Here is a 144179-nt window from a genome sequence, read left to right on the forward strand (position 1 = left end):
AAAAAAAATCTCAGAGTTTCATAATGCAATCTAAGCAGGTTGTCTGCACATAGATCCTACTCTCCCATGCTTCCTTATTGCTCTCATTTCACTGGTTGCCCTTCACGTTATCCGCAACAAGCTCTTCTGAAACTGCAAAGCCATAATTAAATCACCACAACCAGAAACTCCATCCACTGTTACGAAACTGCTTACGTTCTATACAGGCCAGCCTGCATACCCATTTTTTACCTGCGTATATCTTTTCGATCTTTCAACTCTCACACAGTTTCATTATTTCATATGCCTGTGCGCCATAAAAAGGAAACGTTTGCACCCAGCTCACATGCACCTGCAAACGCATCAGGTAAAGCTCAATTGAAATCGGTTTTCAGGCATCAAAATTAGTATGCACGCAGACGCAGCAAGCTACTGAGACATTAAAGCTCATCCGAGAAATCTCTTCGACGGCCAGCGGCTTCAATACACAATTTTTTTTTTATTCCGCAGACAGCGTGTCCCTCTAACGGTTCTGCGTAGAAAAATCCTTTGGGTTTCATACGATCAGGGCGAGTTTCTGTGGGCACGCGTGGTAAACGTTCAGCTTCACCCTCGGCCCAGGTAAGTTTCTCTCATAAAATTGATTGCCGTCTGTCATCGTGTCTTGTGGAAGTTACGTGCTCCATTTCGCCATTCGGAAATTCGCAGGTAGATTGTGTCGTGTAGTTGCGTGATTTTTTTTGGGGCATTCGTATAGTTATTTCTTAGTTTTAATATAGTTAATCCTTTAGCGTAGTTTTGAATTTAGAGTTTTGTTAATTTTTAAATTAGAATTTAATTTATTTCTTAGGATTCTTGTTTTAGGTTTATGAATGTATATATTTGCATAGTTTGATTCATAGATTTTAACTAGATTTTAAATTTATTTTTATTTTTATTTTTTTTGTTTAGTTTAAGATTTATTTTATTTAGATTTTAATTTAGTTTTAGTTTTTCTTTTATTAAAAATTAAAAAATAAAAAATAAAAAAGGGATTTATTTATTTTAATTTTGGTTTAGTTTAATTTTTTTTACATATAGTTTAGATTTAGAATTTTCATTATAAAATATATCTATATATATATAAATATTGTGGAAGTTTTTTTTTAGATCCAGTTATTTTCGAGGAATTTGTCATATCTTTCATGCTGAGATCTAAATTTTCAAGTCGAGATGCGAAATTGATATCTGGTTAATGGTTTATGATTCGTGGTGGTTTAAAGCATTCATTTTTTTGAAAATTCTCAATTGCTGGATATCGTTTTGGTCATTCTAAGAGCATTGTGATTTAGCTGATGATAAATGATTGCTCTTCACGGTTTATGTTTCTACATCATCTAACAAGTAATCGTTTTAATAACAATCTCTTAAGGCACTGGTCTGCTAAATTAATCAAATCCATCGAGTGCTTTTATATCGTATCTCGTGTCTCCCAACCAACTGGTCGACAGTTGGTCTCATCATCTCACAGGGTCTACCCCCCTTAGCCGCGGGAGACAGGCTTAAATGGAGGGATCGGGGATCAGAGTGACAACCCCCGGTCTGAGCGTTGTCGTGTCAATCTGCGCGACAACAACGCTCTTAGGATAGAGCATGATATCTGCAACCATATGACATGACTTCCACAATATCAAAAGTAAGCACACACCTCATTTTTCCTTTGGGTCATCTAGACTTCTTGCAACAAATTCCTTGATTGAAAGAGGTTCAATCCCTTGATCTGCTTCACTTTTATGTCATCATACCATCATCCCATGAATTCCATAAGTTTGAAATTCTTGATGAGACACTTGCTTCCCCTCATGATCTGCGAACCTTTCAATGAAGTTTCCTTCAAAGAATCTTGAGGATCTAAAATATCCCCATCAACAGATGTTTCCTTTTGACAGATGTATGATGAACCTTGAACTAGATGACCTTGCCACTTATGTTTCCAATGAGATTCCCAAGAACTATATACTTGACTTCCATAGATTCTAACCATCTTTCATGCTTCTCTATGATGATGTCTCGAGCTCTTGCTTTCAATGCTTCTATGATGCCTTGATCCATCCCATTATTTTACTTAGTGAATCCTGATAGCCATATCCTAGAAGACTTAGGAACTTGAAAGAGCTTATGTGAAGAAGACTATCTCAATAGTGGAGATCTATTACTTCCTCCTTCTTGGATTTCTTCTTTTTAGCTTCCTCCACTTCCTTGGTGATGTGGGCTTCTTCTCTTCCTCTTTTGTTATTGTCCTTCTTGAGCTTAGGACAATCTCTCCTATAGTGCCCATATTCTTGACACCCATAGCATTGTATTTTAGCCATGTTCTTCTTCTTTTTCTGAGGACCAAACTTTCCAAATTGTCCCTTTCTTTTTGTCATTGTAGCATAAGCTTGATTTTGCTCACCTGCTCCCACATCAAATTTGGCCTTTAGTCTAGATTCTTCAATCTTACATAGTTACCATAGATCCTGGAATGGAGTTGCTTCTTTCTTTCCATAAATAATGAAGTAAAGTTACCCCACTCCTATGGCAGTGCATTTAATACAACTGTAGTCATTTCTTTGTCAGACATGATTTCTCCCAGATCTTGTAGTTGATCCGGAATCTAGATATCTTCATAAAGTATGCGGCCATTCCATCTTCCCTTGACATCTTCAGCTTGTAGAGTTCTTGCCTTAATGAGATGACTTCTCCAATAGTGCTTACGGAATACATCTCTACTAGTTTGTCATATATTTCTTTTGAAGTTTCAAGTTTAGATACATATGGGATGAGGGGATCCTTGATTTATTCTATGATAATCCTTTGAGCCTTGTTGTCACCCAAAGTGTATACCTAAGGTCCAATTCTCAGAGTAGGGGCTGTCACCCTAATCCCTCCTCACTTCGTTCTAGATCTCTCCTAGACAAGCTAAGTGGGGTAGTCCTTAAGGGTAGATGGAAAGGGAAACCTTGTTGGAACAACAAGTTCTAGGAGACAAGGAGGCAAAGAAATCACTTCCCTAAATAACTTGAATTAAGATTCGATGGCAAGTTAGGCTATTAAATTGAGCAATCTAAGATAAATATGTTCAATTAGATCCAAACAACACTTTTGATGGAAAATAAGAGACCAGTGCCTTAATAACCAATGCTCAAATAAATTAAGAACTTGCACAATAATACTTCAAGCTATAAGGTAAGTAATGCTGCAAGGAAATATTAGAAAGGATCAAGACAATCAGAGATATGAGCAGTTAACAATCTGAGAGCAATTTACAAGTAATTATGATATTCACAATACAATATCTTGCAATTATGAGTTGAGCTCACAATACAATATCTTGCAAGATTAGATGCAAGATGACAATTGCAATTGCTTCAGGAGAGACAGTAAATATACTTCAAGAAATTAAATTGCCAATGTGCTAACAAAATGTAATGAAGATGGAATTTACTTAATTAATCTCTTAGGAAATTACCAATATGAGAGATATGACTCAAGAGAACTTAGATGGATCTAATGCTCTTCCAATTGAGCACTACACAAGAATCATAGAACCATGAACATTAAAATATTTGCTTGCTTGGATATTTAATCAATGAGATAATTGCAAATACTTTTACCCAATAATTTTAACAATTGTGTTCACTAATCTACAGATGCCAAATGTGGATTAATGATTAACCAAGATCCATAATGCTTTAACCAAATGGCAAAAGAGAGCTAGAGGACCAACAATTACTCAATCATAAAATTATTTGCTCATGACAATTATCTCAAACGAAGCAATAGGTTATGTAAATGCTCTTAAAATATTCTAACACAAGATGCCAATGCTTGAGATTATCAATGATACTTATCGATGCTCAATTAGATACTCCCAAAATATGTCAGTGATTTCAAGTAAAGGAGCCTAATATTCACTCAAGATTGTAACCCAATTGAGTGTAAAACTTGGCAAATCCCTTTAGACTCTAAATGCAAATAAGAAATTATCTTTCAATAAGGTGTATCAGAAATGAGACGAGAGTAATGCTAAGGCTATTATATCAAATATTCAGCAAGATACCAATGCTAACAACCAAATAAGAGCATTTAAAGCCAGCAATATATTCAGATTTTTGAAAGACCCAGTGAATAACTTTAGGACAACAGCCAACTAGTTATTTTCCAGTGAACTACTTTAGTGCCAAAACAGTCCTAATTTTTTTTTTTGTTTTTATTTATTTATAATTCTCTTAATGTGGAATGCTAACAGCAGCTAGAGAAACAGTCATTAATGCATGTAAGGGAACGAAAGCCCAAATAGATAAGATGACCACCAATTATTTATTTAAGTTCAATGTTTTAAAGTTATTAGCTTAATGCATAGACAGTGAAAAAATCAGAGGTTTAGAGAATGAAACCTGAGGCCCTAGGCCTTTCAAGCAATTTGTCAAAATCTTCCAGTGATGAGCAGAGCTGAAAACACCAATCTTTGTCCACTCTTCTCTTCAGAATGTATCAACTCAGAATTTTTAACTTCTCCTTTCACTTCAGATTTGCTTGGCAAAAACTTTATCCAACTCAGAAAAATTTCTTGAAATTTTTACCACAGTGAGGCCCAAAATAAAATTTTAGTGACAGTGGCTCAAGATTATTGAAATGGTGCCTTTTAGCGCCTGCTGTCACAGAATTGATAACTCAGAAAATAGCTGCTTTAAGGCTCAAAATAGGGCTGCAAGAGGCAACAAAAAGGGACAGTCCAAAGGCTGCGTTAAAGGATAAGGAACAATGAAGAGGAGATAGGCTGAGTGGAGGAAGATAAGGCAGCGAAGAGGGAGCTATGAATGGGAGGAAGAGGCAGCGAAGATGGGGAAATAGGCTGCTGTGAGCAGCGTTAAGGCTGTGGACGAGGAACCGAGAGGGTTTGGGGCTGTCATCCAAAAAAAAATTTAAATCTAAAACTTAGAACTTCTTTCCCAAAAAATTTACTCCAAATTTATGTATTTTCCCTTCAATCGATTTCATAAATTTATGAAACACCAGATCTGAAGTTTTACTGAATGATCTTGTTATTCAGCGTTGCAAACAAAAGTTTAAGACAATATCTTGCTCTCCAGGGCCTAAATCTGTTTCAAAACTCCCAAATCTCTTTGAAAAATCTCAGATCTACACATGAACAAGTGAAAAACAAAATACCCAAGACCCAATATATACAAAATAGAACTAAAACCCCAAGACGCAGATGTTAGAATTTTAAAATATTCTACAAAAGCTTCAGATCTATACAATTAATTTACATATCTCCCAGATCTGAGGAGTATGAATCCAACTCCGCTGCCAGATCTATAGATATAAACTCTTCCTGGCAAGATCTATCTATTTAGCACAATTTATAAAAGATGATTAATTTAAAAAAAATGAGGTACTAGCTCCAAAGACCCTGCAAAAGGAAAATTGTAAGATAAGTCTAGGAATTTAGAACAGGAAAGCTCTTCAGATTTTATGCCTTGGGAATCAGCTGGTCTAGTTAAGGGCTTCTCCAAACGCCCAAATTTTTAAATCCAAATGATTTTTGCACACTTTGGATTACACTGTCAAAATAATAGAGAAGTAAAATAACAATATAATTTTTCAAGAATTAGAGATACCTGCTAACTCTATTAAATTAAAACGCTATTTTAAACCCAATAAACTATGCAAGATACCTGTGCAATAGATTATTCTTCAAAGGCTATTAACCAACAATTTATAAAAAATAATATTTAGCAGAATATTAAAAACAATATTACCATAAGATGTAGGAGAGGAACACCACCATCAATATAAACCCCAAAGACTTTGCATTATTATTATTTCAGAAAAGATTACAAGAGAACTTCAAGAGTAAGTACACGACTCAATGATCGGATGATTTGTCAGACAAATGACCTCTAATTTATAGAAAAATTCTCCAAATGGCTAGTTGGCTTGATCCCGTCAAAATAATCTCAACTGTTGATAAATTTTTAATTATCTTTATCTCCACTGTCGAAATATTTATTTTTTGAGAAATTGTCGAATTTATCTTTTAATTCCTTTTTAATTAGCTCAAAATTAATTATTTTGAGCTAATTTTCTAAAAAAAATGACTTTGACTTATCCACCAAGGCCCAAGGGTCCAAAATTTCTTGAAATTTTCAATATTCCCTTGGCGGGGGACCAAAAAATAATTTCTCTAGAATCTACGAATTTTTTTATTTTGGAGAATTTATTTTTCCTAAGACTTAATTTTGACTCTAATTAATTAAATTTTTGGCTTATGATTTTTAATTTATTTTTGTCAGAAAATTTAATTAATTGACACATGAGGGGATTAATTATTTTTTCCAACCCTCTAATATTTTAGCATCATGGCTAAAATATTATTTACATAAGATAATTACATTTAACCCATGAAGGGGGAACACCCATTCGTTATAGACCCTCAATTATTTACCCAATTCTGCGACTCAAATATGATCTAGTAGACCAAGTGATTTGTAATAAAATAATTTAGCCAATTAGCTAAAATTATTCCCAAATCACTTTACAAAAGACTCAACTAGAACACTAGGACTTACCTAAGATCTTGACGACAAAATCCACCTTAGCTTTGGGGTGAGGTTGGAGGGAAAAACTTTGCCAATCATTTGTCTAGAAACACAGATGAATCGGTGAGACAAAAAACCTCTTAGGATGAAAATCGTTATCAAAAGAATAGTTTTCCTAGGTTGTTACATACATTATGGTCTTACTAAGATCATTTACATTACAAACATGCAAAATGGGTTTACAAAATTGACAAACTATCGACTAATGATGAATCTTGGATGATCTAAACACTGGAACATGATGAAATCCCTTTTGCGAAAAAATGGGTGTACTGCTATAGGGTAGTTGACATGGAGTGGTCAACAAGCCCTAACTTCCCCTTTCATATACTTGGCAAGAGCTTGAGCATTTTCCTTTTTTGGTTTAGTGATAGAACCTTTGACATGTTCCATAACCTCATTTTCAATGAGATTCAGATCTGTCATTTTCTTTCATGCAAGATAATTTGAAGCCCCAACCAATTTGTTGCTTTCCTTGCAAAAAGACATTTTGATAGATTCAGATGTGGACATAAATATACTTACTTGATAGGATTCTCCTTCTTGCGGCTTCCTTGATGTTGATGATGATATAGAGGATAGAAAACATCTGCTTGATGAAGGTAGTTTTCTTTAAGAATGATCCTTGATCCCACAGAGAGTGAGATGACACCGCCTTTTGATCTAGCTTCCTTTGGATCAATAGTCTTCAAAACACTTTAACTTGAGTAGATGTAGAGTTTTGGCCTTCTCCCTCTTGATGATGATCTCAATACTTGTTTGTAGACTTATTTTTTCTAGGGTTATGATGCTTCCATTGACTTCAACACAAGGGAGAGACTGCATCTTCGTGGCAATTGATTGATTGACAAAATTCACCCATTTTATGCCATAACATCCAACTATTTAGTAGCATAGGTGACAAAGACATTTTTTCAGGAGGTCTTCAAATTGCATGGAATTCCGAAGCACATTGTCACCGATCAAGATAACAGATTTTTTAGTGTGTTTTGGCAGGATCTTTTCAAAATGACAGGTATGGAGCTAACCCTGAGCACCAGTTATCACCCATAGACAGATGGCCGGATAGAGATCGTTAATAAATGGGTGGAAGGATATTTAAGGAATTATGTGGCAGGGCAACAAAGGTCCTGGATCAAGTGGTTGCATTTGGGGGAATATTGCTATAACACTACCTATCATATGTATATTAGGATGACTCCATTTAAAGCATTGTATTAGTACGATGCTCCCACATTTCTAGAGATGGTTTTGGGAGATAGCAAGGAAGCCTTGGCCAAGGATTGGTTGCAGGAGAGTCATGATCTTCTTAGACTCTTCAAAGAATATCTCTAGGTAGCTCAAAACTAGCAAAAGATGAATGCAGATTGCCATAGGGTGGAGTGCAATTTTTAGCAAGGATACGTTATATTTCTTAAGGCTCCAGCCGTACAAAGAATCAACCTTGAAGAAGAGCAGTTTTGAGAAATTGAAGTATGCTTCTATGAGCCCTACGAGGGTGGTTAAGAGAGTCGAGGAGGTGGTTTTTGAATTATACTTTCCTAAAGATAGCAAGATCCACAATGTTTTCCATGTATCTTGTCTTAAGCAGGTACTTGGACAACAAGTTGAGGCAACAAAGGAGCTACCGCCATTGGAGTAGGAGGGACAACTAATTCTAATTCCAGAAGAAGTCATGGGCATAAGGGAGAAAACGTTAAGGCACAGGATAATCCGAGAATATTTGATTCGATGGAAAGGCATGCTGGTAGAAGATGCTACGTGGGAAGGAGAGCAGGTGATGCAGTTGCTTGAGGACAAGAAAACTCAGGAAGGGAGGATTGTAATGTCCCCTTTTGATCATTAGTAACAAAAGAGATGGAGTCATAGCCTATCTAGATCTTGTTGCCGCCTTAATCTGGACCTTGGATTATCATGGAGAAAATCTTTAACTCCACTTGGTGTGGCCTTCGGGGCAAGTCTCGAGTTGAGGTTGTCGCTTAATTCTTAACTCCTCTGTCTAAGCTTACTCTTAGTGAAGCCAAGGTTTTGGGCCCTACAAGTTATATAAGGCTCAACTAATTAAGTCTTATTTATTTTGAGCAATCATCATCATTTCAAGTATCCTTTGTTGAGCATTTATTTACATTTTCAAGTATTTTCAATTCATTGTACTTGATAGTATCTCATTTGCCACTTTCACTTTTAAAGGCATTATCTTTTATGGCATATTTATTTTAAGCATTTCTTTCCAAACATTGCTTTCCAAAGTTATCATCTTTACTTGCATCATTTGTCTAGCAAGCACTTGTAATTTGGCACTCGTCTCTTTGTTTCATCTTGCAATTTCTATACTTGTTAATGTACATGCTCATTAAAACCATGAAAAAAATGTTGTTGCCTTAATCCACACCTGGGATTATCATGGAGAAAATCTTTAAGTCCACTTGGTGTGGCCTTGGGGCCATAATTTGTAGACAGTTGGACTATCCTTTTGGGCAGATTTTTACAAGGAAGAGACAGTGATAGATTTTTCCTTTGGGCACCTACCATACACACTTGGAAAGGTCACCAAATCTCCACCATTATTCTCCTCTTTGAATCTCTTTCTCCATTATAAAATCCTTCAAGGATTCTCTTTTTTTGTAACATTTTATATCTCCCATTTGCTATAAGGGAGTTTTAGGAGACTTACTGTAAATTTGGTTTTCTAATACTTGCTATTCCTCTTCAAGAGGTGATCACTTGTAGCATTCATGTTGTAACTATTTTCTAGCTTATAACATTTGGAAAAGAGCAACATTCCCCTTTTGAGGGACTCATTTGTAAGCTCTTTCCAACAACACTCTTTATCCCTCACTTTAAGTAGAGGGATCTAATCTGATAAAAGGAAAATTTTGTTCTAGGAGTTAGGGGGTTTTCTCTCTAGGCATCCCTTTCCCCATTTGGGGAAGACCCTTGTGTTGCTTGAGTGGTTCTATTCTTGTATTGATTTACTTAACTAGAGTAGAATAGATCCATGAGCTAAGACATCTAACCTCCTTTTTAAGTTGTTTTTCATGCATTTAGTTTTTACTTGCTATGCAATCTCTTTAGTTATGCAATTTTATTTCTAGTTTCCTTGACTTGCCAATTCCATTTTACATGCAATTTCTTTGTGCAACTTTTGTTTCCATGCAATTGGTTTATCTTGTGGATTCACTTTTATGCATATCTCATTCCATTAATCTCTAGTTGGGTTGCTTTGCCTTTGCTTTTCAAGCATTTTCTACTTTTGCAAGCAATCTCTCATTTGTAACTTGTCAATTCTTGCAATCACAATTTACCTCTAACTTAGGTTGGTTGAAGTAGTAATTAGGGACGCTCCATCCCCTATTGTCTTCTTATTTTGAGATCCATGCCCAGGCGAGGGTAATGTCTAGGGAAGGGAGTTACTTTGGAACAGTGCTGCGAGGGAGTGCCCCTTGCCCCCGTCGCTCCCATCCCCAAAGCACGCTCTGAATGGAAGTGCTTAGGGAGAGACCCTCAGAGCACGCTCCCGAATCGCTCCCATTTGGGAGCAATTTTCAGGAGCGCACTCCTGCAATTTTTTTTTGCTCCCTAGCTTTTCTTCGTAATTTTTTTTCTGCTCTATTGTTCAACAACCTTGTAAAAGTATGTGACAAAGCTAGTGAGAAGGAAAAGGGTTGGAATAATAAATTTTACACACTCCCATTGTAAAACAACCTTCACTGATTCATATACTTGTGTAAGAAAGCATCTCTACAAGATTATGCCATGTGATGAAAATAAGACTGCATGAGTCAAAACTTGTGATCAAGTGCTAGCAGAAGATAGGAATAGATATAGAATAATACCCAGCCACAATACAGTTCCCTCATACAAACATAGGGTTTCCTTCTAGGGCAAAAACCCCTAAATTAACATAACTTCTACCGTCAGATCATCCACCTAATGAACGGTCCAAATTGACTACAAAATTACAATATTGTAGAAGGCAATTTTCTCAAATTTTTCTTTCGGGGGCATTGCCCCCAAACACCTACCGGGGGGGGGGGGGAGGCTCAAAGGCTATTGCTGCCTCCCCACGTGTTGAAAAATGTGTAACTAGGTTCGGTCTTCATAAATATGAAATGTACTTTTGATTCTTGTATATTGTAAAATAAAAGAAAACTATCATTATTATTTTTGGAGCATGGGTGTCATGCTTAAGGTCTTTTATTTTAGAGGTCAAGCACCCATTATGTGCTTCTAGGATTTGTCCTAGGTCAAGAAGTCAAAAGAGTCATTGTCATATGTTGAAGACCCCTTCGGGCACATTGTAAATTGTAAAGAAAATTATTTTTGTCATTAAAAGTGTCAAAATACCCTTCAAGGCCAAGTCAACTTGGCAGCTGGGAAGTCGACCTATTTTGAGGAGCCATGTCCACCTTTAGAAGCCTATATAAAGGAGGGAACTCGACCTCCTTGGAAGACATTCATTCACTCACTCATCCAAGTGAAGAAGAAGAGCAAGAAGGCAACGAAGAAGGAAGAGGACAAAGAAGACTTGTTTCTGGGCTATTTCTCTCTCACATGTGCAAAGGAAGGCTAGGGTTTTTGCTGCTGGACTAGGGTTTTTCTGCTGCTGGTTCGATCTTGAAGAAAGAAGAGAAAGAAGGTCAACGAAGGTCACATTAGGTCATCCTCAAGCACTAGAAGAAGGAGAAAGCCAAGCGAAGGTCTGAAGAAGCCTTGGGAGGCCAAAATAAGCTCACACGTGTGGCAGCAACTGTTGCTGGGAGGGTCGAAAATTTCAGACCTACAGTAGAGGTCGAAATTCTAAAGCTGGGGGCAAAGTTGTGTTGTTGGAAGAAATTTGACTGGGTTTTACTTGGACAAAGGAAGCACATCATATGGAAAGGTTGGACTTGGACTTGGAGGGTATTGGTCTTGGTCTAGAGATCTTGGAATTCGTCAATTGAAGAATCTATAAGAAGAGAAGAAATTTGTGGGTTTTCCTATCAAGTGGAGAGGTTTTGGTCCTGACTTGCAACCAACATTTTGTGTTCCTATGTACTATTTTTCTTCTTGTTTTGGTCGTTGTTTGATGATATTCAAACATAATAATAAGTAAAGAAGCTAGTAAGTAAGAAAAAATAAAAAGATATCACAAGCAGTTATCAAGGAAGGAGAAATCATCCTATCTATTGCCCTATAGATTTCTCAACACCGTGGAGTCACCTGCAACGGTAGTGGGGGGCAACCCCACACCCCCCGTTAGGGAGTAAGATCCAAACGTGACCAAAACAAGATTTATGAATCAGGAAGATAATCAAGCTCCACACCCAACATGATGAGAATCAAGATGTTGTAACTTGTGGACCCGTGGTTGATGAATATTATAACTACTAGATGATTGATGTTATATGGTTTAATCCATATTTTTATGCTTTTTATAACTGATTCACCATTCTTCATGCTTTTGTTGACATATATGCATCAAAATATATATTATATAAAAACACTCCCAAAATCGCTCTCGACCTGGAAGCTTGTGAAAATTGTTGCTCCCTGCCTCTGCTCCCACTTCCAAGCAACCTTGCTTTGGAACTTGCTCTATATCCTAAGACTAACTTACTAACTTAATTTAAAATTTACCAAGATTAATTCATTACATTACAAAGCAGGGTTGGTACTTGGATTTATGCTTTATTGGCTCTCTTATTTGGCAAAGACTTATTCATTTTGAGCAATCATCATCATTTCAAATTTTCTTTGTTGAGCATTTTATTACATTTTCAAGTATTTTCAATTCATCGTACTTGCTAGTATCTTACTTTCCACTTTCACTTTTAAAGGAATTAACTTTTATGGCATATTTATTTTAAGCATTTCTTATCAAGCACTGCTTTTCACAGTTACCATCTTTACTTGGATCATTTATCTAGCAAGCACTTGTAATTTGGCACTGGTCTCTTTGTTTCATCTTTCAATTTCTATACTTGTGCAGGTATATGTTCGCTAAACCCATGAATATGCTTACATTTTTTTATTGTTCTATATAATGAATCGTATCTTGGTCATCTTTCACTAAATCCTAGAACTTAACCTAATTAGTTAAGCCTCAGTTTTTCTTGTAGGGTCCACCCCACTTGGCTTCAACTAGGAGTGAGCCTAGATGAAGGAGTTGAGAATTGAGTGACAATCGCAACTCGAGACTTGCCCCCAAGGCCACACCAAGTGGAGTTAAATATTTTCTCCACAATAATCCTAGGTGTGGATTGAGGCAGCAATAGATCCCATGGACTATTGACAAGAAAAATAAATGGGTTATCATAATAAAATAAATAATAAATAAATAAAAGGAGAGAAAGTCGCTTTTTGAAATAAAGTGATCCATGGTATTGCCCATGGTATTACCCATAGTTTTCAAAGGAGGAAGTCATTATTAAAAGAGGAGAAGAGATTGAAGGAGGAGTGTGGATGATTAACTGAGAATTTGTTCTAATAGCTATCTGAGAGGGTTTGCAAGCTCTCGTTTGAAACCTAGTTTCGGTGTTGAAATATACACCCTAGCCGTGGCATTGGTTTCAGTGGTTGCAAAGCCACACTAGCCAATTACTTCAATTTGCAAATTGATTCCATAGAGGCATAATTGGTAGCACGAGAAATAGGTAAAATTAGCATTAAGACCAATATTAAGGGGCCGAGCTCTACTAGTCAAGTGCATATCCGAGGGCTGAAATTGTACCCATAAAGGAAGCTGATTATCTCTCTCTCTCACGAGCCAAAGTGAATTTAATAAGGTGGCCGATTTGAAGATAAATCCATTGTCTCAAAAGGGCCGCAATATTGTATGAGCATGGGCCAAATTACGTTGATCTTCTATCACTCAGGGCGAAGTTGAACATTACCGGGCAACCAATTTGAAGTTCCTCCATTGTCTCAGAAGGGCCGCTTTATTATCTATCAGGGGGGTTGATTTAAATCTCATAGAACAATCTCAGAGGGCCTGTATTGCTTTAGTCGAATTCATAACTGGGTCGAATTCAAGGACGTTTGCAAAAGGGTCGTGCGCATTGTTTGGCAGGGACCGAATACTTCACAACTGCTGGGCCAAGTACTATCTTCAAGCAATTCAAATCAGTGGGAAGCAACCTCAATATACCAGTGAAGGAAATCGAGTTCAATTTGGTGCAAGTAAGCCAATCCAAAGATCAAACGATGAGTTGACAACTGTGGAGGTTGGGATCAATATTTCCCGGGGGTAATTTAGTTTGAGGGGCCGAATTGTTAGTGTTCTTGAGGCCAACAAATTGCTGGAGCAAGAGATCGAATTAGTGGCCAAGTAAGTAATATTCCTATGCGATTTTACCTGATTGAATTTCTTAGTGAAAGGGGCACGTGGGTTCAACACATTTTGGCAAGCAATCTCTCTAGGGCACACTACCAGGTTCCATCTATAATTTTATGTAAAATTATTCCCACAAATTCCTGCAATAAAAGTAATGTTGGAATATTCATTCCTACGGCTTGGACATTTATTAATTACTGGTGCTTTCTGTTTGTGAGAATTGTGTGCATTTATGGATTTATTGTGTTAAAATTTTTCCATGTTATAATTTTCTAAATTAAACCCTTGAAGTGCTTGCAAATTAAATAAAGGTTCATTACACTAATGTCCCCGGTAGGCTTTGGAGATAGTGAGGTTGGATCTATTTTTACACATGATTTATAGGAACACTTATGTTTTGGCCTTGTAAAGGCAATGGCACTATGTAAGGTTGGAAACACCCATATCATTATATCCTATCGCACCTATATTTCATTTGCCCACATGGATTGTTTTTCTATGTATGTGCACCTCGTTGGCCATGGACATCATTCTTCTTGGTAGTCTCACAATACATGATGCATTTGCACTCCCCAAGGCAACATCCCACATTCTCCAAGTCAAGGAGAATGTCCATTGCACTCTTTAAAGCATGCCAAATCATCTCCAAGTAAACAAACTCAAAATGCCCTTCTCAAAACATGATTTCAAGCGTTATTTCTTCATTGAATGGGGGCCGACTTCTCTTGGGGCAACCATGAGGGGCAAAAGAGACAATGTGGCACTTAATTTGAGCAAATTAATGGTTAAATCAAGTGAAGGTCACTCCAATGGACCAAAATCAAGACAAAAGCAAGCAAAGTCAAGCCTTAAATCACAAAATCAAGCAAAGTTTGGACCAAGAGAAGGAACCATTCACCTTTTCCTTGTCATTGTAAGTCATAAAGTCCATCCCAAGCAAACGTTGAGCAAGGGAAGCAAGTCATTGGGCCTCCTAATTTTCCTCCAAATCAATTCATGCCATCTTTCAAGGGAACGTTGCACACTAAAGCTAAATCATCCCTCCTATATGTGATGTCATTGTTTTTTTTTGGGGGGGGGTTTGTGACCCATTTTTGGACTTAGAAAGCCATTTACCTAATTCATGGAATTGCTTGGAATTGTGGATGGGCATGGGCTTTCATTTGAGGCATATTTTGAAGGTTAATAAGCATTATTTGAGGTTTCATTATTCAACTTTTCCTAGTTGGAGATCATAAATTCCATCCCAAGCAAATGTTGAGCAAAGAAAACCAAATGGTTGGGTTCCTAAGGCCTCCTAAGTTTCCTCCAAGTCAATTCAAGCTATCTTTTAAGGGAATGTTGCGCACTCAAGCCAAATTATCCCTCCTTCTATGACGTCACTTTGCTTTTTAGGGATTTTGTGACCCATTTTTGGACTTGGAAAGTCATTCACATGCTTCATGGAATGCCTTGACTTGTGGTATGGGCATGGGCCTTCATTTGAGGCATACTTTGAAGGATAGTAAGCATTTGAGGCATACATTGAAGGTTAGTAAGCTTTGTTTGAGGTTTTATTGGAACTATTTTGAAGGTGTCACCCCCTTTGGAGCATTTTATTGTTAAATTCCATTAAACCTATGCACCCAGTAAATTATTAACCTAGTAGAAGCAAGATCTACTGAAAAACTTACACAACTAGGTTCTTAACTTAGTTAGCAGAAGAATAAAATAACCAATCTCATAAAACATGACACATGAATTCTTCCCAATCAAAGTTTTTCATTAATAATCCAAACTTACTTGGGCTTCTAACCTGGGATAATGGCCCAATTGAAGAAATACAGAATACAAAATAAAACTGGATCTAATCCATCAGATCTGCCTTAGATCAGTGCTTGATCTTCTTTGCAAATTTGGATCTCCAGCCATAGACCCAACAAACTGCTCACTTAGATGCCTCTCTCAATCTTGTGCTATTGTAGTGTCTTTCCCATCTCCCTAGCCTTGCTTTTATAGCTTGACATTGAGGTATTTCACTAACCCTAATCTCCAAAGTGATTGACGATCAAGATTAAATCTTGCCTCACTTGAGATCAATGATTGAGATTAAAACATATTCACTAAAGTAATTTACTTTACTTTTCCTAAGTTTCTTTAGCTCAATAAACCAACATAATAATATGTGTTTTTTCCTAAGTTAGACTTAGGCTAAGTTACATTAGCAACTTGTTCACACTAGAGCAAGTACTTAAGGAGACTGTGGGTGAATTTTGCATGGCTAGACACATAGGCCTGTGCATAAGTACTTGCCCGAGCTACAAACATCAACACTCCCTCTTAGCGAGGGAGGCAATGTTCCACCAAGGTTCCGGGACGAGGGGGCGAGGAAGCGAGGGGGCGCGGGAGCGGCCTATGCAAAAGCTCCCCACCATTTTTTAGGAAACGTGGGGGAGCGTCAGGGTCTTAAAAACTTATAAATATAAAATATAATTTATTAATTGAGTCCACTATGACAATTTGGTTTGAATTGAAACGCTGCAAAGCATGATCATTGATATGAATATCATTATCTAAATTTCTAATATCATATAAAATAATAAATTTAAAATTCTAATTATAAACAAAAACAGTTTCAAATTATAAACAAAAACAATTTCAAAAACAGTTTCAATTTTTTTTAAAACACAGTGAACACTCAAAACATAATGATAAAAAAGAAATTAAAAAAAATGAAAAAAAAACAGCAGCCTAAATCAGGAAAATTCAATAGCAGATATCAAGTTCCTACAGTACAAGATTACATTTGGATAAGCGACATGGGAGTCTAAAGTCATGGTTCTTTCTTCATTCACAAGGAAGTATTACCTCCAACGTTCATGAAAATTGAAATCCCTTCCAACGTTCATATGAGAAATCCTTTGCTCCTACTTAGAATATAAATTGAGATGTGATGTATCTTGATGAAAATATAAAAAGATGTGAAGATATTAACGAATTATCATTTGAATTGTTTGATCACCCTACAGGAGCAAAATGAAGGAATCTTTTAAGGGTTAGGGCTTCATTCTTGTTGTTTGGTTGATTACAGGTCTACTAGAATAGCATTTGAACGATGAAGGTCTGTCCCAAGCTTTCGGCCTTGAACTCTGAAGTTAGAGCTCAATTTTTGTTAGCTCGAATTCCAGAAATAAGAAGTGAATTTCTCTGTTCTCTACTGAAGCACCAAATCAGGGCTTAAGTTTTGTATTACAGGTGGATCACTCTAATTTTCGGTGGCATTAAGGCTACATACTTTTGCACTTCAGACTAGCTAATACTTGCAAACATATTCATCCCCTTTGAAGCATAGCAACCCAATACATGTTGAGGTTGATTATAGAAAAGGTCTCGGTGTCATGCGGATGGGATTGAGCAAGTGAATAAAATGCATTACCTCTCTGCAGCCTGTTTGCATCTGATGGTCTCGGTCATCTAAAATTTTTGAGTATAACGATTAAAATAAGAAGCTCGATCCTTGATCAAATCAAGTGAATGTAGAGATGTAAACGCAGTTACGCAAATGCTCATGAACTGTTACTTCCCTGTTACGCTGTAGCAGTCCGCTCCTTGCACGCAGTGCTGCTCGCACGATGCTTGACGGGACGTGCTGCTCGCACGATGCTCGACAGGAGGTGCTGCTCGCACAATGCTCGACCGGAGGGAGGGAGGAGTTCTGGAATCTGAACAGTGAAATCGGAGCACTCAGTGAAGGCTGCGAGTGTGTTGTTCTGTGTTCACGCTGTGGTTTTTATAACATGAAACAACTAAATTCCAAAACCCTACGCTTAGTTTAACTGTTAATTAAAGATTAGTTTTAGCGTTAAGTTAATTAAAATCGTTTTTTTTGCATAAACGTGTGCCACGTCCCCCCACGTCCCCTCTCGTCCCCCCTCGCCCCCCCACGTCCCCTCACGTCCCCCCTCGTCCCCTCTCGTCCCCCCTTGCCCCCCACATCCCCGCACGTCCCCCTTTGTCCCCCTTTCGGAAACGCCCCCTCAAGAAAGGGAAACGACTCCCTGGCATGTCCCCCTGAGTTTCCTCATTTTTGGGAATGTGGGGAAACGTCCCCTACTTGTCCCCAAGTCCCCGGAGCGCGGGGGATCGAGGAAACTAGACCCCTAGGGGTGGGGGTGAGTCCCCGTGGAACACTGAGGGAGGTACTTCTACCACTTGGAATTGGCTCTGATCTTAGACCTGCATCTCTTGCCATGGGTGCTCCCTCTGAGCTGGAAGACTTCCTTGCCATCATCCTCAAATACCCACTCCCTGTGAATTTGTTCCTAGAAGCCTCTTACTCATGAACATCTTGTAAGGTCATCTCATACCAAGAGAACTTCTTGACAGATTGGGAGGAATTTTCCAACTGCTTCTCCCCTCTTGAACCTGAAGGCTAACTCCCTCTGAGCCGTTCAACCTTCAAAGCTGGCTGCTTCTTGTTCTCTATCATGACTTTGCTTCCTACTGTTGCTCAGATAAGTTGGTCCTTTAACCTATATAGGTTGCTCTCCCTAACTCCAATGGCATGGCTATTGAGTCCCTTGCTAAAAACTTTCCCTGTGCGCGACCTACTACACGTCGACCTTCCGCTCACGGATTTTACTCTGTGAGCTTAGGTCAACAACTTCCACTGGCTGCTGGTGCTTGGCGGCCTTGTTGCGATTCACTGTCATGTTCGTTGTGTCCCTACGATCATAGCCAGATCTTGTTGCACTGCTGCCACTGGAAGTTTGGTCATTGGCTGATCGTGGCCAAATCCTCTACCCGAGCTTCGAACTTGTGCCTTCTCTTATTGGCTATACCTGTGGCTTGTCTTTTCCACACTTGGCTGACCCTTGTGTTAGAAAATCAGAAAGGGAGAAATATTTTCTTATATAGATAATTACTTGTGATTCTCTTATCTTTATGTTCTTCTTTTATCTTTTAGTTCATCAAGTAATTATCAAAACAATAGCACAAGGATAATAGATGTAGGTGGATAGCTAGGGCAAAAACCCTATCGAGGGGAAAATCCAATCAACAATTCTTCCTTCAATAGTTTCTCGAGATAATCCAAGACTCTTGACCTAGACAAAGACTTCCTCCACACCAAGTCAACCCTCAATCCTTCTTGCAGATGATAACTCTTCAAAAGCAACTTCGACCTAGCAGCATCAACTTGCAGTAGTAGCTTTGACCCAGTAGCAGCAACAACAACTTCGACTAGACAAAGAAAACTTCGATCTCCCTTGATACTCCTCAGAAGTGAGAGAGAGATGGCCCAAAATTTCGATCTTGGTGTCTTCTATCTTCCTCCAAAAACTCGCACTCCTTTCCAGCCTCCTTCCAACTCTTTTCCAACTTCGCACTTCCCAGCTTCCAGCTTTAGGATATCGAACTATGTGAGAGAGAATGAATTGCTCCAAATGAATTCGAACTGCCTTGTATATATAGCCTTCCAGTGAGGTCGAATTACCCTTCTTGAGGTCGACTTGGTGTGGAAGAGACTAAATTCATTTTCGACTAAAAAATAATTCCTTTTACATAATTTGAAAGCCCAAGAAGGGTCTCTTTTAATGGACAATGACTCTAATGACTCAAAATAAATTCTAGAAGTCCTCAATGGGGACGGACTTTGACCTAAAACAAGATGACCTAAGCATGAAACCCATGCTTTAATAAGTCATATTAGAATAATAAAAATATTTTCTTTATTCTTTTGATAAATACATTTCATTGTGACTCAAATACATTTATGTAGACCGAACCTAGTTACATATCTCAACACTCTCTCTTAACTAGGGAGGTATTCACAAGTATAAAGAAGATCTCAGAACCGGTTTTGACAAAACTGGTTTGTTCAACCAGTTTGAAGGCAAAACCAGTGTGAATAAAAAAAGACCGGTTCCGCCGGTCTGCGGGGTCCATGATCGTGCGACCTGGGCAATAAAAAAATCATTTTTTAATAAATTTTTTCTAATAACTAATCCTAATTTCTAACCTAATCTAGCCCCCCCAAATCCTTTTAAACACCCCCACCCCTCTATTTCACTCACGCTATTCATTCAAGTCTCTTGTAATTCTTGAGCTGAGTTTGGTGAGGAGAATTCAAATATTTTTTTGCAGGGTTGTTCTGAGGGAGATTTTTTGCAGATTTGAAGAGTTGATTTGAGTCTTGGAGAGCTGTTGGGTTGGAAGATTTTCGAGTTACGTAAAATATATATATATATATATATATATATTTTTTTTTTTCCAGAGATCTTTGGATTTTCTTCAGTGGTTTTGGAGCAGGAGGAAGATTTTTATTTTTATTTTGTTGGGGCTGCTACATTGCTGATTTCTTGGTTGGACTTGGACCCACCTCCATAGGATGCAGAGACAGATATATCAGAAGCACCAGTAGCAGCTTCAGGCCTAGGGGAATCAAGCCATAATCCCATTGCATACTTGGATGCTATTCATTCTTCAAATGAGGATGAGGAGGATGATCAGGAATTGGATGGTGATTTTGATGATGATTGATAATTTGATCATTGATTTGTTGTAGTTGTAGCTTGTAATATTGTAGGCTGTAGTATAATACTATGATCTATCATGTTATTTTGGACTATAAAGGCCTTTTAGAGCATGCTTCTTGATGTTTGTAACATTTTTGTTTCATTGATGTTTTGCACTAAGTGCTATTTTGGTTATATGCACTATTACTTGCTATATAAATGAGAACTTTTGCATATTTGTGTATAAATGGTTTGGATTCATATGGATGCACATGAACATATCTGTTTTTTTAAATATGAATATTTTATGTGTTTTTGGTAAATCGATTTTTATTTATTTATTTATTTTCTAGTATTTTTCCAGTTTTGGTCTGGTTCTCAGTCCACAAGGTTTTCCAGTTTGATGACCGGTTCGTTTTCGATCAAATTGCTCAGAACAAATGAACCATGAAGAATTTAGGCACTGCAATGCCATGGACTAGATTTCTGACTAGGCAATCTATCCAAGGTCCTCCAACAGTTTAGGCACCGCAATGCCATGGACTAGATTCCTGACTAGGGCAATCTATCCAGGTGGGACTAAGATGGACTAAAGCTTTCAGCCTCTCTAGGTACCATCAGGCTTACTTGCTAACCATCAACCCAGGGATCTAGGTGCGTATCCGAGGTCAGAGCTCCATGACCAATGCCACCCTCCCTACTTCGGGAACTAGACATCAACACAAAGTGCCGGCCAAATGTCCTCCCAGGCAATGTGTCTTACACACAAAGCCTCAACACTCCTAATTATTCCAATCGGTAACAAATCCTCCCTGATCAAACAGATCGGTAACAAATCTCTCTCATGTAACCTGCAAGCTATCAAACCTCAGAGAGATTTACCTATACAAACATAACCCCAATTAGTAACAACCTTTCAAATGTAAATAAATACAAATCTCTGGGGTCTTCCAAACAACTGATGTTGCTTCTCAGTTTATCATAGTAGGATTTCCAAACGAATCTTGACAAAAGATTCCTTAATCATACATCTTCCTTTCCCACTTCACATGCAACAACATGTTCTACAAATAGATCCGACTTTTCTTATCTCAGCAGCCCCTCAAAATACGTTCTCCAATTTTCTTCTCTCACTCATGGCCTTCACTAAGACTTATGGTTGTTAATCCTAGTCTAGTGTATGACACATGAAGTGGAGAACCATATCCATCAGTCCCTCTTAACCAAGGAGGATCTAATCATTCCTTTCACCCAAGCTCCCTCTTGACTTAGGGGGCTCAACTTCTTTTCTACGATATTGGAGAATCTTTTATGGCTTCCATCCTTCTCATCAGAGTTATCGTGATCATTATAACTTTCTTCATCATGCTTTTACTTTACGAGCATCTTCACCATCTTGAAGATTATGTACCTGCACTACTTAGATAGCAAGTACAACCAAATCTATAGAAGCATGAAGTTAACCATATCAAAATCATATAATAATGGAAGCATTCAACTTTATACATCAGATACCCAAACTTAGTTACAAACAAGAGACACATACTCTTCAACTTCTTGCTAGGGTTTTTGTCATAAACCCTAGACTATATCATCAAGAAAACATGACAACCTTCATTACATCTAGGGTTTCAATGTTTCTTCCATAGGTATGACATACCCTACTACAACATATTGCAAACCCTAGAAGAAATTTAAACAAGTATAGATCTACAATGCATCTAACAACTTTAGAATTCATATGTTAGACTTCCTACTAGGATTTTGTGCAAAATCCTAGAATTCATACATGAGCTTTAACATTCAAAAGCCAGCTCCATTTTTGGCATTGCAGTCTGCCATTGTAACTCCCTTCTGCCATTTTTCATAAATTTGTCCTATAGTCTACCATATTCTTCAGTTCTCTGCCCTTTGCGTGATAATTGGTGTAACACTTGGTGTAATGCTTGGTGTACCTCCCCTTGCAGCTCCCATCTCTTGGTGCGCTATCTGGCCCATAGAAGCATTCTTGCAGCTATAGTCGTACTCTTTGAAAGACCGCGGATAAAGATTTTTTCCTGGACTGGAATCCTCTCTAGAAGTAGCATTGTTCTTGTCTTCCTTCTGCTCATCTGCAACGTTTTATTCGTGTTCTGCATTGTTATCCTCATTAGGATGCACATCCATATAAATGCGTTGTCGCTGCTCTATGTAATACCCACCACCATTGCTACTTGTTTGCAATTGCACGCTGGCTCTTATTCGAAGTTTGTTGCTTCCTTCTCTTTTGACTGGTTTTTTTGGACATCTTTGCTGCTTCATCTAGTGTCATATCCATCTTTTTCTCAGTCAATGCAATTGTATCAGCAGTAATCACTGGCATGCTTGCCATTATATTCTGCAGATGTTATTAAAACCTAATCAAATATCGATACAAAACTTGATAGAGGTAGCTTTTGCTGCTCTTCCTCCCATGCTGTCGCTCCTCCCTCCAGTACGCTACTCCCTCCATACTGCATTTTTGACCAGAACTGCATTCTTGACCAGAATTGCATTTTTTTTTAGAATATTGCTATTATAGTGCAGTTTTTTTCTTTAACACCAGAAGTGAAAATATTTTATATATTGGCAGCAAAAGTATATTTTTTTTACAGTGCATAGTTTTTTTTTTTTAAATGCATTCATTGATATCTATTGTGGGAGTGGTTCTCACCGGCAAGGAGAACTATCCAGAATGGTCACGGAAAATCAAACACACTCTCATTTTTAATGAGCTGTGGAAAGGAGTGTGTGTTGGAGACGGAGACAAAGAACCAAAACAACCTACCTCAGACAAGGAATTCACCATTTGGGAAAATAAGAACAACAAGGCTTATGCCTTGATTGCAGCATCACTTGGGCACTAACAGGAAATGCTCGCCTATGGTGGGAGCATCTAGATAAATCAGAACAAATGGATATCTTAAATAAAGATGATCCTTTAGAAGCCATACTCTTAGCACTGTCGCATGAATTCCTTGGAATTATACCTTCAGATGAGTCTCATTATGCTCAGTTATTCATGAGTCAAAGATTGTGTGATCTTGACTTACTCACTGAGTATTATTGCATTATGCAAGGACTTTATTACAAGATTCCAGACAATGAGAATGTGGCATATTTGCGACACTATATTGCTTCTATGCCAGGAAGAATTCCAGAGCTAGTTACACAAGAATTAGCTAAGCAAAAGATTTCTATTGATTCTCTTTCCCTGGCAGCCCTTCATCAGCATATCCTCACCATTCTTAGAAATGAATGCGCAACATATAAGAACAAAAGAAATCTAAAAAAGCAGTTAGTCTTTAGTCCTCAGCTTTGTGATCTGTTTTTAGAAACATATAGATTTGGGTGTTATAAAACTCCAAAAAGAAAGCCTTAGCAGAAATCTCAAACTTGCAACTGCTCTAAACCCAAATGGAAAGGTAAGAAGAAACAATTTATGCCATCATCTGAAAATGAAAGAAGATCCAGGTATATTTTCAGAAAGAAAAGGAAACCTGCTACTGCTGATAAAAGCAAATGTTTTATATGCGGACAGAGAGGCCATTGGGCTAATAAATGTCCATCCAGGAAGCAAAAGACACAAGTCAAACTTTTCAACTTGTTTTCTTCATCATACAATCCAGCCGAATGGGAACTAGTTTCAGACTATGATTCTTCAGCAGAATGTTTTTCAGTATATAGTTCCAGTTCAGATGATGAAGATTTAACACAACATTTTCAGAGATTAGATGTAAATATCAGTGATGATGATAACCGTGATGATTGTACATTCATATCAGATTGTAAAATGTTCTCAGGATATAACATTTCAAATGAAATTAGTCATCTTCAACAATAACTTGATAAATTGTCTCCTAACTTGGTTGTCCCAAGAAGAAGGCTTCAGAAAAGGATAATTAATTACAAAAGAGTGTTCCACCTGTCAGAACCCTTTTACCAGTTGAATAAAGAGAAGATTTACCTCCTAATTATACTTCTCTTAGAGGAACTCTAGAAGGCAAAATAAGTCAGGTTGAGAGTAGAATAAGGAAAAACAGAAATTTAATATCCACAACAACCAATGACATTAAGCAAGACATCCAAATGCTTGATGAACTGAACTCTCAGTTTGTCACTATGATGACAAAAGTAGTAGATCTTCCACTTGAACCCAATTATGAAATTGAATATCTAAAAACCTCAGATTCATAAAAAGAATTTGAAGAATCTGAATTAAAAGACATTAGTGGAATTGGAGATATATTAGTCATCCAAATTGGCATCAAAATCCCAGGGTATAAACTTTATCATCTAGATGCTCAAATCGACACAGGTGCAATGAGCAGTTACTACAAATACAAAGCAATTCCATCATACTCTGCTCCAATGTTGCACGAAGCGGGAGCGAAGCGGAAGCGCGGAGCGCGGAAGCGTCATTTTCCAAAAATCTAGGAAGCGAAGCGTCCGCGGAAGCGTCTGCTATATATATATATATATTTATATTTTTTTGCATTTATACTCAAAACAAACATCCCAAATACCAAATTAATTGTAGAAGACATGAAAACATGCATATTTTTGCATAAATCAAGATATATATGGCATCCATGATTCCATTGTAGTTACTAGTATGTACAACAATCATCTATATTCTAGCTATTACAAACATACATCAAATTTTTAAGCATATTATAAAACATAAAACATTTAAGCATATTATAAAACATAAAACATAGAGCATATTATGATTTATCTAGCAAGTGAGCAACTCTCAACATTTGTCATGTCCAAAATTCAAATAATAATGTTTACAAAATATGTCACTTGGTCACCGCCAAGCCAAAAAGGTTCAAAATTCAAATTCACAAGTCTACAAGTCTCTTCCGGGCCCGAAGCGTGGCGCTTCCGGAGGCCCGAAGCGCCCTCTCAGTTAATAGAAATCTATTTTTAATAGAAATAGATTATAGAAAATAGAAATCTATTTTTAATTGATCACAATTTTAAAAAATTATTTGTTATCATATAAATAAATGATATTAAATTTTATAAATAGTTTTAGTTTTTTATAAATTTATTTAATATTTACTAGATAAATTTTTGAACATGGGAGATTATTTCAAACATATTTTTTATATTTACATTTAATTTTTGAGATTTTGTTATTGTAAATAATAATTTTTATATTATATATATTTGTCCCTTCTAATATATATTTTTTTCAGTATTTTAGATTATTTTAAATTAAAAATATCTAAAACATTTTAAACACTATTCATAAGTTTTCTTTTCCATTTCCTAAAAACAAATTAAGTATTTATAAGATGTATACTCCAGAACTTTCCTTACTGGTTTTTAAAGAATTTTCGTACCAAAATTCGAATTGGAACTTCACTACTATGATCCAAACTACCTATTCAGGACTTGTAGAAGAAGTCAGAGGATATTCCAGTGCCCAGTCCATTTCGACGACCGACCACACATTCTCACGAAGGTTGAAGAAGACACATATAGCAACAGCTTCACGGAGTTTTCCATTGACGAGTTTCAGGTTTCAATACATACATACGTTTTGATGACAATAATGTCAAATTTGCAAGATGATTTGCATTACCTATCCACACCATTGACCATCGTTTCCTGTGTCGAGCATTGCCATAATTCGAGCAATGTTATAGCGGCCTGCATCCCATATTAATTAGAATCCTTGACAAAGAGCCTGCCAGTTCGAAGCGTGCGCTTCCGGATGCCCGAAGCGCCCTCCGAAGCGCGGATCCGGGGCAACGCAACCCAATTTCCAGGAATCGTTTCAAAAATTAGGAATCGCGCTTCAGAAAAACCGGAATCGCGCTTCGCCTGGAGGTTCCGGAACGCTTCCGTACGGGACGCGATTCCGGCTTAGGATCCGGGGGGGGGGCGATTCCTGCAACTATGATTAGCAGCCAACACAAATCCAATTTAGAGCGGTCAACCAATAGATCATGAAGATCTATTTTGTTGCTCCAGATTTTCCTATTCTTTTGAATAATCTGGTAACATATGTTACATTATACAATTATGATGCAGGTGTTGATATTTTGTTAGGACAAGATTTTGTGCAGAAATATATGCCAATTATTGTAGATAAGAAAAGTATAACTTTCACAGTCCAGCTTTCAAAAGTTCAGGTTGCAACTAAAAGCAGTTTTATCATAAAAATTGATCCTGACAAAAAATCAGAAGATATGGAAGTTTCTCTCAAAGATGTCACAAAAATTCAGAAAATTATCACAAATGCAGATTTCCATGCACCGGAAATCTTGAAAGAAGTACTTGAGAAACTCAAGTAGAATTGCATGTCAGAACAACCTGATGCTTTTTGGTTCAGAGAAAAATATTTCATCACACTTCCATATAAAGAAGGTATGAAACAAACTCCACAAAAAGCATCAGCAAATCACATGAGCCCTTCTGAGCAGGAGCTATGCAGACAAGAAATTCAACAGTTGCTTGACAGAGGTCTCATTGAACCATCAAAAAGCCCATGGGCATGCCCAACTTTTTATGTGAACAAGCATTTAGAACAAAAACGCGGAAAGAAGAGGTTAGTCATCAATTATAAAGCTCTCAATGATGCTCTTTGTTCTATCAGATATCCTCTTCCAAACAAAGAAATCTTGCTAACAAAAATCTCCCAAGCTAATGTTTTTAGCAAATTTGATCTGAAGAGTGGATTTTGGCAAATAGGAATTGTTCCAAGTGACAGGTTCAAAATAGCGTTTGTTGTCCTAAACGGACAATATCAGTGGACAGTTCTACCCTTTGGCTTAAAGAATGCACTGTCTGAATTTCAGAAAAGAATGGAAGATATATTCAGACATTTAAATTTTGTCATTGTATATATAGATGATTTATTAGTTTTCAGTAGAGATATCCAAGAACATAAACTTCATCTTGAAGCTTTCTATGATCTTGTATATAAGCATGGTTTAGTATTGTCCTTCGGACTAGACAAATTTGTCATTGCCCAAACCAAGATAAACTATCTTGGTCTTGTCATTTCACAGGGAAAGATCATGTTACAGGATCATGTTTTGCAAAATTTGTTAAAATTTCCAGACCAGTTTCCAGATATCAAGACTACTCCACGGTTTCTTGGATGTTTAAACTATATCAGAAATTTCTATGCAAAACAGTCAGTAGACACAAAGGTCATACAACAAAGGCTCAAGCAGAATGCAATATGGACAGAAGCCATGACAAAAGCAGTCAAAGCCATCAAGGACAAAATCAGATCTCTTCCTCCTCTTGCATTACCCCAAGATAATTTTCCCTTCATTTTAGAAACAGATGCTTCTAATCATGTATGGGCTACAGTACTACTACAAAGACAACATAAAAAGGAAGAAGTATGTGCCTACACATCAGGGACATTTTCAGATACTAAATTAAAATATCCTTCCTCACACAGAAATTTTAGCAGTCAAGAGAGGTATCAAGAGATTCCATCTTTTCTTGAAAAGTGTCCATTTTACAGTAAAAAACAGATCTAAAGCATATGAAAGGAATGCTTGCCAACAAATGTTTGTTAGAACAAGGAAATTCGAGGATTCTGAGATGGGCATAATGGTTTGATGGATTTGATTTTGAAATCATATACAAATCTGGTAAAGAAAACAACCTTGCACACATGCCTACCAGAGAAGGTAGTAATCCTAACCGAGAAATCAAAGTTTTTGAAACAGGGGAAAGCTCTAAATCCAGGAAACAAAGATTCCAGATTGAACTTTGTTCAGATTGCAGGCATGAATTATGTTGGGAATGTCTAGTCACTAAGATCAAATTACTTCCCATTGAGGTTCAACAAATGATTTTGTTCAAATGGTATAATTCTCATAATGAAAGACTTGCATATGACATCAATTGGAACTTAATAAATAATATCCATATTTATTTCACCTACTTATTCTTCACAATAAGTTATTTACGAAATCCCTTCAGCAAATATTAAAATAAATTCTACTGCAAGTATCACATAATTACACAGAGAAATTACATACACAAGAATCAATCACATCAACACAGTTGTTTGGACAATTGTCCCTGAAAAAACCCAATGCGGGAAAACCGGTGCAACAGATGAGGGTTTTATTATCTTCAACAACAATCACTTTTACAAGGAATGATTTTATAGAGAAATTGAAAGAAAACACCTGAGACTTTCCCTTGGAAACTTTCTGGCACTTTGGAGACCCTTCTCCCACTTCTGCGTCACTCTGCGTGGCTCAGTGTGGCTTTGAGTGGCTTTGCATCCCTCTGCGTCAGCCTACATGGGGGCTACGTCTCTCCTTTGGACTGCGTCTCCCTCTGCTGTCTCTCAATTTCCCTGCGTCACCTCCTCCTCAGTCACTGACTGCTGCAGATACCCTCCTCTTCCTCCACCCTACAACTCTCCCTCTGATATCGGTCTCCTTTTCTTGAGAATCATTTTTCCTTGAGAAACTGAGTATCTGCAGGTCTGTCTCCAAATGATCCTCAAGTCTTCTCTTATACTTTCCCTGTTGATGACTGAACGGCCGAGATTAAGTCTCTAATCAATGGCTAAGATTAAAAGAAACTTGATCCTCATCTTTTAGAAGCTTCTCACCCTTATCTTTATTACGACCCATTAATATTTTTATTTTCCTAAGTTTAGACTTACGAACCCATTAAAAATATTAATTATTTTAATAACTCCTCATCTGGGTGGAATTTCTCAAAACGATTTCTGGCTCTTGGAGATCTCATGTGCCTTAGCCTCTCCTCCAAATTTCAAGCCTAGAGCACGTTCGATTCTACCCAAAATCAACACTCCCTCTTAGCGAGGAATGTGCTCTAACAATGCTTCACCATAGAAGGATCACACTGATCCTTTGCATCGGTCCTCTGTGCTAATGCTTGGCCTGTTGCCCCACATCCACTGCACTGTTGCTTCCTGTACTACTGCCCATGACACTGCCAGTGCCACTGCTACATTTGTACTGAAGCGCCCTCTCAACATGCTGCCCATAGCATTGCCACTGCTAACTGCTGCATTGCAACTCCCGACACTTATCTATTTCTGCTATGGAAATGGATTTTTCACCATCCCCATCTTCTCCTTGACATAAACATACTTTGTTCTTCCTAGAGCCTTGGTGAGGATGTCTACAACCTGTTCTCCTGTAGGAGTGTACTTCAACTGTACTGCCCCTCGTTGGACACAGTCTCTGACAAAGTGACACTTGATATCAGTGTGCTTCGACCGATCATGAAATACTGGATTCTCAGAGAGCTTGATGCAACTCTGATTATCACACAAAATCCTGGTTGTTTCCATCCTTCTCCTGAATAGATTCACAAGCAATTTCCTAAGCGATATGGCTTCACACGACGCTGTGCTAACTGCCATATATTCTGCTTCAACTGAGCTCAGAGCCACGAATTTTTGTTTCCTACTACACTAGGAGGTCATTCCTGATCGAATGTTGCAACAGTACCCAGTTGTACTTTTCCAATCTACTGAACTTCCATCCCAATCTGCGTCAGTGAACCCACTCAGCCTGATGTCATTGCCTTGGGTGTACATTAGTCCATGCTCGACTGTTCCTTGTATATACTTGAGAAAATGTTTGGCTGCTACCTAGTGTGCCCTCTTGGGCTCCACCATGAACTGACTGAGGGTGTTGACAGCGTAACAAATGTCTGGCCTGCCATTGACCAGATACGTCAGGGACCCTATAAGCTGCTTGTACAAGGTGGGATTAACATTTTTATCTTCTAATGCATCAATCTTCTTCTAATTGGTGATCATTGGAGTAGCTATAGGTCTACAGTCCTGCATCCTGAATCTCTTCAAGATCTTTGTAACATATCTCCGTTGTCCAAGGAAGATCTCACCCTTCTGCTGCCAAACTTCCAACCCCAGGAAATAATGCATTTGTCCCAAATCCTTCATGTCGAATTCTGTGGCTAGGTTCTTCTTGCAGTCTTTGATGAGCCTGGATGATCCTGTCAAGAAAAGATCATCCAAATATAACACTAGGATTAGAGGCTCATTCTCTATGATAAGATAGTAGAGATTAGGGTCTGCGTCACTCTTGACAAACCCCATCTTCTGCAAGTAGCCATCAATTCGACCATACCATGCTCTAGGTGACTGTTTAAGTCCATACAAGGCTTTTTTTAATATGCATACATGAGATTTATTCTCATGTGTCTCAAAACCCTCTGGCTATTCAATGTATACTTCCTCTTCTATTACCCCGTTCAATAATGTCGTCTTAACATCCATCTAGTGAATCTCCCACCCCTTAGCCACAAACCTGGCTTTGTACTTCTCCACACTGTCGCCTGCAACATATTTGACTTTGTAGATCCATCTCGAACTTACCACTGACCTGTTCTGAGGCCTAGGTACCACTTCCCAAACATCATTGACCATTATAGAACTGTATTCCTCCACCATAGCATCTACCCATACTTGATGTTGAATGACCTTTTGAAAACTAGAAGGTTCCCCAACCTAAGCTACTAGGGATTGGTATTTGTCTAGCTGTCTTCGCTCCCTTTTATCATTCCTGGTTGCACCAATGAAGTCCTCTGCATCCTGTAGAATCTGTCAGAGTTCTCGGCTCATTCTTCCACTGGTAGTGGGTACATCCATCAGCTCTTCCTCTTCCTGAGATTCCTCCTGTTTGAAGCCTTGCCTTTAGGAGAATTTCTGGTATTAGTTTCTGTTGGTCGAAGTGGTTGGACCATCAAATCGTCTTTTGACTGCTCCTCGGAAGGCGTTTCTCGGGATTTCCTGAAAGCTCTGTCCTCCATGAACTTTACATCCCGCCGAACTACTACCTTCCTACTCCTTGGAAGATAGACTCTATATGCCTTAGCATTCTCGCTATATCCCACAAGATATCCTTTCTCAGTTGTTTGATCTAATTTCTTTCTCTTTTCTTCGGGTACACGGAAATACGTTAAGCTCCAAAATATCTTGAAATGGTTGACTTCAGGTGTCTTCTCGGTGAAGACCCTTTCCAGAGTCCTGTTCTGGACATACACTGTCGTGCTGCATGCTTCTGCCCATAGGAATTTGGGCATATCCTGATCATACAACATTGCCTTAGCTGCTTCCACAATAGTCCTGTTTTTCCTTTCTGCTACTCCATTCTGCTCCGGATTGTAGGGAGTTGTCCACTCCCTTCTGATGCCTTCCTTAGTGCAAAAATCGGTGAAGTCCTTGTCAACATACTCTCCACCATTGTTTGAGCGCAACACTTTTATCTTCTTTCTTGTCAGATTCTCCACTAGAGCCTTGAACTCTTTGAATTGACCAAAAACCTCATCCTTGGTTTTCAAAAAGTAGATCCAAGTCTTCCTGGAATGGTCATCAATGAAGGTGATGAAGTATTTGGCACCATTAAGAGCTTTTGTGGACTTTAGTCCGCAAATGTCTAAGTGTATCAATCCTAGAACACTCTTAGCTCTATTGTTACTCCTGGAAAACCCTGCTTTGGCATACTTGCCCATAGCACACCCTTTGCATACATCATCTCGTTCGGTACTTAGTTCTAGAACTCCTGATACTGTTTTCTTGAGAATCCTCAGAGTCCCATAGTGTAAGTGTTCCATCCTCCTGTGCCATAGTTCATTCAAATCTTTGTCTCCATTGCTGCCTATCAGTACCATTGATGATTCTAGCTGTAATCTATACAACTTGTTACTTCTGATTCCAATCTGGGCCTTCCTTTTCCAACTCGGGTGTTTGACATATACTTTCTCCTTAATGAAGAAAACATCATAGCCCTCATTTTGAAGTTGAGACATGGAGAGTAAGTTCATCCCCAATCCTGGCACATGCAACACATTGGTTGCTCGAAGTCACTCTCCTGCTTCGGTTTGAAAGACTACAATACCTCTTCCTACTGGGGTACACTTTGCCTTATTTCCCATGGTGATCTGAAAATTCATTCTTTCTTCCTGATAATCTGAAAAACATTCTCGAATTCCTATCATATGCCAGGAAGCTCCACTATCTATATACCAAACCTCAGAGGAGGCAGAGCTTGCTAGGCAAGCGACTTCTTCTTCCAATTTGGAAGCTAACATAGAATAATCGTGATCCATGTCCCTTGTGCCTTCTTCTGGAAATCTACGTGAGTCCCTTTGAGTTGATGCCTCTGCATCATGCTCTTGACCCATAGTCGATTCTTCTCTCCTATTGCCGGATCTCTGCTCTGATACCATGTGAAAATTTCTAATTTGAAATTCTACTGCAGCAACTGATTTATTTCACCTACTTATTCTTCACTACGAAATCCCTTCAGCAAATATTAAAATAAATTCTATTGCAGTTACCACATAATTACACAGAGAAATTACATACATAAGAACCAATCACATCAACACAGTTGTTTTTGGACAATTGTCCCCGGAAAAACCCAATGCAGGAGAACCGATGCAACAGATGAGGGTTTTATTAATCTTCAGCAAAAATCACTTTTACAAGGAATGATTTTACAGAGAAACTGAAAGAAAACACCTGAGAGTTTCCCCTGGAAACTTTCTGACACTGTGGAGACCCTTCTCCCACTTCTGCGTCACCTCTGCATGACTCAACGTGGCTCTGAGTGGCTTTGCGTCAGTCTGCGTGGGGGCTACGTCTCTCCTTTGGACTACGTCTTCCTCTGCGCTGTCTCTCAATGTCCCTGAGTCACCTCCTCCTCAGTCACTAACTGTTGCTGATGCCCTCCTCTTCCTCCACCCTGCAACTCTCTCTCTAAAATCGATCTCCTTCTCTTGAGAATCGATTTTCCTTGAGATACTGAGTATCTGCAGGTCTGTCTCCAAATGATCCTCAAGTCTTCTCTTATACTTTTCCTGTTGATGACTCAATGACTGAGATTAAGTCTCTAATCAACGGCTAAGATTAAAACAGACTTGATCCTCGTCTCTTAGAAGCTTCTCACCCTTATCTTTATTAATACCCATTAATATTTTTATTTTCCTAAGTTTAGACTTAGGGACCCATTAAAAATATTTATTATTTTAATAACTCCTCATCCGGGTGGAATTTCTCAAAACGATTTCTGGGTCTTGGAAAGCTCATGTGCCTTAGCCTTTGCTCCAAATTTTAAGGCTAGATCACATCCAATGCTACTCAAAATCAACACTAATAATGTTTAAATGCTATGGGTAAGTGTAATATGAAAATGGTGAAATGCAATTATCTAAAGCATAGAACAATGTAGCCCTAAGAAAATTAACAAAGGCCACAAGTTCCACTTGAAAGTGAGTTTTAGTGGTTAATGGTCAATATAGTACCTTTATTCCTCTAATTTCACACTTGGTTGGTCAATATTCCAACTCGAATTGCTCTAGAAAGTCGTGCAAATTGCTTTGGTGGCTCAAATTGGTCCTTCAAGAGAGAAATTTGTTATAACAGTTACTTCTTTGTTCCATGATCCAACTTCTCGGTTAATTTTTTACTATAACACCTAGTCAAGTCATCCCAACAGTCAATTAGAGTTGACTTTTTTTTTTACTTTTCCCCCTTGTCACTGGATCTCCAAGATCCTAGCTGATTTGGCAATTTCGAAACCTGGGTCTTGCTCTGCATGTCCTGATTAGTATTGGATTTTTCCCTGGCATTGCCACATCACTTAGGGGCATTGCCACATCATCACCCTATATGCCACATCATCATGCCCCTATGCTGGTTCTGTAATGTCTCAACTGCTTTGCAAAATATGACACCTAGGTATTCTTCATCTTTCCTTGCTGATCACTTTTGATGTATTGCATGTCGTATTTTGTCTAATGCTCTACCTGAAATGTCCCTTGGAAACCTTTCTTGTGCTTTTGACCAAGATATAACTAGCCACCGTATGCTCAAATTAGGGAAATTCCACATGGAATGGAATCCTCTCATCATGCTCTATAATATGAGACTAGGTTTATTTTTTGTCGAAACCACTTTGCATTGGAAACCTTGAACTACCTCGGGAAATGTGAAAGTTATCTCAATTAGACTGTTATGTTGTGAGAGCTGTAATGAGGCATACTGCACCAAGGCCAAGGTCATATACAAACTCGATAGGCTCTAACCATGTGGTATGACACAGGTGCACCTTGACATGGGTTGGACTAGCCCATACAATAGTGATCACCCCTACAAATGTGGGCCCCCATAAAACCATGAGTCCTCATGAGAGTCCATCTGAAGCTCGCCAATCTAATTAGGGATGAGAGTGACTTAGGTGGAACTTTGAAGGGATAGGGCATGGTTCGACCAAACAACTGGATGCAGACTCAGACACGATAGAGGTCTAGGATGCCTAATACCGGGCCTCACATGGTTTTTACATGGATTTTGACATGTGACCTTGGGATAACACTGGCGATGAATGCTACACTGAAAAAATGTATGTACCCCTAGTGACAAGAGGTGTACAGGGCCATCTTTTCAACATAATTGTTTGATCCAAATTTAAGGCCAACCTTGAATTTAATGAAGTGTTCATTAGAGAGAAACAAAACACCTTCAAAGAACTCCCAAGAAAATGATTTGTTTTTAAATAACTCACCAAACTGCCTTTGTTGTCTTACCTTTTTGAGCATCTTGTAGGCTTGTAAAATAACAAATATTTGATTATATACCTGAAAAGTGGGAATTGTTTACCTTTGAAAACCTGTGGATTTTGAGACAACCAGATACCCCATAAAGTGAGACATGGTATTGCTCTATATTCTTTTAATTTATTTTTTAGAAACCAGGCTCGAAGACATTCTTCTATTGAAGATCCCCTCTAGGCATTTTCAATTCGAGTTAGCATTTTAGTATCTTTTCATTGATTTTGTGCATATGAGCCTAAGTTGCACGATATGGGGAAATGAGTACGAGTTTCCGAAACAGGACCCCCCTAAATTTTGGAAACTGGGAAACACAATATATATCTATATATATATATATATATATTAGGACATTTAAGAAATATGTCCAATCATAAAGCATACATGATACAATATAATTTATTACATTATGATTAAATTGTCTAATGTCAATGCATAAACTATAAATCTGTAAATTTACATCACATTTACTCATGAATGATCATGGCATGCTAGCTCGTATTGATGGATTATTGTTACTAGATTTGGTAGATCATGTAATAAGAACTCAACCAAACAGATCCTTGTGCTACCAACATGCACTGCGAGCTAAATAAATTTTGGACATACATTCATAGCATAGCTGAGACAAAGACATCTTCATAAATTGAGATTATGTTATCGTATGAGAGACATAATGAAAATAGCAATATCCAAAATCAGCCACGATAAATTTCTAATTTCTTGTCTCGTGTTTGATTGGGAGTCTCCTCTTGCATAGTCGAACAACCTTAGTGTTCTTGATTAAATACAAGTTCCATATCCTATTACCCTAGGTGCTATTTATTATTGGGAGTCTCCTCTGCATAGAGGGCTTGGTTCTCTTGATTAAATACAAGTTCCATACCCTAGTACATGTCAAAATCCATTGGAAACATTGCAATCCCCCAATCCTGAAATCCTGAAAAAAGGATAAGTTTGCTGGGTTTTGAGTGAGATCTAAAATTCTACTTTCTCCATATGAGATCCAATGAGGGCGAAACCACTCTCAAACATCCTGAGTCATTCTTCTTTAACTTTCATTTTCATCCTTTTACTTCAAGAATTTAACATTACCATGAACAGCATATCAATACTAGGGCCATAGGCTTGAACATTAGGCTGCCCCACTCAAACAATTTTGTTTCCAATCTTCAATAGCTCCCTCTATTACTCTTGAATTGGCAGGGAGCGAAAAAAAAAAAAAAAGAGGTCACTTTATTGCTGAAATGTGGCTGTACGACCTGGAAACACGTTTTAGGTAGTACTAGGCCACGTTTCCCCACATGAAACGTGGCAGTACGGCCTGAAACACTTTTCCAGGTCGTACCAAACACGTTTTCGCGTTTCTATATCGTTTCTGCCCAGAAACGGGCTCAGGTCCAATGTTTTCTGCAACATAGATATGAGCGAGGTATTACTAAATGTGATATTGTTTTATCATCCCTTATATATAACATGTAGAGTCTGGGACTCTGCCTTCTCTTCTGTGAGTCTTCCCATGTTAGGACCTTGTTTCTCAGTGCTAGCCAAAGGAAGATTCTCAATTTCTCAAGGCCTTTCTTTTCTGGATTTTAAATGACCACCACACATCTTCTTCACTAGTAGGATCCGTTGATACTTCATATCCATTGTTTGCAATGGACATTCCTGTGACTTTATTTTTTTCCCACATCAAAGAATCCTCAGCATCCCTTATTCTTACATTTATTCTTTTTGGCTCGTTCATATAATCTTTCCAGGTCTCATCTAGTTCAATTGACTGTGTAGATTCCAACCATGTTGCCTTACATTTGTTGCATCTGGATTCACCCCTTACTTTTTGGAACAACTATAGACTGCCATCTGGCCTACAGGATACCACCTTCACCTTTACCACCCTATAAATATTGAAAGAAAGCTTTCAAATCTTTTCTAAAACACCTTCCAGAACACAAGCTAGAGAATGATAATACACCCGAATAGTTTCCAGCACAAGTGTTAATCTTCCCTCTCTTGAGTGACACATATTACACTGGAAGGGAATCCTTTTCTCTATCTTGCTCAACAACCATCCTTCGTCACCCTTTTTGTAGCCATTGTGTTTGAGAATTAACCCTAGGTATTTAAAACCATCATGAATATCAAAATGCCTAAAAAGAAAAATAACTTTCAAATGTGCTATCATTTCCTCACTTAATCAATTGAAACGGATGGCTGATTTATGTGCATTAACCTCCACACCTGTAGCCACAAAATAGATATTATGTAGCTCCCAAATTTTCCTTGATTCCCTTTTTGAACAATAAGAGATATTCTTCTTGAATGTTGTATCTATTAAATATCTCCCACTTTTGTAGTCATAGGAGGTCAGGTGTTGTAAAAATATATTTTAAATTGAAAAAGAGGCATCAGTGAATGATCTGGATTTAAACAGGAACATAATAAAGTACAAAAATAACCAGAAATACAAAGATGCAACATAAATAATACTTCATTTCATTAATGTAAAATATTGAAATATGCTTACAAACAGAAATGGAAATAAACCAGCTAGGGCGATGGTAGCTTATCTCTGAGAGGAGATGTGGCGGCTATATTCCTCTGAACTGAGTTACAATGAGGCTCAAAGGCCTATTTATTGTTGAGAAACAATGGAAAACCCTAAACATCCAAAAACTTAACCCTAGGAGATGAAGCGCCAAACTATGGGCCCCATTTTGGGTAAATTGGTACATCAACTTCAAGGGGTCGTAACTTTGGCATACGATCTCCATTTGACGCGCACCATAGCTCGTTAGAAAGATCTATATGAGGATTACAACTTTGGGAAGAGCAACATCGGTCCATGGACCAATATTGCTCCCATTTTTCCCAAAAAACGTCGTTTAGGGCCTCAAAACAGCTCCGGAAGTTCAGGACCCGAAAAACTGCTAAAAATAGTAAATTTTGCTACAATTAAGGAAACTGAAAAACTGAAAGAGACAGTTGTGGGGGTTCAAGTGGGATAGATGGGTGGCCACCAACACCCAATTGGATCATTCCTCCCACCTTAGGAAGCAATGGTCCCCATTCCGTTGAGTTCCTCCCTGAGATGAGGAAGCTTATGTTGAGTTGGGTCCCTGGTGAGATGTTCTGCAACCTTTGATGTGTCCAGTAATGGTGGGAAGCATGGTTGAGGGTGGTCCACATTGAACACTCGATGCAAGCGAAGGAATGGGGAAATTCTGTGCTCCAAAGCATTGTTTCCCACACCCTTAGTATGGGCTCTTGTAAGGCGTTCTTTCTGTAGATGTAACCAAACTTTGTCGCCCACCCAAAACTTGTGTGGTACCTGATGCTGATCATGTCGCTGCTTGTACTTGACATTTTCTAGAATGGAGCGATGATATGTCGACCCATTGGGTAGAGGTGCTCTAGGAGTCAGATCGAATGAATGCTTGACCTAATAGTGTGATGGTTCCCCTGTGGATGAGGAGAAGATGTTCCTGTTTGCTTTCATGACCATATCCATCTGCTGTTGCTACTGCGTGGAGGAACCCTTCACGGGAGTCCTCAATGTGGCGACGATCTTCCCCTCACTTTGAGAGCGAATCAGACAGAAAATAAATTTCCTAGTCTGGGAGATGAGCTTGTTGCCTTTCTTAGCAGTGATCAAAGAGGTGGCGGTAGGTGGGGCTACCTCCAGTATCCTGTATAATGAATTACCCAAAGAAATAATAACAATGCGAGGCCTTGACTCATACACAGCATGTCGCCTCCACAAGTATGGTTGGCCTAATAATACATCACAAACATCAAGAGGTGCAACATCACACAATACCTCATCTGTGAAGGGCTTGATGCTGTAGGGAAGGCGACACTGCTGGCGGACTTGGAGATCTTGTCCTTGGTGAAGCCACTCGATACTGTACGGCTGCGGGTGCGGTGTAGCCGGTAGGCCCAAATGCTTCACGACCTCTGTTGAAATGAGGTTCTTTTGGCTCCGACTGTCAACAATGAATTGCAGTGGCGAACCCTTCACCCACATCTGTGAGTGGAAAAAACGCTCCCCCTCCTCTGGATCTTCGGGCTCATTCTTATGGATCTTGGCGGTGGCAACAGTGGCACTAGGCTGCGCGTCAATGATCTGCTTCCCTTTGCCATTCCCCTTGTCGGGTTCTGACTCAGGGTCGGAACATGCATCTGATTCTAAAAGCTTTCAACTCGGCCACCAACGACTGCTTGGTTCGACACTCACTTGTGTTGTGAGTGGGGCTCTTATGGAACTTGCACCACTTCCCTGTGTCCTTCTTTGACTTTGTGGTGTTGTTCTTTTCTTGCGGCTTCGACGGGTTATCTTGGGTCACCCCATATTGGCTTTGTCCTTGGTTCTGCGGTTTGGGGAAGCCTTTCCCTTGCTCCAGATTCGCGGATCCAAAGTCTCGCTTCTTCTGTTTAAACTTCTGCTCGATTTCGATAGTGTATCGGTATGCCGTGCTGAGCGAGATGTTCAGGAACTCCATCTTGTCCTGGATATACCTATGTAGGCAGCCCCGGTATTTGAGTACCAAATGCAGCTTAGAGTCCTTGATACCCAATTGTGTGCGAAGAGTATGAAAAATGTTTGTGAACCTTGGCACATCTTGGTCCCTTCCCTGCCGCAACGTGGTCCACTTTATATATTTGTCCTCATAGTTTTTGATAGGGTAGTACTGCTCCTTGATGGCATCCTGGAATGAATTCCAAGTGGGTGCGGCTGAAAATAGTGAGCCCGTACTTTCATCCTTTTGCTCGCGGTAGGTTTCCCACCAGTCCTTGACGTGGGGGGCTGCTTTGAGAAGAGCAAAATAATCTTTTCGCGACTGGAAAAATCATGAACAGAAAAATACCCTTCTAGTAGATTTAACCATTTATCTATGGCATTTGCATCTATCTGACCCTCGAATATGGGGATTTCAAAGTTAACTTTTACCTTAAAGGGTGTGGCGTTTCTAGAGTAGCTGTTGGAAGCCGATGCGTCGCCCCTGGGTAGCCGTTGAAGGATCTGGGCAAAGTTGTCCATCATCGCGTTCCTTTGTCGCTCGAGGGCTTCTTCGAAAAAGATTTTGATAGGATCTCCTGCCCCCTCGTCTGTCTTTTTATTCGCCATGGGAGGCCGTCGGGATTTGCAACATGGATCTTGCAGAGGTTCAACCAGATCGAGCCCTAGCTCCTTATATCCCAACCTCGTTGGGGACATGCAAAGAAAAATAGAGAAAAAGCAGACCGCTCTGATACCACTGATCTGGATTTAAACAAGAATGCAATAAAGTACATAAATAACCAGAAATATAGAGATGCAGCAGAAATAATACTTCATTTCATTAATGTAAAATATTGAAATATGCTTACAAACAGAAATAGAAATAAACCATCTAGGGCGATGGTAGCTTATCTCTAAGAAGAGATGTGGCGACTACATGTCTCTGAACTAAGTTACAATTAGGCTCGAAGGCCTATTGATTGTTGAGAAACAATGGAAAACCCTAAACATCCAAAAACCTAACCCTAGGAGATGAAGCACCAAACTATGGGCCCCGTTTTGGGTAAATTGGTACATCAACTTCCCGGGGTCGTAACTTTGGCATACGATGTCCGTTTGATGCGCACCATAGCTCGTTAGAAAGATCTAACTGAGGACTAGGGCCTCAAAACGTCGTTTAGGGCCTCAAAACGGCTCCGGAAGTTCGGGACCTAAAAAACTGCTAAAAATAGTAAATTGTGCTACAATTAAGGAAACTGAAAAAATGAAAGAGACAATTGTGGGGGTCCAAGCGGGACAGGTGGGTGGCCACCAACATCCACCTAGATCAGTGAATGAATGTCGAAGGCCGGTTGCTTAGAATTAAAGAAAGAACAATGAACAATATCTGTGATTTTATTGAAGATTTTAAAGTTGAATCTGGATAATAAGGATTAACAACTAATAAGACATTTTGAAGAGAGTTGATGCGGAATATAGATGAAGAGATATCCGTTAGGGTGATAAAAGAGTTGAACACTGGCCATTTCAGTGGTAGCAAATTGTTTGATGGTTGCTAGTGGATATAAAGTTAGTTGCAAAGTTCAATTCTCAGTACCAAAGTCTTATACGTGAAGTAGGATAATTGCAATCTACTTCTTCATAGAGCAGGTCTGGAACTGGTAATATTGTTTTCATTGATAATAAAAAAATGGTGATAAGTAGTTGATCAATAATTGTATAGGTTGTTGGAAATACTGAGGCGGGAGGGGGGGTGAATCAATATTCCTTTCAATTAGTATTATTATTAATCTTTTAGAGCATTAGTTAATCTTCAATTATTATCAGTGTTTGTACAATGATAGCAGTAAACAAAAGGAACACAAATGCACATAGTTTTTAAGGTGGAAACCCTCTTCGGGACAAAAACCACCTGAACGCTTTTCTAATAATTCTTTAATCTTCAACTCCAATTGAAAAGAAAGCTCCAACTTCCTAGAATCTAGAAAAGCATTCTTCTCCAGCTCCCACTGGATGGATGCTCCAACGCCCGAGATTCTTCAGTAGTCAACTGAACGGATGCCCCAACACCTAATGAGCTACAATTCACCCTAGCACCACCCTACCACCCTGAAGTTTTCACAGGCTTGAACCTGTTGGTGACTTCATGCACTAGCCTAGCACCACCGTAACACCCTAAAGAAGAATAAAGGAAGAATGGACTCCCGTACCAGCGAAAATGGTCCACTTTACAATGATATAGAATGATTTAGAAGAAGAAGACACACTAGACCATAACCCCAACTATGACACAACCACCTAATGATGATCCTAGACCTCTCGACATTGCCTCTTCAACTCTTGGCAGATAAACACTTGTACAAATTTTACAATGACTCTATACAATGATACTTTTACAATGACTGTATGTAGTGCTGCCCACTTGAAGACTTCATGTGGTGAACTTCTTGTTGTTGTTCTACACCTTGATTGCTGCTCTTGTCATGCTACCCTTTCTCACTCTTCAGAACATTAGATTATGCATTGAGTCTTCTCTTGATGAATATATAATACCTGCAAAAAGTCTTCAAGGAAATACCCATGACATGATAATAGCAAAACTTACCTCATCCTGCAGAGCATATGTCAGTGCTAAACAAAAACAAAAAATTAGAATACAAAGAACCTAATGCAATTAAGAGATGAACATGCATATACAGAAGATACTTACCTGGAGCTTACCTCTGCTGCATCATTTTGCTGCACCTTGCTCTTTGCTGCCCTAGAAAGTTTGGTCCTTTGTAGCCCTTTGACAACACTTGATCTAGTTTTTTTACTTGCCTTCTAGGAGCATGATATTGAATCTGATGTATCTCTGTGATTTTAGATCCCCAATATGTGATCTTTGGTCCTGTAGTAGCCCTCTGAGTCTTCTTTCCAATGCCACAGGTCTGACCTGATTTGAATTCTTCAAGGCAAGGTTATGCCCAATCTCTCACAATGACCTTGTTGTCGCGCAGATTGGCACGACAACGCTCGGACCGAGGGCTGTCACTCTGATCCCCGATCCCTCCGTTTAAGCCCGTCTCCCGCGGCTAAGGGGGGTAGACCCTGCGAGATAGTGAAGACCAACTGCCAAACAGTTGGGTGGGAGACACGATACACGATATGATAAGCACTAGATAGATTTAGAGATTTAATAGACCAGTGCCTTGTGGAGTCAATTTTTAAATGATTACTTTTTAAATGATAAAGAAACATGGACCATGAACAGCAACCATCTATCATCAGCTAAATCATGTGACCAAAACGATATGCGGCAACTGAAAGCTTTGAAGAGATAAATGCCTTAAACCACCATGAGCATCATGAATTATTAACCAGACATTGGATTTCGTGTTTCGACTTGAAAATTTCAGATCTCAGCATGAAAGATATATCGCGAAAGCAACTGAAACTGGCAAAATGATTTTCCACAAAATTTTTAAAATTTTTTAAATCTTTTTTCAATTTTTATTTTTCAATGTTATGGAAATTAAAAAATAAATCTAAAAAATTTAAAATTCTAAAACTAATCTAATTTTAAAACTAAACTAAACAAAAAATCAAAAAAGAAAAAGATCTAAAACTAAATTCATTAAAAATAAAAGTAAAAAAAAAACATATTTTTTGATTTTTCTTTTATTATAAGAGAAAATCTAAAAAAAATTAAAATTTTAAATCTAAAGAAAAATTGAATTTAAATTTATTTAAACTAAAATCTAACCTAAAGCACTAACGCTAACATATAAAAAAAACTTAACCAAAACAAAACTATACAAGATTCGAATCTAAATCTAATGCAATAAAAAGGACTACGCTAACCTACGGAAACTAAACCACATGAATATCAATGCAATAATTGAATGAATGTAAAATCAAAAGGGTCGATGAAAACGCGTGAACTCTGAACGGACAGGGTGCTACCTCACGGGCCGAGAGAAATATCACAGGTAATGGGCAGCAGGGTTTTGCAATCGTGTGTTAGACGTATTCGATGACCGGATGCATGGACAGCCTTGGTGCACCAACGCACAGTCAACGGGTGAATGGAAATCGATTCAAAAAAAATTACCTTGCCTTATCGCAGTCGAGTATGCCGTGTATAGAATTGCTTGCAGGTGTATTTGCGGATGGGCGAGGAGGGCGACCCGGTTTCGATGCTGTTCAATCCGTCTATGTTAAAGAGGAATTCGTGACTGAATACAAACAGAACCTTATTCCATTTGCTATGATGCCTATGCTGGAACCCCTGCTGCTTTGAAAGGCGATGACTGTAAACAAAAAAAAGACACACTGCACGCTGCCACGATATCATGCTAAGCAAAAACGCATTTGAATCAACATTTAATGCATAACCTGAATCCTGAAGGAAAACGTCGATCAGAAGAAAATTTCCACGAGAAAGACAGAGCGTAAAGAGGAATCGAATCACCTGCTGTCAGCGGAACTCGAAAAAATGCTCAGGGTTTCACCTGTTGAAGACTTCGACAATGACCCTGGCGTCTGAGAAATGGATCCGCTGAAATTTTACCTGAGCGTTTTATGCTGCTGAGACCAAACCTGAAGAATCCCTCAGAGAATGATTTCGTTTTACCTGATTGAGGCATAAAGTAAATGCATTTCTGCTGTGGACAGAGAAAATGGCGGATAGAACAGCGTAATGATAACCCTGGAAAACAGAAAGCAAGAGCCCAGCAGATATATGCAAAACTTCAAAGTAAAACCCTTCACAATTAACCTAGAATCACAAAAATTTTACAGCTCTGGTACAGCTAGATTTGACAATAATTGCAGTAATGCTTTCAATATGTTAGAAAATTTGAACTTCACTGTGAACAGAAAGAAAGTCTCTCAATGTAAAACAGAAAAGAAACTTTGAAAGATTAACCCAGGGAACAGTCAGCTGGGCTCTGCACAGAAAAGCCAGTGGGAGTCAGCTGGTTCAGCCTAGAACTTCCCCAAACGCCCACCTGTACCTTTTACCTAAAGATCTCCTGCACACTTCAAGCAAGCATCAGTAAAGAGGGCGAGAAATGCTGCTAGATTTCAAGGAATAATGGAGATACCTGCCATTATTCCAGAAACCCTACAACATTCAAACCCTAGCACGTGAGCAAGATACCTGTACTCACAATACTCTGAAAACCAGCTATTATTAACTGCTGAAAACTGAAATATGCAGAAAAAACAATCATCTCACAGCAATTCCAGAGAGTAACACCAGCCAGTTTTGAACCCCAAAGTCTTTTTATTAATCAGAAAATCAGATTACAAGAGAGCTTTTTCAGTACAGACTCACAGATCAGATGATCTGAAATGACCCCTAGCACCCTACTTAAAGGAAATGCCTCCAACGGCTAGTTCGAGTGATCCATGTAGAAATGATCTCGACCGTTGATGAGGATCAAGACATCTCTTGATCTCATCCGTCGATTTATTAACTTAAAATATTATTATTTTATTAGTTAGGGTTTTTGCTTCATTTTTTTAATTTTTTATTATTTTTTATTATTTTATTATTTTTATTCATTTTTTAATTTTTTAATTCATTTAACATGGATCACTGAACTAAGCTTTCGGAAACATCACCTAGGACCTAGGACTTAGGACTCATGAGGGGATTTAAAACATTTCTCGACCCTCAGGACACATTACATCATGACTTTTACAATTTACATCTCAAGGGGACAAGCCCACTTAATACAGACCCTCATAAATCACCCAGCTCTGCGACACCACGATAATCTAGCAGATCAACACACTAGGATTCTCCTAAAGTTCTAATGACAAAATCAATCCCGGCTTTGGGGTCAGGTTTGAAGGAAAACTCTGCCGATCCGTGGATCGGTGAGACGAAAAACCTTCCGGGACGTAGATTATCATCAGAAAGTTAGGTCCACCTAGGCAAAATACATACATGACTCCTGTCTGCTAAGATTATTTACAATTAATACATGCAGACTGGGTTTACAATAAAAAATGATCAAGCTGCTGATGATGGCAGGATGGCACGGACATGCTGTTCAGGTGCTGCTTCTTTCTGTCAAGAAAAACGGGATGCACTGCATGGGTAGTTGACCAGTAGAGGTCAACATCTGGCTCTACTTGGGGACACGTTGCTGCTTGCAGGAATGTGAGAATCCAGAATCTGCATCCATACAACACAAAAATAAGTAGCGTCCATCCCAAAAAATCAGCATATACATTAAGCACAGGAAAGATAAAAGCTCTTCATTTATTAACTATCTAATAACATGAAAAGTAAATCTAATCCTAAAACAGAAATGAAATGCTGAAAAGACAAGGAGTAGAGTTAGAAATACAATACAAAAAAAAATGCCTCACGGCATCAGATGTGTTCAATATAGTGCATACTGAGCATTTGCCTGCTTTCAGGCAAATCTGTCGGCTGCTTGTCGGATGTGCCATGTCCAATTTTGCATATGGTAGGACTCCTTCCTATCCGAAAATCAAGCTGCTCACGGCTGTCTGATGCATCAAATCTTCGTCTAATCTTCTTCCTCTTGCGCTTCTTCTTTCTGGCAGGATGAATTACTGATGATCTGGAACTTTCTGTTTCGAAACTATCAGATGAAGTGTGTAAGATATGCATGCTAAGTCCTTTTGTGTCTTGCATCTGATTTTTATCGTTTTTAAGCTTATCTGGATCACCTTCAATTATCCACCTAATGACCTCCTCATAGTAAGATGGAACTTGTTGCGGCAAATGAGAAGGCTCCTGGTTTCTCTTATCATCTGACCATTGTTGAATCTTTTGAACTTGTATTCTAATGGCATCCATCTGACTAGAGCATTCATCCCTTATAGCACTGATTTGCATGGCATGGTGTTCTTGCATGTGTTTTATTACTTTATCATTCTTTTCCTCTATGTCCATCAAGCAATGCTGCATGAAATTTATTTCTTCTTTATGATTCGCTTGCATGTCAGCCAACTGATTGTTATGATTGAATGTCATAGAGTCAATTTCCCTATCATGATCAGCTTTCATGGTCACCATATTTTCCTCTAAGACTGACATCTTGCTTTGCATGCTTCTAATTTCTGTTTCATATCTAATTTTCATGGCCTCAATTTCCTTAGCATGCTGATTTTGCGTGACCTCCAACTCCCTATTACGTTTTTCCAGGTGGGTGCCTAAGGTTTTAACCAGTGTTGCACACATCGCGATCGGGATTTAATCGGCGCCGGGAAAAAAGCGGAAAAAATCGTTAAAATCGGGAAAAAATCGGAAAAAAACGGGAAAAAATCGTTTGGCACAAAAATATTCATTTTTTTTCAATTTTTTTAATATCTAAACCATCTACAACATAAAATAAATACATTGACACATAAATATGATAAAAAAACTAATATATAAGATGTTTAATATCATTTCTAGCGCTAAAATCACACATAACATTGAATCATGTCCTGAATAGTAAGTCCCAACTCAGCCTCAAAATATCAACAAAAAATATGATAATGTATCTCATCATGTCATAATGTCATATACAATAAAATGAAAGTCTAATCCTATTGATTTCCTCTGCCCCTCTTGCGAGAAAATGCCACAGCTTTCCCTTTCCCTCTAGATGTAGATGCTGGTGCCCGTGCAGGTGGAAATGGCAGTGGAGTCTGATGTGATCTAGACGTTGAAGAACTAGAAGTAGGAGCTATAGGAGGTAGACCACGTCCTCTACTGGTGGCAGGGGTAGCCCGGGCAGGTGGTGTCACCTGGAAACATTACAATCTCCCAATCCTGAAATCCTGAAAAACTGATAAGTCTGCTGGATTTTAATTGAAATCTAAAATTCTACTTTCTCCATATGAAATCCAATGAGGCTGGAACCACTCTCAAACATCCTGAGTCATTTCATGGTAATGTTAAAAATTTAAGTAAAAGGATGAAAATGAAGATTAAGGAGAATGTCACTTTTACTTTAAGAATTTAACATTACCATGAATAGCATATCCATACTAGGGCCTAGACTTGATCATTAAGCTACCCCACTCAAAAATTATTTGTTTCTTTCAAAAAACATTGCATGAAAAAACCCAAAAAAAGTTATAAAACTATGCTGTCCTGAGCCCCACGATTTTTTCGTTAAAAATCGCGCTTTTTTCGAAAAAATCGCGATTTTTTGAAAAAAGCGCGATTTTTTTCAGTAAAAATCGGCAAAAAAAAAGTAGGCGATTTTTTCGTATAAAAATCGCGATTTGATCGGCAAGATGAAAAAATCGCGATTTTCCGATAAAATCGCGATTTTAACAACACTGGCTGAAAGAATGATAAAAGCATATAAAGTCACAATAAAAAGAAAATGTAAAATGCAAAAGATGCTTGGGACTTGTTTAGCACGTGAGCAAAAGCCTATCATGAGTTCTACCCCCTCATTAGCCATCACCTAGTTCCTCAAGCATTTAATGCTTCATCTAAAATAAAGGAACTCTTGAATGTCCCAACCTTGATGAGCGAGAAACTACTACATCTTTAAGGGCTATTGGAAAAGCACAAAACAAGCTTGGTCTCCTAAGCTATGCACAAAAGAAAGATAAATCATTAAATCAAAAGACGTACCTGAAGGGTGGAAAATGTAGGCTAAGAAAGGGGGTAACTCATGCCTCCATGATTGCTCCCTCCTTACATCATTATACTCAAGATGTTGGACCTCCATTAACTGGTCTCATGGCTATGGTATCTTCTTTGAAGTCTTTGCCACTCTATGACCACATTATCATATGCACATATGGATTGATGGGTCTACCTAGGACATGTCACTTCCCTTGGGGGTTGGAAACACCTAATAGGGTTGTTTACTTAATCATACCTAATATAAGTGAGGTATCTTGTTTACAAATCTTGAGCTAGTAAGACATTTGAAGGTAATTCTTGTGTGAAGTATTCCTAGGCCCCTAGCATTAGATATGATCCACAATGATTCTTAAATGGTTTTTATCCCTAATGATATTGATCTCACTTGATCTTTAGAGTTGTGTTTAAGGTGGTAACATATATACAATAGAGATCCCTTGAGGAATGGCTTGACTCCTTTCCAAAACATTGACGAGGAAGTTTTGCCCCATTCTGAGAGTAGATGTGACCTTGTATCCCCACCATTGCGCCTCCAGAGATGAGAGTTGGGCCTTGAGTAGCTTTGACATGGTTTCATACCTCTTGGTGTACCTCCTGATGCTAAAACGCTGACCTAGAGAGGCAAGGCATTGACTTACTTGATGATGTGCTTAAATGGACCCAGAATGCCCCCAGGTTGTTGTTGACCTTGTTTGATGGATGGTTCCTTGTTCTAGAGAGATGATGATGGAGATCACTGAGATTATTTGGGAGGGCTACCACACCATTCCTTGATGCCAATGCTTGATCCAGATGATGCCACATCATCCGTATGTGCCCCAAAAGGGTGATATATGCCCTTTTGAGGATGACATTGTGGTGGAGGAGGTGCCATTTGGAGATCTAGGCATGCACTTTTGATGAATTCTTGGCTTGATCATTACTCCAACCATTATATCACTTGATGGGGGGTCTTCGTTCTTGGATGATGATGTCATAGTGGAGAGTTTTATTCCCATGTGTGGGAGATATTGGCATTTTTATTATATTTTAGAGCTATTTCAAGGTCAACTTGTGACATATGGCCTAGCTGAATGCTTCAACCAAACTTCTTAGGGATTTTGTTGTGACATTTTGGAAAAGTGACTTGGTTGCCCTCATATAAATAGAGGGGAATCACTTTCCATTATTCATTATCATCATTCACTCACTCCTTCTGCAAAGGAGTGCTCAATAGCTCGTCTTTCCTCTTGGATGCATTGTGATCTTTTTTGGAGCAAATTGCCTTGGGAGGGAGGATTTTGCATGGAGAGACTTTTGGGATTGATTGAAGTGATTCTTGTTGGAATTGTCTAAGCTTATTGTCATTTTCTTCCATTTTGCATGTTATATTTCTGAAATTAGGGTTTCTATGTGCGCCATATTAAAAAAGTGCAATATCTTTTCTTGAAATCTTGATTCTCTATGGTATGTAAACTTTGTCTTGTAGGAATTCAATGAAGGAACTTGGTTCATGCATCCTTTTATTTTAAAGTCTCCTATCTAGAGAAGTCGCTAGAGTTTTGTAAGTGAGGAAATTCATGCTTCCACCCTCTTCATCCAAGGCCCTCTATCATTGACCTTGTGCTAATTGACTCCATTGCCCAACCAGATAAAGGCACTAGTCTAGTAGGTGTTGATCATTATAAATTTGTCTTTCTTCCTTAATTTATGGTAACTAGGGTTAGGGTTAGCTTAAAATCTTCATTTTATAGCAGTTTTATATCCATATGTTATTGCCCAATTGGAAGGGGTTGCACTTAATAAGTAATAAAAGGTAAAACCTGGCATTAATTGCATCCGTTAACATTAAAATTAGGGTTGACATCTTGGTATTTATTTCAACCGTTTAAAACTATTGTTTGCTTAACCCTAACTTGCCTCCCTCATAGCCTATTGGTCTTTGGTTGATCCTATCCTTCATTGGCTATTTTCTAGAGCTGTTATATGCCATCATGTGTGTTAAATCTGCATATCTTACAACCCCTAACTTATAATAGCTCTCTTCTGAATTGTAAAAGTCTTAGGAAAGTGTTATTGAACTTTAGGCAACTCTTAACTCAACCTTTCAAGGCTCTACCAATACCTTTCCTCCTATCATTAGACCTTGCATCACCATTGAGCCCTTTAATTTAGTACCTTTCTGGTGATCTTCTTTAGCGAAGCCTCCCTTGTGGGGTTGATTTCACCACTAAACAGCTTGAGAGAAGCCACTCAGGTGGTAGTGGTGAATGACTTTAGGCAACTCTTAACTCAACCTTTCAAGGCTCTACCAATACCTTTCCTCCTATCATTAGACCTCGCATCACCATTGAGCCCTTTAATTGAATACCTTTCTGGTGATCTTCTTTAGCGAAGCCTCCCTTGTGGGGTTGATTTCACCACTAAACAGCTGGAGAGAAGCCACTCAGGTGGTAGTGGTGAATGATCTCTTGCCGGCATAAGACCTAGGTTGCCTAGTGGGGCTTTGCAATTGGCCTTCTGGATTTTCTGGTAACAGGTTCCAAACACAATACCAAAATAAAATCTTTTTTCACTACCAACTTTGTTGTTTGAAATTTATTGTGACATCTTTGCAAGTGAAACTGGAAGGTCAAAGTATGAAGTTGCTAATGGAAGTTTTATATTAAACTGCTATATCCCAGGTCATGGGAAAAATGACATCTAATCATTGAAGAAACATTTAAAATTAACCTAGCAATGTCTTAGGCTACTCTGGGTGTCACAGGTTTGCAGTAGACAAGTTGACCAATATGTTTCGCTGTAAAGGTCATTTACGGTTCAAATTAAGTTTCCTATGTTGGTGAAAATCAGGTCCACATCTTACATTCATCTGGAGAAATTCTACCACCAAGAACACATGATAATTTATCTTTCATTAGTTTTCCAGTAAATGCACTTAGGCATGACAGCTTCTGGATGGCAGTTTTGACAAGGCTGCCTGCATTTTTTGTTCTGTTAGAAGTTCGAACTTGGAATCTTGTACTTCGGTGTAATAGCTCTCAGTGTTCTGATTTTACCATCAATTGCCGCACCATCCACCCTTAGTATTTATACTGATATTTTCCCATTAGAACTATACTTCATACGTTTCTGAGAATTCCTTGTTTAGTGAAAATTTGGTGATTTTTTAAAGAAAATTACTTTCACTTTTTCCATTGATCTTGGTACCTACGAACAGCATTTTGTGGAGGAGCAATGCTATCATTCATGATGGCTAACGTCATTGTTGCCTTTGTCTATTTTGTAGCTTTTGTACTTAGCAACCATTGGAGTGATTTACTATTTTGCCTTGAAGTCTTCGTCAAACTACATTCCTGGTTACTATGTCCCAGGAGTGCATTGGTAAGACTTATTTTAAAGCTCTTCCTTCAAGTTGCTTGTACTTCGCACAACAGTTTCGACAGAATTAGATTATTGATGTCACTCTGATTAGTGTATATCCATTGTAACATGTGCTTGGTAATAATCCTTGTATAATATAGTGTTGCTTATGCAGGTATACAAGCATTGTTGCAGGGCTTGTGGGGATTATCCTTTTCATTCTTACCAGTTTTTCTGATCCAGGTACCATCAATTCTGAGAATGTTTCGAGATACATCTCAGCATACCCTTATGATGGTATCATATACTTCGAAAAACAATGTACGACATGCAACATTCCAAGGTTGTCCTTTCCTGCCTGTGTGTTAGCCTTGAGTAGTAAATATAAGAAGTGCTAATCCTGTTTTTAGACTGTTGTAACTTATCTGGCTTCCACTTGCTTATTGCTTCTCTTGTTGGTGCATTCAGACCTGCAAGAGCCAAGCATTGCAGCATCTGTGATCGCTGTGTTGCGCGCTTTGACCATCATTGTGGGTGGATGGTCTGTCTACATTTTCATAGCCACTTTGTTTTTTGAGAAAAATAGTGTAAAATGATATGGATGGATTCCGTTATGAATGTTTCTGAAATTACTTTTTTGTTTTGGCAGAACAATTGCATTGGAGAGAAGAATCTTCGGTACTTCTTGGCATTTTTGCTTTGGTAAGCTCCCTTTGTCTTCTTGACTTTCCAGTTTGATAATTACTTAAATGGATCTTCAGAGCTTGGTTGCTACCCAGCTTTTAATGCATGTAGTAATTGTTAACCCCTTTAAAGTTGCTTTTTAGGCAGGCTTGACTTCATAATTAGTTTTTAAAAAAAATGATGAATAGTAAACTATAATAAAGACTTACAATAGTTCATAATGTTATTTTTAAAGTTGCAATAAGCCCTGAAACACAAGTGCAACCCAAGGGAACTAAGGAGGGCTGCCCACTGTCACCACAGAAGCTCATCTTCTTGCTTTAGGCTGGCTCTCCTCTAGCAGAAGGTGGGTTCACTAAGTAAAATATGAGATAAACTATAGAAGTATGTGGATGATGTGTTGTTGAAAAATGTAACTAGGTTCGGTCTTCACAATTTGTGTCATTATGTATTTCATGTAAAAAGAAAAAGAAATATTATTTTTTCAAGCATGGGTTTCATGCTCAAGTCAATTTATTAATTAGGTCAAGCATGTTCTTCATGGTTCTAGGGCTTTCTGAGTCAAAAGAATATTTGTCATGAGCCAAGTTATTGTTCTAGAATCAAGTCCCATTTGGACTTTGAAGAAAAAGTGGAAAAAAAAAATTATTCGAGTCAAAAATGTAAATTTTGTTTGCACAAGACCAAGTCAGCCCTGCCTGGACAAGTTGGCCTTGGAAGGGACCCATCCAACCCCCTGGATCAGGATGTGTATAAATAGCGGACAGTTTGACCTCATTTGGAGTATCTTAAGCAAATTTCGATTTCTGTGCCAAAAAGAGCAATATACAAGTGAAGAAGAGCAAGAAGTCAAGAGAGAGAGAGTGTAGATCAAGAAGGAAGAAGAATCGAACTTTCTGCCCTAAATCTCTCACATGTGCAAAATTACAGGGTAAGAGCAGGGGACGAAGTTGCTACTGTAGGTCTGAAATTTTGTTGCGGGGGCCGAAAATTCAGATTTGACCAGATTTGAAAGCCTTTGACTTGTTGGAAGAGCTTGGAAGGAGGGCTGACTTGGGCCTTGTGGGAAGTCTCGGTCTTGGTGTTTGGGTTTTGGATTTCTCATTTGATCTGATTTTATAAGAAGAGAAGATTTTACTGGGTTTTCCCCTTGGAGGGGTTTTGCCTTGGCTTGGAGCCTATCTTTTGTGTTCATTGTCTTTTTGTGATCTTCATGGTTTATGGTTTTGGTAATTGTTTGATGAAAAGAACATAATAAAAGTAATAATAAGCCAACACATCTTCACAAACAATTATCAAGTAAAGAGAAATCACCGTAATTGCTGCCCTATTGATTTCTCAACATGGTATTAGAGCTAAGGTGAAGAAGAAGGCAGCTTGAAGATCACTCTTGTTTGCATAAGGGGAAGACACTCATACAAGTTACTTTGAAGGACATTATTTGCAAGAGTTTATAAGGAAGGGCACAAGGAAGAAGTCTCAAAGTTCATAATTCACCTTGAAGAAAGGCTACTACATTAAGCTATCATCTGTCTCTCTCTCCATCATTGAAGGCTCTTGATTACACATTGTCATCTTGAAGGACATCTCTCTTTTGGAAGCTCTTTGATCATCATTTATTTTGGAAAGCATCTCTATAGAAATCATCACTAAAGAAGCATCAAGAATCCTGGGAACATCATCTACACTCTTGAAGAACTCTTTGGATCATCAACTAAAGAAGCACCAAGAATCTTGGGAACATCATCTACACTCTTGAATAATGCTTTGGATCATCAGTCAAGGGCATCTTTGAAGAACTCTTGGGATCATCAATGTGAAAATTCCTAGACTCAAAAGAACCCCTACTGCAGCAAATCTGAATCTACTTCACCCACTTGATTTTTAATATACATTAACCAAGTTATTATTCTGAATACTGAAGCAAATTAGTTCTGTAGCCTACACTAATTAAATATTTGATCTCATGAAACAGAAAACAATGCAAAGAACAAGATACATAGGACACACTTATTTTTGGACACAATAGTCCCCGGAGAAACCCAATGCAGGAAAACTGGTGCAGCAGATCTAAGGGTTTATTATTATGCAGGAGAAATATCTGAATACAAATCTAGGATGCTCATCTAGCAATCCTTTACAAAGAAAATACTGGCGGAAAATCTGACTAAGTTTTACCTCACTTCACCTTGTAGAATTCCAGCCAATGTTGCAGTAATCATTATCGGGATATTATCGGCGAGGGGAAAAAATCGTAAAAATCGGAAAAAATCGGGAAAAAATCGTAACGTACAAAAATATTATTTTTTTTCAATTTTTTTAATATCTAAAGCATCTAGAACATAAAATAAATACATTGACACATAAATATGATAAAAGAAATAATATATAAGATGCGTAATATCATTTCTAGTGCTACATCACACATAATAGTGAATCATGTCCTGAATAGTAAGTCCCGACTCCTGAGTCCCAACTCAGCCTCACAATATCAACAAAAAATATAATAATGTATCTCATATCATGAGTCATAATGTCATATACAATGAAATGAACCAAATAACTAAAGTCTAATACTACTGATTTCCTCTGCCCCTCTATATGGAGATGCCAGTGGAGTTGGCGGTGGACTCTGTTGTGCTCTAGAAGCTGAAGAACTAGGAGCTACAGGAGGTAGAACACATCCTCTATTGGTGACAGGGGTAGCCTGGGTAGGTTATGTCACCTCCTCCTCTTGTTGCTCCTCCTCCTCATTAAAAAATCGGAGAAAATTTTATTTATTTATTTATTTTTTTTCCAATGATTTTTTCCCAAAAAATCGCGATTTTTTCAAGTTATTGCTATTTTTTGTGAAAAAAAATTAGCGTAAATATCGGGTGATAATATCACCAAACTCAAAAAATCGCGTTTTTCCGATATTATCGCAATAATATCGTGATTTTCGCAACACTGATTCTAGCTAATCCGACACCAGACTGGCTAACCCTAAATATTTCTGCGCTGACTTTGTGTCGCCCTGCGTCACCTTCTTTGCCCTCTGCGTTAGCTCTCCCGGTTGTTTCGGTAGTTCTTGGCAGTTCGTGCAGTTCTCGGTAGTTTCGGCAGTTCCCGACAATTTCGGATGTTCCAACAGTTCTGGATCTGCGGGACAGGTAGCTTTTCTGCGTCAGCTCTCTCGGCTACTACGCTGCCTCTGTGTCAACTCTTTCGGCTACTGCACTGCCTCTCTATAAGCTTTCTCCGCCTCTGTCAGTTTTCTCCGGAAAGTCCTCCCGGATTATCTTTGCCCCTTAGCTGCAAGATCTCCCCAATTGATTTTCCTCCTGAGATTTTCTGAAAATCGATTTCCTTAATCTCTCTGTGTGTGTATTTCCAAATGAACCCCAAACCTCCATTTTATACTTTTCTTGTTGAGTCTTCAACGACTGAGATTAAGTCTCTAATCAACGGCTAAGATTAAGACATGACTTGATCCGCCTTCTAGATCGTTCTCACCCATATTTTTATTAATACCGATTAATATTTTAATTTCTCTAATTTTAGACTTAGGAACTCTATTAAAAATATTAATTATTTTAATAAAATACAATTCGGGTGGAATTTCACCAAAAGATTTTTGGGATCTTTAGAACTCATGTGTCTTAGCCTCTACACCAATTTTCAAGCCTAGAGCACTTCAGATGCTACCAAAAACTAACAATCAAAATCTTTGGAAGCATCAAGAAGACATTACCATCAAACAAGTCAATCTTTTGACAAGTAAGTACTACATTATTCTCTATGTCTCAATCTTCAAATCAAATGACTTCATTTTGCAAGGAAGGAAATAAGCTCAATTGATCAACAAACTTCCAAGCATGAAAGAAGAGAATAGACTTGATAGTCGTAGAAAATGAAGTCATGGGCTATGTTCTAGGCAAAGTTACAAACCCAGAGAAGGATAAGACTCAAGAATGGGCCAAGTACACTAAAGGAGAAGTTAGGGATCAAAGGATTCTCATTGAATCCATCAAAGATAATATTATTCCATTTGTTGCAGATTTGGGTACATCTAAAGCAATCTATGACAAGTTGGTAAAACTATACTTTGTGAGGACGACAAACCAGAAAATATCTTTGAGGAATAAACTTTACAAGGTAAAGTTATCAAAGGATGAAGACTTGAAGGATCAATTACAAGTGCTTGGAGAAGTGGTTTCCGATTTTGAATTAACAACTTGTATACTCAATGGTTTACCTTCAAATTGGAGTTATTTTGTGACAAGCATCTATCCTAGAAAGGACACTCCAAACTTCGATGAGTTGTGGTCTTTGTGTATGTTAGAAGAAACAAGATTGAAGGCAAAAGATGACACTGAACCAAATGAAAAGTCTCAAGATTTTGCTGCTAAATTGAAGAAGAAAGGAAAGTTTGGAAAGTTTGAACCTCATTAAAGGAACAATAATAATCAACCACGTAGAAGACAAGATATGTCCAAAGTACAATGCTTTGGATGCAATGAATATGGACATTTTAAAAGAGATTGACCCAAGGATCCTCAAAACCAAAAGAATAATAAGAGGAATGAAAGGAGAGGAGCTCACATAGTTGAAGAAAATGAGGAACCTGAAAAGAAGCCAAAGAATGAAGATCTTAAGGATCTTTATTATTGAAGAAATCCACCACTACTAGGTTTACTCGAAGTTTCTTTTTTTCCTTAGAAGATGGCAGTTAGAGTAGCATATGCAATTACATTTGTTGAAGAGTCTTGGATTTTGAAAAGTTATGGCATCATGGAAAGAAGCATATAGCATGGAGAGGATTAGAGTCTGCACAGTTAGTTGCATCTCATTATTAGCAGTCATCTAGCAAGGATAAAAAGATTTGGACCATCTAGCACTTCACAGTTCATGCAGGAATTGTTGATTTGGGGTAGCATCAGATGTGCTCTAGCCACGAAAATTTGGTGGAGAGGCTAAAGCACATGAGATATCCAATACCCAGAAATGGTTTGGGTAGAATCTAACCAGTTTGGGAGATATTAAAATAATTAATATTTTTAATGGAGTCCGTAAGTCTAAACTTGCAGAAAGTAAAATATTAATGTGAATTAATATAAAACTGAGTTAGAATGGTCCAAAAGTCATGGATCAAGCCAGATCTAATCCTATCCGTTGATTAGGGACTTAATCTCGACCGTTGAATTATCAACGAGAAAAGTATAAGAGGAGGCTTGAGGGTCACTTGGAGAATACATCGAGTTGATAAAGAATTCGATTTTCCAAGGGCAGGGCTTGCTGAGGAAATTGAAGGAGTGATCAAAGTTGTAGCTGAGGAGCAGTGAATGCAGTAGCAGAGAGGCAAAGATAGTACCGGGAGCATCAACGCAGAAGTCGAGAGAGGGTTGACGCAAAGCCAGCTAGAGGCCACCCAGAAGCAGCCAAAGGCCACGCAGAGGCAACTAGGAGCTGTGCAGAGCTTGAGGAGGGCTAGCATGGTTGACGTAGAGGCTCTAGAGGCTGATGCAGAGCCCCGAGAGGCTGATGCTGGGCCAGGAAGGCTGACGCTGGGCTAGAGAGGTTGACGCAGATCCTAGAGGTTGACGCTGGGAGATTTCGTGGGGCAGATTGGGGTTTGTTGTTGCACAGATTGTCATGACAACGCTTAGATCGGGGGCTTCACCCTGATCCCCGATCTCTCCGTTTAAGCCTGTCTCCCGTGGCTAAAGGGGGTAGACCCTATGGGAAAATGATGACCAACTGGGGACCAGTTGGGTTTGGGAGACACGAGGGGCAACAAGCACTTAATTGATTTTACTAAGATTAATAGACCAGTGCCTTATGAAAGAAATGATTAAACGATTATTTATCAAATGCTGCAGAAATATGAACTCACCAACAATCGTTTACCATCAAACAACTCAAATAAAGTTTAACTTTTACCAAATGCGAGATAATGACTTAATGATACTCCAGCAATTAAAATTTCGAAAGATAAAGTGCTTTAAACAACCACGTAAAATGCTAACCAGAGATCACATTCATGTAGTTAATCTTCAGATGACCATTAAAGCATCAAAATTTTAGCCTTAGCATAAAAGATAAAACATAAGAAATTCCTGAGCGGAGACTGGAATTGGCAAAAAATTTCCCAAAATATTTTTATATTTTTCAGGTAAAACAAAATTTAAAACTAAATGAAACCTTTTATTATTTTGTTTTATTTATTTATTTTTTTACTTCAAACAAAATTAAATCTAAACTATAAGGAAAGAAACTCTTTATGCTTTTTAAAGTTTTATAATTTTTATGATTTTTTTTTTTTATCAAATAAAATAAAATAAAATATAACTAAACTATAACAAAAACTAAATTTAAATCACAAAATAAAACTTAACTTTAAATATGTCCAAAGCTAAAAACTGGAAAAAAAAAGGTGGTCTTATTCTAAATGAAAATTAAATATATACAAATAAGATGAAATCTACAACTAATAAAAATATGAATGAAATCGAAACAAAACTAATTCAAATTTTAATCTATGAATCTAAAATCTAAAACTACAGTCTAAGAAAAGAAAAGCTTTTTAATCTTTTATGAATTTATATATATATATATATATTTTATTTGATTTTTGATTTATTCAAAAAATAAAAACAAAACAAAACTGAATTCTAAATGAAACTTTAAAATTTTTAAACTAAACTAAATGAATACATACAATTAAAAAATGAAATAAAAAAAACCTAAAAGCCACACTAGAATTATAACTATAATGAAAATTAGATCTAAATCTTAAAATGAAACTTAACTCTAATCTAACACAAGAAAATGAAAATATTTTTTTATTTTTTATTTTTATTTTTTATTTTTTATTTTTATTTTATTTTATTTTTTAAAAGATTGCAATAAAGCAAAAAATAAAGTCCTAGTCTAAACTAAACTAAAGTAACAAAGTTTGAAATTACTAAAATCTAATCTAAATCTAGATTTAAAATTGAAATTCTTTTATTCAAAACTAAAACGGATAAATAAAGTCCTAAAAAAAAAAAAAAACAGAAAACAAAAAACAAAAAATAAAAAAAAATCTTTGAAAAACACTTAACCCTAAGTCAAACCATACCAACGCATAAATAAATAAAACAAAAGGTTTCAACGTATGATTGCAGGTTCGAATGCTCGCCGACAGAAGGAAATAGGATGGCGGCAGAGAGATTGATATGCAGATTAGCGCGAGGAGCAGCGGACATTCGTTGATCTGATGGGTTTGCACGCAGGCTTTGTTAGCAAGATTCGAGCAGAGCTTAACGCATGAACAACGGGTTTTATATTTTTATTTGCAGATGTGAGAAATTGATGATGGAGCGAGGGGCAGGCAGCGTGGAGACTGTGTGCAGTATGAGGGTTTCGCAGATGACAACGTTTTGTTATATGCAGGTGACGGCAGCAGCGATGACAACGTGACAACGGACAGGCAATATGTAGCACACAGATGGACAAAGGATTGACAGCGTGAAGCAGGGTGGGTGGAGGACTTTTACTGCATGAGATCTGAGGGACATGGGCACAACAGCGTGTAGGTTTTTTGAAGGTGCAGCGAGAGTGATGTGGAATGGAGACGCAGGCTCAAACAAGAATACGGCTGCGATTGCTGATACGATTTTTGGACTGCGATTTGTATCCACAGGGCAGTTTTGAATGACAGTGCCTTTTGCAGGATTTAAAGATGGATTCGAGTGAGGCAGCAGCAAAAAAGGCCCGCGTGAAAATGATTGGAGCTGAACAGATCCCAGAGGGCAAACAAATATATGTATATATTTTTTTTGTATAAATTTTCCAGAGAAATATAATATGTAGCCAGAAACTGGTAAACCCTTTAAAATTCCTCAGAAATTTGCAAATAAAGTGATATTCCTCTGCTTTAGCGCTTCCAGTTATCAAACCCTACAAAGATTTCCAGCTCTGAAATAAGTATTCCTGCAATAGCTGATTCTGAGGCCAGATCTTACCCTCCAGGGCCTAGATCTGGCTTCAAGATTTAAGCTCACCTTCAGATCTGCAACCTGCAACGGCAGAACAAACACCTAGAGATAATATGTGCAGAAAACGAAACTAAAACCCTAGATCAACTAAACAATTACATCATTTATAGCTTTGTGACTCTACAACAGCCAGATTTTTCAATAACCTTCAATAATATTTTCAGAACTTCAGATTTGCTATGAAATGCTTTAGAAAAAAAACTCTCATGCAACTCAGAAATAAACTCTAAATGATAAACCTAGAATCAAAATTGGCTGGGCTCTACAAGAGAGTGCTTTGCGGGAGTTGGCTGGTTCAGCCGAGAACTTCCCCAAACGCCCACTGATTTTTTGAATAAGGGTTTCCTGCACAGCTCACTTCAACCATCAATAAAGAGAGAAAAAACAGTACTAGATCCCAGATGCAATGGAGATACCTACCATTATTTCAGAAATTCTAATACCATTCAAACCCTAGTAAGTGAACAAGATACCTGTGTTCAACAATACTCTACATCAAGCTATTACTAATGGCTGAAAATAAAATTATGCAGAAAATAAAATAGCTCACAGCACTTTCAGGAGAGTAACACCAGCAAGATTTCAACCCCAAAGTCTTTCTTTGTTTGCACCAGAAACAGTTTACAAGAGAGATTTCTTCAGCACAAGACTCACAGATCGAATGATCTCAAATGACCCCTAGCACCCTATTTAAAGGAAAAATTCCCAACGGCTAGTTCGAGTGATCCATGTCAAAATGATCTCGACCGTCGATGAAGATCAAGATATCTCTTAATCTCATCCGTCGAACTTTTAATGCATTAAAAAATTGAAATTCTGCATTTATTTTCTCAAAAATATTATTATTTTATTATTTTTAAGTTTTTATTTTATTTATTTATTATTATTATTATTATTTTTTTAATATCTTTCAATTTTTCAATTTTTAATTTTTAATTTATTTTTAAATGGATGCTCGAACTTAGCCTTTGGAAAAATCACCTAGGACTTAGGACTTAGGACTTATGAGGGGATTAAAACATTTTCTAACCCTCAAGACACTTTACATCATGACTTTTACAATTGTACATCTCAAGGGGGAAAACCCATTTGACATAGACCCTCATAAACCACCCAGTTCTGCGACACAACTATAATCTGGCAGATTAACACACTAGGATTCCCCTAAGATTCTAATGACAAAATTCATTCCGGCTTTGGGGTTAGGCTGAAGGAAAACTCTGCCGATCATGGATCAGTGAGACAAAAAACCTTCAAGAACGTAGATTATCACTAGAAAATTAGGTCCACCTAGGAAATTAACATACATGACTCATATCTGCTAAGATTATTTACAATTCACACATGCAGACTGGGTTTACAACATAATATGATCAAGTCGACGATGACTGTCGAATGGCACGGACATGTCAATCAAGCGCTATCCCTTTTGCGAAGAAAAAGGGGTGTACTTGCTATGGGAAGTTGACACGTAGTGGTCAACATCTGGCTCTACTTGGGGACACGTTGCTGCACTGCAGGAATGTGAGAATCCAGAATCTGCATCCACGCAACACACAACAGAAATAAGTAGCGTCCATTCAAAAATCATCATATAACATTTAAGCACATGAAAGATAGAAGCTCTTCATTTATTAACAAGGAAAGTAAATCTAATCCTAAATCAGAAATAAAATGCTGAAATAACAAGGAGTAGGGTTAGAAATACAATACAAAGGATGCCCTATGGCATCAGATATCATCTTTGAAGAACAACTTGAGCATTTGGCCATTCGCAGGTAGATCAAGTGGTTCGCCATCCAATCTGCTCAAGTGGAATGAGTTTGGTCCAGCTACGTCTCGAATGATGTATGGTCCCAGCCACAAACTGTCAAACTTCTTATGTTTTCCTGGTTTTTCATTCTTGCGGTCCCAAAGCAGTACCATATCTCCCACCTGCAAAGATCTAGATCGAGAGAATTTATCAAAGCTTTTCTTAATGTTAGATTGATTTTTACATATAGCATCAAAAGCTGTCCTACGAGCTTCATCTAACTCCACAATCTGATCTATTCTATTCTGAACAACATCTTTATTAGTAGAAAAATTCTGTAGGAGCTGATAAGCTGGCAATTTTAGGTGCATAGGTAAAGTTACATCCAAGCCATAAACTAATTCAAAGGGAGATTTACTAGTAGCTTTCTTCTTAGTGATTCTATCTGCCCATAAAGCATACTTGATTTTGCTATCCCATGATCTCTTATTATCTCCTACTATCTTCTTGATAATGGTTATGAGATTCTTGTTACTTGATTCAGCCAGACCATTACCCTGAGGATAGTAATTTGACGAATGAGATAAGACAATGCCATACTTGAAACAAAAAGATGAAAACTCTGAGGAACTAAAAGCTTTGGCATTGTCAGTAGTGATCTTAGCGGGGACACCAAATCTAGTAATGATATTATTTTCAATGAAATCCATTATAAGCTTTTCAGTGGCATTTTTAGCAGGAATGGCTTCAACCCATTTAGTGAAATAATCCGTAGCAGTCAAAGTCCATGAGTAGCCATTGCTAGAATTTTCATGGAACTTCCCTATGAAGTCCAAATCCCAATGCTGAAAAGGTGCCTCTACAATGAAAGGATGTAGGGGCAGGGCAACAAGCTTTTGTTTCCCAGTGAATAGTTGACAGGCTTGACAATTTCTAACAAACTTATGCACATCAGAAAAAATTGAAGGGCAATAATAACCAGCTCTCAAGATTTTGTGGGCGGTAGTTCTAGTAGCATAATGACCACCACAAAATCCTGAATGAAACTCAGAGATTAATTTCTTGGACTCAATGTCATCAACACACCTAAGCACTATGCCCTCAGGATTTCTCCATCCAAGGCCATCCTTCATAAGGCAATACTTAGTGGCTTTTAGTCTAAGAGCCCTTCTCTTATGAGCAACTAAATGGTTAGGACATGCAAGATTCATCAAGTAATAAACTATGTCCTTGTACCACTCATGCTCTCCTAATCTTTGCAACTCAGGCGAAGATAGATTGCTAAGACAAAATAAACCAAGAGTCTTTTCGTTACCTTCAGTCAACATTTGAGCCAAACCTTGGCCTTTGACTAGCTTGGTGGGTCTGATCTCTAAATCATATTCTTGTATTTTAGTAACCCACCTAGCACGAGTCCCTAAGCAATCGGTTTGAGTTAATATATCTTTAACAGCAGAATGTGGGACAAAGGCAATGATTTTAGAATAACACACATATGTTTTGAAGTGCTTAAGAGACTTTACCAGGGCATAAGCTTGCTTTTCCATGGTATTGTACTTCAATTCAGAATTTTGCAGCACTCTACTCATGAAAGCAATAGGCTGCTCGTGACCATCTTTATTCTTTTGTAGCAGGACACCAGCAATGGTATCTTCAGAAGCGAAAGAAAAAATCATGAAATCCTTGGAATAATCGGGACTAACTAAGATAGGAGCTCTTGCAATAGCACATTTGATTTCTTGAAAAGCCTTTTTGCCGTCTTCTTGCCAAACAAATTTTGCATCTTTCTTTAGAAGACTTTGAATAGGCTTAGCTATTTCTGCGTAATTTGGAATAAACCTTCTAATAAAATTTGTCTTTCCAAGGAAAGACTAAAGGGATTTAAGATTATGAGGAAGAGGAATATTTTGGATTGCTTCAATTCTTTCAGGATCAATCTTGATTCCATCCTTAGAAATGATATGGCCAAGTAATTTCCCTTCTGTTACTCCAAAAACAGACTTAGCTGGATTCAAAGAAATCCCGTATTCTCTACATCTATCGAAAACCCGCCTAAGATGATTTACATGACTGATACCATCTTTAGTAAAAACAATAAGATCATCTTGGTAAATCTCAATAAATTTCCCGATTAACCCCTTGAAGGCATAATCCATAGCCCTTTGGAATGTAGCCCCAGCATTTGTTAATCCAAACGACATTCTGATGTATTCAAAGGTACCCCATGGTGTGGTGAATGTGGTTTTATGACGATCTTCCTTTTTAACCCATACCTGATTGTATCCAGAAAAACCATCTAGCAACGACATCATTCCAGAACCGGTTACTCTTTGCAACAAAGTCTCCATGTTTGGCAAAGGGTAATTATCTTTCTTGCATGCTAGATTAAGGTTTCGAAAATCGACACAAAGCCTTATCATACCATTCTTTTTCCTAACAATCACCAGATTTGAACAACATGTCGAATGCTTGGTTTGAGCAATAATTCCTGCTGCAAGCATTTTCGCAAGCTCTTTCTGAACCAAAGGGGCTAATTTAGGATTAATTTGCCTAAGTTTCTGGCGAAAGGGTTTAGCATTTTCATCTTTTAAGGGGATAGTATGTTCCATGACATCTTCCCTATAGCCCTTTAATTCATCATAAGAGAAAGCTAAAACATCTCGATATTCGCGAAGTAAATTAGTTAACTTTTTTCTTTCCTCCACACTAGTACCTCTACCAATTTTAACAATCTTTGGGTTTTCAGAAGTACCAATGTTTATCTCAAGATATTCGCCTGGGTCCATCTTATTTTCTTCTCTCAACTTCGTGGCATCATGCCGATCAAAATGTTGCTCTAAGGCAACCACATTCCTAGGAGTAGGATTTATGATATGCTCATGATTTAAAGATCCATCCTCCTGAGAATCAATTCGGAATTCTTATAACTCATCCAGACTATTAAGAAAACGAATGACCTGTTTTTCATCATTAAAGACCTGCCAATGCTCTGAGTTATCTGGAACAGATGGTCTAAATATTACTTCCATTTTGATCTTATCATTAATTAGCTCATCAGATAACTGGAAAGTAGTAGCAGCTATGGCAAGTTCATCTGCCAAACTATTTTGCTCTCTTGGGATAGCTTTGAGGTCAAGGGCATCAAAGTGCTCCATAGTATCCCACACAACATTTCGATAATTCCTTAGTCTTTGATTTTTGCATGTGAATTTATTTTTAAGCTGCATGATAATTAAATCAGAATCCCCCTTAATGCTAAGCAACTTAATCTTCAAAGATTTTGCCAATTCAAGACCCAACAATATAGCCTCATATTCAGCGACATTGTTGGTTGCTTCAAATTCTAATCGATAGGCAAACTTGAAAATGTGATCAAGGGGAGATTTAAGCACTATTCCAACACCTTTACCATGCCTAGACGATGCACCATCGAAGTACATGTACCAAACTTTATCATTGAGGTCCTTAATCTTATCATTGGGAGGAACTATGAAATTAGACATGATGGCATAGTTCCCAATGTCAGATTGCTCTTTGATTATCTCGTTGTGAGGTTTCTTAGGATCTTCGACATGAAATTTTCTTTTGGGCTCTCTATTTAGTCTTACAAAACCATCACCCCTAGGAGAAGGAATCATAGTATATGACCAACTCATTTGAATACTCCCTCCTAGATCAGAGGCCCACTTTCTGGATAAAAGCATACCCCAGGCATCAGGCACATCCACAACAACAATATCCATGACAATCATGATGTTTGGGTAAACTGATAGATGAACTTGCAAATCTTTGATCAAACCATGCACTTCAATTTTCTTAGAATCCATGGCACATATGTTATAGTAGGGTCTAGAAACTCTTAAGTTAAGCTGTTCCATGACCCTTTTAGTCATTACACAAGCTGATGCACCAGAATCCAACATGCAATTATTCAATTTATATCCATTAACTAACAAGGTGATAAAGAAAGGCTGGTGATCTTTGTTATCTGCATCTAAGCTTTGCAAATATATGGGAGCATCATGATAGTCAACTTCCCGATTCTTCTGTTGAGAAATATTTACTTGAGGACCTTGGATAGCTTTTAGTAACTTATCTCTTTGGGAAGGGATTTTAGCAATCTCGGAGACAGGAACCCAGATTTTTGCATTGTTAAACCAACTTCCCAAATCGACATCTAATCCAGAGTTTAAACCAGGGTTAAAGGTTCGAGGGGGAATTTGATTCCCGCTTTGATCTTTATCCCTTCTCTGGTAGGTCAAACCTTTATCTCTAGCAATTTCCAAGATTTGCTCGGGAGAGGGTTTTTCACCATATAACCTAGCCAAAATGTCATCTTCATTTTCAAGGTTATTTATACTAAAAGCTGATGAAGGATTCATAACATCACGACTATTTTGCTTGACCTCTATCCAATCATCCATAGACAAAGTAAACTTATTACCTACCACATTTATTTGATCACTTGTCCCAAACATTCCATTATCCAAGATTCTTCTAACGATAGGGCAAGTGGCCTCTTCATGAAGAGCATCACAAACCCGACAATAAGGAGGAGCGTTATCAACCAAATTAGTTATCGGATTAGGAGGTCTCTGCTCACTAGACTGACCCTTCTTTTGCCAATTGTTATTTCTATTATTATTATTTCGAGGTTGGAAGTTTTGGGTTTGTGTTCTTTCCATTTGAATCAACCTATTTTGCAAAGTGGCTATCTCCTTGTTATGATTAATTTCCATGGTTTCAATCTTTTGGAGTAATTTGAGAACAAGTTCGCTTTCAGGCTCTTGAACTGCTTTTCCTTTAGGTTCTTTTAGTTTCGTAGCAGCCCTATCAAAACCTAGGATCTCAGACTTCCCAGATGCCGCCTTGTCCTTTTCAAGCTCGATAGCTAAAACTTGGCACTCCCTATAATCATTAAGTCTAGCACGCCTCAATTCATAAGATGGCTCAGGACTAAAGGCATCAATATAAAAATCTCGAAGAGATTTGTCGGTAGGTTTATAGTCTTGAGGTAATTCTTTAATAATATCGTTAAACCTTTTATTAAATTCTTCAACGGTTTCATTTTCTCTGTTTTTGATTATGCTGATAGCTTTCACAAGGTGTCTTCCTTCTCTCTTATCTCCATACTTTTCCTTAAAGGCATTAACAATCGATTGTAAGGAATCAAATGAATTTTGAGGCTTTTCAGTAAACCAATCTAAAGCATCACCCTCCAAGGTCAGAACAAAAAGGGTCATTTTAACATCTTCATGATAAAAATCAGCGGCCCTTGCGTACTTTCCTAGCCATGAACTAAAAGCTTTCAGATGTGAATTAGCACTGATTGCGTTATCTCCCTGAAAGATAGGCAATTTATCCATTCCATGCTTTGGAGTATCATTAGGATAACCCTGAATATTAGCAAAGTTACACGGGGCGAATATGTCCATGATGTCGTGCTCGACTGGACTAGTAAAAAGTAAATGGATATCAGAGAGGGCTTCTTGTCCGAGGTTAACAAGAAGTGTACGAGAAGAGAGTTTGTGTAATCGTACCCTGAGGGCCCTTTCAGGATCAGGAGCAGGATTGCACAGACTGCTTGGATGTCTTCTAGTATACACTCTTGTAGATAATATATGAAGTGGAGTCGCCACCCGGACAGGAAGTGAAACACAGAAAGCTCGAAATGAAAGGACCAAGGACAGAAAAAACTCTGTCCCCGACAACGGCGCCAAAAAATGTTGTCGCACAGATTGTCATGACAATGCTCAAACCGGGGGCTGTCACCTTGATTCCCGATCTCTCCGTTTAAGCCTGTCTCCCGCAGCTAAGGGGGGTAGACCCTATGGGAAAATGATGACCAACTGGGGACCAGTTGGGTTTGGGAGACACGAGGGGCAACAAGCACTTAATTGATTTTACTAAGATTAATAGACCAGTGCCTTATGAAAGAAATGATTAAACGATTATTTATCAAATGCTGCAGAAATATGAACTCACCAACAATCGCTTACCATCAAACAACTCAAATAAAGTTTAACTTTTACCAAATGCGAGATAATGACTTAATGATACTCCAACAATTAAAATTTCGAAAGATAAAGTGCTTTAAACAACCACGTAAAATGCTAACCAGAGATCACATTCATGTAGTTAATCTTTAGATGAACATTAAAGCATCAAAATTTTAGCCTCAGCATAAAAGATAAAACATAAGAAATTCCTGAGCCAAGACTGGAATTGGCAAAACATTTCCCAAAATATTTTTATATTTTTCAAATAAAACAAAATTTAAAACAAAATGAAACCTTTTATTATTTTATTTTTTTTAATGATTTTTTTTTTTTTTTTTTATTTTTTATTTTTTTTACTTCAAACAAAATTAAGTCTAAACTAAAAATCAAAATCTAAACTATAAGGAAAGAAACTTTTTATGCTTTTTAAAGTTTTATAATTTTTATGATTTTTTTTTATAATTTTATAATTTTTTTTTTTTTTATAAAATAAAATAAAATTTAACTAAACTATAACAAAAACTAAATTTAAATCACAAAATAAAACTTAACTTTAAATATGTCCAAAGCTAAAACTGGAAAAAAAAGTAAAAGGTCTTATTCTAAATGAAAATTAAATATATACAAATAAGATGAAATCTACAACTAATAAAAATATGAATGAAATCGAAACAAAACTAATTAAAATTTTAAACTATGAATCTAAAATCTAAAACTACAGTCTAAGAAAAGAAAAGCTTTTTGATCTTTTATGAATATATATATATATATATATATTTGATTTTTGATTTATTCAAAAAATAAAAATAAAACAAAACTGAATTCTAAATGAAACTTTAAAAATTTTAAACTAAACTAAATGAATACATACAATTAAAAAATGAAATAAAAAAAACTAAAAGCCACACTAGAATTATAACTATAATGAAAATTAGATCTTAATCTTAAAAGGAAACTTAACTCTAATCTAACACAAGAAAATGAAAATAATTTTTTATTTTTATTTTTTAAAAGATTGCAATAAAGCAAAAAATAAAGTCCTAGTCTAAACTAAACTAAAGTAACAAAGCTTGAAATTACTAAAATCTAATCTAAATCTAGATTTAAAATTGAAATTCTTTTATTCAAAACTAAAACGGATAAATCAAGTCCTAAAAAAAAAAAATTATCTTTGAAAAACACTAACCCTAAGTCAAACCATACCAACGCATAAATAAATAAAACAAAAGGTTTCAACGTATGATTGCAGGTTCGAATGCTCGCCGGCAGAAGGAAATAGGACGGCGGCAGAGAGATTGATATGCAGATCAGCGCGAGGAGTAGCAGACGTTTGCTAATCTGATGGGTTTGCACGCAGGCTTTGTTAGCAAGATTCGAGCAGAGCTTAACGCATGAACAACGGGTTTTATATTTTTATTTGCAGATGTGAGAAATCGATGGTGGAGCGAGGGGCAGGCAGCGTGGAGACTGTGTGCAGTATGAGGGTTTTGCAGATGACAGCGTTTTGTTATATGCAGGTGACGGCAGCAGCGATGACAACGTGATAGCGGACAGGCAGTATGTAGCACGCAGATGGGCAAAGGATTGACAGCGTGAAGCAGTGTGGGTGGAGGAGGACTTTTACTGCGTGAGTTCTGAGGGACGTGGGCACAACAGCGTGCAGGTTTTTTGAAGGTGCAGCGAGAGTGATGTGGAATGGAGATGCAGGCTCAAACAAGAATGCGGCTGCGATTGCTGATACGATTTTTGGACTGCGATTTGTATCCACAGGGCAGTTTTGAATGACAGTGCCTTTTGCAGGATTTAAAGATGGATTCGAGTGAGGCAGCAGCAAAAAAGGCCTGTGTGAAAATGATTGGAGCTGAACAGATCCCAGAGGGCAAACAAATATATGTATATAATTTTTTTGTATAAATTTTCCAGAGAAATATAATATGCAGCCAGAAACTGGTAAACCCTTTAAAATTCCTCAGAAATTTGCAAATAAAGTGATATTCCTCCGCTTCAGCGCTTCTAGTTATCAAACCCTACAAAGATTTCCAGCTCTGAAATAAGTATTCCTGCAATAGCTGATTCTGAGGCCAGATCTTACCCTCCAGAGCCTAGATCTGGCTTCAAGATTTAAGCTCACCTTCAGATCTGCAACCTGCAACTACAGAACAAACACCTAGAGACAATATGTGCAGAAAACGAAACTAAAACCCTAGATCAACTAAACAATTACATCATTTACAGCTTTGTGACTCTACAACAGCCAGATTTGTCAATAACCTTCAATAATATTTTCAGAACTTCAGATTTGCTATGAAATGCTTTAGAAAAAACTCTCATGCAACTCAGAAATAAACTCTAAATGATAAACCCAGAATCAAAACTGGCTGGGCTCTACAAGAGAGTGCTTTGCGGGAGTTGGCTGGTTTAGCCGAGAACTTCTCCAAATGCCCACTGATTTTCTGAATAAGGGTTTCCTGCACAGCTCACTTCAACCATCAATAAAGAGAGAAAAAACAGTACTAGATCCCAGATGCAATGGAGATACCTGCCATTATTTTAGAAATTCTAATACCATTCAAACCCTAGTAAGTGAACAAGATAGCTGTGTTCAACAATACTCTACATCAAGCTATTACTAATGGCTGAAAATAAAATTATGCAGAAAATAAAATAGCTCACAACACTTTCAGGAGAGTAACACCAGCACGATTTACAAGAGAGCTTTCTTTAGCACAAGACTCACAGATCGAATGATCTCAAATGACCCCTAGCACCCTATTTAAAGGAAAAATTCCCAACGGCTAGTTCGAGTGATTCATGTCAAAATGATCTCAACCGTCGATGAGGATCAAAATATCTCTTAATCTCATCCGTCGAATTTTTAATGCATTAAAAAATTGAAATTCTGCATTTATTTTCTCAAAAATATTATTATTTTATCATTTTTAAGTTTTTATTTTATTTATTTGTTTATTTGTTTATTATTATTATTATTTTTGTATCTTTTCAATTTTTTAATTTTAATTTTTTAATTTATTTTTAAATGGATCCTCGAACTTAGCCTTTGGAAAAATCACCTAGGACCTAGGACTTAGGACTTATGAGGGGATTAAAACATTTTCTAACCCTCAAGACACTTTACATCATGACTTTTACAATTGTACATCTCAAGGGGGAAAACCCATTTGACATAGACCCTCATAAACCACCCAGTTCTGTGACACAACTATAATTTGGCGATTAACACACTAGGATTCCTCTAAGATTCTAATGACAAAATTCATTCCGGCTTTGGGGTTAGGCTGAAGGAAAACTCTGCCGATCATGGATCGGTGAGACAAAAAACGTTCCAGAACGTAGATTATCACTAGAAAATTAGGTCCACCTAGGCAATTAACATACATGACTCATATCTGCTAAGATTATTTACAATTCAGACATGCAGATTGGGTTTACAACATAATATGATCAAGTCGACGATCACTGTCGAATGGCACAGACATGTCAATCAAGCGCTATCCCTTTTGCGAGGAAAAGGGGGTGTACTTGCTATGGGAAGTTGACACGTAGTGGTCAACAGGGTTGATATCTGTCTCCGACTGAGACGTACTACTGCCAAGGGTATTTTCTGTTGGGTGAGCCATTCTGGAACCTAGATTGTATTCTGAAACTGCTTAATAATAAAACCCTCAAATAACTGCATCGATTTTCCCGCATTGGGTTTTTTGAGGGACATTAGTCCAAAAATAATGGTGTCACCTGTGTGCTTGTTTTTCCTTCAGTTGATTATCTGTATGTGTTGAGACTGTACTTGTATTTATTTTTTAGTATTTACATGGCAAATAACTTGTTAATTAACAGAACAAGTAGGAAGAAATAAATCAGAAAGTACAGGAAGGATTTCTAATAGTTAGACTTAGAAATTCCAACAACTTCTAACAGTTAGGCTTAGAAATTCCAACATGGTATCAGAGTGTGGTTGCAGATCGCAGGATAACTGAGGGCATCAGCCGAGCATAGCAGCAGCAACAGAAACAACTATCCCGAGTGACAAAAGTTGTTCCTAGCGGAAAAGCAGCAAGGAAGGGGTGACGCAGTGCCTGCGTCATCAGTTCGAGTCGGGAAGAGGATCAACGCAGTGGCAGAGAGGAGCAGATCTGACCTATGTAGTGCTCGATCATCCTTTTTAGTGAGGAAGGATTGACGCCCGTGGCCAGGAGGTGTGGATTTTGCTGGTGTTGGGATTGTGCAGAGCCTAGAGGCTCTAACCTTCAGTTTGCTGGGGCATAGGAGGTTGTGGGTAAGTTGCGGAGTGAAGTTGGTGGGGTATTATGGTTAGAATAGTACCTAACAGGGCAAGACCAAGGAGGAGGGAGTTACTGTCGAGGATTTCTAGCCAAGAAATCTGGATCAGTGGTGCAGCTGCACTAACGATCGGAGTGGGGGCATCTCGACATTGGTAGAGGGGTTTCCAGGAGGGAAATCAAGGCTCAGAGGGAGTCACACCGAGAACCTCTAGGAGGGAAGTAGAGAGACTCGGAAGAGTTGAAAGAGGAGCAGCGAAATTGCAGTGAACGGGGTAAAGATCAAGACAGACTGGACGAAGCCTCAAACTTCGTAGTCTGGAAGGCCAGGATCTTGTCCGTTCTAGACTTGAATCATCTCAAGCACTTCGTCTTGAACATGATAGCGGTCCCAGTTGACCCGGATGAAAACGAAAAGTACCAGGAGGCAATGGCGAGGGCCAAGAGCATCATCCTTGATGGGGTCAAGGGTCATGTAGTACCACATATTGCTGAAAAGGACACGATAAATGTGATGTGGGAGGCCCTGATGAAATTGTATCAGCATACTTCCGTGCAGAGGAAGATGCTACTGGAAAATCAGCTACGGTCATACCAGATGCAGAAGGGAGACCAGATAGACACCTTCCTCGGTCGATTTAAGGAGATCCGGAATCAGCTGACTTCCATAGGGGGCCACGCCGGATGAGGTGATGATGGTGAGGACCGCATTGAACGCAGTCTCAGAGGATTGGGAGGTATTTGTCCAGAGCATACTGGGAAGGTCGACCCTTCTAGATTGGGAGGAACTGTGGGCGAATCTTCGTCAAGAAGAGATCAGAAGGCTAACCAAGGCGGGAAGCAACGGCAAGGGGGTCAGGATTAAGGAGGAGGAAGAGGAGGATGTTGCCCTAACATCTGAGGAAAAGCAAGAGAAACAAAAGAAGGACCTCTCCAAGGTCAAATGCTTCCACTATGGGGAACTGGGTCACTATGCGAGCCAGTGTCCGAGGAAGAAGAGCAAGGGAGAGGCTTCTGAGACCAAGGCTGCGCCAGCAAGGGTGGATAAAGAAGTGGAGACAGATGATGACTGTGCCATGAGTGCTCATGAACCTCAAGAGAAGAGGTGGGGAGACATCGAGCTGTAGTTAGACGGACTACAGGCAATGAGGGGCAGGATCTTTGAGGTACTCAACCTCTTGGATTATACCTTGCTACCGGAGCCTCGAAGAGGAGTAGCAGGACTGGCGGATGTCAGAGTTGGGAGATTAGTTACTTACTTCTCAGTAACCTAGTTGCAGTGCAACAGTTAGTAGTGGCAATGCTATGGGCAACACGATGAGAGGGGTTGTAGTTCGAATGCAGCAGTGGCAGTGGCAGGGCCATGGGTAGCAGTACATGATGCAGCAATGCAGAGGATGTTGGGCAGCAGGCCTAGCATCAGCACAGGGACCAATGCCGGATGATCAAGGTGATGCTCAGTGAGGAGTATTACTAGAGCACAATCCTCGCTAAGAGGGGGTGTTGATTTGGGGTAGCATCGGATGTGATCTAGCCACAAAAATTGGTGGAGAGGCTAATGCACATGAGATCTCCAATACCCAGAAAGGTTTGGGTAGAATAAGTTTGGGAGATATTAAAATAATTAATATTTTTAATGGAGTCCATAAGTTTAAACTTAGGGAAAATAAAATATTAATGTGAATTAATATAAAACTGAGTTAGAATGGTCCAAAAGTCATGGATCAAGCTAGATCTAATCCTAGCCGTTGATTAGGGACTTAATCTCAGTCGTTAAATTGTCAACGAGAAAAGTATAAGAGGAGGTTTGAGGGTCACTTGGAGAATACACCGAGTTGTTCAAGAATTCGATTTTTCTGGGGCAGGGCTTACGGAGGAAATTGAAGGAGTGATTAGAGTTGCAACTGAGGGGCAGTGGATGCAGTAGTAGAGAGGCAGAGATAGTACCAGGAGCATTAGCGCAGAAGTCGGGAGAGGGTTGACGCAGAGCCAGCTAGAGGCCATGCAGAAGTAGCCAGAGGCCACACAAAGGCAGCCAGGAGCTGTGTAAAGCTTGAGGAGGGCCAGTGTGGTTGACAAAAGGCTCCAGAGGCTGACGCAGAGCCCTGAGAGGCTGATGCTGGGCAGACGCTGGGCTAGAGAGGCTGACACAGACCCTAGAGGTTGATGCTGGGAGATTTTGTGGGGAAGATTGGGGCTGATATGTGTCTCTGACTGAGAGGTACTACTGCCAAGGGCATTCTCTGTTGGGTGAGCCATTTCTGGCACCCAGATTTTATTCTGAAACTGCCTAATAATAAAACCCTTAGATCGTTGCACCGATTTTCCCGCATTGGGTTTTCCCGTGGACATTAGTCCAAAAATAACGGTGTCACTTGTGTGCTTGTTTTTCCTTTAGTTGATGATCTGTATGTGTTGAGACTGTACTTGTATTTATTTTTCAGTATTTACATGGTAAATAACTTGTTAATTAACAAAACAAGTAGGAAGAAATAAATCAGAAAGTACTGGAAGGATTTCTAACAATTAGACTTAGAAATACCGACAATTTCTAATAGTTAGACTTAGAAATTCCAATAGGAACTATGTGGCATCATGTTATAGAAACAATCTTCTAGTAGGAAAGGATCACAAGGATCCTTGACAAGTAAATGAACCATCATTATAAGAACGTTCTTCAAGAATCATTGTTACATGACGAGAGTATATTTCTACTAGAAGATTATGGAAGCAAGCATTGAAGAAGCTTGCACATATGAAGATAGTCGAGTTGCAACATGAAGGTATAATTGAAGCATTTCTCATCTTGAGAAAGGAGTCTCATCTTCAAGGAAAGAAGCAACTTGTTCAAAGGAAAGATGAGTAGATGGCTATATAGAAGGTAGAGGTATGCATATCTTTAGAAAGTGGCTCTTCATTAAAAGTTAGATTCATGTCTTCAGAAAGTATTGTAGGAAGAGTTGGATGCAAACATACTTGGTAGCATGAGCTTGGTATTCTTTGATTAGATTGGAAAAGTCAGAACTCTTCCATTTGGTTATTCGATACATAGAGGCATGATAGATGGCAGGACATATGGTATTGATCAACATCCGATATGGTCTCTTGAAGAAAGAAAGATAGTATTGACAACTTCAGAGGGAGTTGTAAAGACTCTGATGGATATGATATTGAAGCTTGTTGATTGGTTCATTCCATGAACATATTAATTGATGATTGAAAGGCAAATAGCATGAAGAAGGATTCTAGTATGAAGATAGACCATGCAAAGGGATGTTGACCTCAAAAAGAGCAGGTAGCAGAACATGATCTCTTGACAAATGGCTATCATGACTGGGTAACTCTGATATTGATGATTTGATATTGATAATTTGTTTGAGATATGATCTGGCTACCGAGAAGAACATATTGCAGAAGTACAAGATTGAAAAGATAACAGTTGAGATATTATGATGTATCTACAACTGTTTAGCCTAATTCAATTCTTGGATTGAGTGGAAAAGCACTAATATTGGCTTAGAAGATAATATGGTAGGAATGTGAAAACTATAAAGACCGTAAAAGGTAGCAAGTCATGCGATAGCCTGTTGGTCATGTTAGATTTGATTCACTTTCCCAGATGAACAGAGGGAGCTATGATTAGCTCCACATTGATTGGTTTGACTAGATATTTGTGGTTGATGGAAAGTGATATAGAAATTTGATGGCAAGGCCCTATCATGAAGATAGATTGAGAAAGAGTTTGGTTGCATGACATCCAGGAAGGTCGAAGCTCAAGTATGATATGTTCTGTTGTGAGATAAGGAACCTTGACAACTACAACTAAGATCTCCACGGAAGAACAAGGAGTTAGTGTATTGATGAGATATGAGACAACATATAGTTCATGGTTATGTCTCCCTGGTTGAGAGGGAGCTAATAACTACTTGTTTGAGAGGGAATGAGGAATTCCTCCCTGGTTGAGATGGAGTGATGTGGGACACCATATTCCCCATGTGTCATGCACTAGACCAGGACTAACAACCGTAAGTCTAGTGAAGGCACTGGGAGGGAGAATGAAAGATTGGATAAGCATCTGGGATTGGTACTCCTTGAGGATTGGGAATCCAAGATAGGAAGTAGTGTCATGGACCAACACTCTTTGAGGATCTAATAGGGTATCCAAGATAAGAGTGGTCGAAGAGGACTGATGTTTTTTGAGGATTGGGAATCCAAGATAAGAATAGTCTTGGAAGGATATACTTGGTGAACATCTGGATGGGGTATGTGCCTTGAGAGGCTGTGGTGTTGGTGTCCATATGTATGCCTCCCAACATTGTGCTCTAAACTTGTGGAGAGTTAGAGCTTGTGAAGTCAAAGCCTTGCTATGTTGCAATTTGACAATGCAGGTTATGATGTCAATTCTTGAGGTTGGCTTATCAATTTGACTCCTTATGAGAATATTTTAGTTTGAGAGTATCCTTGTATTGATTGTGGAATTATGAATACCTCCCTAGTTAAGAGGGAGTGCTGAAAAATTTAACTAGGTTCAGTCTTCATAATTTGTATCATTATGTATTTCATGTAAAAAGCAAAAGAAGAAAAAGAAATATTATTTTCTCAAGCATGGGTTTCATGCTCAAGTCAATTTGTTAATTAGGTCAAGCATGTTCTTCATGGTTCTAAGATTCTCTGAGTCAAAAGAATATCTGTCATTAGTCAAATTATTGTTCTAAAATCAAGTCCCATTTGGATTTTGAAGAGAAAGTGGAAAAATAATTTTATTTGAGTCAAAAATGTAAATTTTGTCCCCACAAGACCAAGTCGACCATACCTGGACAAGTCCACCCTAGAAGATCAATCACAAGTTGGCCCCCTTAGTACAGATGGAACTCCAAAAGATGTTAGTTGCTAGAATCATTATACAAATTAGACATTCATCTTGGTGTTATAACTTGGTGGTGTTGATTTCTGGTAGAATCGGATGTGCTCTAAGTCTCAAATTTTGTAGGGAGGCTTGGGCACATGTATTCCAAAGAGGGCTTGACGTTCTGAGTCGGGAGGGCTAGAGTCAGCTCCTGAGAGCAAATCAATTCAAAAAAGAGGTGACGTAGTGCCTTAGAGGCTGTGATGCAGGCCCACGCAGTGAATGCATAGGGACAACACAGAAGTAAGCGGGGACTCGTTGGTTCAGCTCCCGGATTAGCCGAGACTTGTAGTGTACAGTGAGGTAATCTCACTAATTTCGCTTGCCGAGTGATATTCTCTGTACTGGATTTCCTGCAAGGCATCCAAAGTTTGTATTCAGAAATAACTTCTGCTTAATAATAAAACCCTCAGATTTGCTGCATCGGTTTTCCCGTATTGGGTTTTTCTGGGGACGTTTGTCCAAAAACAACTGTGTCATTTGTGTTGTATCTCTATATTGTTCAATTTCTTGTTTCAACGTATTATTTTAAATGGTGTAGGTTGCAGTGTATGTATTTCAATGTTTGCTGTAGGAAATTGCAAATAACTTGATCATGTAAATTAACAAGTAGGAGAAATATTATCAGTTGCTGTAGTAGGAATTCGGTTCACCGAATTTTCACATGGTATCAGCACAATGCAGGTGAGACAAGAAGAACAGTGCCAGAGAATCTAGTGCTGAGTAGAGAAGGAGGTCAAATAGCTGCAGGAGGCAGTAGTTTGAATCCCTAGAGGGATTGTGCAGTCCAAGTCAGAAGGGCTGAATTTTCGAGGAAAGTCTCTCTAAGTGAGTCAACAGAGAAGAAGGGCTTCCAAATCGAAATCTTGCCATGCCAGAGGGATCCGCATAGAGCCTCAGTGTGAGGAAGAGCTGGTGGGACAGTTTTTTTAGAGGAAGATTGTTGGGCTGAAAGACGTCAGAAGAGAGAGGAGAAGCACAAGGAGGGAATTTTTCTGCAGTCCGTTTTCTTATTGGCTGAGTAGCAACTCTAAGCAATAGAGAGGAGCAGTTCGACATTTTCGTGGTAGAGATGGCGACCAGTGGGTTGAGAGATCAGGACAGGTTGGATGGGGCATCCAACTATGTCATTTGGAAGGCAAGGATGTTGTTCCTTCTAGATGAGCATTATCTCAAGATCTATGTCGACAACGTGATGGCTGAGCTTGCAGATGCAGATCCGCTGAAGAAGTACAAGGCAGAAATGATGAAGGCCCAGAGGATGATCCTTGATGGAGTTAAGGATCACGTAGTTTGTCACATCGCTAGCAGAGAGACCACTAAGGAGATGTGGGATGCCTTGGCAACACTGTATCAGGGATCTTCTGAGCAACGGAAGATGTACTTATAGCAGAAACTGAGATCTGTGCAGATGTAGAAGGGGGAGCGCATAGATCCGTTTCTCACGAAGCTTCAAGAGACCTGAGATAAGTTAGCAGCTATGGGGTCTACACCTCAAGGTTTCGAGATGGTGAGACTGGCCCTAAACTTAGTCTCAGAAGAGTGGCAAGTCTTTGTCCAGATCATCCTAGGTAGTAGGGTAGCCTTGCCAGACTGGGATAGTATGTGGGTAGCTCTCAAGAAGGAAGAGCTGAGGAGAGATCTAGTCAAATGCAAGCTTGACAGAAGCAGCAATAGTGGATCGAAGCCCAAGGAAGAGGATGAGAATGCAGCTCTTACATCCAAGGGGTAGCAAGAGCAGTGAAGGCGAAATAAGGACGTCTCGAAGATTGAATGCTTCAGGTGTGGTGAAATGGGTCACTACGCAGCATAGTGTCCTCTTAGGAAGAAAGGCAAAGATGAGAAGCATGATCTGAAGGCTGCACTCGCGAAGATCGAGAAGGAGTTCGCCATGACAGCTGAGATACCTCCAGGAGGGAGGTGGGCTGATTTGGAGTTGTAGTTTGAAAAACCTACAGATGGGCAGGATCCTTAAGGAGCCCACCTCTCGGATCAATTCCTTGCTACGAGAGCCCAGATTAGAAGTAGCAGGATGGACCAGTGTCAGTTGGTGCAGAGGAGTGTTAGAATGACAGATGCAGTGGCTAGAACGCCAAGTCTGAGCAGCGTAGTGTAGAGTTGCAACAGTGCAAGGAGGCACAATGCAGTCGTAGCAATAGTGCAGTGGCTTTAGAGGGACAATGTAGGACTAGCAGCAGTCAGATCTTCAACATCGAGATGCATGTATGTTGAACACTTGTTTAGTAATTTGGGATATTTTTCCATTGCTGATGCAGTAGCAGCAATAGTTTGCAGAGCAGGAGCAGTTGGTAGTGGCAGTGCCAACAACAACACGAATGGAGAAATTCAGAGGGAGTTGTAGTACAGATGCATTGTTGACAGTGGCAGTGTCAGCAACATATTAGTTGGTGGACAGCATGTCATACATCAGCAACACAGAGGATGATGTTATGAAGTCAGGGTGATGCTTTAGTGGGAGGCATTGCTAGAGCACATTCCTCGCTAAGAGGGAGTGTTGATTTCTGGTAGCATCGGATGTGCTTTAAGTCTCAAATTTTGCAAGGAGGCTTGGGTACATGTATTCCAAAGAAATTTGAAAGCATTTTGGGAAATTCCACACGCAGACAATTTTATTAAAATAATTAATTATTTTTAATGGGTCCCTAAGTCTAAACTTAGGAAATTAAAATAATTAATGGGTATTAATTTAACTGTGGGTGTAACTTCTAGAAGAAGACGAGGATCAAGCATAAATGATATTAGCCATTGATTAGCTTCTAATCTGGGCCGTTGAATGTCAATGAGAAGATTATTTAAGGAGGCTTAAGGGTCATTTTGGAAGACACACAGAGAGTTGATCAGTTAGATTGAATTGCTGAAGCTAGAGCAAATCAATGATTTCGTAGTGATCATGCAAAGGGGGCAGAGAGAGTTTTAGCTGGAGTATCTTCTCTGGATCCAAGAATACTTAGCAGAGAGGCAGAGAGACACACAGAGGAGGCAACACAGTGCCTAGAGAGGGTGACATAGAGCTAGGAAGGGGTCATGCAAAGCAGCGCAGAGCCTTCCATGCAGAGGTCCGAAATTTGCTGGAGGGCTTGACGCTCTGAGCTAGGAGGGCTGGAGTCAGGTCTTAATACCAAATTGATTCAGCAAAGAGGTGACACAGTGCCTTAGGGGCTATGATGCGCCCACGCAGTGATTGCATAGGGGCAACACAGAAGTAGTTGGGGACTCATTAGTTCAGCTACCGGATCAGCTGGGATTTGCTGTGTAAAGTGAGGTAATCTCACTAATTTCTTTTGTCGAGTGATATTGTCTGTACTGGATTGCCTTCATCTAGAGGTTGTATTCAGAAATAACCTTTGCTTAATAATAAAACCCTTAGATCTGCTGCACCGGTTTTCCCGCATTGGGTTTTTCTAGGGACGTTTGTCTAAAAACAACTGTGTTAATTGTGTTGTATCTCTCTATTGTTCAGTTTCTTGTTTCGGCATATTATTTTAAATGGTGTAGGCTGCAGTGTATGTATTTCTATGTTTGTCGTAGGAAACTGCAAATAACTTGTTCATGTAAATTAACAAGTAGGAGAAATATTATCAGTTGCTACAGTAGGAATTCAAGTCACCGAATTTTCACAGGTGGTGGTTCGGAAGAAGAATAGAGCTATAATGTTATGTTTTGACTTCAGGAATTTGAACATGGCTTGTAAGAAGGATAATTACCCCCTTCCTAATATGTAAACCTTACTGCATGTGTAACTAGGTTCGGTCTTCATAATGACATGATCTTTGTAAATGATGAAATAAAAGAAATAAAATTATTTTTGTATGCCTTGTTACATGGGTTTCATGAGCAAGAGGTTTATTTGTTAGTGGTTCCCATTGAGAGCCTTAGGATTTATTCAAATAGTCAATGTCATATGAAGAAGCTCTTCTTGAGCCTATGTTTAATGTATAGAAATGTGTAGAAGCCCTCCAAAGACAAGCACAATCCCTCTTGAAGAAGTCGGCCTCCAAATGATATAAAAAGAAGTCATGTTAGCTCATATAAGGAGACAACAATTTACTCTCCCATGTCGGCTTATATGCATGACTAACCACTATAAATAGGCGTGTAAGATCCACATTACAAGCAAGAGGTTTATTTGTTAGTGGTTCCCATTGAGAGCCTTAGGATTTATTCAAATAGTCAATGTCATATGAAGAAGCTCTTCTTGAGCCTATGCTTAATGTATAGAAATGTGTAGAAGCCCTCCAAAGACAAGCACAATCCCTCTTGTAGAAGTCGGCCTCCAAATGATATAGAAAGAAGTCATGTTAGCTCATATAAGGAGACAACAATTTACTCTCCCATGTTGGCTTATATGCATGACTAACCACTATAAATAGGTGTGTAAGATCCACATTACAAGCAGAACAGGAACTCAGACGCCTCTGAAACTTCGATGGTAATTACAGTCTTAAGACCTCGCAAATCTCAGTGATCTCTGTTCTTCGGAAGGGTACCATAGAGATGATTTTTCGGTGTCTTCACTGTCTTAATGAATACAGTCTCGACCTCCTCACAGTCTTGGTGATCACAGTCATCACTGAAGCAGCATTACAGTGTCGGCATATTTGTGAAGAGGATGATCTTGAAGTGACTCTCTGTCTCAGACTACATTCTAGATGCAGTCATAATCTCGGCATAGAAGTAATCATGTAGACACAGTCATGATGTTGATGGATTCATAGCTACAAGGTCATCATCTCAGTGAATATAGGCGCAACTCTCATATATACATACATATCTCAGATTCTCAGTGCACAGATCTCGTTGTTTTGGTGTAGATCTCGATGAAGGTGTAGCAGAGTTGCAGCAGTGATGATCTTGGTGATGGCCTCAGTGTTGCAGTAGTAATGATCTCGATGGTGCATTAGTAATGGCCTCAATGTAGCAGCAATGATTATGATGATCTCAGTGGTGACAAAGAAGAGGATTGGTGTCTTGGTCTTGGAGTGGCCTAATAGGTCAACGGTCACGGTCTTGGTATTCGTCAATTGGAATATCTATAAGAAGAATTTTGTGCGGGTTTTCCTCTTAAATAGTGAGAGGTTTTGGCCCTAGCAGAAAGCCAACATCTTGTGTTCTTGTCTCTTTTGTTTTGGTAACTATTTGATGGACTAAGAAGACATACTCTAATAATAACAAGAGAAGATTGTGTTAATAATAAAAGTTAAAAATACCTCGCAAATAGTTATCATGACAAGAAGAATCTCATTAACTTCATTTGCCCTATATTCTTCAACATGGTATCAGAGCTAAGGTGCTGAAGTCAAAGGAAGGGCAGAAAAGAGACATTCAAGGATCAAGTTTCAAGAAGGGCATCAAAGCAAGTTGAAGAATATCAAAAGGATCAAGATCTACATTGAAGGATCAAACCCTAGATCAAAGAAGCAGTCTACAACAACAAGAACTTTTGTCTCCATAGTCATCATCAAAAGGCCACCAAGACTCTCATCAAGTTGAAACCCTAGAAGCAGTCTTGATCTACACTACAAGAAAAGGCAATGTCATCTTCACAAGCAAGGATCATCTCCTTACCCTAGAAGAAGATTATCTGAAGAAGCAGCAAATCATCCTCATCATAAGGAGCAACCTTTTCTATTGAAGAAAGGCTTTTTCATCTGAAAGAAGATCATCCAAGAGGAAGCTCTAATAATCAAAGTGATCAAGTGGAAGAGTTCATCTTCACTTGTCAAGTAAGTATCTTTCATTTTATAATCAAGTTTGGTTAAATGACTTCGTGTGTGCAAGGAGATCTATAAATCAATTGGGTCATTGAAATTCCTTGCATAAGAAAGGAGGATAGATATCCCCGGAAGAGAAGTCATTGATGTCTATGGAAAAGTCTCTGAAGGTCAAACATTGTTTGAATGCATGTAAAAAGATCAAGGGACTCATAGGATTCTTATGAAAAGGTCTTCTCATCCCTATGTAGCAGGAGAGGAGACATCATAGAGATATATAAAATACTAGAAGATATATTCTCTGAAAATGCAATAAAGAAGGGCATATCACGTAGACTTGATCTACACAAAATTGAAGGTATCAAAGAATGAAGGAATATCTTCATGAGATCTCAATTGGGAGATCTGGGAGAAATGATAAGAAGATAATCATCATTGTTCTAATTGATAAGCAAGGTAACAAATGTCCATGAACAAGAATGTTGCCTCATTCGACAACTTGTGGTCTCTATGCTAGATAGAAACAGACAAGTTGAGGGCAAAAGTGGTTAAGGTTAAAGGACTCAAACATTTGCAGAAAGGAAAGGGAAATTTGGTCCTCAAACAAGACAAAACAATATAGCTAAGATTCAATGCTATAGAAAGATTATGAAAAGAAAGCTCATATCGCCGGAAAGATGGAGGAAGCTGAAGAAAAGGGCCAAGGAAAGAGGGAGTAACAGATCTATGCTATGATTGAGATGGTATCCCTCACAAAAGGGTCTTATTATAAGCTCCTAAATCTTTTGTTTTAGATATGGCCATGATAATAAGATGCATCGTGGCATCATGGAAGCATTAGAAACAAGAGCTCGTGACATCACCATGGGAATCATGAAGGACAAAATCCATGGTAGTCAAACATGAAGGATATAGCTCTTGGGAACCTCATTGGACATTGAAGGAAAGGAAGAAGTCATCCAGGACAAGGCTCATCATACATCAAGTCATAAAAGGAAACATTTGCCATATGGGGATATGCAAGATCCTCAAGATTCTCTGATGGAATTCTCATCGGAGGGTTCACTAATCTAGAGAGGAAGCAAGTGTTTCATCAGAAACTCCAACTTGTGGAATTCATGGATGATGTTATGGTGACATAATAGAAGAAGTAGATCAAGGGGTTGAAGACACTTCAATCAAGGAAGCTGCTTGTTGTCACACAGAATGTCTAGGCACCATGACAACAATTCAGATCGGGGGCTGTCACATTGATCCCCAATCTCTTCTTTTAAATTGTCTCCCTACAATAGACTAAGGGGGTTGGACTCTACGGAAATGGAATGAAGGAGGACTAGTTGGGAACCAACTAGTTCGGGAGACATAGTTGAGCGACCAAATACTTGTTTAGATCTAGCAAGACTTAAATGATTCAATTTATACAATTGATACTAGTGCCTTGTGGAGTCAACTATCTTGCTAAGAAATTTAGGACCAAGTACATGATGGACAACTGCTGCTAAGGAAAATGTTATTATGATGAAAAGAGATGCAAGATGCGATTAGCAAAGGGATGAGTGAGTAGTCTTGAGGTAAGATCGTTTAAGACTCAAGTACTTAGTATTGATTAACTTTATGACAAGAGTACTTAATGAAATGAAGAGACAATCTTATACAAGACAAAGTGCCAAATATCTCAAGTGCCAATAAGATACACAAGATATATGCTCTTAAAGAAAGATCACTAATACGCCAAAAAATTATAATAACCACAAGCCAATAATGATATTAATGTCAAGAAAGAGAACTAGAGCATTTATCCAATTTATGCTTCAATGACAATTACTTGAAAATTCCAAAACTACTTAAGAGATATTCAAATAGCCCAAGTTTTCTATTAGATCCAAATCGAATGCAAACCTTTTCAATGATACTTAGCTCAATAGATTTCAAAATATTTACCATTCACCAAACAAGAAAACCTTTGGGCAATTTAAAATATTAGACTTATTTGTTCTAACTGTGTGAAATGAATTTCCTTTAGGCAATGAGCTTGTGTGTATGTGATTCAAAAACTCAGAAAATAGGAGTTTAAACTTGGATTTTATTGCCAATAATTGTACCAAAAATTTGTTGACCTGAACTTAGCAAACAGTCGTCCAAAAACACTTATTTTCAAAGATTAGATTTAGGACAGCAGAAAATTCTCTAATGAAAGCAGTAAAATTAAAATGCCAAACCAAGCCAAACATGTCAAAAAAATTCTGAGTTGTGTTATGAACTCAAATCACTTGAAATTTCAGAATTTGATCTATGGCAGCCAATATGTTTCAGTGATAAAAAAGAGTAGCAACAAAGACTTTATGACAACAGGGAAATGCTTGCTGCAATCAAGAAGATCACCCTTCTAGATTCTTATGGTAGTTACTTCCACAACAATATTAAAACTCCGAACTTTCAGAGAATTGTTTTTAGGATAGCAGTGAATTGTTTAGGACAACAACAAACAAATGTTATGACAGTAACAATATGAAAATGAAAACAATAACTACCAATGTTATCTTTATACCAAAAAATTTCCGAAAATTTTCCAAACTTGCCCACATGAATTATCAAAAAATTTCAGCCTGTTATGATGTGATTTCCAAAATTATATCAGATCTGATATACTTATTACAGTCAACAATTAAAATATGAAATAGGCTTAATGATGGATTCCCAACTCAAGAAATTAATTCCTTAATGTATTAGACAACTTAGGAAATGATTTTAGGCTAACCCACATGAAATTTTGTCACCATTAGAAAGGTATATGATTGTTGTAGCAAACAGTGAGGAAAAAGAGGGTTTAAAGATCAAACCCTTAGGCCTTAGGCCTTGAAGATCACTTGCCCAAGTTGCCAAAAAAATTTCCAATAGCTGAAACACAAATTTGTACCAATTTTTTTGCAAAAAATCACCAATGATCAGCTTCAGAAAATTAAATATTCAGATCAAAAATGGTGCAAGGGGAATCTAGGGCCAATGACGGCTAGCACTAGCCCAATAAGGCTAGAGTTGGGTTAGGAGAACACAGATCTGGGCTTAGGAGCCCCAAAACTTGAAAAAATCTCAGATCTGAAAATTTCCTTAGATGATTTCTCATATCTATTCCTGTAAACAATCTTTGAGCCCAAATCTTGCCCCCCGAGCTCTAGATCTGGCTCAGATCTGAATATTTCCTTGGCTAATTTTTCAGATCTATTTCTACACAAGTGAAAAGAGAAAAACTCAATACCCAATATGTACAAAAATAGAGAAAATCCCAAAAACCCAAGTGTTAAAATTCAAAATTATGTTATAAAATTTTAGATCTACATAAGTAAATAACAGATCTATACAAATAATTTACAAATCTATACAAATAATTTACAGATCTATCAGATCCAAGAAGTATGAGTCCAACTCCGCTCCCAAATCTGATAATCTGAGGTTCTTAATAGCCAGATCTATCAAAATTTCCACAAAAAATTAGATTTTTTAAATTTTAAAAAGAGGTGCTAACTCGAAACCCTCTGTGTATCACCAACAAAATCTTATGATAAGCCCAAAGCTAATTTAGCTGGGCTCTTCAGAAAACATAGATCAGGAATTGGCTGGTTCAACTAAAAACTTCCCCTGACGCCCAAGGATCTATAAAATCAAGATTTCCCTGCAAAACGCAATCCAACCATAAAAAATAGAGCGAGAAAATAATAACAAAATTCAGAAAAATAGAGATACCTGTTATTACCAGTGTTCCACGGGGACGCGTCCCCCAGGGTTGGGTGCGCGCACCCCTCACACCCCACGCACCCGGGACGGGGGGACGTCTGGGGAAACGTTTCCCCACCTCCCCCTTTTGGGGAGACATGGGGAGACGCAAGTGGGGACGTTTCCCCAGTGTGGGGACGCGACTCCCCAAAAGGGGGCCCTTAAATTTGCTTGTAAACAATGATTTATGACAGGGGAAGCCTAGTATTTGATCATATTGCCCTACTAATGCTATGCAATTCATGGTAATGTTAAATTCTTAAAGTAAAAGTGACATTCTCCTTTATCTTTCATTTTCATCCTTTTACTTAAATTTTTAACATTACCATGAAATGACTCAGGATGTTTGAGAGTGGCTCCGACCTCTTTGGATTTCATATGCAAAAAGTAGAATTTTAGATCTCACTCAAAATCCAGCAGACTTAACAGTTTTTCAGGAATTTAGGATTTGATGGATTGCAATGTTTCCATTGCATTTTGTCATGTACAAGGGTATGGAATTAGTACTTAATCAAGAGCACCAAGCCCTCTGTGTACTTTAGAGTGACTTTTAGACTCATCACTCCACTGTTTTTGAGTTTAGTTATATCAAAATACTATTTTAGTCTTTAGATTTCAAGATCTATTATAGTCTATTTTGCTTAGTACTAGTTAGATTCTAGAATGATGAATGATGAATGATGAATTTTAATTTTATATCAATTTAGAATCTAGAATGATGAAGGATGAATTTAATTTTTAAATCAATGTAGATTCTAGAATGGTGAATAATGAATGATGAATATGTATCAGAGTATTTCATTATTGAATCTTGTGGTCTACAGATGAATCATTTATGTATTAGTAAGGTGATGAGTATGGATCAATGTATTTCATTACTTAATTCAATTATGTATGTATCATTGTATTTATGCTTTCATTATTGAATATGAATTTGAAATATATATATATAAAAAATTATATACCCTGACGTTCCCCTGTCCCCCCTAAATTTCCCTAAAATTTGAGGGTACTCTCACACGGCCCCCTTGTGCGTCTCCTCGTCCCAGACTCTTGGTGGAACATTGGTTATTACGTTCAAAATTTAAATTATTATTCAAACCCCAATGACTGAGAAAGATACTTGTACTCAAATCACTCTTCAGAAGCTATCATCAATGGTTTTAGAAAAAATTATGCATGAAAACAACACATCGTATAGTATTCCCATGAAGAGTAACACCAGCAAAATTTAACCCCAAAGTCTTTCTTTATTATCTAGAAAAAAGATTACACAAGAGCTTCTTGCTAAGCACATGACTCAAAGGTTGGATGGATCGACTGACAAATGACTTGCTATTTAAAGATAAATCCTCCAACAGCTAGTTTGAGTGATCCTCGTCAAAACAATTTTGATCGTTGATGAAGATTAAAATTACTTTTAATCCGTCGACATACTTATTTCTTGAGGAAATTCGATTTTTTCAATTAAATGCATTTCAGTTAACTCAAAAATTAAATTTTTGAGTTAATTTCCCCGAAATTTTGACTTTGACTTTGTTGACCACTACGTGTCAACTTCCCATAGCAGTACCCCCCCTTTTCTTCGCAAAAGGGATAGCGTTTGATTGACGTGTCCGTGCCATTCGACAATCATCGTCGACTTGATCAATTTATGTTGTAAACCCAGTCTGCATGTGTGAATTGTAAATAATCTTAGCAGAGTTGAGTCATGTATGTAAATTGCCTAGGTGAACCTAATTTTCTAGTGATAATCTACGTTCCGGAAGGTTTTTTGTCTCACCGATCCATGATCGGCAGAGTTTTCCTTCAGCCTAACCCCAAAGCCGAAATGAATTTTGTCATTAGAATCTTAGGAGAATCCTAGTATGTTGATATGCTAGATTATAGTTGTGTCACAGAACTAGATGGTTTATGAGGGTCTATGTCAAATGGGTTTTCCCCCTTGAGGTGTAAAATTGTAAAAGTCATGTGTCTTGAGGGTTAGAAAATGTTTTAATCCCCTCATAAGTCCTAAGTCCTAGGTCCTAGGTGATTTTTCCAAAGGCTAAGTTCGAGGATCCATTTAAAAATAAATTAAAAATTAAAAAAATAACTGAAAAATAAAAATTAAAAAAAATAAAAAATAATAAAATTTATAAAATAAATTAAAAAAATAAATAAAAATTTAAATAAAAATAATAAAATAATAAAATAAAGTAAAAACCTAAAAATAATAAAATAATAATATTTTTGAGTAAATAAATGCAGAATTTCAATTTTTAATGCATTAAAAAATTCGATGGATGAGATTAAGAGATATCTTGATCCTCATCGGCGATCGAGATCATTTTGACGTGGATCACTCGAACTAGCCGTTGGGAATTTTTCCTTTAAATAGGGTGCTAGGGGTCATTTGAGATCAGATTCGATCTGTGAGTCTTGTGCTGAAGAAGCTCTCTTGTAAACTTTTTTCTGGTGCTAATAAAGAAAGACTTTGGGGTTGAAATCTTGCTGGTGTTACTCTCTTGAAGTGCTGTGAGATATTTTATTTTCTGCATATTTTGATTTTCAGCCAATGTTACTTGGGAGCGGGAGCGGGAGTGAAAACGGAAGCGGGAGCGACCATTTTCAGAAGCTCCCGGTTTGGGAGCGAATCCGGGAGCGATTTTTTAAAAATATATATATTTTTTATATTTTTTAATTTTTGATACATATATGCAGTGTTCCACGGGGACGCGTCCCCCAGGGTCGGGTGCGCGCACCCCTCGCACCCCACGCACCGGGGACAGGGAGTCTCTTGGGGGTGCGTTTCCCCACGCACCCTTTTTGGGGAGTCTTGGGGAGACGCAAGGGGGTGCATTTCCCCAGTGTGGGAGTCTAGACTCCCCAAAAAGGGTGCCCCTGGGCGTCCCCCTTTAAATTTGTCTAATAAGACTTAAAAATTCAAAAATCAAAACCATTAATTTTTTTTTTAAACTAAAATTAAAACTAAATAACTAAAACTTAAAAGTCTAAAGAAAAAATTAAAATTAAAACTAAATAACTAAAACTTAAAAGCCTAAACCTTAAATTTAAAAGCTCATTTCATTCAACCCAAAGTCATTTCCATTTCACTCTTAACTATTTTTGAGTTTGAACTTTGAAACTTTGAGTTATATAGATTTAGTGTTCAAACTTTGAAAATATACTAGTATGTTTTGCTTTCAATTTAGATTCTAGAATGATGAATGATGAATTTAGTTTTTAAATCAATGTAGATTGTAGAATGATGAACCATTGACTGATGAATGATATCAATCAATGTATTTGAATATTTTATTATTGATTTTTATTTTTGCTTTTCGAATCTCATGGTATGTATGAATAATAATTAATTCAATAATGAGACTTGTCACTTGAGTATGTCATATGAATGATGTATGTATCAAAATGAATGATGAGGATGGATCAATGATTCAAATTTCAATTGTCTATTTAATATTTTTATGCTTTCATTATTGAACAGTGAACAAGGAATATGAACTTGAATTATATATATATACCTCGACGACTCCCCGCACCCCCGAAATTTCCCTAAAATTTGAGGGTACTCCCACACGTCCCCCCTGTGCGTCTCCCTGCACCCGCGTCTCCCCGCACCAGAGTCTTGGTGGAACATTGCATATATGTCAACAAAAACATGTAGAATGATGAATTAGACATAAAAAACATAAAAGAACATAGATTGATCATTGAACCATATCACAGCAATCATCTAGAAATTATAATCGTCATCAACCATGTCCACAAGTTAGTAAAATACATATTACAACTGCAACATATTGAGTCTTATAAATCATGATTCATAAAATTCAATCTTAAAGTTTCAACTTCAAGCTTTCAGAATTGAAAATTCAATAACATTTATCATCATTGATCACCAAAGTTGTACTTGTAAGCTAAGTTTAACCATTACAAGAAGTAATATCGAAGATATTTCTAAGTCCTAACTTCTAACTGTTAACATGATATGAAATGTTAAAAATTTATAAAATGAAACATGAATAATGAGATGAAATGAAACAACTTTAGTCTTTCACGAAGCATCATATTCATAATTCACAATCATTACCAATGAGTTATAATTGCCAAGGCCCAACTTCAAACTTCAAATTTTCATTGTCACAGTGATATAATGCTTACAAAAAATATCATTATGATATGAAAGAGTCAAGAGTCAAGAGTCAAGGACTCAAAACTCAACAGTTGTGAAAACTAAAGTCTAATAGAAACTAAAAAAGACAAGTAAACTGTAAATCTACATGTGGCCCTTGCCACGAGAGTCTCCAGGAGTATAAGCAGGTCGTGGTGGTCTTCTAGGAGTCTCCCGCACAGACCGACGACCAGAACTAGAACCTCCACGCGAGGGTGTAGATGGAGGTGGCGACAGCAAAGGAACAAGACTCGGACCTTGAGCACTGCTACTGGATGGTGGAGGTGGAGGTGGAGGTGGCATGGCTGCTGCAGCTGCTTCATTTTCATCCCTTACAAGTTCCTCTTCTAGTTCTTCAATATGTACAATGCCATCCTCCAAATTGTCATCCTCTGGGTGATTGTCCCAAATTTTATATGTGGGATCCTCATTAGCCCGATCACAGTAATGACTCAACAACCTCAAGTTGTAGTGCACATAAACCAAGCTTTCTGCTCGGTTTTCATTGAGTCTGTTTCTTTTCACATTATGTATATAGCTGTAGGTGCTCCAACACCTCTCTGCAGAAGAAGAATTTACAACTTGTGAAAGAACTTTTTTTTCCAATTTTGGCAAAATTCCGTGGCCGCCATATGTTTCCCACCATGTGAGAGATTCAAATTTATCTTTGTCATCCATTGCATGGAAGTTACCATACAAACCAGTGCCACTGAAGTATCTGCCTATTTCAAGGCGCACAGCTGCACATTCCTCCCTGTCAGGTACCAACTTTTCTAATGCTTCCAAATATCCTTTAGTTACCTCTGGATCTAAATGGGGTTTGGTCCTAACCCCACCCCCTGCTGCAGGTTGGCCCAACCAAGATGTAGAGTAGTATTTTGGCGTAAGGATATACGCCAAGCAATGTAGTGGAAGGTTAAGCCTATTCCACCATTCACACACACAATCATGAATCAGTTTGTACAAGTTGGGATCTCTATTATGAACAATGTCTTTTATTTCCCCCAACATGGTATCCATTTGCTCATACACCTCGCCAATCACTGGTTTGTCTGTATCTGCAAACTGAATCATGTGATAAATTGGCTTGGTGAAATCCAATACCTGCCTCACACTTGTTCAAAACTACCCATCAAGAGCGGCCTCCTTCACCATTTCAAAACCTGCCATGTCAGCGACATTTGTAGCCCTTTCCTTTAACACCTGCCAATGTGGACTTGATACCATGCTAGCTAATGCCTCTCTTACCTTCAAAAGGCGCCTGAAGGTGAGGTAATAGCTACCAAATCTAGTCTTCGCAATCTTCAGCAACTCCAATCTCGAGTGACTGCGGAAAAGGCCATGGGTATTGCTATGATTTGTAATAAATTTTATCATTTGTTTGCCTTTCTTGTACAAATTAGCAATCCATTGGTATTGTTCATTTTTGTTTTTGACAATATCATGCAACAGAAGGTTCAATGTGTGAATCAAACATCCAGACCAAAATATGTTGGGGTATTTATCCTCAATAATTGCTCCCGCTGCCTTACAATTAGGAGCATTATCAGTGATGACTTGGATGACATTGTATGGGCCAATACGCTCAATTGTTTCAAGTAATGCTTCTGCAATGTTGATGGCAGTCTTGAACTTGTCCGAGTAATCATGTGCAGCTAGAAAGATGGGACCACTAACAGACACAGCAAGAACACTTATCAATGGCTTGCCTTTTACATTTGTCCATCCATCAGATACAATGGACACCCCATGGTCAGTCCAAGAACTTGTCATTTTATTCAAAGAATGTGATATTTTTGCTTTTTCATGATCAAGGCCAACGGTTCTTGCCTTGTCATACCCAGGGCTCTTGTATCCTTTAGGGGCATCATTTATGGCAGAAACCATTTCGTGCCAATAAGGTGAGCGAAGAACATTGAATGGTATCCCACATGCATAGAGAAACTTGTAAACTTTTGAATCCACATCATTCCTACACCCCTCATCAAGGAAATCTGATATGGTTCTACGCCTTAAAGATGATGACCCTGTGCCTCCATGTCCATATCCACTGCCTTGGGAGGATGCTGAAGGAGTTCTTTGTGATTGTGAGCTTGGTTCAAAGAATCCCCTTGATTTTTTTGTTCTGTATTGGGCTTCCTCCTCTTCCCTTATGTATTTGGCTCTCTCCGCTGCTGACACCGCTGTACAAGTTTTGATTCCTATCTGTTTCTCTCCATCCCATGGCCTTTTCCCACAGAGGTGTCTTCTAGCACGGGTGTATGAACCTGTGTAATCAGTGTTGCAATGGGGGCAATGAAATTTAGTGGTTCCACCCCCTCTCCCTGTTTCAGCCCTGTTAACATATTTCCACAATGGAGTTTGGTCTTGTTTAGTTTTTTGAGGGTCATGTTCACCCTCCTCCAGCTCCTCCTCACCGGGGTTTTCACCCATTTGACTTTCTCCGGCTTCTTCATCCCCCTCTTCAGTTTGGGGCTGGCCCCTCCGTTTCCTACTCTCCAGCACCATAATAACCATAAAAGGGACCAGGAAGAGGAAAATGCCAAGAAATATAGCCAGGTCCATGGTGTTTGATGTTTGTAGGGTTTTGATTCTTGAATCTGCAAATTAATTTAATTTATTGGGATTAATTAATTTAGTTTATTAATTTAATTTAAATACATGATTTTTAAACTCAATAAGCTAAATTAAATTAACTAAATTACTACCTAATCAGCTAAACTAACTAAATTACTAAGCTAATTACCTCTGCAGGCTTGCTCCTCGCTCGTTGGCACTTGCTCCTCGCTCCTCAGCACTTGCTCCTCGCTCCTTTGCTCTTGCTCCAGCTCCAAACTCAAGCTCAATGAAGTAACAATGAATATTTTTTTGGCCCATTAGCCTTTTAAAACCAATTTTATTTTTTTTTTTAATTCATTTTTTCCGGTCCGCGGAATTTTTTTCCGCCGACCGGCTCCCGGCCTCACGCGAATCGCCCCTGGAGCGATCGCTCCCTATAACGATTCCCAATAGACCAGGGAGCGCAATTTTTTTTGAGGTAGCGCGCTCCCGAAAATCGCTCCCGTCAGGGAGGAGCGCGATTCGGGAGCGGGTTCGGGGGGGGGGGGGGCGCTCCCCTGCAACATAGTTTTCAGCCATTAGTAACAGCTTATTGTAGAGTATTGTTGAACACAGGTATCTTGTTCACTTGCTAGGGATTGAATGGTATTAGAATTTCTGAAGTAATGGCAGGTATCTCCATTGCATTTGAGATTTAGTACTGTTTTTCTCTCTTTATTGATGGTTGAAGTGCGCTGTGCTGGAAACCCTTATTGAAGAAGATCAGTGGGCGTTTGGGGAAGTTCTCGGCTGAACCAGCCCACTCCCGCAAGCATTCTCTTGCAGAGCCCAGCCAGTTTCGATCCTGGGTTTATCATTTAAGTTTGTTTTCTGATTTGCATGAGAAATTTCTGAAGTATTTCATAGTAAATCTGGAATTTTGATAATATCTCCGTAGATTATTGACAAATCTGGCTGCTAAAGAGCCTTAGATCTGTAAATTCATAGCTGGTTTGTAGGGTTTCATTTTTAATCCTTGCATATATTTTCTGGGTTTTTGTTTTCCATTTGTAGGTTGCAGGTCTGAGATAAAATCTTGTGGGAAAATTAGTTTTTCCAGGGTCTCTGTTTTTGCTGTCCAAGGGTTTCAAATTTCAGTTGTTTTCAGATCTGGAGGGTTTCAATTATATTGCAGGAAGAAATTTCTTGAAAATTTTTGTGACCTAGGCAAAGCCCTTGCCGCTTGGCCAACTGCCTGTACACTGCTGCCATCCGCAGCTCTGCTCCCTTCCCTGCCTTCAGCGATCCCTTACTCTAAATTTGCCATCACTTCCCTCATCTCCACCTGCAAATACAAAGAAACCTGCAAACACAAAAAAAAGGCCGGCACTCTCATCCGCTGCAATCCATTCCATCTTCACGCAGCCGACCCCACGCTAACTTGCAATCTTGTCGCTGTTGTCCCTGCGTACAGTTTTCTGCAGCCAATCCACCTGCAAAACGCATCAAACTTGTTCACCCTTCCACGCTGTTCTTCCCACCTCTGCGTTTCCCTTACTGCTGCACATCCTCACGCTGCCTCATCCGCACTTGCTCATTGCCAAACCTGTAAATGTCCATCGTTATAACTCTGCAGCGTCCAGCATCCACGCGATTTCATTCTGCATGCCGCATTCCATTGTTCAGCTCCATTTGCAAACAAAACGCTGCAATCCCCACCGTCACAGCTCTTGCATGATTCTCACCAACGTACCTGCAAACAACAACAATACACTTCTGATTTTCTTTTCTTTGTTAAGTATGCGTATAATTAGTTTAGCGTATTCCCTTTTTTACGGCTAGTTCATTTTTTTATTTTCATTTAGTGTTAGATATACATGTTTTAATTTTTGTTAAATTAATATGATATTCAAGATTCATTAGGTTCATTTAGAAATTTCGATTTGGTTCAAATTTTGATTTTAGTTAAGTTAGATTTTATTTATGTCTGGCTTTTGATTAATTTAGTTTCAGGTTAGTTTTTTTTTTTTTTTGTATGTGTTAATATATAAAGATTTAAAAAAAATAAAAAATAAAAAATTTCGATTTTCATTTGAGTTAGTTTAGTTTAATATTTGTTTTTTCTTAGTTAGGCTTTTAGTTATGACCATTAGAAATTTTTTTTTAAAGTTTAGTTTCATTTTGATTTTAACATTAAAAAAATCTCATAAAAAATATAAAAAGGTTTAATATTTAGTTTTTATTTAGTTTAGGTTTAGTTATATTTTTGTTTAGCTTTTTTTTTTTTAATTTTTGTTTTCCTTTAAAAATATAAAAAATTTAAAAATTAAAAAATGCCATAAAAGGTTTCTTTTTTAGATTTAACTTTTAGACTTTATATTGTTTTATAGATTAGGTAGTTTTGTTTGGTTTGAATTTTGACTTCAACAAATAACGTTTAAAATATATATATATATATTAAAAAATATTTTGAAAAAGCTTAGCTAAAAATTGAAAAATCATTTTGGTGTCTTTTTGTGGTATTTTTCTATAGCTAAATGCACTTAAATGTTTATTTACAAGTTAGCTATATGAATGTAATCTCTGGTTAACATTTGGAGTTATGTGGTTGTTTAAAGCATTTATCTTTCGAAATTTTAATCGCTGGAATATCGTTATTGAGTTTTAATCGCTGGATCACTATTAAAGCATTGTGCATTTATCGAATATCTTGCATTGCTTGAGTTATCTGATGGTAAATGATTGTTAATGAGTTCATCTTTCCGCAGCATTCGATAGATAATCATTCAGCCATTAACTCTATAAGGCACTGGTCTATTAACTTAATAAAATCAAATAAGTGTTTGTTTTTTCTCATGTCTCCCAACCCAACTGGTCCACAGTTGGTCATCCATTGTTCCATAGGGTCTACCCCCCTTAGTCGCGGGAGACAGGCTTAAACTGAGAGATTGGGGATCAGGGTGATAGCCCCCGGTCTGAGCGTTGTCGTGACAATCTGTGCGACAACAGACTTAACCCCTAGGGATCAAAGGTTTAAAATTTAACAAAATAATTAATTTACCTTAGTCCCGAGACCTTTTAAAATTTAATTTTTTAGGACCAATGAATTTTGCCTTTGGAGAATTTAAATTTACCTAGGACCTATAATTAATTAAATTTTTAGCCTAAGATTTTAATTAATTTTTGCTAGAAAATTTAATTAATTAACATATGAGGGGATAAATTATTTTTCCAACCCTCCAGACACCTTACATCATGATTTTCATATTTTTTACATCGTAAGGGGGAAAACCCATTTGTAATAGACCCTCACAGACTACCCATTTCTGCGACACAATTAATCCTACAGACCAAGCAATTTGTAATAAAATAACCTAACCAAATAGTTAGGATTATTCCCAAATCACGTTTACATAGACTCGATATAGAACACTAGGACTCGCCTAAAATCCTGGCGACAAAATCCATTCCAACTTTGGGGTAAGACTGGAGGAAAACTCTGCTGACCATCCGAGAATGGATTGGTGAGACAAAAAACCTCCCAGAATGGAGATCGTCACTAGAAAAGTAGGTTTACCTAGGTTGTTACATACATGACACGAATCTGCTGAGATTATTTACATTATACACATGCAAAAAGGGTTTACATAACCTCTGGGAAGTCAAGCTAATGATGATAGCTGGACGACACGGACAGATCGATCAAGTGCTATTCGTTTTGCGAAAAAAGGGGGTGTATTGCTATGGGTCATTGACACGTAGTGGTCAACACTGCTAAAAGAAGCCTAGATGACCTAACGGTAAAATGAGGTATGTATGCTTGTATGTAATATTATAAAGTTTGTTGGAAGAATCATCGCACCTCCATGGAATCCATAATTTCCACCCTGGGGATACAAAGTCATGTCGTATGGTTGTAGGTAACATGGATCACTACTTCTATCTTGATAAGCATGATCAAGAGAAAAAGGATCTCCTCCTCTGAAAGAATGCAGGAAGGCATAAGTCACACTAGATGAAGTCAACATAATATGTTCTCATATGAAGTATGAGGTGGTTGACTACAATTAAGAAACTCTGATTCAAAGCTCCTGGGAATGGAATGTGTGAGGAAGGAAGAGATCGTGAGATATGCAACCATGATGAAGGCGATCAACATCTAAAAGACCAAGAAGATTTGACTAGGAAATCTCTCGGAAAGATATGAAGACTCTAATGGAAGTCTAGAAAAGATGGAGACCTTTGACAATGGATATATTTGGAGATGTGTTAACATGTATGCAGGATGCTGATACCCACAGGAAGATGTCATGATGAAGAGCCACCTCGTAAGGTACTATTTGATTTAATGTTATGTTTTGATTTCTTGAATAATATCTCGATGAGTTCACGCAGGGCTACTGGAACAGGAGTTGTAAGTACAAGTACAACTAGCATTCATGTGGTGGATGGAAATTCCTGAAAGAAACATGATGAGGAAGAAGTATCCATATGACGAAGGTTCCAAATATGTATAAAGAAGGCCACTTTCCATGAAGAAAGGAATGACATGATGAACCAAGAAGGAAAGTGATCAATGACTAATGCCCTACAAGGAAGAAACTCGATTGAATTACATGACATCAAGGAAGGAAATTGATCAAGCAGCTGAAGGACCCACAAAGAAGAAGCTGCTGATGAAAAGGAGAGTCCCTAGTTAAGAGGGAGCTCTGACAAGTCCCTAATTGAGAGGGAGCTTGGGCAAGTTCCTGGTTAGAGGGAACTTGGGTACATTCCTTTACAAGAATGGGCATATCTTCCCTAGTTGAGAGGGAGAGATAGACACAACATTCTTGTCTTCACTTGGGAAGAAAGAATGGAGGATTGGGTAATCATCTGACATCCGATGCTCTTTGAGGATGTGTAGGGCATCCAAGATAAGAGTAGGCAAGAGGACCGATATTCTTTGAGGGATGGGAACCCAAGATAAGAATAGTCCTAGAAGGTCATACTCAGTGAACACTCGAGTGGGTATGTACCTTGAGAGACAATGATGAAGGTGTCTATAGTCATTGGTCTCGCCAACATTGTGCTCTGATCTGATGAGAGATAGAGCTGTCAGTGAAGGCCTTGCTGTGGAAACAATGTTGGTTACTGTGATGCTATACAGATGGGTTACCAATCCGATTCTTCTTATGAGAAATTCTTTAGATTGAGAATGACGAAGTACCATTATGAATACCTTCCTAGTTGAGAGGGAGTGTTGAAGAAGTGTAACTAGGTTCGGTCTTCATAATGACATGATCTTTGTAAATGATGAAGTAAAAGAAATAAAATTATTTTTGTATGCCTTGCTACATGGGCTTCATAAGCAAGAGGTTTATTTGTTAGTGGCTCCCATTGAGAGCCTTAGGATTTATTCAAAGACTCAATGTCATATGAAGAAGCTCTTCTTGAGCCTATGTTTAATGTATAGAAATGTGTAGAAGCCCTCCAAAGACAAGCACAATCCCTCTTGAAGAAGTTGGCTTCCAAATGATATAAAAATAAGTCATGTCGGCTCATATAAGGAGACACAACAGTTCACTCTCTCATGTCGGCTTATATGCATGACTAACCACTATAAATAGGCGTGTAAGATCCGCATTATAGGCAGAACAGGAACTCAGATGCCTCTGAAACTTCGGTGGTAATTACAGTGAGTAATTATAGTCTTAAGACCTCGCAAATCTTAGAGATCTCTGTTCTTTGGATGGGTACCACAGAGATGAATTTTTCGGTCTCCTCACTGTCTTAATGAATACAGTCTCAGCCTCCTCACAGTCTCGGTGATCACAGTCATCACTGAAGCAGCATTACAGTCTCGACATATTTGTGAAGAGGAGGATCTTGAAGTGACACTCTCTGTCTCGGCCTACATTCTAGATGCAGTCATAATCTCGGCATAGAAGTAATCATGTAGACACAATCATGATCTTGATGGAGGCATAGCTACAAGGTCATAATCTCAGTGAATCTAGGTGCAGCTCTCATATATACATACATATCTCAGTGCACAAATCTCGTTGTTTTGGTGTAGATCTCGATGAAGGTGCAACAGAGTTGCAGCAGTGATGATCTTGGTGATGGCCTCAGTGTTGCAACAATAATGATCTCGATGGTGCATTAGTAATGGCCTCGGTGTAGCAGCAGCGATGATGAGGATCTCAACAGCAATGTGGAAAAAGTCGAAGTCGGGATTAATTCGGCAAGGGTCCAAAAGTTGAAAAACTCGGCAAAGTCGGGAGTTTTTCGAAAAAGTCGGCAAAAAGTCGGCAAAATTAAAAAAAAATACAAAAATATTCATTTTTGGACTTTTTCAATAAAATCCCGACTTTTTCAATAAAATCATTTTTTCAATAAAATCCCGATTTTTTCAAAGTCATTAAAGAAACTACCACGATTTTTTGGAAAAAGTCCCGATTTAATCCCGACTTTTTCGATTTAATCCCGATTTTTTCGACTGGGAAAAAATCGGCAAAAAATCGGCCGATATAATCAGCCAAAAAAATCGCGTTTTGGGGATTTAATCCGACTTTTTCCACACTGCTCAACAGTGACAAAGAAGAGGATTGGTGTCTTGGTCTTGGAGTGGCCTAATAGGTCAAGGGTCATGGTCTTGGTATTCGTCAGTTGGAATCTCTATAAGAAGAATTTTGTGCAGGTTTTACTCTCAAAGAGTGAGAGGTTTTGGCCCTAGGAGAAAGCCAACTTCTTGTGTTCTTGTCTCTTTTGTTGTGGTAACTATTTGATTGACTAAGAAGACACACTCTAATAATAACAAGAGAAGATTGTGTTAATAAGAAAAGTTAAAAATAGCTCACAAATAGTTATCACGGCGAGAAGAACCTCATTAACTTCATTTGCCCTAGATTCTTCAACACTGCAAAGGGTAACAAAGTGAGGAATGTTGTCCATGTTGGATGGTTTCTCTGGGTATAATTATGTTATGGCTATGTTGCAGGAAACGTAGGGCAAGGGGGGCGTTTTTGTACAAAAACGGGTACGAAATGCTGAAACGCGTATGGTACGGCCCTGAAACACGTTTTAGGCCGTATTGCCACGTTTCACTTTCGTGACAGTACGACCTAAAATGCGTTTCAGCGCCGTACGACTCACGTTTCAACTTTTTACTTGTGTTTTTTTTTTTTTTTTTTTAATTTGTTTTCTAATTTATTTTTAGGTTATCTTAGTGACTTCTAGTTACTTCTAGATGCCTGTCTAAAGTTGTAAAAATGAAATTTTGCCTCATTTTACTTAAATTTTTAACATTACCATGAAATGACTCAGGATGTTTGAGAGTGGTTTTGCCCTCATTGGATTTCATATGGAGAAAGTAGAATTTTAGATCTCACTCAAAATCCAGCAGACTTATCTGTTTTTCAGGATTTCAAGATTGGGGGGATTGTAATGTTTCCATTGGATTTTATCATGTACTAGGGTATGGAACTTGTATTTAATCAAGAGAACCAAGCCCTCTCTGCAGGGGAGACTCCCAATAATGAAGAGCATGTAGGGTACTAGGGTATGAAACTTGTATTTAATCGAGAGCACTAAGGTCGTTTGACTATGTAGGAGGAGACTCCCAATCAAGCACGAGACAAGAAATTAGAAATTTCTCGTGGATTATTTTGGATATTTCTATTTTCATTATGTGAACATTCATGAGTAAATGTGATGTAAATGTAGAGACTTATAGTTTATGCATTGACAATTGACAATTTTATCATAATGTAATAAATTAGAATGTATCATATATGCTTTATGATTGCACATATTTCTTAAATGTCCTAATATATATATATTCGCGTTTTCCCGTTTCCAAAATTTGGGGAGGTCGCGTTTCTGAAACTCGTACCCATTTCCCCGTTTCGTGCAACCTAGGGTTATGGTGAAGAAGGAAGACTGACACAAAACCACTTTCAAGACACCATGGGGCACATTTGAGTATATAAGAATGCCTTTTGGTTTGTCAAATGTGAGAGCATTTCAAAGGGCCATGGATTATGCCTTTAAGGGATTAATTGGGAAAATCATTGAAATTTATCTAGATGAGTTAATCGTTTTCTCAAAGGATGGAATAGAAGTTTTCCTTGCAAAAAGACATTTTGACAGATTCAGATGTAGACATAAATATACTTACTTGTGAAGATGCTTCTTCCACTTGCTGTCTCCTTGATCTTTGATGATGAGATAGATAATAGAAAGATTCTTCTTGATGAAGACAATTATCTTCAAGAGTGATCCTTGAATCCACAGGCAGAGAGATCACCTTAGACCTTTGATGATGATGACTTCTTGATGATGTCTTGATGCTTGGATGGTCTTCTTCAAGGATGAATTTTTTACTTCAATGAGAGGGAGATTTGCCTTTTGACGATGATGACGACATCCTTGATCTTGCTTCCTCTGAATGAGTAGTCTTCAAGATACTTCAACTCAAAGTTGTTGAAGTTATGATTGAGTGTGGATCCTAAGAATGCTTCTTTGATTGAATTAAGGTTTTGACTTTCTTCAAGATAATAATGTGATCTTTGTCCTTGAAGTGCTTCTCTTGGATGAATAGATTTCAAGTTGCTTGGATTTGTAGATCTCTTCAACTTGAGTAGATGTAGGGTCTTGGCCTTCTTTTCTTGATGATGATCCCAAGACTTCTTCGATATAGGGTTTTGACACTTCTTTGTAGATCTTGACTTTGCTTTGAAGTCCTTTGAGGTTTGATCCTTGAGTGCTTATGTGTCTCTTGATAAGATGCCCTTCCTTGAGATTGTCACCTTACCTTTGATCCCATGTTGAGAAATCTAGGGCATAGCAAATAGGAGATTTCTCTTCTAGAGATAATTGTTAGTCATTGATTTTTACTTCTTAGACTAAGATCTTTTCTTTACTTAGATTATTATTGTGTTCTTCTTCATCAAACAATTACCAATGCATAAATAATAATGGGACAAGAGACATAGAATGTAGGCGATCAACCATGGCCAAAACCTCTCCCACTTGAGAGGAAAACCCAAAAAAAATTGTTCTTCTTATAGAGACTTCAATTGGAAAATTCTAAGACCAAGACCCTTGACCTATTTGCCTCTCCAAGACCAAGACACAAAGCTTCCTCCTCTTCCTTAAGTCAACGATAGTCAAACTCCTTGTTTCTTCCTCCTTCTCAGCTATCTTGAAGTGTTTTGGTTTCTTGCTTCAACACTGCAATTCTTGGCCTTATTTCAGAAACCCTAGTTGCAACACCTTGTTACCACTTTGCTTGAAAGGGTGGCTTCCTCCTACACTTTGGCTTGATGGTTGTAATGTCTTTTCCTTGACTCGACTTCTAGAGTGGACTTACCAACCAGTGAAGCACCACCCGTATATGACCGACGAGTACCTGCGGGTCTTGGTGGGTTCTATAGCGAGCCGGGTCACTCGCATAGAACCCGTGCTTAAGACCCGACTCTGTGGGTATTTTATTAAACTCGACTACCTGTATAAGACTCACGAGTTTGCCATAAGACTGTTGAAGAATCTAGGGCATTTGAGTTATAATGAGATTCTTCTAGCAATGATAACAATTTGTGAAGTACTTTTTATTTTTCTTATTACCACAATCTTCTCTTATTATTATCAATGTGTGTTCTCTTACTTCATCAAACAGTTACCAAAACAAAAGAGACAAGAACACAAGATGTTGGCTCTTAACCAAGGAAAAACCACTCTCCTAGAGAGGAAAACCCTTCTCGAAGTTTCTCTTATTGAAGCTTCAATTGAGAAATGCCAAACCCTAGACCCTTGACAAGAAGATCCTCCAAGCACAAGTCAAGCCTTTCCTGAGATCACTTCCTCTTGCAACACTTCGTCCTCCTCCTTCCTGCAACTGACAGCTTTACTACAACAGCCCTAGTTTGTATGCCCTAGAACAGATATACTTCTTCTCTTCCTTTGCTTGAGATAGAGACTTCCTTAATCAAGGAGAAGACCTTGTTCCTAACCCAACTGAGCTCTCTTTTCTTCACTGTGGTTGGAAATCTGGAACAACAGTTGTATGTCTTCCCTTTCTTCGCATGTGTGGAGGATACCTTCAAGAATTACAGCTTTGCATGCTCTCTTACCTTCGCTTGAGAGTCTCTTCCTTCGCTTGAGTAAGAGGCCTAATTAGCACTTTTTCTAGCCCAACCAAGCCTCTTCATATGACTGTACCAGGAGGTTAGTTATGACAGCAGATTGAGCCTCCTTTTCTTTGCACATGTGACTATAATTAGGCCTGAAATATGCCTTGTGAACTCGGTCTTCTATCCCTCCTCTGCTGTAAGAGAGACACCTTTCTTCGTCCTTTTTCGTACCCCTTCCTCTTCCTTCTTCCTCGTTGATTTTAGAGGTGACCTGTTGCACTTTGGTGAGGACGAGTGACCCTATATATAGTGTATGTCCTCTTTTTGGGCCGAATGAAGTTCATTCAAGCTTCTTGCTTGTAGGGCAGCAACCATTGATCACTTTCCTTCTTGGTTTGTCATGTCATTTTATCTTCATGGAAATTGGTCTTCTTGATATATATCTGGAACCTTCATCATGTGGCTACTTCTTCCTCATCATGTTTCTTTCAAGAGTTTCCATCCATCACATGAATGCTTAGTTGTACTTGTACTTACAACTCTTGTTCTAGTAGCCCTGCATGAACCTATCCAGACATTGTTCAAGAATTCAAAGTATAACATTAAATCAAATAGTACCTTGCGAGATGGCTTTCTATCATGACATCTTGTTGACTTGAATCATCAACATCCTGCTTTTTCACATCTCCAAGGCTTTTTCAGGTGTCAAGGGTCCTTTGATCTTTTTCCGCCTTTGTCAGAGTTCTTGTGCCTTCTTCTAGGAGATGCCTTTAATAAATCTGTCGGATGTTGATTCCTAGTGTCCATGGTGTCCTTTTTATCCCTGATCTCTTTGCCCATATGCTTCTTTATAGATTGCTTAGTCAACCACCTCATACTCCTTATGAGGACATTTCTTCATGTTGACCTTCATCTGTGTGTGAATCATGTCTTCGAGCATATCCTTATTGAAAGAGATCTTCCCTATTCTTGACCATGCTTTTAGAGCCATTCCCTATGCTCATTAACACATATGATGACATGACCTTTTAAACTAAAAACATAGATGCATACATACCTCATCTTAGTTCTTTGATCATTTCAACTTCCTTTGATAGCTTCCTTGATTGAGATAATCTCAATCTTCTTTGCTTTGCTACATCTTTCTCAGCCTACTTATCATCCTTTCTTGAATCCCCATAAGTGGGATTCCTATCAAGACATCTGCCTTTCGTGAAAGTCATGAACCTTCTTATTGAAGATTCCACTGGAGGATCCTTATAGTCCTCATTCTGCAAATGCTCTTTCCTGTTGATGATAGTGGCCTTCTAAGATTATTCTTCTTGATCATGATCATTCCTTTCTGCATTGATGAGGTCATTCAATGGCTACATCCTTCCTACATGAATATCTTTATCTGAGCTATTTCTACATAATGCTCCTATATTCTTGAAGATGCCATTTTCATAAACCATGCATTCTATCCTACTACTACATGTTCCTATGAAGAAGTTGATTTCAATCATAGTAGAGATCTAGAGGGTCCTCCTTCTTCTGCTTCTTATCTTCTTCTTTCACTTCTTGGGTAATGTGAGCTTCTTCTTGTTTCCTCTTATTGTTGTCCTTCTTAAATTTGGGACAATCCCTCTTATAGTGTCCATACTCTTGACAGCCAAAGCATTGGATTTTGGACATATCTCTTTTACCCCTTCTCTGTGGACCAAACTTGCCAAATTTCCCTCTTCTCTTGGCCATAGTAGCAAATGCCTGCTCCTTTGATCCCACATCATCTTTGGCTTTGAGTCTAGTCTCCTCAATTTTGCATAGAGACCAAAGTTCATTTAGTGGGGTAGCTTCCTTCTTGGCATATATACTTGATGTGAAGTTGCCCCATTCCTCAGGTAGTGCATTGAGTACCACAATTGTCATTTCTTTGTCAGACATAACTTCTCCTAGCTCTTGTAGTTGATCTCTCATCTCAAAGATTTTCATGAAGTAGGGAGCTATTCCTTCTTCCTTGGATATCTTCATCTTATACAATTCATTACACAATGATATCACTTCTCCAGCTGTACTAACTGAGAATAGCTCCACCAGCTTATCATAGATTTCTTTAGATGTTTCAAGTTTGGAAACATAAGGAATGAGAGGGTCCTTGATGGATTCTATCAGAATCCTTTGAGCCCTTGTTTCATCCTTATCATGCTTTGAGGGCTTGAGTTTGTTCCTTAGGAGGAACAGTGACACTCCCTACATCAAAAGTTCATTTTCTTTGAGAAGTAGATCAGTCCTCTTTTTCCATGCAAGGAAATTAGTAGTCCCAACCAATTTGTTGCTTTCCTTGCAAAAAGACATTTTGATATGTTCAGAAGAGGACATACAAATACTTACTTGAAAGTGTTGGTGATGAAGAGGTCTTGCTGCTTCTTTGAGGATTTGATGATTTGTCTTCTTGGATCTTAGAGATCTTCAAAATGCTTTCTTCAAGGTGCCTTGTGAGAGATTGCTTGGTGATGAAGACTTCCCAATGTGTAGAGGCCTTTAATGATGAAGCTTGATCTAGAGTGCTTTTCTTTTCGAGGATGGAGACTCTTCTTGAATGAGCCTTCTTGTGGATGCCTTTAGATGGAAGGCTTTCTTCTTTCTTTGTTCCCAGGATGGTAGTCCTTCTTGATGGATCTAGGAGAGGAGATGGTAATTCTCCTTGTCTTTGATGGATCTGGAACCCTTGCTTGAAGATCTGATGCTTCAATCTTTGTATGCCTTTGCTTCTTGATCTTGATGCTTCACTCTTTTATGTGTTCTTGAGATGCCCTTCCTTGATGTGTCACCTTAGCTCTGATACCATGTTGAAGAATCTAGGGCATTTGAGTTATAATGAGATTCTTCTAGCAATGATAACAATTTGTGAAGTACTTTTTATTTTTCTTATTACCACAATCTTCTCTTATTATTATCAGTGTGTGTTCTCTTACTTCATCAAATAGTTACCAAAACAAAAGAGACAAGAACACAAGATGTTGGCTCTTAGCCAGGGCAAAACCTCTCTCTCCTAGAGAGGAAAACCCTTCTGCAAGTTTCTCTTATTGAAGCTTCAATTGACAAATGCCAAACCCTAGACCCTTGACAAGAAGATCCTCCAAGCACAAGTCAAGCCTTTCCTGAGATCACTTCCTCTTGCAGCACTTCGTCCTCCTTCCAGCAACTGACAACTTTATTGCAACAACCCTAGTTTGTATGCCCTAGAAGAGATATACTTCTTCTCTTCCTTTGCTTGAGATAGAGACTTCCTTAATCAAGGAGAAGACCTTGTTACTAACCCAACTGAGCTCTCTTTTCTTCACTGTGGTTGCAAATCTGGAACAACGGCAGTATGTCTTCCCTTTCTTTGCACGTGTGGAGGATACCTTCAAGAATTGCAGCTTCGCATGCTCTCTTACTGTTAAGTTATGGTATGTTCTATGCTTATAATAGTTTACTTATTTTCCTTATTATATTCCACAAATTAGCAATCACATGTACATAAAGTAAAGTCAGATATAACATTAAACAATCGACAGAAAACAAGCCAAGACAAGAAACACAAGATGTGGCGGCTAGCCAGAGACAAACCCCACAATGTGTGGGGAAACCCTTTGATCAAATCTTCTTTTATCTTCAATAATTCAGTAGAGAGAAATAGTACAATAAATCTGATTCATATCAGTAGTATCAACATTAACAGCTTCATCATCAAACTAGGGCAGACGATATCTCACAAATCGATCGTCGGATCGGCTTGATTCCACCACCAAAAATTGTGGCTTCCAGAGGAGGTTCAGATGAACCTACAATGCAATTTAGATGAGGAGATCTTCTGGTCCACGCAGGTCAAACTTCACTTCTGTAGTTACAACTTCAGTTTCAGCAACTTCCTTCAAACTAGGGCAGTCGATATCTTGCAAACCGTCTGTCGGATTGACTTGATTCCACCACCAAAAGTTGCGGCTTTCAGAGGAGGTTCAAATGAACCTACAATGCAGTTCAGATGAGGAGATATGCTAGTCCACGCAGGTCAATCTTTACTTCTACAGTTGCAGCTTCAGTTTCCACAGCTTCCGGCTTCACATGTGTGAGGGAGAGACCCTTTTCTGCGTAGTAGAGAAGAGACTCTTTTCTGCGCAGTAGAGAGAGAGAGATGTGATGAGATGAGTGAGTCCAAATGAGGAAAAGTCCTCCTGTATTTATACACAATGTTGGTATTTGAATAGATGCAACTGTTGGGCTTTTGAGCCTACATGAGTTGTAGGTCGGCTTGCTAATAATTCCATAATCAAAATAAATTCATATCTCCATAAATACTTATCGGAATCGGATGATCTTTATATCAATCCTACACCTCTCGACGAGAGGAATCTAATAAAATTATTATCAGCCATGAATAAGATGACCCACATGAAGTTTGGCCCTAGTTGCTAATTTTCACTCCCTCTCAACTAGGGAGAACTTCATCTGCAATCTGTCTATCGGTCGCTACTATTCATCCATCAAATGCACTGCCCTGTACAGCCTGAACCTTGCCCTGCTCTTCTCTATTCTGCCTGTTCTGCTTTGTCTTGTTCTGCCCTGTACTGATCTGTATTGATCTGCTCTGTTCTGCTCTGCTCTTGCATTGTTCTGTTCTGCTCTGCTTTTGTCCAAATTATGAAGAAGAAGAAATGATCGAGGATGTATCATACTGACTCAAAGTTAGTCTTAGAGTATGTACCACTGGTCCCAGACTAGTTTCAACCAACCCGAAGTCAGCATCATAGTATGGTACAACTCCACTGGTCCCAGACTAGTTTCAACCAACCCGAAGTCAGCATCATAGTATGGTACAACTCCACTGGTCCCAGACTAGTATCATCCTCCACCGACTCAAAGTCAGTCTCAGAGTGCGTACCATTGGTCTCAGACCAGTCTCAACCGACCCGAAGTCAGCTTCATAGTAAATACCTCTCCTACCGCTGGTCCCAGACCAGTATTGCAGTCTCAGAGAGTGTACCACTGGTCCCAGACCAGTCTCAACCGACCGAAGTCAGCATCATAGTATGTACCACTCTCACTGGTCCCAAACCAGTACTGCATTGACACAAAGTCAGTCTCAGAGTATGTACCACTGGTCCCAGACTAGTCTCATTGATCCCAGATCAATGGAGGTCATCCTAGCGTAGGGAGTACGGTAGATACAACGATGCGTCCATCGGTACTACTATGGTCCCTAGCTTCATTTTCCTGCTCATTGATCAGATGAGAGGTACTTCCCATGAGTCCCAGACTACATGGGTAGGATGCCTCAACAGGAGAACTAATCAATCCTGCTACAATCACCATGGAGAACACATCAATCCAAGCCACCATGGAGAACAAATCAATCCAGGCCTCACAGGAGAACACATCAATCCTACTACAATCGCCATGGAGAACACATCAATCCAAGCCTCACAGGAGAACTAATCATCCTGCTACACAGGAGAGCGAATCATCCTGTTCCACAAGAGAGCGAATCATCTTGTCCCACAAGAGAGCGAATCATCTTGTTCTAGTGCGCACCCCCAGGGGAGGGTGAGTCACCCTGTGGTTGTATGTTGCTCCAGTAAGAACCGCAAGCCCTTAGAGATCCTAGAGCTCAATGTATGTAACATGCAGGACCCTTGTACAAGGGTTTCTTGACGACTCCAAGTCGTTTGGGAAAATCACAGATTAGATCTTTCCACGGGGCTTTGACAAGGTGTATCGACCTGTACATCATCTTAATGCGATGGAGCCTCCTTGCTCATCGACTTACCATATCCTAGATGATGTCTTTCTGCTGGAGCAATCGACGAATACGGGATTCCTCAATAATCGAATCCCACCTCTGGTTGTTACAAAGGATCACAGTGGTATGTGTTCAAACAGCTCACTGAAGAGCTTCCCCAACCAGGCAGCTTCAAACGAGATCATACTCGTAGATATGTATCCAGTCTCGGCGGTGCTTATGGCAATCGACTTCTGCTTCCTTCTCATTCATTATATCGAAGCAGAATCCAAAGAGAAACAACACTAAAAAGTGCTCCAGTGATCCTCCACACTACCTGCCTAATCAACATTCGAATAATCATGCAATTTCATATTTCTGGCAGTGTATCTCAATCCATGAGAGATTGTGTCCTGAAGACATCTTAGAAGATTCTTGACACCAATCTAGTGAGGCTCAACCAAATATGAGCTCACAATGCTAACTTCAAAACATATGTTCGGACGGAGGTTCACCAAGAACATCAACGCGAATGAGTTTTTGAGACTCAGAGGCATTTCCCAAATCTGGTCCGATGTCACTACCATATAACTTCTGAAAGTTAAAATCCCCGAGGTAGTCACAGGGTTGCAGTCCACCATACCAAATCTTTCCAGAATCTTCACCACATATTTTCCTTGAGATAGGAAAATTTCCCTTGGCTTTTACCACACTTCAAGTCCTGGGTCCTTCATTTCAAATTCAGAAGCCAACTCCCTCTTACATTTTTGAATGAGAGGGTGTGCACTTGTTAGAAAGAGGTCATCTACATACAACACCAGTATGAGAGGCTTGTCATCTTCAACCTTAAAGTAAAGGTTAGGATCGGCTTCACTCCTAGTGAATCCCATCTTCATCAAGTAGCTATCGATCCTCTCATACCATGCTCGGAGTGCTTGCTTCAGCCGATAAGGAGCCTTCTTCAACCTGCATACATGAGATTTTCAATCATAAATCTCAAATCCTTCAGGTTGCTCCACATAGACCTCTTCTTTGATCGAACTGTGCAAGAACACGGTCTTGTCATCCATCTAATGTAGGTTCCACCCTTGTGAAGCCACAAGGGCTATGATCAAGCGGATGGTTGTATATCTGGCAAGAGGTGCAAATATCACATCATAGTCTATACCTTCCTTCTGGGAGAAACCACGAGCAACAAAACGAGCCTTATACTATTTCGTACTTCCATCTGCTGTAGCTTTATCTTGTAAAGCGATTTTGAAGTAACAATTGTCTTGTCCTGGGGTCTGGGAACTACTTCCCAGACATCATTCTCCATAATCGTCATAGCATCCTTCCATACTTGATCCTTGACGGCATCTGAGAATGATGAAGGCTCATTTTGTCTAATCGTGCTCATGATAGTTAGGTATCCCTGATACTTGTTAGGTTTCTTACTTTCACGGAAGGTTCCTCGGGGTGCAGCATGTCTTTCAGCATCATCAAGTAGCCCCCTAAGCCATAAAGGCTTCTTCCTAGAAGAGGAAAGCTCAGGTGGATAAATAGGATCCATCGGTTCTTCCACATCAGGCATTGTTACATCATCATAGAGATAGCTTCCACAATCCTACGGTGCCACACCATTCTGCTCAGGAGTATGTGGTGCAGTAGTCTCCCTCTTAATGCCAACCTCAGGTATGCCTGAGTGAACCAACTATAATATATCGGAGGTCTTGCTTTGGCTTGAGGGGAATGGGCCCGTTTTGAGCTTTCCTTCGACACATCTCGAACATACACCTTTTTTTTCTACTCGGAATTCAGGCATCCCTGTGACCATTTGTCTTACATCAGGTAGAGCTTTATAATGAAGGTGGGAAAACCTCTGATGCCAAAGTTTGGACTGAATAGATGTGTCATAAGACATGACACCTAGCATACTTCCACTGACCCGATATAATGAATCAACAGGAAACCCAAGAGTAAAGGCATCTTTAACATTATCTTTCCATATACGTACCTCGCCATTGCTGAAGGTTACCTTGTAGCCTTTGTCTTCCATTTGCCGAGATGGACACTAGGTTCTTTTTGAGGTCAGGTGCATTTAATACATCCTGGAACTTCTAGCCTTCTTGAATGGTTGTCCTCTTCCTCGATTTCCAACATTCCTTTTACTTTTGCTATTGAATTTGTCATTCCTTTGATTGCCATCAGAGGGATTTTGATCATCGTCACGGTGAGAGTTGTTTTTATCAGGGCACTCCTAGTATAGTGACCTGCTTTATTGCAAATGTAACATCGTCCTTTTCTTCCACCCTTAGGTCCAGTCTTTCTTTTCGATTTAGTCCCAGAATTATTTCTTTTCTTAGCATGAGAAGAAAAGGCAGCAGGAGGACCTTTAGGTATGGGCATTTCTTGCTCTTCTACCCTTGTTTCTTCTTGAATGCATCTAGCCTTTAATTCCTTGAAACCAGGAATTATATTATTGTTCAGAAGAGCGGTCCTGAAAACGTACCATTCGAATGGTAATCCTCCAAGAGTCATGAGTGCCATTTCTCTGTCAGTAATAGTCTCCCCAATAGATAGGAGATCGTTCTTGATCTCGGTGATTCTTAAGAAGTATGCTTGCATACTCTCATCTTTAACCTTCTTGATTTCCCTCAACTTATTTCTAAGAAACAAAACTTGATTTGCATCATTAACTTTAAATAAACTCACCAGTCTATCGTAGATTTCCTTGGAGGTGTCCAGTTCAGAGATGTAGGCCACCAAGTGCTTGTCGAGTCTCGAATGATCTTCTTTGTTTTGACTTCTCCGTTTTTCCATTTGTTTCAGGCAGCAGCGAATGCATTTGATGGAGGCTCAAAAATATTGCCTCTTACATGGTCCAGCACTCCTTGATTCTCAAGGGTTAGATCGATAGACATCTTCCATCCGTGATAGTCAGCTTTCTCACAGAGCTTGTCTTCGGCAGGAAAGAGTGTTGAGGACCCCATCGTTCTTTTAGGATAGCCTTGCCAATCTTCTCTTCGGTGATTGCATATGCTCTTGCTCAGGCTTTGTCTTCACCTCAGCTCTGATACCATGTTAAGTTATGGTATGTTCTATGCTTATAACAGTTTACTTATTTTCCTTATTATATTCCACAGATTAGCAATCACATGTACATATGTACATAAAGTAAAGTGCAGATAGAACATTGAACGATCGACAGAAAACAAGCCAAGACAAGAGACACAAGATGTGGCGGCTAGCCAGGGACAAACCCCACAATGTGTGGGGAAACCCTTTGATCAAATCTTCTTTTATCTTCAATAATTCAGCAGAGAGAAATAGTACAATAAATCTGATTCATATCAGTGGTAGCAAACCCTAGATCAGCAGTGTTAGCATTAGCGGCTTCATCATCAAACTAGGGCAGAGGATATCTCACAAACCGAACGTCGGATCGGCTTGATTCCACCACCAAAAGTTGCGGCTTTCAGAGGAGGTTCAGATGAACCTACATCGCAGTTTCAGCAGCTTCCTTCAAACTAGGGTAGTCGATATCTTGCAAACCATCCGTCGGATTGACTTGATTTCACCACCAAAAGTTGCGGCTTTCATAGGAGGTTCAGATGAACCTACAGCGCAGTTCAGATAAGGAGATCTTCTAGTCCACGCAAGTCAATCTTTACTTCTGCAGTTGCAGCTTCAGTTTCAGCAGCTTCTGGCTTCACATGTGTGAGGGAGAGACCCTTTTCTGCACAGTAGAGAAGAGACTCTTTTTTGTGCAGTAGAGAGAGAGATGTGATGAGATGAGTGAGTCCATATGAGGAAAAGTCCTCCTGTATTTATACATAATGTTGGTGTTTGAATAGATGCGACTGTTGGGCTTCTGAGCCTACATGAGTTGTAGGTCGGCTTGATAATAATTCCATAATCAAAATAAATTCATATCTCCATGAATACTTATCAGAATCGGATGATCTTTATATCAATCCTACACCTCTCGATGAGAGGAATCTAATAAAAATATTATCAGCCATGAATAAGATGACCCACATGAAGTTTGGCCCTAGTTGCCAATTTGAACACTTACCTTCGCTTGAGTAAAAGGCCTAATTGGCACTCTTTTTCTAGACCAACCAAGCCTCTTCGCATGACTGTACTAGGATAGCAGATTGAGCCTCCTTCTCTTTGCACATGTGACTGTAATTAGGCCTGAAATATGCTTTGTGAACTCGGTCTTTTATCCCTCCTTCGCTGTAAGAGAGACACCTTTCTTTGTCCTTTTTCGTACCCTTTTCTCTTCCTTCTTCCTCGCTGATTTCAGAGGTGACTTGTTGCACTTTGGTGAGGACGAGTGACCCTATATATAGTGGTCTGTCCTCCTCTTTTTGGGCCGACTTGTCTTTGGAGATTTGAATTAGTCCTTTTTATGAAGCCGACATATGGAGGAGGCTTGTGACTTTGCTTGGAGGTCTTTGTTGCACTCTAATACATAAATTTACATGGTGTAACATGCCCTTAAGGGTCTTTAGCATTTACTTTGACTCTTTGACTTTCCTATAGCACTTTAACATGTGCTAGACCTAATTTACAAAAATAATATTTCTTTTCTTTTACAAGTACAAAGATCAAAATTACATTTATGAAGACCGAACCTAGTTACACTTTCTTCATCAAAGACCTGCATCGGACCCTTATAAGACTTGTTGACCCTCAAAAGGCAATTTTTTTTTAATTTTTTCTTTTCTTTTTTGGAAATGAGGTGGAGGGAAAGGGAAATTGGAGGGAAGAAAATGCTCTATAAGCACCTCTCTCCCTTTCATTTGTCATTCACTTGTCATTTGAGTGTTTGGCTAATTTCTATGAGTGTTGAGTGACTCCATTTCACAGTGAAGAAGCTCTTGGAGGAGGCTAAAGGAGGCTTCATTAGATCAAACCCAGCGTTAGGTAGGCTTCATGAACCTTGTTTGAATGTTTTCCATGTATTTTTTTTTTTTGTATTCAATTTAGTTTTTTTTTCAATTTTTTTTGAAGTTTGCAATTTTTTTTGGCCATGTGGCTGAGTTTCTCAGCGACACAGGGCCGCTCTATGGCTAAGAAACTCAGCCACAAGGCCTGCAGGCTGAAGAGGATTGCCATCAAAGTTCTGAGTCAACCCTGCAGTGCTTCTTCTTGTGAGAACAATTGGTCAGTGTTTGAGCACATCCATAGCAAAACGAGAAACATGTTGGAGCATGAGAGGTTGGCGAAGTTGGTTTTCATCTACTACAACCTTCAAATGCTCACAAAACAAGTGCAACCAAAGGATACAGATCCAATTTTATTTGATATTATTGATTTAGAGTTTGATTGGGTTGTGGAGAAGTCCCCTGATTTGAGTTGGCTTGATAAAGAGACCGAAGATCTCTCTAGTTTGTCATCTCAAATGGAGACTCCAAATACACCTACCTCACAATTGCTTCAATGTTCCGATGTTAGCACTAGCTCCACAAGAGCTTATTGTAAGCGTAGTCATCCATGAGTGATGAGACTCAAGATTGTTATGAGACAATCATTTATCATTTATGACATATGTATTTGAATTTTGAACTTGCTAACATTTTATATTTTAATTATGGAATCATGAGTCCTTTTCTTATGCAGTATCTAAATGTTTTATTTACAAATATCGAATATGTTATGTTGTACTTTTATAGATAGAGATGATGTTATGAATTATTGCATATATTGTGGTTTTTTAAACTTATAAGGATTGGAATTGTCATTAGTTTCTTTTTTGTGCTTAAAATTAACCATATTTTAACATATTTTTGTATTTTGACGAGTCTTATACAATTCTTATATGGGTTGTTCTTGAGTCTTATATGAGTACGAGTCGTGCAACATTGTTACCAACCTCAACCTTTCCTTGCAGCAGATAGTAACACTCTCGGCCTTTCCTGCAACAGATGATGCCTCTCTTCTTTGCATGTGTGACAAGAAATAGCCCTAAAATAGATCTAAAGTAACACCAAAGACTTTGCTCTTCCTTCCCTTCTCTTCGCTAGTCATGAGGTTCCTTTCCAAGTGTTTTTCGCACTCCTTATTGTAGACTTGCTTGACTGAATTCTTCTATGTTCAAATGAGAGGGGAGTTGCCTATATATAGTGTCTTTCCATCAAATAAGTCGACTTGAGTTGTGGGTGAGCTGACACGTCCTTTGGTGTAGTTCCATTATTTAATTTAAGGCCGACTTGTTGGAGGTGCTTTTGGTTGGTCTTGGAGGGCCTTATTACTCTTTTAATGACTGATACAAACATGTAACATGCCCAAGAAGGGTCCTTCATATATGACATTGACTCAATTTGAATTTATGACCAATCCTAGGGCTCACAATGGGAGCCATAACTAAAACTAAAATTCCTTGCTCATGAAACCCATGAGACAAGCATTACAATAATAATTTTATTTTTTTTCTTTACATTAAATACATAAAATCACAATTACATGTCATTATGAAGACCGAACCTAGTCACGCTTTTTCAACAGCCTCTAAAACAATTTCGCATGGAAATTAGGGCATGGGACAATTGCTTCAAGGCCTTTATACTTCGATATGCAATTTATGTGATGACTTATCGAGATAAAATTTTAACAAAATATTTCTAGGAACATTCACTTATTCAAACATGGCCCATGACATGATGCAACACTATAAAAAGACAGTTCTCCACCATTTCACACAAGAAAAGCAGCAAATTTCAGCCTAGTATAGCGAAATTCCCCAACAACATACAAGTGACATAAGAAAAAGACAAAATAGCATTGAAAGAGCACTTACATGTGAGAACAAGTATATTCAATCATCATCATATGCAAATATAGAAGCTCCAAGACAAAAGTGAAGAGATCCAAACATCAAAATTGATCCCTCCATCCAATTTCGTCCTCCAAAAAGAATAGCAAAAATCTCACAAGAGAGATTGATCCAATCCAAGTGATGATGAGAGAATGAATCAACTCATCATCTATTTATACAATGTCTAATGAATTCGATTTAGCTAATTTTGGCCTAATTGGCCCCTATAATAAAATAATGTGCAAAATAACAATAACATTTGGTGACAATCACACCAAATAACTCAATAATATAAAGATAAGCCTCTCAAGAAGCTCAAATGATCAACAAAGTGATGTCGTTGAGCATTTGAAGAGGCTTGATGAAGTCCAGGGGGTGCCATGATGAAGAAAATGACTCCAAACATAGTGGACAAGGGTTTGGCCCCTTGTTATCCAATCAAGAACCTGTGGTGCTCCCAAGTGGGTGTGGGGGCACAAGGAAAACCTCATGGGTTTCCAAATGGATCAAATATGTCTGTAAACCATTTGTAAGGGTCGGAGTGATGACATAAACCCTCCATTTGCAGCGAGAGGCATCCTGGAACATCTGCCAAGTGTATGGTGCCACTGTGGAGCCGACTGGGCATGGTGGACTAGGTGCATCATCCTCATCCAAAAGGTGGAACACAAATAATCAATGAACACTGTTAGGGATCCGTGAATTAATATTTGCTATGGTGGAGAGCCATGGCTCTCAACGCTCACCCTACAAGTGCTAATATGGCCCTCTGAGAGCTAGGACCCCGTATAGGAAGACCAAGCCCTAAATGAAGACCCACCTGCAATCTTACATAAGATCCAATGCGTCCCCTTGCCCTCCAATACAACAAATTATTAGAATAATAAAGTAATAATTCTTACAAGTTATGGGATCAATGGGGCACTTCATGGTGGCATGCCCTTCCATAGTGGGCTTTGGCAAGTACAAGTGTCTCCAAGCTCAAAAGGGGGTTAACCAAGGACCCTATTAGGTGGTTTCAACCTCTAAAGGGGGTGGCATGTCCATAGTACATCCTTTAAGAGGTAGGTGGCAAATGATATAATGATGGAATGGAGTGGGGATCAGGGGAATCATCCAGACCACATGTCAAGGTACATTGGGTAGCTATAACAAGGGAAGCCCACACTTGGGTATATGAGTGTAGGAGGGAGAAAATCGTGGTACATGAGTTACCCCAACCTTTGTTTTTCCACCCTTCTTCATATGCCTTTTTCCTTTGATTGATTTTTCTTCATAACTGTTCGGCGCTCTAGGGGATGGACAACATGATGTGTAATATGTAGCAATAGATACCCCCTTGAGGTGGGGCAATTCATCGCCCACCAGGATACCCCCTTGAGGTGGGGCAGTTCATCGCCCACCAGGGGTTGGGACAATCATGGGTTCCATAATGATGGAGGGGGCTCATCTAGGGCCCATAGGAACTCGGGTGATGGCCATGCATAAGGGATAGAGCTCATGTTTGACTTTTTCCCACGTGCTAAATTTGTATGTCCTGACCATCTTTTGCATTTTGTGATACATTTCCTCTTGAGAGTTGCCAAATTATGCTTTTTACTTTCTTTTTAGCTGCATTAACCTTCGGGGCATCATTTCAGGCCCGATCCAAGGTGTGGACAAGGGGTGGGGGAGGCTAATCCTATGTGGACCTAGTGGACACATGTGGACCCAAACGGGAAAAGAGATGAATGGGGCTCAAATGAGTGGAAAGGGAGTAATGTAGGTGGTGTCGAGAGGCGGGACCATGCAACCAACATCGATATTTCCCATGTAGTGCCAACCCTAAAGCTAATGGCCAGTAAAGGATATCCCATGGGACTAGGATACAAGGGTAGCAACGAAATCGAGCAATGGAGACAAGAACGCAAACCTAACCCACTCATTCCGCTGAATCCCCCCACCAATTCATGCCCGAAAGTGCCCATGACAAGTAAGGAAAACTACTCAACTACACCAATGGAAAGCCACACCTTTGGGGTCGGGAGGCCCACCTTCAAACATACATTCATAACAAATGGGCGAGGGACCACATGGCTGACTTAGGTGGCGAAGAAAATGGCACATCGAGCTATCTGGGGGCAGCTGGTTGAGGACCATCTAGGAGAATTTTTTTTCTCCCATATACACTACCCACAGGTGGTGGGTAATAAGCCCTACGACTCAAACGTGTGGGCAAAGTTTGATGTTTTTTTTGTCTAAGCTAGTAGGTTGGCTTGTGACCTAAGTTGTCATTATGGCATAACTTGTTGTTTTATGGGCTTCTAGGCTAAAATAGACATTAGTCCTCATATAAATAAGAGGAGAGGATCATTTGTAAATCATCATCACACACACTTGGAATTTCAAACTCTTGAGATTTCGACCTTCTCTTGTGGAGTAAATTGGATCTATGAATGCATTTTGACATTTGGAGCTAGTCGTTTGTCTTTGGAGCTATTGTCTTGGATCAATGGATGGAATTTCATGCATGTTATCTTGTAAGTGAGCATTTTGTTGGATAAATCTTTCCTTTATGTCTAATGTATGGAATATATTGAATCTAGGGTTTCTATTGTGCCCTAACTTGTTGAAAATCTATTTGGTAGATTCTAGATATCATTATTGCATGCATTACTCATGAATAACATGTGAATGATAATCTTAGTGGTGAACTTTGATTAGCTCTCCCATGAAACTTATTGATCCATTACATAGGTAATCACTAGGGTTTTGGATGCTAGGGCATCAATCATCCTTCCTCCTTAGCAACTTTTAGCTATTCAATCAACTCATAGACTCCATTCTCCCAAGGAACAAGGCACTGGCCATCCTTTGGTGGTGATCAAATCATTCTTCATCCATATTTTTTTCTCTTCTTTCTGTCTTACCTAATTTAGCCCCTTTAAGGCCAAGTAGTCAAGCTAGGGCTTGGTGCGAATTCCTAGGGAAGAGGAATTTCTGGAGTTGGAGAGTCTAAATGCCAAGAGGATAGTGGTTGCCACAAAATCCCTTCTTTTGGTAGGCATTCACTTCAATTTCATCCATAAATTTATTTGCCCTAGTTACTAGCCCTAAGCTAACCCTAGTTTGTTTCTAGCTTCAACTTGGGGGCTTATTTGAGGGTTTCATGTGCCTTTGTCTTGTTGAAAATCATTGTTGGAAACCCTTTCTCCTTGCCTTGACCTTTGGCCATCCCAACACTCAACCTACTAATCAAGCCCCAGGTCTTGTGCCCCATTCTAGGCCTCTACAAGGAAAGCTAATTGCTTCCTCTTCATAAAGGGGCCTTGAACCTAAAATTGAGTCTTTCGCTTGGAGGCCTTTTCCGTCACCTCACACCTCAAATCTAGAATACCCATTAGGTGACCATACACATACTGGGACTCCTCCCATCGATGGAATTTCGTAAAGAGCAGGGAGTTTTGGCTGCGGTGACAGTGGGCCACTACCCCGTTGTTGTCTCTTGGTCTAGTAATAGCCTTGTAGGATACCCCTCCCAAGGCTTACTATCTTTTGTGGCAACAAATCTCATGGGTGAGCCTTTCAACTAGCTCTCCCCATTGACTTTGGTCCCTCACAAAAGTGATAGTTGGGTTTGATACTTGGGGTTTCATATTTCCCTTACTCGTTTACCAAGGTTTTGTCATTTTTAACCATCCCATAGACTCCATCACCCAAGGTCAAGGCACTGGCCCTGGTTACATGGTTGATCACCTTGAAAAATTTCATAAAATCACTCTTCGCTACCCTAAACCTAGAATTTCAGCTTCTTAAGGTAAGCCACTTGTGAGGGCTAGGGCATCTTTTTCGACTCGGGTTTGAAGAGTTCTGTTGGAATTTCTAAGTCTAACTGTTAGAAATCCTTCATGTACTTTCTGATTTATTTCTGCCTACTTGTTCTGTTTAATTAACAAGTTATTTACCATGTAAATACTGAAAGTAAATACAAGTACCTTCTCAACACATTACAGATCATCAAATGAAGGAAAAAAACAAGCACACAAGTGACACTGTTGTTTTTGGACTAATGTCCCTGGAAAAACCCAATGCAGGAAAACCGGTGCAACTATCTGAGGGTTTTATTATTAAGCAGTTTCAGAATACAATCTGGGTGCCAAACCAGCTCACCCAACAGATAATGATCTTGACAGTAGTACCTCTCAGTCAGAGACAAATATTCCGGCTAAAACCCTGGATGAACAATCCCACAGCTCTCAGCTCCAATCTACCCCACAAAATCTCTAGCGTCTGCCTCTAGGGACTGCGTCAGCCTCTTTGGCCCAATGTCACCCCAACTCGCCCTGCATCAGCCTCGTGAGGCACTGCGTCAGCCTCTGGAGGCACTGCATTGGCCTCTAGAGCCTCTACGTCACCCACGCTGGCTCTCTCTGGCACTGTGCAACTCTTGGCTGCCTCTGCGTGGGCCTTGATTGGCTCTGCGTGGCCTCTAGCTGGCTCTGCATCCCTCTCTCCCGCTTCTGCGCTGATGCTTCCAGTACCCTCTCTACCTCTCTACTTTTGTATTCACCGCCTCTCCGCTACAACTCTAATCACTCCTTCGATTTCCTCAGCAAGCCTTGCCCCAGAAAATCAAATTCTCGATCAACCCGGTGTGTTCTCCAAGTGACCCTCAAGCCTCCTCTTATACTTTTCTCATTGACAATTCAACGGCTGAGATTATGTCCCTAATCACCGACTAAGATTAACTCTGGCTTGATCCATGAATTTTGGACCCTTCTAACACAGTTTTATATTAGTTCACATTAATATTTTATTTTCCCTAAGTTTAGACATAAGGACTCCAAAAAATATTAATTATTTTAATATCTCCCAAACTATTTAGAATCTGCCCAAACCATTTCTGGGTATTGGAGATCTCATGTGCTTGAGCCTCCACCAATTTTCGTGGCTAGAGAACATCTGATGCTACCCCAAATCAACACTCCCTCTTAGTGAGGACTTTGCTCTAGTAATACTCTTCACTGAGCATCACCCTAATCATCCGGCATCGGTCCTGGTGCTGATGCTAGGTCTGCTACCCAACAACCTCTCTACTGCTGCATCATGTACTGCTACCCATGGCCCTGCCACTGCCACTGCTGCATCCGTATGGCAACCCCTCTCATCATGTTGCATCGTGCTGCCCATAACACTACCACTGCAACTCAGTTACTGAGAAGTAAGTAACTGATCTCCCACCTTTGACATCTCTGTCAGGCTAGAGACACCCTCAATGCTGAAACTCCCTCTGTCGTTGACAAGTGCCCCTTCTCTGACCTCGGCACTGCTGCAATAACTCCATGCATCTCGCACTACTGCCTCACGCTGTCCTGGGAATCCTGCACTGTAGCTCCCTCTGTCACTCCATTCGCATCTATCTCTACTGACATCAGCCAGTACTACTACTCCTCTTCGGGGCTCCCGTAGCAAAGGTATAATCTAAGAGGTTGGGTACCTCGAGGATCATGCCCCTCATCGCCTATAGTCCATTTGACTATAACTCAATGTCTCCCCACTTCCTCTCAAGTCGTGTGTGAGCACTCATGGCCTAGTCGTCATCTGTCTCCACTTCCTTCTCCGCCCTTGTTGGCGTAGCCTTGGTCTCGAAAGCCTCTCCCTTGCTCTTCTTCCTCGAACACTGGCTTGCATAGTGACCCAGTTCCCCACAGTGGAAGCATTTGACCTTGGAGAGGTCCTTCTTCCATTTCTCCTGCTTTCCCTCAGATGCTAGGGTAGCATCCTCCTCTTCCTCCTTGATTCTAACCCCCTTGTCACTGCTTTCCGCCTTGGTCAGCCTTCTGATCTCTTCTTGGCAAAGAGCCGCCCACAGTTCCTCCCTTTCTGGAAGGGTCGACCTGCCTAGTATGCTCTGGACAAACACTTCCCAGTCTTCTGAGTCTGCGTTCAGGGTTGTCCTCACCATCAATTCTTGATCTGGCATGGCCCCTTTGGAAGTCAGCTGATCCCAGATCTCCTTTAATCGACTGAGGAAGGTGTCGATCTGTTCTCCTTTTTGCCTCTGGTATGACCGCAACTGATTTTCTAGTAGCATCTTCCTCTGCATGGTAGTATGCTGACACAATTTTGTCAGGGCCTCCCACATCGCATTTGCCGTTTCCTTTTCGACAATATGTGGTACTACATGGTCCTTGACCCCATCAAGGATGATGCTCTTGGCCCTCGCCATTGCCTCGTACTTTTTATTCTCAACTGGGTCAACTAGGATCACTATCGTCTTGAAGGCGAAGTGCTTGAGACGATTCTTGTCTAGAACAGACAAGATTTTGGCCTTCTAGACTATGAAGTTTGAGGCTCCGTCCAGTCTGTTCTGGTCTCTTATCCCATTCACTGCCATTTCGCTGCTCCTCTACTTCCCTTCTGTGTTGATTTGGGGTAGCATCAGATGTGCTCTAGACACGAAATTTGGTGGAGAGGTTAGGGCACATGAGATCTCCAATACCCAGAAAGGGTTTGGGCAGATTCTAAATAGTTTGGGAGATATTAAAATAATTAATATTTTTAATGGAGTCCCTAAGTCTAAACTTAGGGAAATTAAAATATTAATGTGAATTAATATAAAACTGTGTTAGAATGGTCTAAAAGACATGGATCAAGCCAGATCTAATCTTAGCTGTCTATTAGGGACTTAATCTCGGCCATTGATTTGTCAACGAGAAAAGTATAAGAAGAGGCTTGAGGGTCACTTGGAGAATACACCAGAGTGATCAGTCATTCTATTCTCTAGAGCGGGGTTTGCTAAGAGAGATAGAATTAGTGATCAGTTGCAGCGAGGGGTAGTGAGTACGAGGTAGAGAGGTAGGGACAGTGCTGAGAGACCAGCGCAAAAGCAGAGAGAGGCAGACGCAGAGCCAGAGGGAGCCACGCAGAGGCAGCAGAGACTGTGCAGAGCCAGAAGGGCCTGCGTCATCCACGCAGAGGCTGCAGGAGTGATGTAGAGAGCCAGAGAGGCTACGCAGAGCCTCAGTAGGCTGGCACAAAGGATTTCAGGTTGACGCAGAGGCCAGAAGGGATGACGCTGAGCTTCAGATTGTGCTAGAGAGGGATTTCGTGGCGCAGGTTTTCCGAATACGTGTTTTCGAAGAAAGGTATTGTTGCCAGTTTTTTTTTTATCTCCGTCGGGTTAGCCAATTTGGCATCCAGTGTACTCAGAAAAGAATTGCTTAATAATAAAACCCTCAGATAGCTGCACCGGTTTTCTTGCATTGGGTTTTTCCGGGGACATTAGTCCAAAAACAACGGTGTCATTTGTGTGCTTGTTTCTGTTTCCTTCAGTTGATGATCTGTAATGTGTTGAGCATGCACTTGTATTTATTTTCATTATTTATATGGTAAATAACTTGTTAATTAACAGAACAAGTAGGTAGGAATAAATCAGTAAAGTGCATGGAGGGTTTCTAATTGGTAGACTTAGAAACTTCAACATGGTATCGGAGCGTGGTTGCAGTTCAAAGGAGAAATGAGGACATCAGCAGAGCAGAGCAACAGCAACAGAAAATAGTTGTCCCGAGTGACAGAAGTTGTTCCTAGCAGCAAAGCAGCAAGGAAGGGGTGACGCAGTGCCTGTGTCATCAAGTTCGAGCCAAGAAGAGGTTCCGCAGAGGCTGAAGGAGGAAAAGATAGGCTCACACAGAGCCACGCAAAGGTCAGGAGGGCTGACTTAGTTGGCTGAGGGAGCTAGTTTGCTGGTGCCTAGACTGCGCAGAGCCTAGGAGATCTCACTTTCAGCTTGCTAGGGTTTAGGAGGTTGTGGGTAAGTTGCAGAGTGGAGCTGGTGGGGTGCTATAGTCAGAATAGTACCTAACAGGGCAGGGCCAAGGAGGAGGGAGTTGCTACTAAGGGTTTATAGCCGAGAAATCTGGATCAGTGGTGCAGTTGCGCAGACGATCAGAGTAGGAGGCATCTCGACATTGACAGAAGGGGTTTCTAGGAGGGAAATCAAGGCTCAGAGGAAGTCAAATTGAGAACTTCCAGGAGGGAAATAGAAGCGCAGCATGGCACTACACGGAGTAAGAGACCAGGATAGACTAGATGGAGCCTCAAACTTCGCAGTTTGGAAGGCCAGAATCTTATCCGTACTTGACAGAAATCGCGTCAAGCACTTTGCCTTGAGGACGATAGCGATCCTAGTTGACCTAACTGATAACGACAAGTACGAAGAGGCAATGGCGAGGGCCAAGAGCATCATCCTTGATGGGGTCAAGGACCATGTAGTACCACATATTGCCGAGAAGGAAACGACAAATGAGTGTGGGAGGCCCTAAAGAAATTGTACCAACATACTTCTGTGCAGAGAAGGATGTTACTATAAAATCAGTTGCGGTTATACCAGATGAAGAAGGGAGAATCGATTGACACCTTCCTTGGTCGACTGAATGAGATCCGGGATCAGCTGACTTCCATAGGGGCCACGTCGAATCAGAAATTGATGGTGAGAATAGCCCTGAACACAGTCTTAGAAGACTGTGAGGTATTTGTCCAGAGTATAATGGGCAAAGCGACCCTTCCACATTGGGAGGAAATGTGGGTGCCTCTTCACCAAGAAGGGATTAGAAGGCTAAGCAAGGCGAGAAGCAATGGTAAGGGGATCAGAGTCAAGAAGGAGGAGGAGGAGGATGTTTCCCTAGCATCTGAGGGAAAGCAAGAGAAATGGAAGAAGAAGGACCTCTCCAAGATCAAATTCTTCCATTGTGGGGAGCTGAGTCATTATGCGACCCAGTGTCCAAGGAAGAAGAACAAGGGAGAGGCCTCCGAGACCAAGGCAGCGCCAGCAAGGCCAAAGAAGGAAGTGGAGACAAATGATGACTGTGCCATGAGTGCACACACGCCACTTGAGCGGAAGTGGGGAGACATCGCGCTGTAGTCAGGCGGACTACAGATGATGAGGGGTAGGATCTACGAGGTACCCAACCTCTTGGATTAGACCTTGCTATGGGAGCCCCAAAGAGGAGTAGTAGGATTGGCGAATGTTGGTAGAGATGGATGCGGATGGAGCAACAGAGGGAGCTACAGTGTAGGACTCCTAAGACAGCACAAGGCTAGCACGCTGCAACATTGCGAGAGGCACGAGAGTGTTGCTCCAGTGTAGGATGGCATAGAGAGGTGTGCAATGGTGCGAGATGCAAGGAGTTGTTGCAGCAGCGCAGAGGTCAAAGAGGGAGCACTTGTCAGCAGCAGAGGGAGCTTCAACATTAGGAGTACTCTAGCCTGAGAGAGAGGTCAGAGTTGGGAGATCAGTTACATACTTCTCAGTAACTGAGTTGCAATGCAACAGTTAGTAGTGGTGGTGCTATGGGCAGCACGATGTAGCATGATGAGAGGAGACGCAGCAGTGGTAGTGGTAGGGCCATGGGCAGCAACACAAATGCAGAGGGAGTTGTCGTATAGATGTAGCAGTGGCAGTGGAAGAGCTTTGGGCAATAGTACAGGATGTAGCAGTGCAGAGGATGTTGGGCAGCAGACCTAGTATCAGCACAGGGACCAATGCTGGATGATCAGGGTAATACTCAGTGAGGAGTATTGCTAGAGCATAGTCCTTGCTAAGAGGGAGTGTTGATTTGGGGTAGCATTGGATGTGCTGTAGCGACGAAATTTGGTGGAGAGGTTAGGGCACATGAGATCTCCAATACCGAGAAAGGGTTTGGGCAGATTCTAAACAGTTTGGGAGATATTAAAATAATTATTTTTAATGGAGTCCCTAAGTCTAAACTTAGGGAAATCAAAATATTAATGTGAATTAATATAAAACTATTGAATGGTCCAAAAGACATGGATCAAGCCAGAACTAATCTTAGCCGTCGATTAGGGACTTAATCTTGGTCGTTGATTTGTCAACAAGAAAAGTATAAGAGGAGGCTTGAGGGTCACTTGGAGAATACACCAGAGTGATCAATCATTCTATTCTCTAGAGCAGGGTTTGCTCAGAGAGATAGAATTAGTAATCAGTTGTAGCGAGGGGCAGTGAGTACGAGGCAGAGAGGCAGGGACAGTGCCGAGAGACCAATGCAGAAGCAGAGAGAGGTAGGCGCAGAGCCAGAGGGAGCCACATAGAGGCAGCAGAGATTGCACAGAGCCAGAAGGGCCTACGTCATCCACGCAGAGGTTGCAGGAGTGACACAGAGAGATAGAGAGGCTACGCAAAGCCTTAGTAGGCTGACACAGAGGGTTTCAGGGAGACGTTGAGCTTCAGATTTTGCTAGAGAGGGATTTCATGGAGCAGGCTTCCTGAATACCTGTTTCTGAAGAGAGGTATTGCTACTAAATTTTTTATCTCTGTCGGGATAGCCAGTTTGGCACCCAGTGTACTCAAAAAAGAACTGCTTAATAATAAAACCCTTAGATAGCTGCATTGATTTTCCCGCATTGGGTTTTTCCGGGGACATTAGTCCAAAAACAACAGTGTCATTTGTATGCTTGTTTCCGTTTCCTTCAGTTGATGATTTGTAATGTGTTGAGCATGCACTTGTATTTATTTTCAGTATTTATATGGTAAATAACTTGTTAATTAACAGAACAAGTAGGTAGGAATAAATTAGTAAAGTGCATGGAGGGTTTCTAACTGGTAGACTTAGAAACTTCAACATTCTGGAAGTTCTTGGTGTAACTCCCTTTGAGCCTCGATTTCCCTCCTAGAAACCCCTTTGCCAATGTCGAGATGCCCCCACTTCGATCGTTAGTGTAGCTGCACCACTGATCCAGATTTCTTGGCTAGAAATCCTCGGGAGCAACTCCCTCCTCCTTGGTCTTGCCCTGTTAGGTATTGTTCTAACCACATTACCCCACCAGCTTCACTCCGCAACTTACCCACAGCCTCCTATGCCTCAACAAACTGAAGGTTAGAGCTTCTAGGCTTTGTGCAATCTCGATGCCAGCAAAATCTGCACCTCCTGGCCACGGGCATCAATCCTTCCTGACTGAGAAAGATGATCGGGCACTGCGTAGGTCAGGTCTGCTCCATTTTGCCACTATGCTGATCCTCCTCTCGGCTCAAACTTGATGACGCAGGCAGTGCATCACCCCTCCCTTGCTGGTTCTCCGCTAGGAACAACTTCTGTCACTTAGGACAATTCTTTTTGCTGTTGCTGCTCTGCTCGGCTGATGCCCTTAGTTCTCCTATGATTTGTAACCACGCTCTGATACCATGTTGGAATTTCTAAGTCTAACAGTTAGAAATCCTTCATGTACTTTCTGATTTATTTCTGCCTACTTGTTCTATTTAATTAACAAGTTATTTACCATGTAAATACTGAAAATAGTTACAAGTACATGCTCAACACATTACAAATCATCAACTGAAGGAAAAAAACAAGCACACAAGTGACACTGTTGTTTTTGGACTAATATCCTCGGAAAAACCCAATGCGGGAAAACCGGTGTAGCTATCTGAGGGTTTTATTATTAAGCAGTTTCATAATACAATCTGGGTGCCAAACCGGCTCACCCAATAGAGAATGATCTCGGTAGTAGAACCTCTCAGTCGTAGACAGATATTCCGGCTAAACCCTTGGATGAATAATCCAACAGCTCTCAGCTCCAATCTGCCCCACGAAATCTCCAACGTCTGCCTCTAGGGACTGCGTCAGCCTCTCTGGCCTAGCATCAGCCCAACGTCACCCCAACTTGCCCTGCGTCAGCCTCTGGAGGCACTACATCAGCCTCTAGAGCCTCTGCGTCACCCACGCTGGCTCTCTCTGGCACTGCACAGCTCTTGGTTGCCTTTGTGTGGGCCCTGACTGGCTTTGTGTGGCCTCTAGCTGGCTCTGCATCCCTCTCTCCCGGCTTCTGCGCTGATGCTCCTGGTACCCTCTCTGCCTCTCTGCTTCTGTATTCACTGCCCCTCAGCTGCAACTCTGATCACTCCTTTGATTTCCTCAGCAAGCCCTGCCCCAGAAAATCGAATTCTTGATCAACTTGGTGTGTTGTCCAAGTGACCCTCAAGCCTCCTCTTATACTTTTCTCGTTGACGATTCAACGGCCGAAATTAAGTCCCTAATCAACGGCTAAGATTAACTCTGGCTTGATCCATGAATTTTGGACCCTTCTAACACAATTTTATGTTAATTCACATTAATATTTTATTTTCCCTAAGAGACTTAGGGATTCCAAAAAATATTAATTATTTTAATATCTCCCAAACTATTTAGAATCTGCCCAAACCATTTTTGGGTATTGGAGATCTCACGTGCTTTAGCCTCTCCACCAATTTTCATGGCTAGAGCACATCTGATGCTACCCCAAATCAACAAGTTCCTTGGTAGAGGGATTCAACACGTGTAGGTGAGGTATTTTCCTCAAAACCAAGTCATTCCCGTGGCTAGTATCTCTATTTTAGGGCAAATGTCCCGTGCCCTAGGTAAATTGTGTTGAAGTTGTAACTAGTGTTGGTCTTCATAATGTAATGTAAAACTATCATTGATGTATTTATTATATTCATTATTATATTTATTTTTGGTCAAAGCATGTTCTTCATGCTTATAGAGTAAAAAAGAATTTATTATGAGTCAAAGAAAAATGTACTTGAGTCATGTCCCATTTGGACATTTGTAAGAAAAGAATTTTGAATTTTATGTTGAGTCAATAAGTCCACAAAATGTCAAGTCGGCCTGGGCCTCCAAGAGACACTTGTTCGACCTCCTGGACAACTATATATAAGAAGTTCGACCCTCTTGGAGATCATTCTATCACACAAGATGTACATCTAAACCATGCAAAAGAGGACAAGAAACAAAAGTCAAAGGAGAGAGAAATGAAGTCAAAGAAGAAAAGAATATTTTTTTTGCTTGATCGAATTTCAGATTTGAAGGCTGAATTTTCTGTGCTACTGTAGGCCCAAAATTTCAGGGGCCGAAATATCAGGACCAAAATTTCAGGAGTGACCAGATTTGGGACAGTTTGACCATCATTGACTTTGACCTTGGAGGTGACTTGGAGGAGGGTTTGACTTGGCATTTTTGGTGGCAGTTTTGGTCTTGGTCTTGGTCTTGGATATCTCATTTTGATCTGATTCTATAAGAAAATGATTGTTGGGTTTTCCCCCTTGTGGGGTTTTGCCCTGGCTTGGAGCCTAATTTTTGGGGCCTCTTGTCCCTTTGTGATCTTTATGATTTGAAAATTTGTATAATTGCTTGATGAAGAAGAACATAATAAGTAATAAGAAAGTTGATAACATTCTCAAGTAATTATCAAGAAGAGAAATCAAACCTAATATACTCAACACTTGGTATCTCAACAAATTGTGCCCTAGAAATGCCCTAGTTTGCGCTAGACTTCAACTTGGGGCTTGTTGAAGGCTTCTTATTCCATAAATTGAAGGCATCCATCTATTGGACGCCTTTTCTTGGCCTTGTGATCCAAGGTAGTTCTAATCAGTGTTGTGAAAATCGCGATTTTTTCCCTTTGCCGATAAAATCGCGATAATTAAACGAAAAAATCGCCGGATTTTTTTTGCCGATTTTTATTGAAAAAATCGCAATTTTATGAAAAAATCCCGATTTTATGAAAAAATTGCGATAAAAACGAAAAAATCGCGATAAAAACTTAAAAAATCGCCGGGGGTCGCGATAGCGTAGTTCTATAACGTTTTTTTGGGTTTTTTCATGCAATTTTTTTTAAAGAAACAAATAATTTTTGAGTGGGGCAGCTTAATGATCAAGTCTAGGCCCTAGTATGGATATGCTATTCATGGTAATGTTAAATTCTTGAAGTAAAAGTGACATTCTCCTTAATCTTCATTTTCATCCTTTTACTTAAATTTTTAACATTACCATGAAATGACTCAGGATTTTTGAGAGTGGTTCTAGCCTCATTGGATTTCATATGGAGAAAGTAGAATTTTAGATTTCATTTAAAATCCAACAGACTTATCAGTTTTTCAGGATTGGGAGATTGTAATGTTTCCAGGTGACACCACCTGCCCGGGCTACCCCTGCCACCAGTAGAGGACGTGGTCTACCTCCTATAGCTCCTACTTCTAGTTCTTCAGCTTTTAGAGCACATCAGACTCCACTGCCATCTCCACCAGCACAGGCACCAGCATCTACATCTAGAGGGAAAGGGAAAGCTGTGGCATTTTCTCGCAAGAGGGGCAGAGGAAATCAATAGGATTAGACTTTCATTTTATTGTATATGACATTATGACATGATGAGATACATTATCATATTTTTTGTTGATATTTTGAGGCTGATTTGGGACTCAGGAGTCAGGACTTACTATTCAGGACATGATTCAATGTTATGTGTGATTTTAGCGCTAGAAATGATATTAAACATCTTATATATTAGCTTTTTTTATCATATTTATGTGTCAATGTATTTATTTTATGTTGTAGATGGTTTAGATATTAAAAAAATTGAAAAAAAATGAATATTTTTGTACCAAACGATTTTTTCCCCATTTTTTCCGATTTTTTCTCGATAATTCCAATTTTTTCCGATTTGTTCCCCGTGCTGATTTAATCCTGAGCACGATTTTCACAACATTGGTCCTAATAACCTTGCTTATTCTCAAGCCCTAGGTCACGTTATACGGCGTGCCCTAATTAGGCCTTTTGGAGGATGCGAATTGGCTTGTTGTGCTAGCTTAGCCCTGTCCTTGAGAAGAACAGCCCTCCTTGGTCTACCCTTGCCATCTTTAGCCCTATTTCTTGATAAATCCTTTAAGTGACCTAATATAGAGAAGGCTCCCTAGTGGTGAAAGTCCACAAAAGAGCAGGAGGTAGTGGCTATGGTGACAATGGGCCACACTTCCTATTGTTGTCCCCTGGTCTAGCTCTTACCTTGTGAGACACCCTCACAAGTCCTGCTAGATTTTGTGGCAACAGTACTGAACTGGCTAAGTCATTCCTTCCAGTTCATTAAGAAACTGCCTCCCCAAACTGAGCTGCTGGCCAAGTTGAAGTGGTCAGGGCTCAACTTGTCCCAGTTGATTATTCCCAAGTCAACTCTGTCCATGTTTTAAAACATTGACACTTCTAAAAAAAGCCGATAACGATAACTGTACTGAGTGCCACGCAATTTTGCAGCTGTCCCCAATCATTTAAGTGTCACCTATCAGAGGAGCTTTCCATGAAAGTGGGGCAGTGAAGAGGGGCTGAAATTCAGCCTGAAACCATGCCCAAAACACTTTAGCAGCCTGACATGCTCAACTGTTTGATCCTTGCCACAGAAAAACACAGGTAGCATCTATCACACATGTTTTATAAAGCATACTTTGACAGCCTACCCTTGATGAAGCAGAAGCCAACCCCAAATTTTTTTTTTTGTTGGCTGAACCACGGGGAGGTTTGAACCTGGAATCACAAGGAACATAGCACTTCATTATCAAGGCGATGCAATTGCCAATTGAGTACCCCCTGTGGGCTAAACTTTGTGCTTAAAAGAAGAATGTGATTTCCAGATGGACTGACACCTCCTCAACCAGCGCCATTCTCTGTCTTTACATGCTTGCCATTTTTGCTTTTTCCTGGTTGTTTCTAGCCAAGTTTTATATCCATAATGGATCCCAGTTGTTCCAGTTTTGGAAGCTTGTTTCCTGCTGTTTCTTTTCCTATTTCTAATCCTTTGGGACACTGTTTTTTCCAGAGTGGCTTTGGGGTATTTTACTTTGAAAGATAAGATGTAGTGCAGAATGATAAGCAGGGTGTCGGTGGTCTTCGAGTATCATACAGTGGGACTGAAACAGATGCCCTGCTGTAGGCATCTCCTTGTGAGATGACATTATCTTACAGGCATTTTAGAAGTTGATGTTAAAATATTCGACTTAGGTGAAATTTGTATCATATTGACAGTGTACTTTCATGTAAGATATTTTTTACTTTGTTTGTTGCTGTGTTATTGTTACTTTTAGTTATGGATGCCATATGCACTATCCTTTGATATATTGCATATCCTGTACATAATGGTTCTGTTGACCTTTGAGCTTTTGGCCATCTTTGGATATTAATAATGTCCTTTTTTCATCCTAATACATTTGGAGTTCTATTTGGTTAAGCTGAAAGTACAAGTTCGTAAATACCATCATGGCACCACTTGTTGGCATGATTTTTGTGCTTTAATGTAAAATGTTTCATGCATTTAGCTCATTGAAATTTTCTTCTTAGAAAGCATATCGTTTTTGTCAACCAGATCAATATGTGCATTGAAACTGTTGTACGTTCTCTCACTATAGCCATTTTTCTGTGATAATTGCTTGTTGTAGGCATTTTTTCCTTTGCTTATATGGAGTGGTTATCCTTGCTGCAATTCTAGCGGGTGAATTAAAGGAACGAAAGGTGTTTCGTATTTTAACTGGTACAGAAAATTTTGTGGAGGTTTATTTGAGGCCTTCATGCCATAGTCTTGCATATACTAGTGTTATTTAGCTAGTGATTTTCACTGTTGGTCATCTGGAAAATAAATAAATTGCTACCTTTTATAGTTGTGAATCAAAGAATATCAGATATGTATCTCATTATTTTTTTGTGATCTATTTTTCCAGTTTACTATGGTATTGAAAATTCATTTTCCAAATTGACTCCCCACATTGTACAGGTAATATTATGTTTTTGGTGTAGAATATAATGTGGTCTTTCTTCCACGCAATTATTTACTTATGCTCTGTGAAATGTGAGAGAGAGTTTGAATTTGTTTTGACTGATACTTTCTCTTTATGCAGTGGTTTTTAAACTCCTACAATACCCAAGTACTTTTAATATTGTTCATGACAGTGACTTCCTTACTGCTAGCAGGATTCTTTGGTTATCATGTTTACCTTGTTATTACTAACACCACCACCAATGAGGTAAAGCTATAAGCATGTCAGGAGATTTTCTGCTATATTTTGAGAGGTTCTGCACATCTTGAATAAATCCTTTTCTTGTAGTTTCACTGCTCATTCTTTCTTCCTAGGATTTTGATTGGGTTCTTCTAGGTTAAGTGACTTTTGTGGGAAGAAATATAATGCCTTATCATGTTGGAATCTGCAGACTTTCAAGTGGGACAGCTACAAGAAGTGGCAGCTTAGTCTAGCTCAAGTTAAAGCTGCTAGTGAATCACTGAAGCACTCTGCTGAACTTGACTATGCAGGGAAGCAAATGAGCCCTGATGCAAACACCCATGACTCAAAGTGTGGTTTGTTTAATTGTTACCTCAGTTTCAAGGGATTATTTGCAAGGTGGCGAAAAGAAAAGCAGGATTTTGTGCAGAACAATGTTTATGATAGAGGAGTGATCCATAACATTAGTGAAGCTATATATCCATTATCATGTAGAAAATATTTTTCTTTGACAAAATCAGATTAGTCTCTCTCCATTTAACCTGTATCTTGTATGTGTTCTTTATTATCATCTAAAGCTTGTAGAAAGATTGCCCTGCTACTATTACTTATCAGCAAAAGGATGTTGTATTGTATTCGAAGGTTCCATTTCTTTTCATAAAAATATCTTGCACAGAATAGGTGGCACACAAAACCTGGTCTATGGGTGGGGTGCAGGAATATTTGAGATCCAATAAGGCAAAGTCGTTACTGGACATATCATATATGTAATCAGAATTGGAAGATTTGATGTTAGTCACAATGTAATGCATCATATCATATATGTAATCAGAATTGGAAGATTTGGTGTTAGTCACAATGTAATGCATCGATGATGTGAATTAAAACCCATGGGACCTTACAAGTAATTTAAACTCCTTTTGTAGCTGTTGTAACATAACCACTGGTCTACTATTGAGAAGCTGTTGCAGGTTCTTTTTCATTTCTTTATTAGCATTGGCATTGCGAGCACTCTAACATGTGCCCATTTCATTGAATTTAATATTTATTTCAATAATTGTCTCCAATTACTTGGCTTTTAGAGTTATGTGGAATTTGAGAAGGCAGTCTCAATATTCAGATTTTCTCTTGCAAGAAAAAAGGCTTGTAATTGCACTTGTAAAGATTGAGACTTTTAAGTGGGATATACCATTACGTTCTATGTCATAAAACATCTATTTCAGGTTAGGTTTTCTTATGACAACTAGAAAATGGTGTTCATTTCTTTTTTCTTTTGCTTTGTTATGACTCTGAACGCCTTACCCTTCTGGTCACTTCCGGTCAGAACATATTATTCTATTTGATGACAAATGGCAACATGATTGTGGGTACTAATAAATAGATTGGTACTTCTCAGCTTGAAACCTCACCTTTACAAATTTTTTTGTTTGATTCCATATTTTCTTGTGGAGGTGAGCGAATTATATTTTCATAATTATCCGAGGAAATTGATCTGTTTAATTGCTACTTCTCAGCATGAATCTTTTCAACTTCCAGATTTGGTTTTGTATCTTACAGTTGTTGTCATTTAAATCCTGATTTTACTGTGAAGATTAATTCATTACAAGTATGATTAGAGTCTTTTTCCTGTACTGATGATTTTCTTCATTTTCCTTATTTTTACTGTATTTCACCTTGCATTTCACACATTCTGGCAGCAGTCAATAAATCTACATATTCCTTCTAACGAATGAGGTATTAGATTCATTACTTCTACGTGAGTTTAGCCATACATGGTTAATCACACCTAGTACCTCATATGGTTAATCACACGTAACACCTTTTAATTCCAAAGCTGCAAACATGATACCAGAATGACCACAGTGATATATCTTTTTATGTTATTACTATTTTTTCTTCAAATTTTCTTTACGAATAACCTTAGGTCGATATTCCAGTTGAAACTCGAACGTGGAAGTTATTCATACCTGGGTTCACATATCACCATACTTTGCTCTTGTATTTCCGTTGGGCCGTTATTATTACTTACTCGAAGATTGCATGATACTAGGTTCTCCTTTTGTAATACCTTTTAATTCTGAAGCTACAAACATGATACCAGAGGGGACAATTTTATAGTCTTTTTATGTTATTATTATTCTTTAAAATTTTCTTTACCAGTAACCTTAGGTTGATGTTCCAGTTGAAACTCAAATAAGGAAACTATTCGTACACAGGTTCACATATCATCCTACTTTGCACTAGTATATCCGTGGAGCCATTCTTATTACTTACTACAAGATTGCACGATACTAGGTTGTCTCCCCTTGGCTATATATATATATATATATATATATATATATATATATATAAAAGCATATTAAAAAATGGAAGGATATATATAATGTAACTTATATCTTATTTCTCAATGTTGAGCAGAAATAAATATGAGCTATTGAATCTAGTGATTTGGAGGCAGTTGTTACTCATCCATGTTGGTAACCCCCAAGATTTTCTTTTTTCCTATTGATCAGTCTGCTAGTCAGTAGCCTATGTAGGATGGATGACTTACAAATAGCTATATGTTATTAACAAAGTTCACATATATAGTAGAATACTCAGAAGATCTGAAATATGTAAATATTCATTATAGGACAAGTAATATATTTATATAGAAATATATAGAATGTATGAGATGATGAAATTATTACAAATGAGAGCTTGTTTATATACCTAGGCAGGTGCCCCTTCATGATTGGTCATGTCCTTATGAGACATGTTTGTTCAGTGTATTAATCATTGTTAATTATTTATTATTAATAGTTTACATTCATAACGTACATTGATATGTTGTTTAATGGTAAGTTCCGGTGGTGAAACCAATGAGACTGCGGTTCAAATCCCATTGAGTATATGCCTTGCTATGATCTCGGCTCAAGGAGTAGACTCCCCACTTTCCGAGAGTAACGACTCTTGCTAAATCATAAGATCTGGTATATCTGGCTTGTAGGTTGCTCAATATACTCTTGGTGTTATAAGGTAGCCACGAGGTTTGACCTTGGGCCTCACCCAAATTAGTCTAAGGAGTTAACGATTCACCATGGTTAAAAATAATAATTTATATTCATAATATTGCCTTCTTCTTCAAAGAAGCTTTGTCCTCAAAGCTTATAACTAACAAGGTGTGTCATCTTGTTTATTTGTCTTGTAATCTATTTGCAACTTTTGGAAATGTCTGAGTAGTCATCTTTGATGATACTAGATGATAGGATTCTTGGAGTGATAAATAAAATTGTCAAATTGAGAAGAGATCTGACCATCCTAAATTGATCTTTTGTGGAATCTTGCGATTACTAGATACTTCGTGTGATATTTTATCATAAGACTAAATTGCACTGACATTAGTAGTCTTCAACACGTAAGTTCATAGTTTTTGTTCTCAGTGATACATGTATGCAAAGTGATTGAGTTGTCTTCTCTTGTGATTCAGATGTTGATAAGGAGTTTTTGTGGTTTGATTTTCCCTTATCATGTTTGTGGCAATTTCTTGATTTACTTCAAATACCAATGTTGTTGAGTTGGTTACAAAATCTTTATTTGGATTTTTCATTATCTGAACTACAACATTGAAATATGTTTTTACTTCAACTAGCTTGTCATCTTCTTGAGTTGTGATATTCACTAAATTGGTATTCATTCATTTTTCTTCAATTTTAATTTCTACATTTAAAGATTTTGACACTTCCTTCTCGATAAGCTGTTGTAACTTGTTTTCCAACTTCTTGTCCTTCTTAAGATTCTTAATTTGCGTCAGTAATTTTTCACTATGGTCTTTAAGTTGAGAAACTTTTTCATTTTTGTCAGTGTTGATTTTTGTCAACTTTTCTTTGTATATTTCGAATTGTTTTTTTTACTTAATTGAAAAAAATACTATTGATATATCTCGTAGGTCTTCTGTTGTTACTGAAACTAATTTCAATGTAATGTCCTGTAGTGTTATTTTTTTCTTCATGTAGGAAAATGTTAAAAACTTTTGCTTCATATTTAGGATGGACTCTGGTGTTTTCATCCAGGGGGTGTGAAAATTTCTGAATCTAACAAACTGGAAATCCCACTGCAGTAAATTGATTTGCATTACTTACTTGTGCTCTTCATTTTAACAAGTTATTTTCAGAATTATTCAGAAAATATTAATGCAAATACATTGTAGCCCGCACTAATAAACAGATCAAGTACTGAAAAATAAATGAGACAACCACACAAAGGACACACTTATTTTTGGACTAAATTTCCCTAGAAAAATCCAGTGTGGGAAAACTGGTGCAACAGATATGAGCGTTTTATTATTAAGCAGATTTCTGAATACAACTAGGATGCCAAATTTGGCTCACCCAACAGAGAACAAACCCGACAAAAGTATCTCTATATGGAGACAAATATTTGGGCGAATCCAACAATTGGATGAACAAACCCCACAGGTGACTGTGTTGTCCTCAGTGTTGGGCAGTGATGGCTGCTCCAAGCTCTACGATGGAACTGTGTCACCTTTTCTAGGAGCTACGTCACCCTCCCAGTGAGCATTTCTGGCGTAGAAATCGATTTGTTGAACTATTGCTCGATCTGCGTCACAGAAACTCCAACACTACCTCTAAGTGACTGCGTCATCTCCTCTAGCCTCTGCGTCACCCTTTTTGGAGTTGTGCTATTTCTCCCTGGTGTTGCTCCGCCTCTCTGCTATGTATTCTCAGTCTTGGACTGAAGTCCCTCTGCCGAACTGCTCCTTTGCACTAAAAACTCACTCCGGAATTCTCAGCAAACCACGCCCCAGAATTTCAAATTAGCTCAAGTGCTTCTCTCTCTATGTGTTTCTAAATGAACCCCAAGCCTCCTTATCCTTTTCTCGTTGAGACTTCAACGACTGAGATTAAGTCTCTAATCAATGACTAAGATTAAAACATGACTTGATCCGCCTTCTAGATCATTCTCACCCATGTTTTGATTAATACCCATTAATATTTTAATTTTCCTAAGTTTAGACTTAGGAACCCCATTAAAAATATCAATTATTTTAATAAAATAAGATCCGAGTGGAATTTCACCAAATAGTTTATGGGCTCTTTAGAACTCATGTGCCTTAGCCTCTCCACCAATTTTCATTGCTAAAGCACATCTAATGCTACCAAAAAATAACACTCTCTCTTAGCAAGGAATGTGCTCTAGCAACAATGTCCAACTACATGCTACTCTGTTTTTGAAGCATCTCCTTTCCGCACTATTGCTGCCACCAACACTGTACTTCTGCTACAACTGTACTACTACCCATGACATTGCCACTGCCACTGCTGCATCTGTACTAAAACTCCCTTTCAAATGCTACATCTGCTATGCTGCTAGCACTGCTACTACTAACACTGCATTCGTACTGCAACTCAGTTGCTGAGAGAAGCAATTGAAAAACATCCAAAATTACTGAACTTAATTGTGTTCAACATAATACCATAAATGTTGGAAATTGACTACTACTAGTCTCTGACCCTCTGAATCTTTTGCGCTACTGTTGGCTTCTGCACTGTGCCATTTGCATTGCTGCCAATCTTGCTATGCGTTGATCAGTCTCTGATCTCAGGCTACTGCATCTGTCTCTCCAAACAATCCACAACATCACCTGACACTAAGTCCATCTCACTATTGCTGAATCTTGGATTCTCTTAGGAAGGTGATGATCCAAGAGGTTGACTCCTCAAGGATCCTGCCCACACGTAGACCTTTTGAACTACATCTCTAGATCACCCCACCTCCCTCCTGGAGATGTGGCTGCCATCTCTAACAAAAAACGTTGAATTGGTTCTCTTCTCCCTCTCTCATTACTGCCCCAACAAAACTCGGATCTGGATTTCTTTGGCGCTAGAAATCCTCTAAGGAACAAGATCCCTCTGAATTTCGATTTCCTTTACGAAAATTCTTCTGTCAACCATTGTAGAATGACCCCTCTCTAATCTCTCTTTGTTGCTGCTCAACACTGGATCTAGATTTCTTGGCAAGAAATCTGCTGAGGAACTGATTCCCTCTACTTGCTTTTTCCCCACTAGGTACTGTTTTGCACCCACATAATCAACACTCCACCAACAACTCCAGCTGAAATTTGCGCTGCACCTCTAGCTATGACAACCGAAAAAATGAGACTCAATAGTCTCTGCACTGGCCTAGTGACCACTGCGCTGCCCTCTATAGCAACAACGTCACCCAAACAGGTTGACACAGGCTCGGTGTGAGCCTCCCTTGGTGACTGTGTCACCCCTCATATGCTCTCAGCCAGAAACTGCGCTGTCACTCGGGACATATGTCTTCACACACATATTTTCTTTTGTCCTTTCGTTGATGGCTTCAGTCTTCTTTGATCTACAATCGCTCTGATACCATGTGAAAATTTCTGAATCTAACAAACCAGAAATCCTACTGCAGTGAATTGATTTGCATTACCTACTTGTGTTCTTCATTTTAACAAGTTATTTTCAGAATTATTCATAAAATATTAATGCAAATACACTGCATCCCACACCAATATACAGATCAAGTACTGAAAAATAAATGAGAAACCACACAAAGGACACTTATTTTTGGACTAAACGTCCCCGGAAAAACCTAGTGTGGGAAAACTAGTGTAACAGATATGAGGGTTTTATTATTAAGCAAATTTCTGAATACAACTAGGGTGCCAAATCCAGTTCACCCAATAGAGAACAAACCTGGCAGAAGTACCTCTATCCGGAGACAGATATTTTGGTGAATCGAGCAACTGGATGAACAAACCCCACAAGTGACTGCATTGTCCTCAGCGCTAGGCAGCAATGTCTGCTCCAAGCTCTGTGTTGGAACTGCCTCACCTCTTCTAGGAGATGAGTCACCCTCCCAATGAGCCTTCCCGGCGTAGAAATCAATCTGCTGAACTGCTGCTCAATCTGCCTCACAGAAACCCCAGTGCTACCTCTAGGTGACTGTGTCATCTCCTCTAGCCTCCTCGTCACCTTTTTTGGAGCTACAATGTCTCTCCTTGGTGTTGCTCTGCCTCTCTACTATGTAGTCTCAGCCTTGGACTGAAGTCCCTCTGTCGAACTACCCCTCTCTACACTAGAAACTCACTCTGTAATTCTCAGCAAACCACACCCCAAAAGTTCAAATTAGCTTAAGTGCTACTCTCCTTGTGTGCTTCTAAATGAACCCCAAGCCTCCTTCTTATACTTTTCTCATTGAGACTTCAACGATCGAGATTAAGTCTCTAATCAATGGCTAAGATTAAACCATGACTTGATCTACCTTCATTATCATTCTCACCTATATTTTGATTAATACCCATTAATATTTTATTTTTCCTAAGTTTAGACTTAGGAACCCCATTAAAAATATTAATTATTTTAATAAAATACAATCTGGGTGGAATTTCACCACATGGTTTCTGGGTTCTTTAGAACTCATATGCCTTAGCATCTCTACCAATTTTTATGGCTAGAGCACATCCGATGCTACCAAAACTAATAGGATGAACTTAAAATAATGTCACCTTGATCTTTCCACAAAGATCAAACAATGAATTTCGATATAAAAGTATAATCCTCAATGTTCAATTGAAAATCAGTTATGTCATATTGTTTTTTATCCCAACGGTCTAATTTTACGATTACATTTGACTCGGGAATCACCAATTGGTTAGCAAGTTTAGAATTTATATAACTTTTTCTTCGACGGGAGAGAGAAATAGTAACATCTTTCCTACAAGCAACCCCTTAATTCTAAATAGCACTAAAACAACACTAGTGAAGTTTCTAAAAATCTTCTATTACTAATCTCCATTTTCTTCTTTTCAATGATTATCTCGGTTTGTTTTCGTCAATCATTTTCTCAATGATACTTTGACCAATGTGTTTATATTCTTCATATGAGAAAACCACTTCTCCACGATACAATAAAGTTCCTTTTTAATTAATGGACTTTGATGTGCTCTCTTTAAAATATCTTCTAGGTTTCTTCGAACTATATCTATAGCCTTTGGTAAACTTAAAGTGGTATTTGAAATATTACTTTATTATCTCCAAGATTATTAACTTAATATATAGTCTCCCTTACAAATTTTTTTTTAATAAATAATGGACTCAAAATATAATAATACTTTTCTACTTTCCAATTAAGATTGCAAACTTATAGCTCAACATTAAAACATTGGATTAATACTTTTCCACGAATGGCCGCCTATGGATAGTTGCAACTTGAAAATGAAATATGGATGCAGTGGTACGGTACAATAGTGACTAAAAGAGTTATTCACACTGAGGTTTAGGGGAGAGCCTTCTATTGTTGTGCAGGGACCAATACTAGTTATAGTACTTGTCCCACACATTCATCAAAAAATATTCATAAATCATCAAAAATATGCACATAAATAGTTTATATTAAGTTATATAAGTTATATAATCTAGTCCAAAATGGGCCCACCTATTGATTGGGCCAACAAGTGTCAAATACCAAACCTTAACATCACATATTGACAAGACATGATGTCCCAAATATCTCCAACTCTGAATTACCAAATAAGTCAAAATGCACTACAAAACATTCCATTGAATTCTATTCAGGAGTACACCTATCCCATCAAATAATGACCTACAAATTTCCACTGGAGCAACACATCCCATTGCTTAGTAATACCTGCACAAGAATAGGTGAAATGTGTGTCAGCTATATGTACATGTGTATTTAACCATTCAATCCATTGAAGACAATAAATGACAACATTCCATTCAGGATTAAAGACAATAAATGACAACATTCAATTCTCAACATTCCATTAAGGATTAAAGACAATAAATGACAACATTCAATTCAGGAATTAGTTCAGAGGATGCAATAAATGTCACCAACCCTTTGAATTCAAGTATTAAACACACCATACTTTTCAATTCAGGAATTAAAAACAGGAAAGCACATGGATCAACCATCAAAGATTATCAAGCATTTGATCATGTACAAATCAATCCAGGCCACACATTTGAATTTGGGAGATGGCAATCTATGCCAATCTTCCGTACCAATTAAATTCTATATGAAAAAACTATAAAACATCAACTCTTACTCATTTTCATTTCAGACATTCATTCTACTCATCAACTATTGGAGATATGCAATCAAAGTGTTCAGAGACTATTACATTCATTCTATTCAGAAGTTGTTGGAAACATACAAACTGAGTGTGTGCACAGTGTTACATTCATTCTATTCATCAGTTGTTGGAGACATACATTTATGTTTTTGCTGAATAATGTTACCATTTTTGTTGAATAATGAATAATGTTACTTCTGTTGAGAAACAAGGGTAAATTAAAGCCATTACAACGAATTTCATTACTGATTTAGAAACCAATTTCATTGCCATTATAACCTCAAATCTGACCCTGCAACTCAATATCATAGTACTATAATAACAAAGAATATCCTTTCAAAGAGCAAAGACAGATAGCCTCAGGTACTAAAGCCATTACAACCAATTTCATTATTGATTTACTGATTTAGAAACCAATTTCATTGCCACTATAACCTCAAATCTAACCCCTGCAACTCAATATCAGACTACTATAATAGCAAAGAATATCCTTTCAAAGAGCAAAGACAGATAGCCTCAGGTGCTAATGGCATAAAAGCAACAACCTCCATACAATAGCTAGAACATGGGTTTCTTATAAGAAAGTAACTGAACAATCTTCCTTCCAATCCTTCTTCCGATCAGTTGGTTATGCTATTGATGGAGCAGTTGATTGAGCAGTGGTGGATTCAGTTGTTGACTCAACAGAAGTTTCTCTGGTTGATTAAGTTCTTGATTCAACAATTGATTATGAGAATTAACCAATTTCTCACCGAGAGAACGCCACCAGCTTCTTTAGCATCAACGCGACCCAATAATTCGTTGATTCACTAGCGTTTAGCATCAACGCGACCCAATAATCCATTGATTCACCAGCATTAGAGGCCCTCACCAGGCTTGAGTTATTAGTTCCCATCCTTGGGCTTAGATACCGTCCACCATCCTTTAGTTCCCATCCTTAGGCATGGTTTAGTTACCTCTTTCGTATCCCTATCTGTCTACCTTCTCTTTAGGCAATCAAGTGGCACTTTTATCACATCAAATATGGCCTTGCCCCCACGAAATTCGGTTAGGTTATCCCATGAAATTCCAAGACTTATTGAGTAAGATATTCATGTCTAATCCCAGATTGAAGATGTGAATGAAAATAGTGAATGCAAAGTTTTTCAAGAATTTGTTTCAAGCGAACTTTTTATCTGCAGCCTCCAGTACAACTAAAGGGATGGTTACCTAGCCGAAGCCCATAGAATCACCTATCCCTATAAGGGCCCATTCAAGCACCTACACTAACAATTATGTTCTTGTGTTATATACGTAATTATCCAATACTATCAAACATCCATTCCCTGATTGGCTAGTCATTCGGACAAAGGAGCACCCAAGCACTGCGGGGGAACCCAACTAATGATATTTTTGATCGGAAGGGTAGAGCTTCCCTCTACCCTCCACATAGGCATAGATCCTCATATATTTGTGCCTATAATCTCTACCCTAAATCATTTTGATAAGGGTGCTTATGCATCTATCAAATCAATGAAAATGTTACCTTAGGAATCAAGTTCCCAGAATGAATTCTCATTGCATAACATACCATGCCTACAAAGAGAAAATTTTGATGTTAGATAGATTCATTGTCATTCCTAGGTTCCTGGAATGACTGCTCATTGCATAACATACCATGCCTACAAAGAGAAAAGTCAGTGACACAATATCAACAACATTACTCCATAGTTGAAAGGATCATCAAGATGAATAGACTTCCATCAATTGGGTCCTAATGATCTGAAATGGGGACCTAAAGGCTTCTTGTCTGCTTACAAGAACCTCTCCCACTTCAAAGCTTAAACAATTTCCAAGATCTATCTTAGGTTGACAAATGCAGAATTAAGAACTTGAAATAAGTGTATGCTTTGTTTTCCTTTAACTATTCAAGTGCTTGAGTTCATTTGCTTAAACTGATATTTAAACATATAACAGTAAATGCAATGCAGCAATAAGAAATCACAAAAGATGACAATATGATATGGAGTTCACCCTAATATCTTGGGCTACGTCTCCTTGAGCTATAATCAATTCGACTAGGCTCTTTGGGATTATGGCTTGAATTATTTTACAAGTTCCACACTCAACTCCAATGGTTTACAACTGAACCAATGGACTTAGAATGCCATTTTTATCCGTGGCTATTTGGCTCTCTGGCTCTTGGCTCTCGGCTCTCGGCTCTTGGCCCTTGGCTCTTCGTT

Source organism: Pinus tabuliformis, chromosome X (assembly GCF_031772625.1).
Source record: "Pinus tabuliformis cultivar Carrire ecotype Pingquan chromosome X, CPIR1, whole genome shotgun sequence".
In the NCBI taxonomy this organism is placed as follows: Eukaryota; Viridiplantae; Streptophyta; class Pinopsida; order Pinales; family Pinaceae; genus Pinus; species Pinus tabuliformis.